The sequence below is a fragment of the Canis aureus genome, chromosome 16 (assembly GCF_053574225.1).
Source record: "Canis aureus isolate CA01 chromosome 16, VMU_Caureus_v.1.0, whole genome shotgun sequence".
Taxonomy (NCBI): Eukaryota; Metazoa; Chordata; class Mammalia; order Carnivora; family Canidae; genus Canis; species Canis aureus.
Window position 1 is genome coordinate 59,010,939 of NC_135626.1, and position 138,241 is coordinate 59,149,179.

General features: G+C 53.7%; 5 protein-coding genes across 11 annotated transcripts; 2 read left to right on the forward strand and 3 right to left on the reverse strand.

Moving 5' to 3' along the window:
- Nucleotides 1-20,797: 20,797 nt before the first annotated feature.
- On the reverse strand, nucleotides 20,798-25,043 carry LOC144286250 (uncharacterized). Its single transcript, XM_077852460.1, has 4 exons — nucleotides 24,995-25,043; nucleotides 23,844-24,908; nucleotides 23,221-23,497; nucleotides 20,798-21,833 (listed from the first exon to the last, which is right to left on the reverse strand). The coding sequence occupies exons 1-2, from the start codon at nucleotides 25,041-25,043 to the stop codon at nucleotides 23,908-23,910; spliced, it is 1,050 nt and encodes a 349-aa protein (XP_077708586.1). The 3' UTR covers nucleotides 20,798-21,833; nucleotides 23,221-23,497; nucleotides 23,844-23,907.
- Nucleotides 24,757-28,889, forward strand: SPHK1 (sphingosine kinase 1). 2 transcript variants are annotated; one of them, XM_077854347.1, is made up of 6 exons: nucleotides 24,757-24,937; nucleotides 26,444-26,647; nucleotides 26,983-27,135; nucleotides 27,214-27,308; nucleotides 27,390-27,505; nucleotides 27,799-28,889. In XM_077854347.1, the coding sequence occupies exons 2-6, from the start codon at nucleotides 26,638-26,640 to the stop codon at nucleotides 28,586-28,588; spliced, it is 1,164 nt and encodes a 387-aa protein (XP_077710473.1). In that variant the 5' UTR covers nucleotides 24,757-24,937; nucleotides 26,444-26,637; the 3' UTR covers nucleotides 28,589-28,889. The 2 variants fall into 2 exon arrangements, with proteins under 2 accessions (XP_077710473.1, XP_077710474.1); XM_077854348.1 differs by lacking the exon at nucleotides 24,757-24,937 and adding an exon at nucleotides 26,088-26,175.
- Nucleotides 28,890-29,616: 727 nt separating this feature from the next.
- Nucleotides 29,617-85,546, reverse strand: UBE2O (ubiquitin conjugating enzyme E2 O). 3 transcript variants are annotated; one of them, XM_077854345.1, is made up of 18 exons: nucleotides 85,112-85,546; nucleotides 43,088-43,147; nucleotides 42,873-42,983; nucleotides 40,845-40,942; nucleotides 40,328-40,391; nucleotides 39,510-39,653; nucleotides 38,976-39,085; nucleotides 38,773-38,848; nucleotides 37,983-38,455; nucleotides 37,465-37,619; nucleotides 37,092-37,204; nucleotides 36,881-37,009; nucleotides 36,225-36,314; nucleotides 34,542-35,238; nucleotides 34,161-34,297; nucleotides 32,174-32,377; nucleotides 32,020-32,077; nucleotides 29,617-31,869 (listed from the first exon to the last, which is right to left on the reverse strand). In XM_077854345.1, exons 1-18 carry the CDS (start codon nucleotides 85,520-85,522, stop codon nucleotides 31,199-31,201), a joined length of 3,801 nt encoding a protein of 1,266 aa, XP_077710471.1. In that variant the 5' UTR covers nucleotides 85,523-85,546; the 3' UTR covers nucleotides 29,617-31,198. The 3 variants fall into 3 exon arrangements, with proteins under 3 accessions (XP_077710471.1, XP_077710470.1, XP_077710472.1); XM_077854344.1 differs by having other exon boundaries at nucleotides 38,698-38,848; nucleotides 85,112-85,543; XM_077854346.1 differs by lacking the exon at nucleotides 85,112-85,546 and adding an exon at nucleotides 43,290-43,457 and having other exon boundaries at nucleotides 38,698-38,848.
- An 8,752-nt stretch (nucleotides 85,547-94,298) lies between these two features.
- On the forward strand, nucleotides 94,299-101,366 carry AANAT (aralkylamine N-acetyltransferase). Its single transcript, XM_077854349.1, has 5 exons — nucleotides 94,299-94,663; nucleotides 98,513-98,587; nucleotides 99,384-99,620; nucleotides 100,151-100,305; nucleotides 100,575-101,366. Exons 1-5 carry the CDS (start codon nucleotides 94,531-94,533, stop codon nucleotides 100,878-100,880), a joined length of 906 nt encoding a protein of 301 aa, XP_077710475.1. The 5' UTR covers nucleotides 94,299-94,530; the 3' UTR covers nucleotides 100,881-101,366.
- A 271-nt stretch (nucleotides 101,367-101,637) lies between these two features.
- RHBDF2 (rhomboid 5 homolog 2) lies at nucleotides 101,638-126,385 on the reverse strand. 4 transcript variants are annotated; one of them, XM_077854351.1, is made up of 20 exons: nucleotides 126,268-126,308; nucleotides 121,761-121,856; nucleotides 113,716-113,901; nucleotides 110,561-110,714; nucleotides 109,751-109,953; nucleotides 109,056-109,251; nucleotides 108,768-108,971; nucleotides 107,793-107,921; nucleotides 107,318-107,436; nucleotides 106,995-107,189; nucleotides 105,882-105,993; nucleotides 105,600-105,674; nucleotides 105,279-105,440; nucleotides 104,819-104,928; nucleotides 104,593-104,656; nucleotides 104,406-104,500; nucleotides 104,121-104,196; nucleotides 103,868-103,968; nucleotides 103,567-103,720; nucleotides 101,638-102,862 (listed from the first exon to the last, which is right to left on the reverse strand). In XM_077854351.1, the coding sequence occupies exons 4-20, from the start codon at nucleotides 110,702-110,704 to the stop codon at nucleotides 102,443-102,445; spliced, it is 2,559 nt and encodes an 852-aa protein (XP_077710477.1). In that variant the 5' UTR covers nucleotides 110,705-110,714; nucleotides 113,716-113,901; nucleotides 121,761-121,856; nucleotides 126,268-126,308; the 3' UTR covers nucleotides 101,638-102,442. The 4 variants fall into 4 exon arrangements, with proteins under 4 accessions (XP_077710477.1, XP_077710479.1, XP_077710476.1 ...); XM_077854353.1 differs by lacking the exon at nucleotides 121,761-121,856 and having other exon boundaries at nucleotides 109,751-109,878; nucleotides 126,268-126,385; XM_077854350.1 differs by lacking the exon at nucleotides 121,761-121,856 and having other exon boundaries at nucleotides 126,268-126,385.
- Between the last annotated feature and the right edge of the window lie 11,856 nt (nucleotides 126,386-138,241).

Below are 138,241 nucleotides of genomic sequence, written 5' to 3' on the forward strand. Positions count from 1 at the left end.
TTATACATGCAGGTAAGGTAGAGATGGGCTTGTACCTTACTTAAAGCACTGGATGCTGGGGGCTTTCTCTTAGAGCAGCTTAGCCTGTCCCCAACTGGACCCCACTGGTTGGGTGATTGTTTATCTCCCACCAGACTTAACTCGGAGAGGCAGAGACAGACTCTGCTCGCCCTTGCATCCCTATCTCTGGACTAGATCCATCCGGTGTGGTCAGCCCTTCTCGACTAGAGTCTCTGATAAGAAATCACAAAATGTAAAATTGGAAGCACTCACCCACACAAGGCCCCAATGTCAAAGTTCCTATGAACTTCCCTTATCCCTCCACTGATAAGATAGGGAGGAAGGGCTGTGAAAGATGAATATGGGATAACCTTTTGGGAGCCACCTTACAGTCCCCAGATCCAGCCGGTTCCTGATGGACGGTCCCAGGATGAAGCCAGGATTTGAGCACCCACTGTCACCAGAAGCGTCCTCAGGCTGGGTGGTTAATCTCAGCTTTGGATCAGGAACAACAGAGTCATGTTCTGTTTTAATGCAATGCTTCATGAAAAATGAACATTTGGGGGCACCTGGGCGGCTCAGTTGGTTGAGTGTCTGGCTCTTGATTTCTGCTTGGGCTGTGATCTCAGGGTCATGAGCTCAAGCCTAGTGTTGGGCTCCGTGCTCAGTGGGGAGTCTGCTTGAGATTCCATCTCAGGGACACCTGGGTGGCTCAGCAGTTGAGCATCTGCCTTTGGCCCAGGGCATGATCCTGGAGTCCCAGGATGTGAGTCCCACATCAGGCTCCCCGTAGGGAGCCTGCTTCTCCCTCTGCCTCTCTCTGTGTCTCTCATGAATAAATAGAATCTTTTAAAAAAATGAACATTTGAAAAAAAAAATGAACATTTGGATTACACTGTTGAAAGTTTTCCCCAGATTATTTTCTTTTATAAAATATTTTATTTATTTGTTTGTTTGTTTGTTTATTTATTTATTTATTTGAGAGAGAGAAAAAGCTATCAAGAGACAGCATAAGCAGGGGAGAGGGGAAGAAGAAGGGGGAGAAGCAGGCTCCCCACTGAGCAGGGAGCCCCACATGGGGCTCAATCCCAGGACCCTGGGATCATGACTCCAGCTGAAGGCAGACGCCCAACTGGCTGAGCTGCCCAGGCAGCCGCCCACCCCGATTGTTTTCTTTCTTTCTTCTTTCTTTCTTTCTTTCTTTCTTTCTTTCTTTCTTTCTTTCTTTCTTTCTTTCTTTCTTTCTTTTCTTTCTTTCTTTCTTTCTTTCTTTCTTTCTTTCTTTCTTTCTTTCTTTCTTTCCTCTTTCTCCTTTCCTTTCCTTTTCTTTCCTTTCTTTCCTTTCTTTCTTTCGTAATCTCAAGATGCCTGGGTGGCTCAGTCAATTAAGCATCTGACACTTGATTTCAGCTCCATTCATGATCTCAGAGTGGTGAGAGGGAGCCCTGCGTCCGGCATCCTGCTTAAGATTCTCTCTCCCTCTCCTGGCCCTGCACCCCCCACTGTGTGCCTGCTCTCACTCTCTCTTTTTGAAAAAAATAAAATAGGGGCACCTGAGTGGCTCAGTGGTCGAGTGTCTGCCTTTGGCTCAGGTTGTGACCCTGGGTCCTGGGATGGCTTCTCCCTCTGCCTGTGTCTGCCTCTCTCTGTGTGTCTCTCATGAATAAATAAATAAAATCTTTAAAATAAATAAATAAATAAGAAATAAAGAATCTCTATGCCTCACGTGGGGCTCGAACTCACAACCCCAAGATCAAAAGTCGTACGCTCCACCAACTGAGCCTGCCAGGTGCACCCTGCACACACACTTTATTTTCTACGTGAATAATTAATGTGGCATCAGGGTGGCTCCCAAAGATGTCTGGGAGAAGGTACCCCTAGTGCTTATCCCAGGGCCTGGCTCGTAGTAGGTGCTCAACATGTATTTGTGGACTCTGTGGGTGATAATGGCTAATAGCTGTTGGTCTCTTATTTGGGGCCCCTGTCTCCTCTGTCCTTCTTCTTCTCCGGTATTTTGAGCCCACCCATCCCAGCCGTGCCCCAGATCCCCTGGTTAAAGGCCTCCGGGCCTCCCCACTGCCTACAAGCCCAGACTCTTGATCTGGCCCCTCTCCAGGCCCATCTCCTGCCTTCCCACCTTGGGCCACACTCTGGATGTGTGGCTTTTTGAACAGTTTGCCATTTGTTAAAAATAGCTTGGTTTCGTGGTTTCTCATAGCTGAGAATCTCTGTAACTGTCACTATGATTTTTTTCTTTTTTCTGTTTGTAGAGATGTGTTGCTTGATTTTCAAACTTGGGGAAATTTCTTGTGATCCATTATTGGCTTCTCATGTAATCCCATTTGGTGAGAGGCCTCCCAGGATTTATTCTGTTGAGGTGCACTGAGTTTCTGAAGCCTATGATTTGATGTATTTTCTCAGATTTTAAAATTCTTGGCCAAGTCTCTTCAAAGATTGCTTCTGTCTCATTCTATCTTCTTCTGGGACTCCCTGTCACATTCCATAGACCTTTCCACCCTGTCCCTGTCCTCGCACTATTCTCCGCTGGGTTACTCGGAGCCCAGCCAGGGGATGTGCCCTGTTTAGGAGTCGATCAGCAACTGGAAAATGGTTTGTTCACGGATTTGTGCAGTTCTGACTTCCCTCTCCAGGAATTTGCCCCCTAAAGTCCCAGTCACTTTGGCGGCCCAGATACTGACAGCTGTCTCTGTAGTTAAAACTGCTACTTTCTGCTTGGACTTGACTGGTCCCAGCGCCCAGGGTGGACACGAAGACACCTTCAGGGAAAAGCCTGGGCGGCTGGAAACTTAACTTCAGTGACTTTGTTCTCTGTATGGATCACAGCTCTCAAGCCTATTTTTCCCTGGGTGCTCTCTAGTGCCATGTTCCCATATATATATATAATATAATAAATAATATATATTTATATATATATTTTAAAGATTTTTATTTATTTATTTATGAGAGATACAGAGAGGCAGAGACATAGGCAGAGGGAGAAACAGGCTCCCTGTGGGGAACCCGATGCAGGACTTGATCCTAGGACCCTGGGATCACAACCTGAGCCAAAGACAGATGCTCAACCACCGAGCCACCCAGGCGTCCCTCTGGTGCCATATATATATCAGGGGTTTTGCATGTCTGGCAGCTTTTGTTCAGTGGAGGCATGAGCGTGATACCAGCTTCTCTTTGGTGGGTGGACCCGAAGTCCTGACTGTCTTTGGACATGACATTTGGCCGTAGAGGGTCTGTCCCAAGGATCACCCAACTGGAAAGCTCCTTCTCCTGTTTGAGAACACTGCTTCGGCTTTTCCTTTCCTTAGCTGGTCCTGGCCTCTTGACCACATCCTCAGTAGGGGGTCCGGGGCCTCAGGCTAGCTTGGACCACTTTGGCCGGTGGGAGGTGCTAGCAGGATTGGAGGCGGAGGGAGGGAAGAAGCCGGTGGGTGCCTCTCTGCTCCTTCGCAGGTGTCCTCAGGATTGGCTGCAGATGTGACCTCCATGCTTTCGCAGTGATCCTGTGACTCCTGCCAGGGCTCTGTCCCTCATCCCCACCACTGTTGCTCTGCACCAGGTGGCCTCCCTACCCCAGGGTTGGCTTCTCAACCCCTTCCCGCATCTGTGTCACCTGTCAGCTACATGAAATTCCCTCTATTTTGAACATCCGAGTGGTTGCTCTTCCTCTACATGGACCCTGACTAACAAGCTCCTCTTTCCCCTTACTCTCCTTACTCTCCTGTTTGGCCCTTTGTATTGAAACAGTTTGCCTGTGCCTTTTTTTTTAAGGTTTTATTTATTTATTAGACAGAAAGAGCATGAGTCAGGCAGTGCAGAGGGAGAGGAAGAAGCAGGTCCCTTGCTGAGCAAGGTGCATGACCCGGGACTCGATCCCAGGACCCTGAGATCATGACTGAGCCTGAGATCATGACCTGAGCCGAAGGCAGATGCTTAACTGACTGAGCCCCCCAGGCGCCCCTGCCTGAGTCTTTCTTAGTTAAGGCTGAGGGTAAGCTGCAGGAATAGGAAGGGGAGAGCCAGGCCCCTAGGGGACCCATCTCCCAGCACTCCCTGGGCTTTGCAGTGATTCCAGGATGCCCCATGGTGGCTGATGGTCTGGCCTGGGCCCTGGTAGGGGTCATTCCTGAGCATCACATCTGGCAGGCAGTCTTGGCCATGGTCTGGTTCATTGTCCCCTATTTCCCAGGTAGTGACGTCCTCCTCCTGAGGAGCAGGGGTGCTCAGACCACTCCACAGTACCCATCATGTGTGGCTTCCGGGGCCGATGACCCTGTGGCAGCTTTTTGGGGCTTCCCTGAGAGGAGTGAAGCGGCAGAGCGGCCTGCTTCTCGATGCCCAAGAGAGAACCCAGATCTGAAGAGCAGCTACTCCATTTAGCCACAGGAAAGTGAGAAGTGGGGCGCTTGGGGGGCTCAGCAGTTGAGCATCTGCCTTCGGCTCAAGGCGTGATTCCAGGGTCCTGGGATCGAGTCCCTATCGGATTCCCCACTAGGAGCCTGCTTCTCCCTCTGCCTGTGTCTCTGCCTCTTTCTCTGTATCTCTCATGAATAAATAAATAAAATCTTTAAAAAAAAGTTGGCTTCTTAAAGAATCACCGATGACTTGGGAGATGTTGACATATAATGTGGCTTGAACAACTCGGCAAGCAAACCTGATGTATTAATGATCCATGTGGGGGTCCCTGAGTGGCTCAGTCGGTGGAGGGTTGAGCGTCTGACTCAGCATCTCAGGGCTGTGAGTTCGAGCCCTGCATTGGGCTCCATACTATGTATGGTGCCTGCTTAGTTAAGAAAAAAAAAGATCTGGGGATCCCTGGGTGGCTCAGCGGTTTAGCGCCTGCCTTCGGCCCAGGGCATGATCCTGGAGACCCAGGATCGAGTCCCACATCGGGCTCCCTGCATGGAGCCTGCTTCTGTCTCTGCCTTTCTCTCTCTCTGGGTCTCTCATGAATAAATAAATAAAATATTAAAAAAAAAAAAAAGATCTGTGTGTATTTTTGTGGAGATGAAGCGAGAGCTGACATATGTCCCCCGGGTTTCATAGCAGCTCCGTCAAGCACTGCCCCACCCCGGACAGCGTCGCTGCTCAGGCAGCCGGGGCCTTGGAACTGCAGCGCCCAAGGCCCAGCAGGTTGCAGGGCGGCCTAGAAGAGCCAGGGAGTGCCCCCTCCCTCGGGACAGCTCTGAGGGCCCCCCACCTTGGCCATAACCTGAGTCACAGGGTCCCCGCTGTGCCATCTTCCTCCTCTGCCTGTCTCCCCTCTTGCTGCTCCCTGGTTTCCCTTCCCACACAAACCCCGCCACACACTCTTGTCCTGGTGCCTGCTGCTGGGCCACCTCAAGCTTACCCACGAAGCTTCTGCTCATTTCTCTTTCCCTTGTGCAAATTCCTAGGAGTCTACCATGGTTCATTTGATGCACCCACCAAGCTGGGCCGTGGTGCCCAAGTATTTGGTCAGACATCATTCTAGATAGTTCTGTGAAGACTTTTTTTTTTTTTTTTTAAGATTTTATTTATTTATTCATGAGAGAGAGAGAAGCAGAGACACAGGCCGAGGGAGAAGCAGGCTCCATGCAGGGAGCCCGACGTGGGACTTGATCCCAGGACCTGAGCCAAAGGCAGACAGACGCTCAACCGCTGAGCCACCCAGGCATCCCAAGACTTTTCTTTTTTTTAAGATTTTATTTTAAGTAATCTACATCCTGCAGGTGGCTCAAACTCATAACTCTGAGATCAAGAGTCACACGCTCCACCAACTGAGCCAGCCAGGTGCCCCAAATGAAGCTATTTTTTGGATCAGATTAACATTAAAAAAAAAAAGATTTTATTTATTTATTCATGAGAGACACAGAGAGAGAAGCAGGCTCCCTGCACGGAGCCTGAGGCAGGACTCCATCCCAGGATCCTGGGATCATGACCTGAGCCAAAAGCAGGTGCTCAACCACTGAGCCACCCAGGTGCCCCCAGATTAACACTTAAATTGGTGGATTTTGAGTAAATTACTTTTGTAATGTGGGTGGGCCGAATGTAATCAGCCAAAGGCCTGAATAGAACAGAGACTGACCTCCTGGAGCAAGAGGGACTTCTGCTAGCGGACAGTCTCTGGACTCAGACTGCATCTCTGCCCTCAGTCTCCAGTCTGCCAGCCTTGCCCCATGAGGTTTTGGATGTCCATATACATACAATGATATATGGATTGAATGTTTATATTACGTATAATGTTGGTTCTGTTTCTCTGGAGGACTGAGTGATACAGGGTCTGAGATTAGGAGAAAGGATCTCTCTCTCTCTCTCTCTCTTTTTTTTTTTTTTCTTTTTAGAGAGAGAGAGTGAGCCAGGGGTGGGGGGCAGGCAGAGAGAGAGAAAATCTTAAGCAGGCTCCACACGGAGTACAGAACCTGCCATGGGGCTCGAGCCCCCAACCTGACATCATGACCTGACCTGAAATCAAGGGTCGGGTGTTTAACCGACTGAGCCACCTGGGAGTCCCCTCTCAGTTCCCTTTCTAAAGAATGTCCTCTTCGACGTTTGAAGTGAGACTTCACTTGACCAGTTTCAGGTTTTTTGTTTCTCTGTAAGACCCAGCTGACGGTTGAAGCTCCGGACCTGCCGAGTGAGCCAGTGAGCGTTTCCTGCAAGAAGAAAGCAGCTCTGCTCAGCACAAGGTGACATTTTCCATATTCAACCTAATTCCAGCCTTCAAGTGTAAAAACAATGACACCGCTGTTAGATGCACCGCCGGTCTGCATGAACAGTGGGAACACAACACCCTCTGTTCTAAAAACGTGAAGATGAAGGGGGGACGGGTTCAGATTGGGCGGGAAGAGTTGTCCAAGAATGGTCTGAATGAGACAAAGAGAGGTGTGTTTAGGATTGCTCAGCCTTGTCCCCCGATGGGTGAATTATTTGCAAGGCAAGGTCATCTTTGCAACAAAAGAGAACATTTCAGGCAATGGTTCAGGAATTTTGCCTCCACGTTGCACCACTCCGACTTGAACTTTGGAAAAACATGAAGCCTTTCTCTGCTTTCTCTCTCCGAACAGGCCTCAGCAAGCTGAGACGGAATGATCTTTATTTCTAAAAATAATACCAACTTGGATCTTGGAGCTGATTCTCTCTACAGGACACCAGAAACCATGCTGGGGGCAAGAGCAAAATACAGAGCAGATCGAGCCAAGCACGCAGGGAGTGACCCTTCCCAACTTGAGCAAGGACAGTGGTAGGGAGCAGCTGCTGGGATGGCCGCTGGAAAACCTGAAATGGAGTTACAGTGAGGAGTCCTCCCTAGGACAGAACCCACCCATCCTGGGTTTTCAGTAACTCTTTGGAGGCCTTACAGGGTCTCACAGATATCCATACATTGCTGAAGACTTTGGTTCAAGGAGAAACCTTCTGGTGCTTTCTAGTGCCTTCTGGAGCTTCTGCAGAAGCTCCTGCCAAATGAGAGGTGACCCCTTGCCTATATCACCAGATTTCTAGCAGCTGGCAAGATGGGGTCAAAGAGAAAGTCCAAGGGAGAAAAAAAGCCATGGGCAGAGGAGCCTGAGAAGGTGGGAGATGAACATTAAGGACACAGGTTATAACGCATCATGGACCAAATAACTGAGTCACAAGGTGCCTGGCACATTGCAGGTTCCAGTGGGTCTAGGCTCTATCAGCGGAGACCCCCAAACGGTACAAACGTCCAACAATAGCTGTGGCCCATTCATAAATTGGGACATACTGGGGAGGGAGAGACAGACAGTCTTTTACTGCCCCAGAGACTCTCCCAGAGGCTGCAGGTTGCACAGAATGGGCATCGTCCTGGGAGCCAGACTCTGGGAGCTGACTCTTACCGGCTTTGTGACTTTGAGTAAATAATTATGTCTTCATTTGTCTCCATTGTTCTCCTATACAGCAGGAGTAATAATAATTCCTGCCTAGGGGAGTGCCTGGGTGGCTCAGCGGTTGAGCGTCTGCCTTCGGTTCAGTGTGTGATCCTGGGGTCCTGGGATCGAGTTCCGCATCGGGCTCCCTGCATGGAGCCTGCTTCTCCCTCTGCCTGTGTCTCTGCCTCTGTGTGTCTCTCATGAATAAATAAATAAAATCTTTTTTTTAATAAATAAAATCTTTTTAAAAATTATTAATAATTCCAACCTAGAAGGGTTTTGTGAGGGGTACGCTTGTTAGTACCTGTTAGGCAATTAGAAGAGGGTCTGGCATGTATGAGCTACTAAGTGAAGGAAGGTGGGAAATGTTTATACATATTTATATTTTTTTAATTTATTTTTATTTATTTATTATAGACATAGAGAGAGAGAGAGGCAGAGACACAGGCAGAGGAGAGGGAGAAGCAGGCTCCACGCCGGGAGCCCGACGCGGGACTCCAGGATCGCGCCCTGGGCCAAAGGCAGGCGCGAAACCGCTGAGCCACCCAGGGATCCCCTATACATATTTATTAGTCAGGAGGCAGTTGGGAAAAGGAACCACATTCGTTGATTTAGATTTGATTGATTGATTGAGATGGGGGGAGGGTCAGAAGGAGAGAGCAAATCTCAAGGAGACTCCTCGGTGAGCATAGGGCCCAACTTGGGGTTCGATCTCACGACCTGCCCGAGTTGGACGCTTAACCAACTGAGCCGCCCAGGGGCCCCAATGTTTGTTCCTTTAACAAAGAGCTGAGTACAGAGAATTGTGAAATGGGTATCACAGGACAAAAATGGGGGAAAGCAAACCATGCGGAGGGTGGAGGGGGGAGAGGGAGAGGGGAACGGCAGGAAGCAGTGGCCGCACCTCCCCTGGTAACAGTGATTGGAAGGAGAGGCTGGTGGGCTGCCCGAAACCCACGGAGTGGGACCCTTAGCAGACGGTTTAAAGATAGGCCTAGGGACGCTCAGCTGGCTCAGTCGGTGGACCATGCACCTCTTGATCTCAGGGTTGCGTGTTCAAGCCCCACATTGAGTGTAGAGATTATTTAAAAGAAATAAAATCTTTTAAAAGAAAATAAGGGATCCCTGGGTGGCGCAGCGGTTTGGCGCCTGCCTTTGGCCCAGGGCGCGATTCTGGAGACCCGGGATCGAATCCCACATCGGGCTCCCGGTGCATGGAGCCTGCTTCTCCCTCTGCCTGTGTCTCTGCCTCTCTCTCTCTCTCTCTGTGACTATCATAAATAAATAAATAATTTAAAAAAAATTAAAAAAAAAAAAAAAAAGAAAATAAAAATTAAAGGTAGGCCTGAATGAAAGTGTGGCCAGAGGAGGGAGAAAAGCAGGACAGGTGGCACAATAGACTTCAGCACGTGAGAAGGGGTGTGGTCCAGCCACAGCCGTGGGAGTGGGGGCTGAGGTCAGCTGAGGCTGCAGAATGTTCTAGGCCAGAGAGAGATTATGGCAGGCATCCAGTTCCCAGATCCCAAGGTCCTACACGTTCTCAGAAGGAGTGGGAGCTGGGAATATTGTGAGTAGAGACAGAGATGTTCCAGAGGAGGAGAGGGGGAGCCTCTCACCCCCACAGCACAGAGCAGGGAGGGCTTTGCAGGAGGAAGACAGGTGTTTTGGAGGCTGTGTGGGGAGTTGGTGGGATGAAGACGCTATGCCTGTCAGGGCAGGAGTCAGGGCCCGTGAGGGGGCAGCTCTGGGGTCCGACACACCTGCACTCAGTCCTGGTTCTGCTGGTTCACCTGGCTCACCTGGGGCAGTCCCTCATCCCACGCCTGTGTTTCTTCTTCTTCTTCTTTCTTCTTTCTTCTTCTTCTTCTTCTTCTTCTTCTTCTTCTTCTTCTTCTTCTTTCTTTTCTTCTTCTTTCCTCTTCTTCTTCTTCTTCTTTCTTTTCTTCTTCTTTCCTCTTCCTCTTCTTCTTCTTTCTTTTCTTCTTCTTTCCTCTTCTTCTTCTTCTTCTTCTTCTTCTTTCTTTTCTTCTTCTTTCCTCTTCTTCTTCTTCTTCTTCTTTCTTTTCTTCTTCTTTCCTCTTCTTCTTCTTCTTCTTTCTTTTCTTCTTCTTTCCTCTTCTTCTTCTTCTTCTTTCTTTTCTTCTTCTTTCCTCTTCTTCTTCTTCTTCTTTCTTTTCTTCTTCTTTCCTCTTCTTCTTCTTCTTCTTCTTCTTCTTCTTCTTCTTCTTCTTCCTTTTCTTCTTTTCTTCTTCTTCTTCTTCTTTCTTCTTCTTCTTCTTCTTTCTTTTCTTCTTTCCTCTTCTTCTTCTTTCTTTTCTTCTTTCCTCTTCTTCTTCTTCTTTCTTTTCTTCTTCTTTCCTCTTCTTCTTCTTCTTTCTTTTCTTCTTCTTTCCTCTTCTTCTTCTTCTTCTTTCTTCTTCTTCTTCTTTCCTCTTCTTCTTCTTCTTTCTTTTCTTCTTCTTTCCTCTTCTTCTTCTTCTTCTTTCTTCTTTCTTCTTCTTCTTCTTCTCCTTCTTCTCCTTTCTTCTTCTTCTTCTTTTCTTCTTCTTCTTCTTCTTCTTCTTCTTCTTCTTCTTCTTCTTCTTCTTCTTCTTCTTCTTCTTCTTCTTTTCTTCTTTTTTATTTTATTTTATTTATTTATTCATGAGAGACATACAGAGAGAGGAAGAGGGAGAAGCAGATGCCCTTTGAGGAGCCCGATGTGGGACTTGATCCCAGGACCCTGGGATCACACCTGAGCCAAATAAATGCTCAGCCACTGAGCCACCCAGGTGCCCCCTGTGTTTCTTCATCTGTAAAACAGTGACCGTGATAACACCTGCCACAGGGTTATGAGATGGTGCGGGTATGACGACATGGAGGGAGGTTCCCGGTGGGATCTCTCCTGTTTTCCAAGAATTGCCAGACCCCACTGCCAAAAATAAAATGCATCTTACATTTTAAGTTCAGAAGAGGACCAGCTGGGATGTCACTCAGCACTGACACTGTAAACCCTGTGTGTAATGAAGAACTTGGCTGGCCTTTGTCCCTGGGTCCTAAGAGGTCACCTCTAGATCCTTGGAATTTCCCGAGTGATCGGAAAGTCTGCTATTCATGCTGGGCCCCCTGCCTGCCCCCCAAATAGTTTATGACAAACCATGTGATATGAGCTCAACCTGCTGGGAAGAGAGGGGGCTGGAGATTGCATTCAATCGATGGTCAAGAACTTAAAGTGCCCACACAATGAAACCCCAATAAAAACTCTTAGATCCCAAATCTCGGGTGAGCCTTCCTGGTCAGCAATGCTCTGCATATTGTCACACAATGGTGAGCAAGGATGTGTAACTCAGGAGAGCCCTTTGGGAGAGAGTGTCTTGTGGGCAGGCCTGTGGGGCCCCCAGTTGTCCACATCTCGTCTCCGGAGCAGTGGTTCTCAACCAGGTCGTTTGCCCCCAAGGGACATTGGGCAATGCCTGCAGACATTTTTGTGCAAAGCTGGGAGGAGCTACTGGCTTCTAGGGTACAGGGATATTGCTAAACTGTGCACAGGCCAGGCCCCCATGGCAAAGAATGATCCAGCCCCCAAAATGTCAATAGCGCTGAGGATGGGGAACCCTGCTCTAAGAGAATGTGCTAGATCAACAGTGAAGGCCCAGAGCCCAAAACAACCACATCGCAGCCACCGGCCAGTCACCGGAGGGCACATACCTGGTTTCCATCTCTCTCCTCTCTGCCTCAAGCTCACACAAGTAAGCACAGAAGAGGGGGACGCAGCGGTATTAGAGACATACATGTCCCTGCTTCTTCACACTGGGGCCTCAGGTGTGGCCTGCCTAGGGGAAGGATGGAGGTAATTGAGAAAAGCTTGACTTTTTTTTTTTTTAAGAGTTTATTTATTTATCCATGAGAGACACAGAGAGAGGCAGAGACACAGGCAGAGGGAGAAGCAGGCTGCTTGCAGCGAACCCGATGTGGGACTTGGTCCTGGGATCCTGGGATCACACCCTGAGCCAAAGGCAGACGCTCAACCGCTGAGCCACCCAGGCGTCCCCCCAAGTTTGGATTTTTAAAAGAACAAGTCTTAAACACCAAAGTGGGGCTGGGTTAACAACCAAAAATGTTTAGAAGGGAGACTGAGGGCCTTCAGGGGGCGCTTTCTGCCCAGTGAGAAAGGGGATTTTGACAGAGCACGGTGGGTAGTAGCTATTAGAAAAAATAAGACCTTTTGCTCATGTACAGGTCAACAAGACACATTTCCTTAGTGAAAGTGGCTCCTTAGTGAAAGCACACACTTCCTGGCACAAAATACAAGAGCTTGATCAATGCTAACCACTTGTATTAAGAAGGAAGTGGAAAGTCAGCGGCCTCCAGCAGAGAGAGGGGCTTAAGGATAAATGTCATGTAGAGACAGCTGGTTTCAGTTAAAGCGCCAAGATCAAGGAAGCCGGGGCCTTGATTAACAAGGGTTGGGGTTCCTGAAAATGTATTTGAAGGATCTAGTCTCTCTCTTTTTTTTAAGAGTTTTTTTTCTTAAAGATTTAATTTATTTATTTGAGAGAGAGAGAGAGAGAGAGCACAAGCAGGGGGAGGGGTAGAGGGAGAGGGAGAAGCAGGCTCCCTGTTGAGTAGGGAGCCTGATGTGGGACTCGATCCCAGGACCCTGGGATCACAACCTGAGCTGAAGGCAGATGCTTCACCGACTGAGCCAGCCAGGTGCCCCCTTTTAAGGATTTTTAGTTCTAAGTAATCTCTACACCCAACGTGGGGCTTGAACTTACAACCCCAAGATCAAGAGTCCCATGCTCCACTGACAGGGCCAGCCAGGTGCCCTGAAGGAGTCTATTCTTAAGCTACATACCAGTTTCCTGAAGGGCAAAGCATTTCTCTAAAGTTGCACCAACTCCGGGGACCCTGGGGGGCTCCGTCAGTTAGACATCTGCCTTTGGCTCAGGTCATGATCCCAGGGTCCTCTGATCAAGCCCCGAGTCAGGGTTCCCCGTTTTAGCAGTGAGTCTGCTTCTCCCTCTGACCCTAGCCCCACCTCTCACTCTCTCTCTCTCTCTCTCTCTGTCAAATAAATAAATAAATTCTTTTTTTGTTTTTTTTTTTTAATAAATAAATTCTTAAAAAAAATAAAGTTGCACCAATTCTTACTTCCTGAAATAAGTAACCGACACCCGCCCAGATGGGCACCATCAATTCCTTCTCTCTCTGTGAGCTCATGCCTCATGCCATGCGGCAGGGGCCCTAATCCCCACCCCTGGAATCTGGGCAGGACTTAATGATTTACTCGAGCAGTAAATGTGGTACAAGGGAGGTTTTGGGACTTCTGAGGTGGGGGCATGAGAAGCCTCGTAGTTTCTGCCTGGATCTCTTGGGAATGATTGCTCTTGAGACATTTCCTGTTGTAACCCAGCTGCCATGATGCATGGAGAGACCACAGGGAGCTGTTCTGGCCCATAGGCCCAGCTGCCGGCCCCCTGACAGCCAGCCACAAATGTCACCACATGAGACAGCCATCTCAGATATTTAGCCCACTGCCCCCATAACCACACGACTCCCCAAGTGAGAATCACCCATCTGAGCTTCATCAACCTACAGTGAACCCAATAAATTATTGCTTCAAGCCACTATGTTTTTGGGTGATTTATTATTCAGACACAGATAACTGGAACACTTCCCCAGGGAGGCAGGGCTTTCAGACACATATGCTCCTCTCTTGGATGAAAAATTAATTGTCTTTCTAGTGATTGCCCAGGAAGGGTTCACACCAGGGATAGCTTGGCTGCTGGAGAGCTACAAGTCAAACGCCAACACAAGTTCAAGTTCCAACTTATGCCTCGTTCCAACTTGTAAGCATGAGAGCATTTCAGCACCTCCCTTCCTCACCTGACAGTTGCTCTCTCCTCTCTAATCCTCCATAAATTTCAAATTGCTATTCCAAGGCAGTCATTATATATATATTTTTTTTAAGATTTATTTATTTATTTATTTATTTATTTATTTATTTGAGAGAGAGAGAGAGAGAGTGTGTGTGTGTGTGTGTGTGTGTGTGTGTGTGTGTGTGAAAAAGAGAGAGAGAGGAGCAGAGGGAGAGGGAGAAGCAGACTCCCTGCTGAGCAAGGAGCCCAGTTCAGGGCCTGATCCTAGGACCCCAGGATCATGACCTGAGCTGAAGGCAGATGCTTCACCCACTGAGCCACCCAGGTGCCCCCAAAACACTCATTATACAAACATGGTCAGGCTGTTAGAAAACTAACTGATGGCAGCAAGTACAACGTGGCCAGGTGGAAGGGGCTGGGAAATTCAGAGCTAAGCATCTGAGGCTTCGGACCCTTGACCAGGGTCAAGTTCTTAAGTCCTCCTGGTGGGAAGGCAACTTTATCTCTCACTGACACACATGGGAGGATAGAGTCCCCTGGTGATTAAATACCAATTAGACATTAAGAAAAAGCATTTATAAAATTGTATTGCCATTCAACAGGGAAATAAGATTTAATTGAACTTTTTATTCACGAGCGCTCCTGCTTCGACACCACCTAGTGGGAGCGACTGTAATAGCTCCAGAGCCCCCCTGTCCCCTTCTCATGGAGCCTGGGTGGCAGCCAGCTTCGTCACCAGTCCCACATTTCCACCCCAGCGTCTGGGAGGATGTGGGGAGAGGCTGTGATGGTATGCATCACGTCTGTACTATGCCTGATTCAGTCCCAAACGTGAAGTAGTCACTGGGACCGTGATGATTCATGATGCCCTTCAAGAAGTTTCCTGTGGCATTTACAGAAAGTTCTTTGAGTTTGCCAACCTGCTTGGAAAACAGGCTACTGATCCCCCCTCTTATGCTGAGTCATCGGTTCCCAAATTTGCGCATTAGGAGATCCCCAGGGGGATCCAATGTGCTGCCTTGTTTGGGAGCCTCAGTGCTAAGTGACCCTGGAATTAGCTCCGGCCATCAGCAGAGCTGGTAACTACCGTCTTTTGCCTCCTCTCTGCTTTCCATTAGGAACATCCCGAGGCCAAACCCAGTTTAGAACCCTCTCAGCACTTACCACATCTGGGCCAGCTGGTAAAGCCCTTGCAGATAAGAAAGACTGGACTCAAAAGTTTTCCATTTCTAGGGGCACCTGGCTGGCTCCATCAGTAGAGTTTGGGATTCTTGATCTTGAGGTCGTGAGTTCAAGCCCCATGTTGGAGGTGGAGCCTACTTAAAGAAATTTTTCCCCCATCTCTAATGTCAAATTAGATTAGGTTAAATTTTAAGTATTTTTCCCCAAATATAAAAACATATCACATACGTGGTTATCCTTGCGGGGGGCGGGGTGTGATGGAGAAGGAGCAGGGTTGGAAGGGGGCACAAGGAGTTTCTAGGATGTTTTTGTTTTTATTAATATGGGCGCGTTGGCTCATAAATTCATAGTTTATGATCTGTGCGCTTTTCTGTAGGTATTTAGACTTCGATAAGGAACCCAGCCCACGTGTTGCAGACCTACTGGGAAAAACACAGAGAAGTAAAAGGAAAAAAGGAGCGAGGGTTAGCCGAAGATCAGCCCTTAGGGCCCCCGCAGGTGGCACTGTATTTTACAGGAGCTAAGGTCCCTCCCACTAATGCCACCGGCGTGCTGGCTGCACCCCTCATCCTGGTAAGCAGAGGGAGGCTGCCCCTGGCAGTTACGTGAGGCCAAAGTACTGGATTCCAATGACTCGGTGCCAGGGAGGGACTGGCTGGAGAGGACAGCGGGATCACACTTTCTCCCTGACCTGGTCTCAATGGCTCATCTGAGCCTCCCACCCTGGGCTCCCCTCGAGCCTTCCTCCGCAGGGTCCAGTTCTAGCAAGAATCCCGCTTGGTCAGTTTTGCCAGAATGCCCCACCCTCCACATCTGATCACCTTCCAAGTCTGTTCAGGTCGCTCACCTGCACCACCCCCAGGTGATGTCTGATGACTGGCTGCCTCGGCAAGGTGGGCTAGGTGGGCTGAGCCAGAATGTTGCCTTACTCCTGTTTCCTTTTAGGAATTTCCATCCACCGGCCCCCGCCAGCTCTTTGGCTATGAATTCCCACTTTTCCTTGTGTTTGGAGTTGAGGCGCCTCTCTGCCTCCCACTGCCCCCACCCCCAGACCCCACCGTGGAGGTCCCTATACCTATCACAACCGGCCTGAAAAAAAGCGCGCCTCAGCCATCTCTAACAAGTACCTTGGGTAGTGTTTTAACACCTCCCAAGTCAGAATTTCAGAATGGTTTTGTGCATCACAAAAGAATAATCCCAAGGCACCACCCTTTCCTTCAAGTCCTTTATTAAAAAAAAAAAAAAAAACTTGAGGTGAGGGGCACCTGCATCCCAGTGTTTATAGCAGCAATGTCCACAATAGCCAAACTATGGAAAGAGCCCAGATGTCCATCGACAGATGAATAAAGATGTGGCATATGTATACAATGGAATATTAATCAACAAAAAAATGAAACCTTATCATTTGCAACAATGTGGATGGAACTAGAGAGCATTATGCTAAGCAGAATAAGTCAATTAGAGAAAGATATGATTTCACCCATATGTGGAATTTAAGAAACAAAACAGAGGATCATAGGGGAAGGGAGAGAAAAATAATCAATCATAGAGGGAGAACAATAAGAGATTCTTTACCATAGGAAACAAATTGAGGGTTACTGGAGGGGAGGGGGATGGGGGATGGGGTAACTGGGTGACAGGGATCAAGGAGGCCATGTGATGTGATGAGCATTGAGTGTTGTATGCAACTGATGAATCACTGAACTCTAGCTCTGGAACTAATAATGCACTATATGTTAATCAATTGAATTTAAATAAAATAAAATTAGATTTAAAAAAAAACTTAAGGTGAAATGCACAGAACACAAAATGGACAATTCAGTCCCATTTAGTGCATTCATAGTGTTGTACAACCACCACGTCCATCTAGTTCCAAAACATCTCCATCACCCCCAAAATAAAACCCACAACCACTAAGCAAGTACTCATGTCCTTACCCCAGCACCTAGCGACCACCAATCTGCTTTCTCTACAGATCTGCCCATTCTGGGGAGCGCCTGGCTGACTCAGCTGATAGAACATGCAACTCTTGATCTCAGGGTTGTGAGTTCAAGCTCCACATTGGATGTGAAGCCTACTTAAAATTCAGATTTGCCCATTCTAGATATTTCAAATAAATGGAATCACACAATAAATAAATAGATGGCCTTTGTTCTTGGCTTTTTTTCATGTAATACTTTTTTTTTAAGAAAAAATATTATATTTATTTATGAGAGAGAGAGATCCTGGGCACGAGTAAGGGGAAGAGCAGAGGGAAAAGGACAAGCAGACTCCCTGCTGAGTGCCCCATGTGGTGCTCTAGCTCACAACCCTGAGATCATGACTCCAGCTGAAATCAAGAGTTGGACTCTTAACTGAGCCACCTGGGGGGCTCCAAAGAGCCTCATTTTATTTTTTAAAATATTTTGCTTATTTACTCATGAGAGACAAAGAGAGAGAGAGAGACAGAGACACAGACAAAGGGAGAAGCAGGCCCCATGCAGGGAGCCTGATGTGGGACTCGATCCCGGGACTCCAGGATCATGCCCTGGGCCGAAGGCAGGCGCTGACACTGAGCCACCCAGGCGTCCCACATCCCATCTCCTGGTCTTTTTCTTTCCTTTCCTTTTCTCTTCTTGTCCTTTTCTCTTCTCGTCCTTTTCTTTTCTTTTCTTTTCTTTTCTTTTCTCTTCTTTTCTTTCTTTTCTTTCTTCTTTCTTTTCTTTTCTTTTCTTTTCTTTCTTCTTTTCTTTCTTTCTTTCTTTCTTTTTTCTTTCTTTCTTCTTTCTTTCTTTCTTTCTTTCTTTCTTTCTTTCTTTCTTTCTTTCTTCTAGATTTATTTATTTGAGAAAAGGTGCACACACACGAGAGAGTGTGTGTGAGTGGAGTGAGCGGCACCTGGGGCAGTCCCTCATCCCACACCTGTGTTTCTTCCTCATTTTATTTTATTTTATTTTATTTTATTTTATTTATTTTATTTTATTTTATTTTATTTATTCATGAGAGACACACAGACAGAGGCAGAGACACAGGCAGAGGGAGAAGCAGGTGCCCTTCGGGGAGCCCGATGCGGGACTCGATCCCAGGACCCCAGGATCACGCCCTGAGCCAAAGGCAGACGCTCAACCACTGAGCTACCCAGGCGCCCCAGGAACCTCACTTTAAAATATATTTTTCTCAAGGGCTGGTGGGTAATGCTAGCTTTGCTTTCTACTTCTGTTAGGTCCTTTTTTTCATGGTTGACCTGCTAATGTTTATTGAAAGCTTGCAACATATGTGAGTCTTGGTCTAGAATTAGAATTAGCCACCCCCACCCTTCCACTCAGGGCTCCAGCATTTCAGAAATGCCCGAGACTGCAGGGACATGGCCCTCGAGGTCTTGGGCTTTGCTGTGGCTGCCGATGGGAGTACGAGATGCAGCCCTGAGGACGTAACATGCCTCTCCCCTGGGGAATATCACCCGTGCCTGCCAAGAGCTGAAGGAGGCAGACCCGATCCCACGTTACTCACATTTTGCAGATATTGTTTCCCTTCCTTGAGTGCTCAAAGCTCTCAATCTGAGAACCGAGTAGTCACAGATACTTGTCACATGGCCCTGGAACTCAGCCTAAAATCTGAGGATCTTTGTGCTTGTTTGCAAATGCCGAGTTCTAATGCCATGGATTTTCCTAGGCCCTCCGAGTCAGGAAGACTGATGTATGTGCCCTTTTAACTCTGCACCGGGGCCATCTGTCCCTCTCTCCCGGGACCCGGCCTGCCCAGCCAGGAGGACGTGAGGCGTCGGACGTGCCCTTCCGGGCTCTCCGCAGCGGCACAGCGGCCACCTGGCACCCAGGTGCGGCTCCCTCTCCTGGCCGTTCCGCTGAACCTGCTGGGGCCCTGCGGTCAGGAGAGGTCGGCCCACAGGCACGTCTTGAGGACTTCATGTGATGACTGCAGTTCTAGGAAGGAGACAAGAAGACAAGAGAAAAGAGGTGCTCTGTAGCCACCTATCAGCTCCTCGCTGCTCAGGAGCCCTGGCCGGGGCCTTTCCCTTTTGGTTTGCTTTTAAAAAAAAATTCATGGGGATCCCTGGGTGGCGCAGCGGTTTGGCACCTGCCTTTGGCCCAGGGCGCGATCCTGGAGACCCAGGATCGAGTCCCACGTCGGGCTCCCGGTGCATGGAGCCTGTTTCTCCCTCTGCCTGTGTCTCTGCCTCTCTCTCTCTCTCTCTCTTTCTCTCTCTGTGACTATCATAAATAAATAAAAAATTAAAAAAAATTCACTAACTAATTCCTCTGTAAGCGTTGACAGGCAATCACTTGGTTCCCCATTCCGTTTCAAAAGTGAGTTTCAGAGAAGCCTGCCAGGATCATCTGAGGATGCCTTGAAGGAGAAATGACATCTTAATTCATTCTCAAGATGCCAGTCACGTGGCCATGGCCAGGACTTTGGGGCTGTGAGCAGCGAGAACAAGGAATTCTGCTTTTGGAAACGGCTCTCCCGTCGGATCAGCACGTCACTCCCCTTGATGCACAAAGGCTTAGGGGCACACACGTGTGCAATCAGGTTACAGCGTCCCTTGCCCCCAAGTCCCCTCCTTGGCCCCAGCGGTCCCGGCCCATCCTGTATAATCGTGGCTTAGGTTACCAGGGTTGTGTCTGGAAAGAATCAAAGGGTTTGACCTTCAAGAGGCAAGCCTCCAGGGAAGGGGTAGTTCTATTTTCAGGATGTGGATAATGAGCAGCAGGGGTGGGCAAGCCCCACTCCAGCATCCGAGTCTTTGTGCAGCAAGTAGGGCGAAGTAGGGCATCCAGCGGCCTTCTTTTGACCCCAATCTAAACCACCCCCCAAATGGCACGGATGCAGAAGGTGTGGATGGAAGAGGAGAGGACGCATCCCCCAGGTGACCACCAGGGGTCAGTGGGGTGCCTCCGGCAGGCATCCCCAGAGGCCAGGCAGCACCGGCTTCTCTGGGTTTCTTTGGGTCGGGGTGAGAGGGCGCCTCACCTTCCCTTGGCAGAAGGGGTCTGGCCTCAGGTAGGGGGAAAGGCCCTAGACCAGCGCCAATGCAGTGTCCAGCCTGGGGCCGTGTCCAGCCCCCTGTCTGTTTGCTTTGGGAACAACCCAAGGACACATCTTAGCTTTTGAGAGAAGTGAAAGTGGAAAACATTGCACAACAAAAAGCCCCAGGAAAACCATATACACACCCATCCCCTTGGCCTGCTCTGCTTTCCTGCTCCCCAACGGCAGAGGTGCCAGATCCCTCTTCCTGATTCCCAGTTCCCTTTGGGCACCTGCCTAAGGCAGTTTGATGCGGCTTTTCTTCCCTTGGGTGAAGTCTTTTACCAGGTGTCTGCGGTCTCCAAACCAGCAGAGATGAGCAAGTGCCATAGTTGGGTGGGGTGGAGGGCTGGCTGCAGCCGCAGAAAGGGACAATCTCTTGCCTCCCAAGTATCCAGGATGTGGGGTTGGTCACTGGAGACTAGGCCAGAGGCGGCCTCAGGCCCAAACCGGAGCTGATGTCAGTGAGAGCCTGTGGAATATTCCTGGCCATGATTTTCTGTGTGGCTGGTCCGGTTTAGCTTTACCACAGAGCCGCAGAAGCAGCTGGATTGCCAGATCACGTGATAGGAGCTGAGAGGGTGACACACTTCCTTTTGGTACCCAGGGGGCCCGCGCCCTGTGGCAAACGCTTCCTGCAAAGCTGAGTGGGGAATCCTAACAGGCCGAAAGGGGATGGGTTGGTCTGCTTGCCAGCCCTCCCTCAGGTGAAAAGTTGGGGTTCTGAAACCCTGGAATTACTATGTTTAGCCCAGATGCCAATTTCTCTCTCTCAGGTAGTTTTCAAAATTGGAAACCAGTTTTCTTTGTTGGGACCGCTACCCACGAAGTCCACAGAATCACGTGTTACGCCAGCAAAAATGTTTTTACTCCCACACGATAGCCACTTATTTGGGGGGAAAGCAAGCTCCTGGTTTGTGTTTACTCGGCAGCGCTGGGGAAAGCGGGGAATGTCAGAAAGTTCGGTAGCCAAGTAAGGACACAGTTCCCAGACTTTCCCTACCCATCCGTGGTTGCCAGAGTAACAGCCCCCCAAAGGTCCAGGTCCTCATCCTTGGTACCAGTGAATGGATTACCTTATATGGTAAAAGGGACATGCGGATGCTTCAGAAACTTCACATTAAGGCTCTAGAAGGGTGAGATTATCCTGGATGATCTGGGTGGGGCCAAGGCAATCACAAGGTTCCTACGAGGAAGAGGGAGGCTGGAAAATCAGTCGGAGGCGTGACAACAGACGTAAAGGTCAGAGATCTGAAGTCCTGCGCTGACTTTGGAATGAAGGAAGGGTCCTGAGCCAGACAATGCAGGTGGCCGCTGGAGGTGGAACAGGCGGGGCAACGCAGCCTGCAGCCCTGCTGATCCATTCTGACCTCTGGAGCTTGTAAAAGAACAAATCTGAGCATCCCTACACTAACACAAACCTCAGCTTTGTTCTTCCAAGGGCTGAAAAACAAACGCATCTCCTCGGGAAGCCAAAGATGCCATAAATCAAGATGCGCGGTGAGATCTGAAAGTTGAGGGAGCGGTGTGCAAGCCTGGGCGTGCAAGGAAGTGTGGCAGCCAGGGCAGATGTAAACAACCCCTCCCAACAGATCTCACCTTGACAACGTGAGGAGGAGGGTAGGTCTAGCTTCCAGACATCCTCCTTCCTCCCACATCTGCAGGAACACGTCCCTTTTTCAGGACACCTCGCATTTGCACTTTCTTTGATTGAAAAGGTGAAATCGGGCAGCCCGGGTGGCTCAGCGGTTTAGCGCCTGCCTTCAGCCCAGGGCATGATCCTGGGGACCCGGGATCGAGTCCCACGTCGGGCTCTCTCCATGGAGCCTGCTTCACCCTCTGCCTGTGTCTCTGCCTCTCTGTCTCTGTGTAATAAATACATCTTTAAAAATTAAAAAAAAAGAAAAGGTTAAATGCTAAAAGAATTGTAATACGTTAATTCCCACTAGAGTCCTAATGACCCGTTGGTTTTTTCCTCCCAGAGCAATTTGCATTTGAAAAACAACACGCCCACCGGAGATCACGCAGACCCTAAGGAACAAGGAACCGAAGCAGCCAAATCTTTCTCAGGAAGAAGGCCACGTGCAGACGAAGGCAGAGATGCAGTGATGCATCGCCCAGCCAAGCAACAGCAGCTTGCCAGCAGCCCGCCCGAGCTAGGAGGGAGGCCTGGGACAGATCCTCCCGCACAGCCCCGGAAGGAACCCTGACAATCTGATCTCAGACTTGGGCCTCCAGGTCCGAGAGACAGTGGATTTCTGGGAGGCCACCCAGTTGGTGGCACTTTGTTACAATGACCCCAAGAAACTACCAGAATAGCTTTCAGATGCTGGGCAAGGAGTGGAAATGAGCCGAGTGGGCGGGCCCGGCAGGGGGCTCTGGAGGCTAAGTACCCCATCAGCCTGCAGGTGAGGGTGGAAGGCGGAGCCCAGACAAGCCCTGTGCTCCCAGCCTCAGCAAGGAAACCCACGAGGACGAGGAGGTCACGCAGAGCGTGGAGCTAGGCTCACCACACGCCCAGAGTGGATGAGCCACAGCAGAAACAGAAACTCTGATCACTCCCTGCGTGCAGCCAAGAATCCTGCGTGACCAGTCTGCCCTCCTGGATCACCACGTGTGCGGCACACCCCGTCCCCCCCAATACCTGACACTGTCACCAGCATCTAGGAACCTCTCAGAAGGGAAAGCCACATCTGGGGGCTGTCCGAGAACACAAGTCTTAGGAAGAGTTTGGAGGGCTGGACACCTCCCTTCCCTGCTCCTGCAGCCTCCCTGGCAGCAAGGACTCAAGGTCAAAGGAGGCCTGGAGGCTCTGCAATTCAGCTTGGGAGCTGAAACCTCCTGGGACGACTGCTTCAGGGACCGGTGAGATGGCGGGAATCCTATCCTAATAAAAGCAAGTCATTTGCCATCTGGCGGCCTTGGCTCCAATTTTCCAGAAAGCTGGAGCCAGGCCCAGTCAATTCCTGCTTTCTTTCTCTGAAGCAGGAGAGAAGGGGCTCTCAGGTGTGTCTCCCTGGTGGCGGGGGGCTCCCCACGAGGAGGAAGGGGGGCTGGGAAAACCAGTCTCTTTCACCTGTGAGCCTGAGTGGCAATCAGGTGGGATCGAGCCTGAAGCCAGGCTCATGGTGGGCCTCACGGGGTGGTGGGCCCTGCTGAATCAGGACTTGGGAGAGGAAGTCTGGAGAGGGCTTTAAGGTGTTTCCTCTTTTCTCTGGGACACCCTGCACAGCCCGGACGTTGGGGCAGCTCTGTGGCAAGCGACCTACCAGGTCGGCGGATACTCAAACATGTGCGAGAAGCCTGGGGTGGCCTCAGTCTTCCAGGCTGGGGCAGGACTCCTGCGTTTGCTTCTCAGCTCTGCTGGGAACTGGTGCTAAGCATTTGCAAGAACCTTCACTTCCCAGGGTTTGGGTTCCCCCAACTGTCAAAGGGCCACAGCATCTTGTTTTTGGCCCATCCTGTTTCCCCTGGCCGGGATGCTGATGGGCCAGTTTCTGGAGGCAGATGCGGTACTTTAGAGACAGGCTGGAGGTCAGCGCGGGCCTGGAGAGAGCGGAACCGGGCGGTTAATGACAAGAATGAGGGGGGCAGAGCAGAGACCGTGGAGGTGAGGGGGGCAGGGCAAGAGGCGGCGGGGAGGACAGAGGAACCATTGTGCGGACTGGAACCGGGGCCAGAGGGCTCTGCCCCCCAACCTCCCTCCCACTGAGCCCCCGGAGGCCGGAGCAAGAACCCAGCAGGCCCCCCTCACCCCCCGCCCCCGCCTCCCCGCCCCTCGCCCGCCGGGGTTCTGGTCACCCCGCCCCCGCCCGGCCCTGCCACCCCGGGGGCTCCAGCCTGGGGCGCTCGGGAGGAAGAGAGGGACCCTGCAGCGGGCGAGCTTTCTCACCACGGACTCCTGCACCGCCAGGTCTTCCCTTCCCTGTGCCTCAGTTTCCACCAGGTTCCAAGGTTTAACGCAGCGGCTCCTCAGGCCTGAATGAAGTGCCCTCCCGAGCGGGGGAGAGGGGGAGGCTGCCCTGGCCTCCGCAGGCACCTCGCTCCCAGGCTGCGATCTCGGGGAGCACCCGCCCGAGCCCCGCGTTTTCGCGGCGCCTAATCCAGGCTTCGACCGTAGGCTTCACTGGAGGGGACATGGGGAGGGGAGGGGAGGGGAGGGGAGGGGAGGGGAGGGGAGGGGAGGGGAGGGGAGGGGAGGGGAGGAGGACGAGGCGGGGGAGGAGGGGTTGGCGGGCTGTCCCTGGCCCTCTGGCTCCCGCACCGAGCCGCCGCCTCCTCCTCCTCCTCCTCCTCCTCCTCCTCCGCCGCCGCCGCTCGTCCCCGCGTCGCGTGACCACGGCACTGCGGCTGCAGCGCAGCGGTCCCCCGGGTTCGGGTTCCCGGGGAGTGGGGGTGGGGGGTCCGGAGGTCCGGGGCCGCGGCTGCGGCTGCGGCGCGGCGGGAGGGCAGGACGCCCCGGCTCCTTCCCCCCGGTTCTTAGTCCTGCGGAGTTTCTCGAGCCCGGGGCGCGTCGCTGAGTCACCTTCCCGGAACGGGCTCGGGGCGCTCGGGACCGGCCGGGGCCTCCCGGGGGCCGCGCCAGGCGGGGGCGCGCACCGCTGCGACGCGCGCCGAGCCGCGGGGCCCCGAGCCCGCGCGTCCCTCCCCGCGGGGGACCTCGGGCGCCGCCCCCCAGGTGCTGGGAAACGGGGCCGGGCTGCCCGCGTCCCCCGGAAGGGACCCCACGGAGGCGTGCCCGAGGGACGGCGCCGCGGGACCTGCCTGTTCCCGATCCTCGGGGGCGCTGGGGAGAGCGAGGCGGGGGGGCGGTGGCTGCAGGTGTGGGCGCGAGAGCCCGCGGCCGCCTGGCCCGACCCGGGTGAGGCCTCCCCTAACTTTGGCCGCACCTGGTCAGGGCGCCTAGTCGGCCGTGGCGACGTCCTCCTCCGGGTCTCCGCAAACAACCCCCCAGGGACTTAACTCGTTGGTGGCGGACACGTTCAGGTCAGACCCTTGCCCACGACACGTATATCACACGCGCGCGCGCACACGGACACACACGCATCTCCGTTTGCCTCCGTCGAAGCGAGGACTCCCGGGGCGCTCGCATCCTCCCGCCGAGCCAGAGGAGGCGGCGGGGCCGCTGCCCCGCGTGTGGCCCTCGGATCCCGACCGGGCCCCCCAGACCTAGGTTACAACGCCGGGTCCCCTCCCGCGGGTGAGGGGCGCGGGCCTGGGTCGCCCGCTGCGGGGTAGCCTCTCGGTTTCCTCTGGGGAAAGATCCAACTTTTATGGGTCTCGACCAGGCCCCCTCCTCCGGTCCGCGGCCGCCTACGCCCCACGCGGGCGGGTGGATGGACGCCCGGCTGCCCCGGGCTCCGGGGGCTGCGCGGCGAGGCTGCCCGCCAGGAGCCAAAGCAGGCGGCAGAGAGTCGCCTGGGCGCGGGGCGCGGGGGGCGGGGGACCCCGAGGGGTCTGGGCCTCGGGTCCCAGTGGGCTGGGGCGCAGCGCGCGACGGGGGAAGACCCCGCGGCCGGAGGTGGCGGCGTCCGGGGACAGCCGAGGGGCCGCTCCGACCCGGGGCGCCGCGGCGAGTTCGCGTCCCCCCTGCGCGCCCGGGACGCTGAGCCCCGCGCCTCGCCGACTCCCGCCCCGCGCGGCGCCGCCTTCTCTCCGGCAGCTGGGCCGGGCCGCGGGCGCTGACCGGGCGGGAGGCGGCGCCGTGAGGCTGGGGGCGGGCAGGCCCAGGCCGCGCCAGGCGCCGGTTCCACCCCCGAGCGCGGGGAGCGCGGGGAGCGCGGGGTGTGGCCAGGCCGCGGCGCCTGGCGGCGAAGTTGAGCTAAAAGTTTGAGGCCAGAGGCGGGGAGGCCGCGCAGCCAGCGCTCCTGCGGCGCTCGGGTCGTCGCTCAGACGGGGCCGGCCGAGCCCAGTCCGCCCTCGGCCGCTGCAGGGCACGGAGGTGGCGCCTCCCCCAGCAAACCGGACCGACTGGGTAGGGCCGCCGCCCGGCTCCTCGCCGCTCGCGGCCCCTGGGCGCCCGCTCTGCGCCCGGCGCGGGGAGGCGGCGGGGCTCGGCTCGGCTCGGCTCGGCTCAGCCCTCGCGGGCCCCCGCGCTGCTCCCGCGGGCGAGGCGCTTGTCCCGGCGGCTCCGGGCGCTTCGAGCCCCGCGATGTCCGCTCACGTTCTGGCATTTTTACGCCGCGGGACCCCTGTGCCCCCGGCAGCCCCGGGGGCGGCGAGGAGCCACGGGGCTCTGCCTCCTCGTCGGGCCGGGACCGACGCCGCTGAGAGGGGAGCCCCCGGGGCCTGACCCTCCGCTCTGCGGGGTGGGGGGGCTCGGGCCGGGCCGGGAGCGCCCCGCGGGCGCCAGACCGCGGCTCTCTGCACCTCGCGGGGGGCGGGCGATGCCCGAGCGCGCGGCTCCCCGCGCCCCGTCCGACGGTGCAGCCCGGCGCTCCCCGCCGCCGCGGGCCGCTCGGGGCTCCGCCAGCGCTGTCTCCTCTCCCTCAGATCCCGCAGCCGCAGGGGATGACGCGGGCGCCCCCGCGGCCCCGGCTCCGGGCGGGGAGGGCGAGCCCCTCGGCCGGCACCGCGACGCGCGCCTGGGCAGCGCCGATAAGGAGCTGAAGGCAGGGGCCGCCGCCGCGCGCAGCTCCCCGACAGCGCTGGGGACGCCCCGGCAGCGCGAGCCGCGGGTCGAGGTTATGGACTCAGGTTCGTGGGGCCCCGGGGGGCAGGGGCTGCCGGGGGCGGGGTTCTCTTCCTCCCTTGCCAGGAAGAACGGCCCGCGGCAGCCGGGGAAGGAGAGGGGCGGAGGACAGCCGGAGCACTTTTCCCGACGAGGCCAGAAGCCGGTCCGCCCCTAGCCGAGGACCGGGGTGTCCTGCCCCCCCCCCCGGCCCCCCAGGACGCCGGGGCCTCCTGCCAGGCTCTGTTGGCTCCATCACCCGGGGATTTCAGGCCCGCGTTTCCACCCCGGCGCCCCCGCTGTGAGCCGCGGCCCCCTAGTGGCCGGTTGGGGACGCGGCCCCGTGGGGCTTGTTTTGCAGCGGGCGGCGCGCGCAGCCTGCTCCCCCGGCCCTGCCGCGTGCTGATCCTGGTAAACCCGCGCGGAGGCAAGGGCAAGGCGCTGCAGCTCTTCCGCAGCCACGTGCAGCCCCTGCTGGCGCAGGCCGAGGTCTCCTTCACGCTGATGCTCACTGGTGAGTGCCTCCCGGGGCGTTGCGGGAGCAGCCGCCCCCCCCCCCCTGGACCCCCGTGGCCACCCTGTCTCTCCGCAGAGCGGCGGAACCACGCTCGGGAGCTGGTGCGCGGGGAGGAGCTGGGGCGCTGGGATGCGCTGGTGGTCATGTCCGGAGACGGGCTGATGCATGAGGTGAGGCCTGCCCCGAGGGGCTGGGGGGGGGGGGGCGTGCTGCTTAGGCTGAGCACCCCCCCCCCCCCGTGCTCCCCACAGGTGGTGAACGGGCTCATGGAGCGGCCCGACTGGGAGACTGCCATCCGGAAGCCCCTGTGCAGCCTCCCCGCCGGCTCTGGTAACGCGCTGGCAGCTTCTCTGAACCATTATGCCGGGTGAGAGCCCAGGGCCAGAGTGGACCTGTTTTCCCTCAGTGCCACCCTCCCACCAGGTTTTCTAAGTTCCCGTATATGGCATAACGTCTATTTCCTCTCTTCTGGAGCCTCCACCCTCAGTTCTGGGGCCCTCCCTGGGTGACCAGCGGGTACCTCCTCCTGTGCCATCTGTCATTCCCCCCAGCGCCCTAGGGACGCAGCGTTCCTTTGCCCGCTTCACGTCCTCGGGCAGAGGAGCGAGGCGCACGCATGAGGCCTCCTGCCCTGCACCATCTGACCTTTCTCCCCTGCAGCTACGAACAGGTGACTAATGAGGACCTCTTGACCAACTGCACGCTTCTGCTGTGCCGCCGGCTGCTGGCACCCATGAACCTGCTGTCACTGCAGACAGCCTCCGGGACACGCCTCTTCTCCGTGCTTAGCCTGGCTTGGGGCTTCATTGCTGACGTGGATCTGGAGAGCGAGAAGTTCCGGCGTCTAGGGGAGATGCGCTTCACTCTGGGCACCTTCCTGCGCCTGGCGGCCCTGCGTGTCTACCAGGGCACACTGGCCTACCTCCCCGTGGAAAGGGTGGTCTCCCAAGTGCCCACCTCCCCTGCTGTGGACCGGCAGAACCAGCAGGGTCCTACAGATGTGCACCTCGTACCCCTGGAGGAGCCAGTGCCCTCACACTGGACGGTGGTACCAGAGCAGGACTTCGTGCTGGTGCTGGCCCTGCTGCACTCACACCTGGGCAGCGAGATGTTTGCTGCCCCCATGGGCCGATGCCGGGCTGGCACTATGCACCTGTTCTACGTGCGGGCAGGTGTGTCTCGGGCCATGCTGCTGCGCCTCTTCCTGGCCATGGAGAAGGGCAGGCACATGGAGTATGACTGTCCCTACCTGGTGTATGTGCCTGTGGTTGCCTTCCGCCTGGAGCCCAAGGATGGGAAGGGGGTGTTTGCTGTGGACGGGGAGCTGATGGTCAGTGAGGCTGTGCAGGGCCAGGTGCACCCAGACTACCTCTGGATGGTCAGTGGCTGCATGGAGCCCCCAGCCAGCCAGAAGCCTCCCCAGGGACCATCTCCAGAAGAGCCCTTGTGACTGTGGGCCTTGCCGTGCTTTAGCCTCCTTGGTCAACTCTGGCAGGACCCTCTCCACCCTTCCGCCAGGACTGGAGGGCCTGTCCGCAGCTCATGTGCCAGGGAGGAGGAGGACCCCTGAAGACGGTGGGAAGGTAGAGGCTGTGCTTTGGGAGGGCAGGCTCTGCCTACCAAAGGCCAGCATGAGGCTCTGGGCCAGGAGCCCAGCTGGTTGGGCCTCCCTACCTACAGAAGCCACTCCCATTTTGTTTCTGGGAGCCCAACCCCATGAATTAAATACAAATAAAGTGGCATTCCCAGCCTCCTGGTCTTATCCTGGGTGTTGGGGCAGGAATGGGGTCTTGCTCCTGCCAGGGCTCTAGAACTTAATGCCCAGTGGTGGGCAGTGGATTGGCAGTGCATAGTCCTGACTCCTGGTAAGTGTCATTTTGGTGGTGGGCACAGGATCAGGGCTAGTCTAGGCTTCTTTTTGGGCAGGAGTTAGGGTCCTGCCCCAGTGATTATACCATTTTTGGCCTGGGAGAAGCCAGGGAGCTCAACCAACTGTCCAGCCCCATGTGGAAGACAAACTCAGAGCTAGAATGTCTTACCCAGGACCACACAGCCAGCTAGTCTCCGTGAAGAGGGAAAAGGTCGGAGTTTGGGAGCATTAGGGAGATTAGCAAGGAGCAACAGTCAAAATGGCAGGCGGTTGGAAAGAAGTCCTCTATCCCTCCAGGGGGGGCTCCAGGGCTCCCCCAGCCTCCTCTACCCTACACTGCCAGGCCCCTGTGGGGCACGAGTTAGAAGGAAGCAGAAGAGCGGGGCAGATCACCAGGCCCCCAAACTGGTAATCATTTTGACTTAAAGCCCAGGCTGGGTGCTTGGATGTCGGCTCCCCCAGAGGCTGGAAGGTGCTGACCTGGCCAAACTGGTCAATCAGAGGCCTGGGGACTGCCGCCGTGAACCTTCCTGGCAACTGGTCTTGCCTTCCCCTGGGGAGGGACGTGTGAGGTGCCCCAGAGGGAAAGAAAGGCGACAGAGCCCAGATGAATGGCAGAGGCAGGTTTAATGGTGCCACCTTGTCTTTTTTTGTACATTGTAATGAGCCAAACAAAAAAAAAAAATGCAAGTAAAAAAAAAGTTTAATCACACAGCACTTTATACAGATATCTTAAGCAGTAGGCATTCACATCTCCACATGAACAACGCACTGGGAAGCACAGCCCCACCAGTCACTCTGGATGTTTCTCAAACGAGATACCGACTCAGGGCTCTAAGAGCCGCAGCCTGCGGCGCGGCCCCGTCCTTCCCCGCGGCTGCTGCCTGCTGGGTGCTTGTGACACAGCACAGGTGTGGAGCCGGCTTAAGGCGGACAAGACGCATCATGCTTTGGCTTCTTTTTTTTTTTTTTTTTTTGTCTTTTTTTTTTCTAATAAGAGTTAATATCTTTGCTTTTGAGATTTATTTTCTTTCAACCTTAAATATTACATACATACACCAAAAATTACATAGCTGCAATGTGCTCAACAGCATCCTCTTAACCTGGAGCTTCACATTATCAAAAGCTTAGAAAACTTGTAAACCTCTGGGCCTGTCTCTGTGAGGGAGGAGAACCCCCGCGGGCCACCTCTCTCTCCCCGGATTGAGCCCGCAGAGTCTGTAAGCGACAGGAGACCGCGGGTAGGGACTGGCTCCTTCCTTCTGTGTTCCTCGAGCTAGGGGCCACCTCCCAGGCTCAGCATGTGATAGTGGGAGGGCAGAGTGTGAGAGAGGCCCGAGCACTGGCTCTGGCCTTGTTCCGCTGCGCCTCCGCCTCCTGGGGCCCTGGGGCGGGGTTGGGCAGGGAGCGGCCCCGCGGCGGCCCAACACTGCCATCCGCCAGCCACCTGGGACGCCAGAGCAAGGCACCTACCGCTGTTTTTTCCAGCAGCTCCCTGGTTCTCATTCCGTGTCACCTGTGAGGGCCGCCACCCCTCCCGGGTGTCCCCCTGAACCCAGCCCGGTCCCAACCTCTCTTAGAGAGCAAGTTCAACAGGCCTGAGGGTTGTCCTGTGGTACACAGTCCAGAGCGGAGCCAGGAGTTGGTGACAGCAGCTACAACTCCCCAGCTGGGGGACGAGGAAGGACCTGGTGGTGATGGCAGCAGGGGGGCCCGGGGCCAGGGAAGCTCCAGGGGGCACTGAAGAGGGTGGAAAGGGACTGGGGGAAGCGCTGGAGCCGCCCACGCTTCATGCACGCACATCCGCTCTGCTGCTGGGCTGTGCGGGCCCACAGACAGCCCCCAAGGCAGGCCCTCGGAACCCCGCACCTCCGACCCAAGATGGGCACGGCCAGGAAGCAAGTGCCAGGACGCTCTGCCTGGGTGACAAGTGGAAAGACCAGCAGCAGGTTCCAGATTCTCTTTGCCACAGGGGACCGGCCTGTCAAAAGATTGCTTCGGGGAAGAAACGGCAGCATCTCAAGAAACTCCTTGCACTTCAGCATCAAACTCACCTTGGGGAGAGGGCAATGAGGGGCTTTTGCATCGGGGACAGAGGAGAAAACGGGAAGACGGGCGATTCCGGGGGAGGGAGTGAGCGGGCAGCAGCTGGCCTCTCCCCACGTGACATTCCTTCCTCCAGGGTGGCAGCTACTTGTCCTCCGCGCTCTCAGGCATGCCTGCCTCTAGCAGAGCGGCCCGGAACTGCGTCAGGACACCCCGGATGCTCTTGATGAAACCCTTAGAAAGTGGGAAGAGAGGGAAGCCGATGTCAGGGTAGCCACTCTTCTCAGGCAAGAAGCTCCGGTAGCTCTTTCTCCGCTTCTTTGGTTTGACACTGGGTGGCACCGGGGTGTCAGGCGCTGCCTCCGAAGTCTGGTCTGTGCGGTCCCTGCTAGCTGAGGCCGGGCCCTGGGCGCCGCCCTCCGAGTCTGAGCCCTGGGAGGCCTCGCCAGCGGCCAGCCCTCCGTCCTCAGGTTCTTCTCGGCCGTAGTCTGAGAGCTCGGCCACAGCAGGCGGCTCCGGGGAGCTGCTGTCCTTGGGGATCCCGTTGGGCAGCGCGTGGGCCCTCTCCAGCAAGGCGTGGGTTTCCAGCCAGGACTCGATGCGGCTCACCAGCCGCCAGCCGCCAGTACGGAAGTGTTGCCGGATTTCCTGCTCGAAGACTTCAGGGGGCCGCCGCACCAGCTGGGTCATGGACTGGACCACGCGGATGAGCGCCATCTCGTTGTAGCAACGACTGTTCTCGTACCCCTCCTGCAGGCCCCGGTCGCTGTCGAAGCCGGCTTCATTGTAGTAGGGTTCATTCACCAGGATCAGACCTGTGGGCGTTGGGGTGGGAAGCCCATGAGGGCTGGCCTGAGGACCCCTGGAGGGCAGCCAGAGCTACGGGTGGGAGCTGGAGACAGAGGCCTGTGTCTCCGCAACCCCCAGCAGCTCTCCCGACCACCAGCCCTCCCCCGACACCGTACCTTGGATGGAGATGAGCACCTGGAGAAGGCTGGATTTGCTCGTCCACCTCTCTGTCCCCTGAAACACATGTGCACACAGCATGATCGACTCTGTCCAGACACCCGCTCCCAACAGGCTGTCCTCCCACCCCGAAGGTGCTGGCATTACACTCACCTTTCCAATCCAGGTGCCCAGGAGGCTGACACACACCTTCCCGTTGTCATACAGGTTGGGGTTCAGGCGGCCACTGCACTGGGAGAGGTAGCAAAAGTGGGGGGGCACGGCTGGGTAGATGTTGGGCAGCTGGATGTCAAACAAGTAGAGGCCATCCTCGTAGGGGGTGCGAGTGGGGCCCTTGATCAGGGCTGAGAAAAGGTCCTAGAGGGAGGGAAGGCTGAGGTCGGTGCGGGCTGCTGCACGCGGCACCTGTGTGGATCGGGGGGAGGAAGAACAGCGCCCTGGGATTCCAGACGCCACCAGCTACGGAGAAGCTAAATGGAACTATTTCTGCGCGGGCCTACACGGCATCTTTTAACTCCTGGTATAAATGGAATCATCCAAACTGTTTTTTTATCATTAAGTCATTACTTTGAAGATTCATTTCTTAAAACACCTGCCCTGACCCCCTCTGCCCTCAGGCCAACAACAATTACAACTAGTCAGAAGATGAAAGAACATTCCAAGGTGGCAAGGCTATACTTGCTTTTAGGGAACCAGAGGAACAAGGGGATCTGGAACCCCAGTGGAAAAGCTGGCAGACCACCAAAGAAACTCGGGTCATTAAGTCATTAGGGAGACTGCCTCCAGACAGTTGAAATCTGTGTATCGGGGGTGGGGGGTGGCATCCACTATTACAGCAACACACGTGACACTGGGTGATGTAAAAACAGCAAGGGCAGAGTACTGCCCGGTGCCACCCCGCAGGCCTTGAGATAATGCACTGCGCCATTTGTCCCTGCGAGTAAGCCCTGGAAAAAGTGCTGTTCTCTCCTCAGCAGAGCTGAGACAGGTTGGAATTTTCAAGTTTTACTAAAACTCAAGCAAAAGCAAAGATGTCACCAAGAACCCTGAGCAGCAGGGGCGGGGGGATGGGGTAACTGGGTGACGGGCATTAAGGAGGGCATGTGACGTAATGAGCACTGGGTGTTGTACACAACCGATGAATCACTGAACTCTGTCTCTGAAACGAGTAATACGCTATATATTGATTGAATTTAAATAAATATAAGAAAGAAAAAAAAAGAATGAATGAACCCTGAGTGGCACCGACCCCGTGGTGACCCCAGCCCCACCCCATGGTTTCCAGGCAGGTGCAAACAGCACCCCTGTTCTGTTCTCTGACCCTCTGGCCAGAGCTGGACTGCAGCTGCGGCCAGGTCAGACTCAAGTTCAGTGTCTCGCACCAGGCCCGGCACACAGCAGGGGCCCGGTGGAGGTGTTGAATAAATGAGGTGACAGATGGACCGGGCATGCCTGTGCCTGGAATGAGGACGCGCTCACACCGCCTCCGGTGGCATGACTCAAGCCTGGGCCCGGGCCATGGAGGGAGGAATGGAAAACGCAATGGGACATGGCCACGTGAGTGGATACTAATCTGTAGCTAAAAGAGAATGAACTAGATCAAGACGCATCAACATCAACAGGTCTCAAAAATCATCCCATTGAGACAAAAAAGCAAACTACGGATGATGTGTGCAATGACAGGCTACTCGTGTGGAACAGATCACACAAAATGTTTATGCTGACGTGTGAGAATGTGAAAATAGAAAATAAAAAAAGGTGGTCTTTTTTTTTCTTTTTAAAGATCTTCTGTAGGGAGACCCACAAAACTCCTAAAATTATGATGCCTAGGGGCTGGGTGAGGATTGGTCAAAGGCAACTTCAGCCTTCTCTGCAACGTTCTGATACTTTAAAAAGAACAACACTCAGGTAATAACTTGTAAAGAAGGGGGAAAAGAACACACCGTGTGGTCTAGACACGTGTGTGCCCCCCACGTGAAAGAGCCTGTCTCCTGCCCCATAAGGGGTGTGGGTGGCCTCTCAGGTGCTGCTCAGTCCTGGAGGTCCAGGAGCCCACAGCTGGCCGGCCGCCTCTGGGTGCCAAGCACCCACACAAGAACACCTGCACCTGCCCACGCCAAGCCCACGCCAGGCTACTTGCCATCCTATCTTCAAAAGTCTTGACCATGATGCCATCGGGCAGCGAGGTAGCCAGCAGTGCCATCTCCTTCCGTACTGTGCTGAAGAACTTCTTGGCTTCTGGAGGCTGGAACTCAATTTTCTTAAAAGAGTGATTTGCTAGAGGAGAGAAAAGAGGGGTCAATCCCTAATGACAGGACCCGAGAACTCTATCTGGAAGGACAGCTGCCACACGGGGGAAGTGGCCTAGAGGAAGCGCCCCACCAGGCGGGCGAATAAGCCCCCAGGCTTCACACCCTCGAGCCCAGCCACCGCCCCAGTGACCACACCAGGGAAATGCTTTCCTTTCCTCAGGCGGCAGCTGGGAGCTGGGAGGGGACCGGCAAAGGCAAGGTGAACTCACAGGGCGCAAACTCCAGCACCGAGAAGACCTCGCCCTTGGCACTGGTGAAGGTGACTCCAGGCTTGCCGCCACACTGCTGACAGAGCACCGGGGTCTCGCTGGGCCACTCGGCCTTCACGGGGGACTGCCCCTCAGGTTTGTCCTCCTTGCGTTCAGCATCCGGCATCGCCTCCATCTTCTCCTCCTCCGCAATGGCCACATTGTCCAGAGTCTTCTTGAGATTTTCCTGGAGTTTCTTAATGTCATCTAAAAACTTCTTCTCCCGAGTGGGTTTCTCAGGCTCCACTGTGGGGGAGGTGGGTGAGCCTGTCAGAAGCTGCTCCACAGTCATGTTCTTGAGGCTCTCCAGGATCTTGATGGCCTCTTTCAACTCCCGGAAGCTCTTTGGGGGCCCATCCTTGCCAGCCTTCTCCATCAGCCCAGCCACGGGCGCAGCCATGGCCACAGCCCCCTGAATGGCGGCCGTGGCAGCCTCTTCACTGATCACCACCCCCTTGTCCTCCTCGGGGGCTGCTGGCTGCTCAGGAGGTGGGATGGGGGGCTCCTCTATCTTGGGGTGCTCATCCTCCACCAGCCCGTTGTCCGTCTCCCAGCTGTCACTGTCGTCCTCCCACTCATCCGAGGATGCCCCACTGGTGCTGCCTTCCACCGAGTCATAGTCTGATTCCTCAATCTCAGACTCAATGTTGTACAAGTGCTGGGGGCAGATGGGCACAGTTCAGAGAGGCTCTGCAGGGCTCCGGGGCAGCCCCCGACCCTCAGAGCTGATGGTGACAGGCTATGCTGAGGCCTCAGCGGCCCCCCTCCGCCCTTTCCCCCTTTCCTATCCTGGACTCTGCAGTTGGGCCTCTCTGTGCTAGGTGGTCCCTGGGCCTCTGGGAGGTGCCTCTGCCTACCCCACACCCGGCGGCGGGGCTTAAAGGCCCGACCGGCAGCCAAGGACCATTCCAGCCTCCTCTGCCTCTATGAATACTGGCCACCCCTGGTGGCAAATCCAGCTCCACCCCAGAGAATTCAGGTCAGCCACCTCTGTGGGGTTTAGCTGAGAACATGCAATAGGAGGGGGAGGTTGAGGAGAGCTGGCCTGTGTCACATCCTGTTCACGTATTCCTGGAATGGTCGTCCGGATGAAGGAGTGAGCCACTCCCTCCCCCACCCCATAAAGGGACCAGGAGAGGGGAGAAGGGATGTGAGGATTGGCTCAAACAGAGTGGGGGCAAAGAAATGATACTGAGAACATCTTTGTTGCTCAGAACCCACCAGCAGGGGCTGGGGCTGGGACTGGGGCCAGCTCTTCTCCTTTCTCTTCCTGATCTGGAGAAATGTTCCTAGAAATGTTGGTGGGAAGGCTCTACCTTCTATAGGAAGTAACCTATGTTTTTTAGCAGAGTGAGACGGGGATGCAGGCAAACCTGCAAACCTTCCGGGTGGGGCAAGACTATGGTCCAGCTGTGGGCTGCCCCTCTGTTCTCCTAACTCCCTCTGCCCAGAGCTTGGCATGTAATAACCCCTCCCTCTTAAGCTCTCCCTGAGACCCAAACTCCCAAAAGAAGAGACCCTCACTAGGAAGATCTGAGAGCCCGTCTTCCTGTTCCTTGAGCAGGGACAGGAGACAGGCCGAGGCTCCCAGCCCAGCTGCCACAGTTGTGAGCCATGTGGTCTGGGCATTGGCAAAGGGCTCACCTGGGGCAGAATGATGGTCTTTGAGTTGTCAGCCCACACCACCTCCACCTTGCTGCTGACATCCACGCGGGCCACCTGGCCAACTGACGGCTGCAGGGTAAATGGGGCAGGGTCAAGGAGCAGCTCTCCGAGGGATGAGGGCCACAGCACCACCAAAAGGGAGCAATGGGTGACAAGGGTGAGGCCACAAGAAGGGAAGGGATGTGGGTGCCAGCCAGAGGCCACACTTGGTGAGCAGCTTAAGCGTAGGACACTCTGGTTCCAAAACGGGCAGTCGAGCACACAAGCCCCTACTGATTCCATTCCTACTCATAGCAGTCAGCTCTCGCTGGGCTTCCTGACACTCTTACAACGGGGTCCCTGCCATGGGATGTTTGGTCCTACTCTTCCTCTGCTTGACCCCAATTTCCCACTCACTCATCAAGGCCCAGCTCAGATGCCACCTCCCCAAGCCTCTCCTGTGCCCCCACAGCACTCAGGACCAGCTACATGAAGCCTGATCCCGAAGGTGGGTGAATCCTTGGGGAGGCCGTCAGGCAGCTGCCCTCCTGGGGAGGCACTTGGGGAGCCCAGAGCACAGCACGTCTTGTCTTCTGGAGCCACCTGGTGGCACCTCCAGGGACTGCAGATGCTGCCTAGGAGGCAGGCAGCCCTACCTCATCCTCCTTGTGAGGAGCTCCATCCTCAGTATTGCCAATGCGGATGACGATGTCAGTTGTGCGGAACCGGAAGTCAGGGTGGTCAGCAATGTCGTAGACACTCACGTCTTCCTCTTCTCCAATCAGCTGGAGGATAGGATGGGTCGTCGTGAGCCCAGGGGCCTGACACCTAGCCCACCATGAAGCAGTGTGGACTGCGTGTACTCACCTCCACGTCATCGCCACTTGGCCGTAGCTTGAACCACTTCACCATGCAGGTACGGCCCACGTGGTCCCCGGACTGCACCACACCATAGACAGCGGGGTCCGGACAGCTCTGGACTGCGGAACCAGAGGAGGGAACGTCTAGGTAAGGAGTCCTGGTGGGGCCACCTGCCCCTCACTACATCTCAACCATAGCCAGGCACGGAACCCACATGTCCTCTGCCTAGGCTGGGAGGCCAGAAAAGGCTGCCCCGGTCCTTGAAAAAGTGAGTCACCTTCTAAGGGGTTGTTTCCTCCCTGTCCCTGAGACCTCCGGCCCATCCCCCCTAAGCCCTGTCCAGGCCCTCTGCTGGACAGCCTTCTGGAGGCAGCACTACCTCGCTTGTCCACCACGAAGTCTCCAGGGCAGAATTCGTTGTTGTCCAGGTGGTGCACGGGAAAGAGGTCATTGGAGCGAATGTTGCACTCCACGGAGCCATCCTGCCACATGACGTCTGCCGAGGTCATGGTGGTTACCACCTCCACTGCCACCCTGCAGGCACGGTGCCACCAGCCAGCCAGGCCACACAAACGGGCGAGAAGGAAGACAAAGCGGTCCACATGTGCTCACCTACACCTCCCCTGCCCTGCAACCTCCTTGGAGAAAGGTCTCCTTTGGGAGACCTCGTGAATGTGATCCCAGGGGCCAGACCTGGGGCCAGTGCCACCATGCCACCCGCTGCCCCACTCCCAGACCTCTCTTTTCTATCCAGGCCAATCCGAGGCACCTCAGCTGGGTGCCTCTGAGCCCACAGAGGGCTTGTGGACTGTGTATGCTTGTGTGTGCAGGCACCAAAGGGTCAGCCCCAGGCTGGACCTTCTCCAGTCAGCAGGGAGAGGCGCCCTCTGGGTTTACCTGTCCCCCGGCTTAAAGTCACGAGTGATTTTATTCTTCTTCCGCTTGTGTTTTCGCTTTAAGTTCTTGATAGACAAAGGGATGCTCTTTTTTCTGCTTGTACCACTGCCACTCTGGGAGGAAGTGGTGGAGCTAGCAGAGGAGGTCACCGAGCTGGTGTCATCTGTGTCATCAGCAGCCTCGTCATCCGCGTCCTGCTCTGCTGAGTGCAGCCTGTCGTCTCCACCTTCCTTCAGCAGGAAGGGGGGCAGCTGCTCACTCGTGTCCTGGGCTTCCTCTGAGCCCTCATCTTGCATGTCCACCGGGCTGGTGGACCCATCAGGCGTCTCTTCGGGACTGACGGACCCTGTTTCGCTTTTGGCTTTGGCCCCTCCTTTCTTTCCTGGGTCCTCCATGGAATGGTCTCTAGTGCACTGGGTGTCCGGGGAGCAGGACATAATCCTCACAACCTGCTTCTTCAACAGGCGCTTCACCTGTAAGGGTGGACAGGGAGGGCGGGGGCTGTGGAGCCGCAGGACCACCATGGCCCCACCCTGGGCATGAGGGACACCCAGGCAGCTTGGGGAGAGGGGGGCAGCTATACACACCTAGGTGGCCTGCAAAGGAGATCAGGGCTGCCCCCCAAGGCCTAAAGCACAGACTCTCCTTCCTGGCTGTGGAAATAGCTCAAGGCCAGTTCCTCAAATGCCCACCGATCCCAACCCCAAGGACATACCTTCTTGGCCATAGAGCCCTCCCCCTGGGCGCAGTGTTTTTCTGGACATTCACAGGCAATCTTGGCCGGCTCTACCTTGGCTGGGAAGACATACAGACAGCGCTCTCCAAGCTGCCGCTGAGCATGGTCAAAGCATCCGAGACGCTTCACCCTGGGAGGGAGAAGTGAGGAGTAGGTCAAGGATGATCTCGGCACCCCCACATCTATGACTCTGGCCCAGAAACTTGCTCAGGGCATGCCACTGGGGTTGTTGGAGTGGGCACGCAGGAGCCACTCACCTGCCTAGGTTTTCCTGGGTAATGACAGAGGGCGGGGGGCTGACGCTGTCCGTGCCCCCTGGACAGAAACTCTTGGTAATCCATGTGACTTTCAGCTCTACAACCTGTACCTGGGGATGGTGGGTAGGACAGGGCCTTAGTCAGCAGCTTAATAGCTCTCTTGGTTAAGCAGCTGCCCTGACCTCCAGAGCAGGAAGCAGATCTTCTGAGCATGGGCCCAAGTATGGCACCCGCAGAGCAGGCCCCACCTATGACAACTACAGCCTCGTCCGAGGGATCACCACCCCATCAGGGCCCAAAGGAACTGCCACTCGCCACCGTCCCACCTTGCTCACTCTGAATCAGCGAGTCTTGGGGACATCTGCCCACCCGCCACCCCATGACCACACCCTGGCTTCCCTTTATTTAAAGCCCTTTCTGATCAATAGGGCTAAGGAGCCGGGCTGAGCCCTCAGAGCAGACGACGAAGGTGTGGACGAAAGCTCAGCTCCAGGGCACAGAGTCTGAGGACGCGGCCCCCTGCCCAGCCCCTACCTCTTCCACCACCACTCGGAATTTGCTCTTGGTACTGAGCACAGGCTTGACCCCTGACAGCCACTGGACGCTAGAGAAGATCTTGGCAGGGCCAATGAGCACCTGGCCTGGGTAGAAGCCGTAGGAGTCATCAAAGAAGAGACCCTGCAGGGTGTGGGGCCAGAGAAGAAGTCCTTGTGAGTGGCATCTCCTCAGGGGCTGGTGGTCTGGGCATCCACCCCTTCCCTCACCTCACAGTGGCATGCTCCCCACTGCCCCAGGCTAAAACAGACTCTAGGGCTCCAGAGCAGCACCTCTTAGACCTAAAGTGCATGTAAATCACCCAGAGAACTTACCAGAATGTACCTTTGACTCATTCTAACAAGCTCTCAGGCCATGTCAATGTTGTCGGCCAAGGGTGACACTGCAAGGACTCTAGAGGGCAATAGTCCCCAAACCTGTTTGATCATGCACTCGCCAGCCCCCCATATTTGCAAATGGTCACACATTACTGTTCTCAAGTAACATATCGTAATGACAGTGTACAGACTCTAATACTAAAGAATGGATGTTTTTTAGGATGAGATCAAGTTAACACAATGCAAAGAAACCTTCTAATACTCCTGCCCATGCCCAGACCTTAGGACCTTCTGGTGCATACCTACCCCTTCTGTGGGAAACCACTCTGCCTAGAAGCAGCACTTGCTTAGCCTAGGCTAGCTCCCAGCTCTTTGCTAAGTGGTCATCCTTCCTGGCCAGCCCAGAGGGCAAGGGAACATGAGACCCTGTCCCCCCAAGCCTGCCCCCGCAAGAAGCCTGCCTGGGTGGAGCACACGTACAGAGTCACTGACATGGGGGCAGACATCATAGAGCTTGGCGCCATCTTCTGTGTTCATGGAGCACCTGAAATAGTGAATGAACAGGGGTTTGGTTCACGGGGCAAAAGGACAGAGTCTCAGGGGAGGCATGGCCCCAGGACACGCTATGGTGCTGACCAGTATCAAAAGGAGTTATCGAGAGGCATCAATATGCTGGCATGCCCTAAAATGGTGTGAATCATCCTCTGCCCACAGCTCGGCCTCTACACTGGTACAAGTAACTCCCTCAAAACAAATAAGACCTTAACCCATATGTGACTGCTCACTACCATTAAAAGGTGTCTGAAATAAAGCATCACCCCTAGCAGACACTCTAAATGAGGCCAGGGCAACAGGAGACTAGCCCAGGGTCAGACCCAGTGCTTGGAGCTCATGTTGTCACAGGCTCTGGGAAAAAACATCCTTGGCCCCTCCTCCCCATGGGCGGCCCCCCTCCCCAGGTGGCCCCTGCAGAGCAGCCAGGTATGGCCAGGTATACCTGGCACCGTTGGATAGCTTCAGGATGATCTGGTTCTTTAAGTCGTACACCTTCCCCAGCCAGCAGTCATAGGCAATGTAGTCCCCGTACATGAAGGGCTGCAGACCAAGGGAACAGGGGTGTGAGAGACGCAGGCGACACTGGTGTGCAGGGCACCAATTCCTCTCTGCCCCGAGACACATGAGGCATCCAGATGGCTGCCTGGGCCAGTCGGCCACTGGCTTTCCCCACCAAGAGTTCTATGCTGCATCCCAGCTTCCCTCCCCGAGGTGAAAGAAGAGGCAGCAGGGGCTGCTTCATGGCAACGAGAGTCGTGCAGAGGCCCTGGGGCCTCCATGGACACAGGACTCTTGGATAGGAGTGAGCTGTGGAGGTGGCAGGTGGAGGGTAGTTGATGGACAAGTAAAGTGATACTAATACACTGAGGATATCAAAGAACCAAGTTTCTTACCATTAGGGAAGGGACTCACTCATACAGAAAGGGGGAAGCGGACAAACTCACATATCTTCATGTCTATGTAGAAGAGGTACTGACAAATTCAGATGTGCCTACATGTATGTACACGCATGTCTGTCCGTGTCCACACACGGTCTGTCCATACAATAGTGCTGTCCCGAAAGGCCCTAGTAGCAATGAGTACACCTAGCCTCCATCTAGATCTTGGTTTTTAAAATATCATTCTCCTCTGAAAGGAACCAAGGCTCTTTGGAGAAATGATTCCAGGGCTGGAGCAGGAAAGGTAGAAAGTAAGAAAGCGCTTAAAAAGGAAAAGAAAAAAAAGATGGGCATATGTATGTCAAAAGGACACAGATGTCAGCTCGAAGGGGCTCTCACTGGCTAAATCTGGGATAATTTCAGCTACAAAACAAATAATGGCAGTCACAGATTACAACCGACTGGGTAAGACAGGAATCTCCGAGTCCACACGGATGTACAAAACAAATGAGTACATAAATGAGGCTGAAGGAGAAGCTCTACTGCCCAGAATGCCGACTCCTGAGCACGAGGAGGAACGTCGGCATCGTACAGCTCCCCTCAGCGACCATCAGAGCGCTGGCTGGCTGGGTGGGTGGGTGGGGGGAGTGGAGGGTGGCTCACAGAGGCCAGCGGACCGGGGTTTCACAAGTGACAGGTTACTGGCGCAATCCCGGAACATCTCACAAAACAGGATCACTTGCAAGGTGTGAAGGTTGTGGCAGCACCAACACAACAGGTCAGAGTGGACACCCCCGCTGTGGCCACTGGACATCAGGGCTCAGGAAGAGCTCAGGGGGCCCTGGGCGGTCCTGCCAAGGATGCAGGTGCCTGAGTCTGGTCAGGAGGCCATGTCACAGAGGTCCATGCTCGGGGTCAGCCAGTGGAATGTACCAGGGTAGGACGACAAAGCAAGACTGGGGAGCAGCTCCAGATGAGGAATCAAAGAGCTGACAACTAAATGGAAAGTGTGCTCCTGAATGGAATCCTGGATCAGAGGGGGAGAAAGGATATTGCTGGGACAGCTGAACAGGGTCTGTGATCGGACAGCAGCGCACCAGTGCTGACTTCCTGAACTGGGCGCTGAGCACTCCTGTTTGGAAGAAGTACGTGCTGCAGTATTTAGGGCCCACGGGGTGCTCCATCTGCAGCCTGCTTTCCAGGGTTTCAGACAGAAGAGCAGGGAGCGAGAAGGAAATGTGGGGAACGGAGGAGGAAGGTGACGGGGCAAAGGGAGGGAAAGGCTCACAGCCAAGGAGCCCAATGGTGCCGGGAATGCAGGAACTCAGAGCTTCTCCTGAGTCTGAAGTCATTTAAAAAAGAAATTAAGGAAGAAATTTGTTTTTCCAAAAGTGAGTATGAGAGAAGGAAGGAAGCTAAGTAGTGAAAACCACACCAGCAGTCCACGCTGGAGGCCCAGGGATGTGGCTCGACCTCACATTCCAACGGCTTCCTCGCAAGAAGCGCCACTCAGGCACACACAAGCAAGCCCCCATGAGGGCCTGGCCAGAAGCCGGAGACACCCCAAGAGGGCGGTGGATGGGGCTGCTCACCCAGATGTGCTGGAGGTCCTTGCTGTTGACAGGATAGATGATGCAGTTGGTGCCGATGAGCTTGACAGCACAGTCGATGCTGACGTCTATCACGGTGCCACACTGACTGTCCTGGGGAGGAGAAGGCATCCAGGCCCGAGCAGGCGCAAAGCACCAGCCACCAGGGCAGACCCGGCCCAGACAATTCCCCAGGCAACCCCCGCACCAAGACTCACGGTGGATCGCATGTGCCGGACCACGTCCCGGGGTACCACGGAGCGGTCCTCTAGTTTCAGCTGGGAAAGAGAACACGGTGTGACAGAAGGGCCTCTGACGTCTGTATAGGGGGCATTTTTCTTCCAATTTCTCACTGAGGTGTGAGCCTATACACCGCCCAATGCACAAATCCTAAGTGTGGCTTTAGCAAACGCCACACACCTCTCTGATCGCACCCAGACGGAGGGGCCCAACCGGAGGCAAACACCGCAAGTGGAGGTAACTGCGACCACACAAGCCTGCGGATCATAGAAGGCCTCATTTCAACAAAGGCCTCAATCGCCCGTCTGTTGTACAGCAAAGCACTCTGCCGGGAGCGGAATCCTCCTCCTCCTTTCTCCGAGTGCCTGCCTGGCCCTGCTGCTGAGCGCCGCGCAGGGGGGTGGAGGAGGAGCGTGACACTGGGCTGTGTGGGTCACCCTGAAGGCCGCTATCACCCGACGCGACCTTCTAATCTGGGCTATCCTTTCTGGCCAGCCGCAGCCAGCCGTGGCCCGCTCCTTATCTGCGGTGCTGCAGAGGACTGCGGCCACTCAGGGTGGCCGGCCCTGGAGCCCAGCCAACCGCACGACGAGCCTGACCCATCCCTCCACCAACGCCCAGCAACAGCCGCCTCTGAGGACAGCTGGGGCCTCTCGAGAGCTGTCCCCTCCCTGTGCCAGGCCCTGGAGCCCCCACCAATGGCCCAGGAGGAAGATGGTTCTCCGCCAGGCCAGCCTGTCTTCTTTGCTGGCTCTGCAAACCTGGGGTTCTTCATTAAGCCAGGGTATGGGGTGAGGCTCCGTGACTGCCCACCTCCTTCTGTGGGGGGCACCTCCAGCATCCTAAACCACAGGGATGCAAGAGCTGGTCTCTCAAACAACAGCCAATCTAAGACTCCTCAAGGTCACACTGGCCCCACTCCCAGGCCCCAGGCGTGGAAAGGTGACCGCCATGGAAAGAGAACTGAGACACTAAAAAAAGGAAGGCATTGGCTCAAGATCCCTGCAATTGTGGTAACGACAGCTAAGACAACCCGGCTATCACGAGGACAGGACTTGACAAAAAACTAAAGGGGAGGCACTTCTTAGTCAGAAGAACACGTGACTCTTGGTCTTGGGGTCGTGAGTTCAAGTCCCACGCTGTGTAGAGAGGTGATCTAAATAAATAAAACCTTTAAGAAAACCAAAAAAAGTGAAGAGGGGGGAGCAATGGGCTCCACCATTGACAAGGGATAGAGATTTTCTTACATAGGAACCTAAGCCCACGATCCAGACACTTGGCCATGTCAGCTCTGAAACCTCAGGCAAATCACTTCCGTCCACATGTACAAAATGGGGTGGGAGCAGCCATCTCGGAGCAGTTGAGGAGATAATAAGGCAATGAAAGCAGATGATCACAGGGTGCTCGGCACACAGTAAGTGCTCAGCAAATGCCAGATGTGATTACTCCATGCGACTCCACTGTCCTGCAAGGCACAGGCTGGAGACCTTGTGTGTACAGGCTCTCCTTCCCTCTGCTCGAAGATCCCAGGAGGCGGGGAGGGGCCACGTGGAGCTCTGCTCAGGGTCTGCTGGGATGATAGTGCCACTTTTCTAACTCCAAGAACTTCCCATGCTCTAACCCTCTGTGCCCAAAGCTCTGGTCTGGGATGTGGTATTTTAGTGCTGTCCCACCCTATCTCAAACCTCTGCTCCCATTTTAGACTTCAAAAAGCCACAATTGCAGGTTTTTCCAAGTTGCCATAGAAACCAAAGTTGCAGTGCCAGGAAATCCAATGGGAGAGGGACTGTTCTGTGTGGGGCAGGGCGGACACCAATCCCTGGTGTGACCTGCAGTCTCAGGCAGGCTGCCTCGCCTGCTAAGGGATCCCTGAGAAGAGCCCCAATTTGCGTCTGCAGATGGTGTCCCCACCCTGGGGTTTGTGTTGGTCCCTGACAGAGCTGTAGGGAAGGGAGTGGCACAGGCACAGATCCTGAATCACTGCGGTCTTAGATGGCACGCTGCCCAGTCTCGCAGCACCCTGGTGCAGAGGGGACACTGAGGCTCCCGCTCTGAGGCTTAAGTAGGAACAGCACGCTAGTGAAGGCTGGCATTACTGCAAGGCCAGGGCATGTTTTCTCCTTCCTGCCTTTGCGAACCTGTGCTGAGGCCGGCAGGTCGCAGTTCCCCGTGTTCCTGGGGAGGCAGGCGCTGGGGGGCGCTGGGGCTGATGAGCTAACACTGCCTTCTGGACGTGGCTCTCCCAACCTGCGCATTGTCTTTTGTCAGAGTCCGCTCCACCGTGAGGCTTGGTCTTCAGGCTCTTCTAACAACATCCCACGATGGAGAGGGACATTTCTCCCAAGCCCTGACAGTGTTAGGAGCGGAGCAGAGTGGGAGCAGCAGGGAGAAGAAAGGGGTGTGGTGGCCACTCTTCTGGCTATTTGCCTTCCCTTGGGAATTCCAGAAAATGAGCAAAGAGTGTCTAGAAGGGCTTTGGACAACTTGCAAGGGTCTTCCTCATCCTTCACAACTTTCCTGCCCAACTCCCTATGTCCCCACCCACAGGGGCACTACTTTCGTCCAGACAAGTGAGTCCTCTCCAATCTGTGTGCCTCTCCCCTGCACAGTCCCTTCCAAATGGCCCCTTCCTCTCTGTGCTCCCTGCATCACGAAGGCTCCCCACATCCCCACTCTGGAGGGCATCACTGTGCTCATGAAGACTCAGGGGCTCGGGACACCTCTGCCAACTGCAAATAGTGCTTATTACGTGTCAAGAGGTTTTCAGTTTTCTTGGCATACTGTCACTGTCATCCCCATTTGACAGATAAATAAACTGAAACGGGGAGAAAACAAGAAACTCGTTCACAGTCACACAGCGACACACAGGTGGACCCTGACTTGCACTCAGGCACCTGGCTGGAGACCATCCTCTTAACCACACAAGCTCATCCCTCCCCAGAGCTGCAGAGAGAGGAGCAGAGTAAAACCTATTTCTGGCAGGTCCACACGTGGTAAAAGACAGTGATTCCTCTCCTGGTCATAAAGGCATTCAACATTCTATTCCTTTCTGGGACAGGAGACTGGAAGGATCCGGCGCCCAGACAGCAGGTGCCTGGGACTAGCACTAGAGGGCGTGGCACCTGTCCACGGAAACATGACTCTGGAGCTCAACTAGTCCCCAGACAAAGCCCTGGCTTTCTATTAGGTGCACCTCACTGCAGTTAAAAAAAAAAACACAAAAAACAAAAACCCAAAACAAAAAAATTTACCAGGGTGGGATCTGAGGTGGGGATGACTGTCATTACTGGCTCTAGAATGCTCAACGACCTCTGAGGTGCTGACTCTCAGCGTTTCTTGAGGGAGAGTGTAGTTGTCAGAAGATTCTGAACAGAAAAATAAAAAAAGATACGACACCAAAATGTTAACGTGTCTCTGAGTGAGAAGGGGCTATGGATGGCTTTTAAAAGGGGCATGTGGGGATCCCTAGGTGGCGCAGCGGTTTGGCGCCTGCCTTTGGCCCAGGGCGCGGTCCTGGAGACCCGGGATCGAATCCCACATCGGGCTCCCGGTGCATGGAGCCTGCTTCTCCCTCTGCCTGTGTCTCTGCCTCTCTCTCTCTCTTTCTCTCTGTGACTATCATAAACAAATAAAAATTAAAAATAAATAAATAAAAGGGGCATGTGTTAGGGCGCCTGGGTGGCCCAGTGGTTGAGTGTCTGCCTTCAGCTCAGGTCATGATCCAGGGTCCTGAGATCGAGTCCTGAATCGGGCTCCCTGCGTGGAGCCTGCTTCTCCCTCTGCCTGTGTCTCTGCCTCTCTATGTATCTCTCATGAATAAATAAATAAAATCCTTAAAAAAGGGAGGGGGCATGTGTTACCTCAGACAATTTTGGGACACAACTGTGGGACATCCTTTGCTCCCCTTGCCTGCTCTAGAGACGCGCATCCAACACCACCTCTGCCCTCCAGGGACAGGGATGCTGGCACTGCTCTGGAGGACAGCCAGGCTTTACAGAGGAGGTGACTCACCTGAACAATGAGCACCTCCCATGTGCCAGGCGCTGGGGAGACAAGTGCCTGCTCTCACAAAGCTTACATTCTAGCACAGTGGAGGAAATGCACGCACTTGTGTGTGCGCACACACATCAGGTGGTGCTAAGAGCCATACAGAAAAACAAGGCAGTGCAGGCAGGGGTGAGAGGGAACGGGAGAAAACAGGAGTGAGTTATTTTAAATGGCTGGTCAGGAAAGGCCACTCCAAGGTGACATCTGACCAGAGATCAGGGCTGCCGTAAAGATTCATGTGCTCTGTGTGTTCAACAACCAGCAAGGAGGGCAGCATAGATGAGACTACTTCATTCAGGCCTTAGAGAAAAAACCGCAGGAAGGACCTGAGGTTCCATCCTCATTGAGATGGAACCCCTGCAGGGCTCAGAGGAGACTATACGCGTGGCGATAATGTTAAAAGGATCCTCTAGGTGCTGGGGGCCAAAAACATGCTGTAAAGAGGGGTAGGGAGACCAACTGGCCCAGTGGTTCTCAACTGGGGGCAACTCTGCCCCCAGATTGCATTTGGACTGTCTGGACACATTTTTGGCCGTTACCAAAGGGAGTTTCTGATAATGTAGAGGGTAGAGATGCTGCTAGACATCCAATAATGCACAGGACACCCCCACCCCCGCCCTGGTACCATGACAGTGATCCAGCCCAAAGCATCTGCAGCGTTGAGGCAAGAAGCCCTGAGGCTGCCACTAGAATGGTGCGCTGAGACCAGAGAGGTGGGGGAAAGGATCACCCCGGATATGTTCAGAAGGCAGAGCTCATGAGGTGCCTCCCGTGGTCGGGATGCAATAAAATCACAGGGAAGAGGCAACATGGCAGCGAGGCCGGGCACTTCCATGCCACTCCCAGTCCAGCTCCACGGAGCTCTGCTCTGACCGGGAAGATCACTCTCCTCCTCCTGCCCCCACTGAGGTGCACACTGCTCCCCTGAGCTGCAGTCTCGAGGCCCACTGCTGACCACACAGCAGCAACAAAGCAGGTCCTACAACCCTTGATCCAAATCCTCACTCATAACGCTGCTCTCAACTGACCTGGAGGAGCCCAAAGTCGCTGTATAAGTTTGTTTCATGAATATAAAAAGACAAACTGAGGCTGATCAATAGGTTGAAAATAAAAGGAAGCTGATACAAGAAACTACTTTCAAGTGGATCTGAGCATCACATCCGTAGGATTTGGTGGGTGGCCCTAAGGGCTGGCCTTCTCAGCGGAAGCCAAGCACCTGCTCCGGGGAACACAGGTGGCTTCATTCCTCATCAGCCGCACCAGCACCAGGCTCCCGGTGTGACAGGGAAGTGGCAGGAAGTTCCCAATGAAAGGCAAAGGAGGGGCTTCAAGGTGCCTCAGTATTTGTGTCAAGGCCGGAACCCACGCACTCGACCACTGTCATCTACCGTCCGACTCTGGGGAAGGCCAAAACAGAAGAGATGTGGGTATCGTCCTTCAGACCCACCGGAGGAAAACCAAGCCTGTCTTTCCAGGAAAACAGTAATGTTCTCAATACCAGACCTTCAACTTACAACTGGGAACAGCTTCAAACTCAAAAAGCTCAGCATCGTGCCAAGCATCCACGGGGGGCTGCACAGCCTCAGATCACAAGGACAAGCTGACCGCCAGCCCCACACTGTGCCCTGGTGAGCGAGTGGAAAACTAGGGACAGCCTATAGTGGTCCAGGTTCAGGTTTGTATTCAGGGTGAGGTTTCACCAAACATCGCTGAACTGAGCCAGGCCCAAGGCCTCGGGAGGACCTCTCAGAAACCTCAAAGTGCTCAGCAAGGAAACCAGACTCTTTCTTCAGAAAAGAAAAACAAGCTACCCCGCAGCTTTGCCTGGGGAGGAGGGGAAAAGTGGCCCAGCCGACACAAGTAGGAATTAGGCTGTTTCCCTAAGCCAGGACTCAAAGGACAGAGTCCTGAAAGGAATATGAGGTCAGGCCAGCACTGGAAATTTCTAAAGGCTTACTACTCCCAAGGGGGTAGGAACAATCTGCGAAGCACAGTCCCTGCCACCTGCCAACAGTGTGAGTGGAGTGTGAGTCCAAGACACATTGGAGAAGGATGAAACAGGTCACCAGGGATTCCACTTGGGTTGGGGACCCCAGGGACTCCTAATCAGACCCCCACCCCACCCCTAGTCACAGATACTTCTGACGCTGTCTGTCCCTAAGCTTGAAGGGCCTAGCCACACTGTCCGTGGGTTCCAGTCCACGGCGAGCACCGCACCCCAGCAGCACCGCGGGGGGAGGCAGACGCCTGAGAGCACACACAGATGCTCCTAAGGCTGAGAAGCCCCTCAGCCCGGCTCGTTTTGACAGGGGTGAGAACAGAAGAAACCATTCAATAGGAACTTTGTTAAAACCTAGAATTGAGGTCAATTAATTTCTTTAGAGCTTCCTGTAGATTCAGGGCTAGAGGAGAACATACAAATGTAAAATAAGGAGTGCACACTGTTTTGAAAGAATTTTACAAGGACTCGGCACAGAGATGGGTGAGGAGTGGGAAGGCCCAGTGACCTTAACCTCCCTCTCCCCCCTGCCAACGCAAATACAACTGGGTGGGCAGAGAAGCTACTTATGTGGGACTGGAAATCTGTATGCTACAGTGAGGAATTCTGGAAAAGTTTTGGAAATCCTAGAGTGGAATGCTCCCTACAGCAGTGTTTTTCAAAACTGTGGGCTGTGACCCATTTGTGGGTTATGAAATCAATTTAGGGGGTCATGGCCAACACTAGGGGGGGAAAAAGGAAGTATCTACACGCATGACACACAGTAAGGCCAGGTACATTTGGGGAAACCCCTTCTAGGTGCAATATATAATGCACATGTGTCCTCGGCCATGACATAAAATGTACATTCTCCGGTGGGTCACTCGAAGAAGTCTGAGAGCCCCTACCCTACCTGCCCAGTCTCTGTACCCAGCTCTGCTGCTTCTCTCTGCCTAGGGTTTCAGCCAGTTATACCAAGGGGAGAGAGGCTTCTTTTCTCATTGGAAGTTGGTCTGGAGCCAAAAACAAGCAAACAAACAAAAAACCCAGGATCTGTATGTTTGCACCCAGACACTGTGGGGGTCGGGTACTACGAACTCTCTCTGGCATCACTTACAGATGTCAGCATGGTGGCTTTCAGAAGGGGCAGGAAATGGCACTGTGGATAGAGCTAGGCTCCTCTTCTGGCTTCTTCCTAAGCCCGAGTTCCCAGTTACATGGGGCCGGGGGATATGACTGGTCAGTGATTCTAGAGTATGGCTGGGTAAGGACTTTCTCAGAGCAGTTGACCATCATGTGGCTAGCCCCTGACAACCCAACAATCAGCAAGCTGCCCACCTGAGGAGAGAAGGTTTTACCAGCAAAACACAAATGGCCAGAGGGCCTCACATGCCTGGGGAAGAGAGAGGACAGCTAGAAACGTCTGGGCAGAATGGAAGAAAAGACAAAGGTCAGTGCCCCTAACTAGAAAATTCTGTCAATCATGTGCTACAGAAACCATTCACCAGAAGTTTGGCTAAAACCAGACTCAGGTCCATTAATTCCACAATTTTTTAGTGTTTCCTATAGATTGAGAATGAGACAAGAATAAAAATCTGTAGGAATGTGCCTTGTATTTAGACGGGGGGACAAAATGAAAATACGTGAAAACATACAGAAGTTCATGTACTGCTTAGCTGGGTAGGGAGACAAAAGTTCCTACTTCTGGACAGTAGGTGGGGGAGGGTGGGAAGGGCCAGGCTGTATAGGAACCATCAGAGATGTAGGTGAGGGATGTTCACCACCTCCTTGGCTTCAGATGAAAATAGACCAGGCCTCTGTACTCTCAGCCCCCCAGGGCAGCACTATCCCCTGGGACCCCCCTCTCATCACACACCCGAGATCAAAAGCTGCAATCAGGGCTGGGCAATGCAGCATGACTGCATCATTGCCTGGAAAATGCAGCTGCAGCTTGCTGGAATGGCCTGGAGGCACAGCCTGCCCCAGGGGACAGAGTAAGGGGACCCAGTCCAACTGCCTACTAAGTGAGGGGGCAGGACTGGGGAGCTGCGCCTGGCAGCAGGCCAGCTGGAGCCTCAGCAGCAGAGCTGGGTCTCTGCAGATGCCGTGATGTTTGGGGTGTGGCTTGTGCATTTGGTGGCAAGAGGTGGAGGCATGGAGAAAGAACCCGGCACTGCACCTCTAGTCTCGGCCCCAGGCTTGTCTACCTGACTTTAAAAAGCACAAAGCAGCCCAGGGCCTTCTGGATCTGAAGGGAGGGTACAAATGGGAAGCCTTAGGAGGAAATCTCCCTCCTCAAGAAGTTTAACTAAAAAGTAGAAAAGTAAACAGTAAACATGACTTCATGTCTGTTCTTGTGGCCAGGCTGCTGTCCTGGGGCTGCCGGGCATCCCTGGGAGTGAGCATGCATGCAGCAGGCCACTGTCTGGGTGCAGAGGGCTCAGGGCCCAACACTGCCTTCTAGACCTCCACCCCACTTACATCCTCTGATGTCAGGTCAGCTCAGGGAACGATGACAGGCCTTTAGTGAGCTTGTACAGTATAGGCAGGAGGCCTACGTGCTCAGCCTCTTCCAAACCCACAACCTCTACGGGGCACCACCATCACCCGTGCTTTCACTCCACAGAGGAATCTGGAGGCTTGCAGAAGTAGGTGAACTGCCTGAGACCACCCTGGCCACAAGACTCCAGAGCCATGGTTTTGTTAACTTATTTTTCCTCATTGGGCAAGCATTGCCTAGACCATGGCCCTCAAGTGATGAGAGCTGTGCTGACAAAGAGTGGCCCCTGATAGCACTCCACCATCTTCCCAGAGCTCCCTGAAATGCAGACTCCCAGGCCACAGGGCTAGGGAGTGGCCTGGAAATCCATACTTGAACAATGTCTCTCGTCTCCAGGTGACCTATGTGCACAGCACCTTGTCTTCACCTAAGAGAAGGTCTTAAGAGAGAGGGTATGAGGATAGAAGGAGGGAGGGCCCTGTCCCAGTCCAGCCCCAGGAGGGCATTCTGAAAAGATGACCCAACGCTGGCTACTCTAATTGGCATTTTAAAGGCAAAAAGGAAAGAGAAGCAGCTCAAAGGGACGGTCTCTGAGTCCAGTGGGGCAGGCCAGGCCCACTCTCAACCACAAGGGATCCCGTGTGGAAGACATAACCTCCTGAATCCACACCAACCTCTGCTTGCTTCTCCAATACCCACGGTTGCTAATTCAAGGCAGATGAAATAAACACCTATCTTGAGGTACTGCACATCACCTGGTCACCAAATGGCCTGGAAACTCTGGAACAGATGGAATGGCTCTTGGTTTAGTCATTAAGTCTGAAAAACCCTGACTGCCCTCCCTCCTGACGTCAATTACCCAAAGCTCACCCACAGCAACTCATGTCAGGATGGGATGGTTTACTGAGCTGGGACTGGAAATACTTGTGAACAAAACAGCAGAATCACTGAGACTGGGGGAAGAATCCCTCCACCTCTCTGTCACAGCCAGAGAGCAGAGTCCTTTTACCAACCTGGGCGCGAGATGCCTCATCTGGAATGACAGCCCTGGGCTTGTCCAGGCTCTTTGGGCTTGAGCTCGTTCCCTGCAACATCTCCAGGGGGCCTGGTTGCTACCAACTGCCCACAGCTGTCACTGCTGAGGGACCACATGGGCGGCCTGTCTGGAGCACGCATCCCCACAGACACCCCCCCCCCCCAAGTGGGCAGGCTGAATGGAAAGATGTCCTTGGCCCATGCCAGGTCAGAGAAAGCCCCATGCCAGGCACACTGGGGCATAGCCTAAACCAGCCTCCTGACAGTTTCTCTTCTGAGGAACCTACAGCTCAGTTGGAAAAAGCAAACACATGAAATGGTGTTTACAAAGGCTGAAACAAGACACAAAAATTAATGTAAGGGTGCATCTTGATTTAGATGCCATTACTAAAAAGTCTTTTATAAATTGAAAAGATTTTAGGTACACTAGGAGAGCTATCTCAAGAAAACCCACAGGAAATCTTAAAGTATGCAAATAACCATGTTCTTGTTCACATGGTCAAAATTCTACCCTCCTTTTAATGAGTGCAGACACACCCACCCACAGTGATGAAGAGATCCGACCAAGAGTGAATCAGAGCATGTGGGAAAGAGTGCTCTCAGCTGGGTGTGCAGGGGCCACGCTAACAGCAGCAGCTAGTGCAACCCAGGCTCTGGCACGCAGGAGAAAACAGCCTTGCTTGGACAAAGAGGGTCCAGCAGACAGGTCATCTCAGGCCTGAGGGAGGGGTGCAAGGAGGAGGGGGAGGAAGAGGAGAAGGGGGAAGAGGAGGAAGAGGAGGAGGAAGAGGAAGAGGAGGAGGAGGAGGAAGAGGAGGAGGAGGAGGAAGAGGAGGAGGAGGAGGAAGAGGAGGAGGAGGAGGAAGGCATGTCTAGGTGCTTCACAGACCTCACTCAAGCCTCACTGCCACCTCAAAGGGAAGGGCTTCTCATTTCAGACAAGAAATGTGCAGGGATAGTCACAGAACCATCCCAGCTCAGGGACCAGAACAGCCTCCCCACCCCATGACGCTCCAGGGTGCCCCTGAGGGTTCAGGGAAGAGTAGTGAAAACACCAGCACACAAGACATAGAACCTACGCCTCCCAGTGACCTTTTCTGTATAATTAAGGCATGAAACTTCTTTCCTTCTGGGCAACTCTAGGTTCCACGCAGGAAGGACCTCTCAGCCAGAAATCATATTTTCACAAACCTGAACCAGGACGTTTCTTGAGAGCAAGAGATCAAAATTCACTTGCACTACAAGACACCCGTTTTTAGACTCCAGGCCTTACAATCAGCAGCTGCAAGGTGGTGTTCGGCTGACCACACACACTACCATGTTGGTTTTTTTTTTTTGTTTTTTTTTTTATTTATGATAGTCACACAGAGAGAGAGAGAGAGAGAGAGGCAGAGACACAGGCAGAGGGAGAAGCAGGCTCCATGCACCGGGAGCCCGACGTGGGACTCAATCCCGGGTCTCCAGGATCGTGCCCTGGGCCAAAGGCAGGCGCCAAACTGCTGCGCCACCCAGGGATCCCCACCATGTTGGTTTTTGAAGGGCAACTGGTGGAAACCAACAAATGGACCCGTAACAAGAGAGTGGAGGAAGTCTAAATATTCAATTTAGCAGTGTTGAAATAACAGAAGATTACGAGGAAAGACAGAGGCGGCCTCAGCAGGTCTCAAGAGGAGGACTAAGTTCTAAGGCAGGTATTCGTCAGAACCCTCCGCACTCTTTAAACAGACTCTGGGGCGCCTGGGTGGCTGTCAGTGAAGCATCTGCCTTCAGCTCAGGTCATGATCCCGGGTCCTGGGATGGAGTCCCATAGTGGGCTCCCTGCTCAGTGGGGGAGTCCACGCCTCCCTCTGCCCTTGGCTTGTGATCTCCTGCTCTCTCTCAAAAAAAAAATCTTAAAAAAAAATACTTTAAACATATATATCTGAGGCTCAAGATGCAAAAACAGGGTATTAAAATCATCAACAGGGAAGCCCCGGTGGCGCAGTGGTTTGGCACCGCCTGCGGCCTCGGGTGTGATCCTGGAGACCCAGGATCGAGTCCCACATTGGGCTCCCTGCCTGGAGCCTGCTTCTCCCTCTGCCTGTGTCTCTGCCCCTCTCTCTGTGCGTCTATGAATAAATAAATAAAATCTTTTAAAAAATTAAAAAAATAAAATAAAATCATCAACAAAGTGAGTTCCACTGATTACGGCTCCTCACCTCGGTTATCCCTGACATTCTCATGGTTCAGCCCTTGAACAGACACACAGGCACCAGGTCATCAAAACAATGCAGCCCCAACTTTGACTTACCTCTGCCCAGGTGCTCCAGACCCTAGTCTAGGCCAGTAGGCTCCGTGCCAGCTTTTAGCACGAAACCCCCACTGACCAGAGACAGGGGGCCTGACCCAGGCCGGCTGCTACCAAGGTGGCAAAAAGCAGATACTGCCAGCATATACCCCCGGACACCTGGGGGACAAGGCTTAGCCACCTTAAAGACTTCCAGGCAGGAAGGCGGCCATATGAACTTAACTGTTAGAGCTGAATTTCTGGATGGGACAAGCTGGTACATAAAATGTGGCTCTGCCCACATGTAAGAGCTCCAAATTTGAGAAAGAGCGCCCAGGCTCGAGGGGATGTGTAGATGGCCACCAGGACCTCAGCTTACAGATGCTCCTGCTCCCTGTTTTCACCTTTCCTACTGTGAGCCCACAGAAACATGACATCATCTTCAAGATGACATAATCTTCAGTCAGCGAAGAGCTGACACCTCATCTACACAGTGGCTTGTGACATCCAATTTTACCTCCACCCACAACACCTGCATCTTCTTTGGGTCAGGCTACCAAACACTGAGAATCAGCTGCTAATCAATAGCCACACTCTGCAAAATGCATCCTACCTTCTGAAGCAGACTCAGACTGAAAGGGATCCACTCAGCACTGCTATTTTTAAAAATGCAAATATGGTAGGAAAAGGCAGTAAAAATAACACAGCAGAGCCCTGATCCAAGGCTGATTCTTTGCTGAGGGGCCAGGCTCTCATTGAAGTAGGGGTGGAGTGTGTGGGGCTCAGGGTGGCTGATCTTCCCACGGAGTTTTGTTTTTTATCCGGTGAGGGCAGAACCGAGAACACCGGCCAGACTCCCCCCACCCCTACCTGGCTGTCTCTCCCCGGATACACAGCTGAGCCCCCCCGCAGCAGGTGAGCTGAATTCATCCCGGCGGGGCGGGTGGGCAGGCTTCATGGTCCTTCCCCAGAGTGACTATGCCAAATGCCAATGGTTCCCCCCCCCCGCCCCCGTTCTCCTCAATTCTAAAACATCTTCCAAGACACCCTGCAGACATGCCCCCCCCGCCCCCCCAAGGCAGGAGCTTAGTAAAGGCACAGCAAGCCAAGGAGGAAGACAGACCAGACCCTGGGATAGAAAGCAAGCTGGGCCTTGCATCAGTGATGGTCCTGACAGCCAGATGGTCCCAAACTGCAGACTGCCTTCCAAATTGGCCTGATCCACGCTGTCAATGCCATGGCCAAAGACAGGCAGACCTCGCTACCGGGAGTCAGCAGACACAGCCTCCTTGCCACTGCAGCGTCAACCACAACAACCAAGCCTTCCTTTCCTCAGTTCCCCGTGTTACCAGAATTAGGTCAGGACAGAGGCAGGTAGCCTCCCTCTGAGCAAAGATTTCTAACAAAATTGAGCACAAATATTTAGCCGCCTGAATTCATCATAATTGGCATGGCTGGGAAAGTGCAAAGGACTTACCAGCACACGCTGGAAAAAGAGGTAAGGAGGATACATCTACTGGTCCTGCAGACTTACTTCTAACATCCCCTGTGGCCCGCTAACAGGGAACGGGAACAACTGCAGCTATAAGTGCCCCACAGCCGAACCCAAGTGTCTAGAAGGGCTAGAGACCTTCTGGGGTATGGGTTACAGCTTCTACGGGATAAACATCTCAGCTTTTCTATCTCCCCTATCTGGGCTGGCTGGCTGGCTCAAGAAGAACCAGAAGGCAACAGAAGATCGGCATCTGAAGAATCCTTCCTTGTGTCGTAGGTTGCACCCAGACCTTCTTGAGGACCATCGGGCTAAGTGGAGGAAGACGGGGGCAGATAGATGATGATGTCTCATGGACCCCGCTGCGGTCCTGCACGGGCCAGCAGAGCCGCCAGAGGGTGAAGGCTGGCCTGCAGCGGTGGTTCTGAGGTCCCTACTGCAGCAAGCTGCAGGAGGTGCCAGGACATGCACGGTGGCTAGTAAGTAATCAAAAACCATTTCCCCCTTGTGCCCCCTGCCCATGCTTTCTCAACCGTTTCTGAGTTGACTTCACTCATTGGGAGCCCGAACTGTCCCCAGACAGACGGCGCGCAGAAACTGCTGAGGAGCTACACGGGGAGAGGTGTGATGGGGGTGTCTAACACTGACCCACTTTCCTCAGGCTGCAGGCCAGTCTCGTCTCTCCTCTCGCAGGGGCTGGGCTGGGCCAGGGTCTGCCCTGCAGGGAAGTCTGGGCTCCAGACGATTGCTTCCTTTCACGTTTAGGACACGCTGCTCACTGGATCGACTGCAGGCCGTCCATCCAGCCACTCATGCGACCACCAACACAATGCTAGGATGCAAGATGCTGTGTCTGATGCCAGTGAAACTGGGTAACAAGAGAGCCTCAGCCCAGCCAACGGAAGGGTGGGGAGGACAGGTAGTTCCACAAGCGATTACGTGCTGGTGTCAGGCTAGGGGCGGTAGGAGCTGCCACAGGGGACAATCGTGGCTTTCATGTTTCTCCAGATGGCTGCACTCATGTCTCGGCTCAGACGTCACCTACTCAGAAAGGCCTTCCCTGACCGCCCCATTTGGACTTGTTCCTCCTTGTTCTCTACACATTCTCTGCACACTCCCACTTTTCCTCCACAGCACTCGCCATTCCTCCTGCATCTGTTACTCTCTGCCTCAGTAGAACATGAACCCCGCAAGGGCAGGCACTGCTCACCGCCACATTCCCAGGAACCCACATGGTGGATGTGAGGGGGCACCCCAGGAGCCGCCAGAGAGATGGTGGAGGAAGAATCTGAAGATTCAGGCCTGAAAGTGAAGCCACAGGGGCAGCCTAGGCCACAGCGTCTGTGCAGGAACCTGCACATCGGAGGCCCTCTGTTCAGAAACCCCACAGCTGGCAAGCCCAGAATCGGTTCCCTGGGACCCCCACCACCTTCTCTCGGTGAGGGCAGCATCGAAGGGCCCACCCCCAGCTCCTAAGCCCGGCTCAGCTCCCGACCCCAGCCCAGCAGCCTACTGGTCTGATGTGACCGTTCTGCGGGGTGTCCACACAGAAAGAACCACACAGGTAAGTAACCACGATCTGAGAAGCAGCACTCGAGCCAACAGGCAAGAGCCACAGGAAAAGCAGAGCCACCTAGAAGGGGGACAGACGGCCTCAATGCGCGGAGTCTGGCAGCCTGTCCACAACGTTTTAAGCCCAGGTCTGATTATTCTACTCACACAATGTACAGAATTTTGAGAAGCTTCGGAGCAGCACTAGGAACAGGATCTAGGAGGAAGGAGGGAAACAAATTCTAGGACAGAAAAGAGAAGCCCAGGATTATTTCTGTCTTCGAGTCTAGACCTTCCATGAGAACGCGCGACAACTGCAAATGCCTGTGGAGAATTTAAAGGAGGGATGGCTGTGCCACAGAAAGAAACCAGGGGCAGGAGCAACCCTCCAGAATGGGCTTCTCCATGGTTCCTGGGTCAGACCTGTCCCATCCCACAGGCAAGCCCTGGCCACACTGGGCTATGGAGCACCTGCAATGTGACCAAGTGTGAGAGGGGATATGCTAGAGCACAGACCGGAGTCAAAGCCGAGAACGAAGAACGCACACCACCTCATGAACAGGTTATAGCCCTTGCATGCTGACATATCCCGGATCTAGACTAGCTTGAATAAAAATTAATAAAATTGATTTCACCCGTTCCTTTTTGGCTTTTTCTAATGTGGCCACTAAAAACCCTCTGAAATTACATGTGTGGCTTATACTGTATTTCCTCTTCTTTTTTTTTTTTTTTTAAGAGAACGGGAGGGGAGGAGCAGAGGGAGAGGGAGAGAGAATCCCAAGCAGGCTCCATGCCCAACGCAGACTGGGGCTCGATCTCAAGATCCTGAGATCAAGACCTGAGCGGAAATCAAGAGTCGGATGCTCAACCGACTCAGCCAGCCAGGCGCCCCCGACTTGTGTTGTATTGCTACTGAACAGTGTTGGTTAAACCAGTGAATTCTTAAAAACAAGAGCACCAAAGGCATAACAACACAAAATAGCAGCCCCATCTTACTATTTCAATAGTGTGCCGCTGAGGCAACCCCTTTCTACTTTCCCAGCGGGGAGAATATTCAGCGGAGTGTTCAGTATGCTTGCAGCTCTGAGTCCTAATTTGTTAACGGCAGACATTACCTGGACTGTCTCTTCCCCTCCCTCTGACAGCCCCGTACCTCAAGCCCATCCTTCCAACAGTTCCACTGCTCTGACCAAACAAGACAAACTAAGGGGGTAAACAGAGCTCTGAGCTGAACCAAGGGGCACTCTGCGAACACACACAACCTTCGTGCCTGGTGGTGACTGTCAAAAACCTATCCGTAACTTCTCCAAACATGCTCAAGTAATCCATCAGGTGTTCCCTGGGTTTCGTCTCTTGGAGACCATCCTCCTAGAGAGTTCCACCCTGCCTCTCCAACATGGGCTTTCCTTTGCAGCAAGAAACAAGGGATTTTTTGTTTCCCAGATCCCAGAAAACTCGTTTTGGTGAAGCATGCCTCCCACCAGCTTCCAGGGAAAGGGTCCATGGGAAGCACCCCTCCCCGCCCCCCGTTCTTGGATGCCTGCAAAAATTGCCTGCAGGGTAATGTGCCCAAATTCAGAATTCCCTCAGAATTTTTTTTTCTTTTTAAGATTTTGTTTATTCATGAGAGACACACAGAGAGAGGCAGAGACACAGGCAGAGGGAGAAGCAGGCTTCCTGCAGGGAGCCGGATGCAGGGCTGGATCTCGGGACCCCAGAAGCATGTCCTGAGCCAAAGGCAGACGCTTCACCACTGAACCACCGAGGTGTCCCTTCCCTCAAAATGTTGAGGGGTTTGCTCTACTGTCCTCCAACCTGTCCTCACTGGCATGTTTTACTCTGTTTATATTTACTGTGATCATGTGGGTTTATTACTATTACCTTTAGGTGCCTTCTAACTACCATACTTTCTCTTTGCTCTCTTTTTTCTAGAGGAATGACCTAGTTTTTATAATTCTGAGCATTTTCCCTGTATTGGTTTGAAAGCTTGCAGGCCTATTTCAATTTTTTTAATGGTTACCCTTAACATTTTAATACCTTTACTTGACTCAGAAAGGCTGAAGCACATCAACATCCCTCCTACTCTTCCCAAACAGTTCAAAGATCTTAGAATGTGTTCATTAAAATCATCCCCTCACTCTCATTTCCACTGTTTGTCAGGATTTTAGTTTTAAATTCTCAAATGAGTAGCGCTAACAGTTTCCTAAGTTAATGCTTATTGAGATCCACCCACACATTCCCACTGTCCTGGTTACAACTTTCCTTTCTGTCCCACTCTGTTCTACTGGGTCTAGTTTCCTTCTTCCTCAAGTGCAAGGAAGGTCTGTTAGTGAATAAACTTAGTTTTTTCTTTCGGTGAAAATGCCTTCATTTTGTTCCCACTACTGAGTAAGGGGGTTGCTGAAAACTAAGTTAACGTCTTTTCCTGAGCATGCTGAAGAGTTCATTTCATTCCTGTCTGGCCCCGAAGCTATGACTTAGACCCCTGCTGGGCTTCCCTGGTGAACCCTGGGAGTAATCTGTATTTTTTTCCCCAAGCTGCTTTTCAGATGCTTTTTTTCCCTGGGGGAACTCCCATTAGACACAGCCTGGGTCCTCTCATCCTGTGCTCTTGCTGGTTGCTTCTCTTCCTTGTGTACAGTCTCTCTCTCTGGTAAACTCTACTTCCCTTCTTTAGATCTATTTTCTGGCTCATGTAATTCTCTCTTAGCGTGTGTCTACTTTGCTCTTTAACACTTCCACTGGGTTTTATTTTTTATTATTTTTTAAAAGATTTTATTTATTTATTCATAGAGACACAGAGAGAAGGGCAGAGGCACAGGCAGAGGGAGAAGCAGGCTCCATGCAGGGAGCCTGACGTGGGACTCGATGTGGGACTCGATGTGGGACTCGATCCAGGGTCCCCAGGATCACACCCCAGGCTGCAGGCGGCGCTAAACCGCTCCGCCACCGGGGCTGCCCTCCACTGGGTTTTAAATTCAATCAGAATTTTCATTCTGGAGTTCTAGGTTCTTAAAAAAAAAAAAAAAAAAAGTCCTTTTAAATGTATCATCTTATGCTTTCCTTCAGCCCTTTACTTACTTAAAACATTTATATATTGTACTCTCTTCTATTACCTGGGGTTTAAAATGTTCATCATTTGTGGCAATGGTAGGATTCCAAGTGGCCTGTGCTGTGGAAGGGTCATTCGACACAAGTTTTGCTTTACCTTTGACAAGGAGCTCCAAGGGTATCAACAGCCTGGTGCCAGGCTGGTGCTAGTGCAGGGATTCCTGAAACACGTGGGAATTATAAATATAGAATTCAAACCCGGATGTTTCAACTGCTCACAGGAGACGTCTCCCAATACCTCAAGTATAGGGCAATGATAAACTTACTTGCTGGGACGCCCGGCTATCTTGGTTGGAAGAGCGTTGTGACTCTTGATCCTGGGGTCGTGAGTTCGAGCCCCATGGTGAGTGTAGTAATTACTTAAATAAATCTTTAAAAACATATATTAAATAAACTTCTTCGCCATTTCTCCAGCCCCACAGGGGAGATATTCTTGAATTCCTTTTATTCTTTCCACCAGGGACTAGCCTTTTGAGGCGAATTTCTATTTCAATTCCATGATCATTAAAATCCAAACTTCTATTTTTGTGAGGGTCCAATAAACACCCTCCAGAGATGCCGCAATCAAGCAGGCTCCTCTGCTCTGGTTTTAAATTCTCTCATTGATTTTGGTTTCTTGCTATCCCTTTGCTTTCTTATAAGCTTAGTTACATATTTAAAATCTATATTATATTTTATATGACATTTCTCAGTGATTGAGTAGGAGTGGTTCTACATTAGCTCAATCTACCATGTGGGATTGGAAATCCACTCCACTGCTGTCTGGCTTCCCAAGAAGTTGAAAAATTGGATATATCTTCATTCCCAATCTTTTGTATGTGACCTGTTTTCTCTCTTTGGAAGCTTCATCCCCAGTGTTCTGGAATTACACAATGTGCCAATCAGAACTTTTTCCATTCACCATCCTGGAACCCTATGATCATCAATTTTGGAAACATTCCTGATTTCTTTGATACATTTCTGTCCTTCATCTTTTTTTCTTTCTTTAAGACCTCCTAGATGTCAGATGTTTTCATTGTATTTCCTGAGAGTTTTTGTCAACTCTTTTCTCTCCCCTAACATTATGTTTTTAATACCAAGAACTCTTAATTGTTCTGAGTTTTACAGCATTCTGTTTTATTTCATCAACAAAATATCGGCTCTTATTTCTCAGAGGATATTCACTGTGTTCTGAGGGTTTCTCCCAGCACATCTTTCTCTTTGCTTGTTCTAGCCTCTACCCTTTGTGTTGGGGGCTTTCTTTTTTTTTTTTTTTAATTTTTTATTGGTGTTCAATTTACTAACATACAGAATAACCCCCAGTGCCCGTCACCCATTCACTCCCACCCCCCGCCCTCCTCCCCTTCTACCACCCCTAGTTCGTTTCCCAGAGTTAGCGGTCTTTACGTTCTGTCTCCCTTTCTGATATTTTGTTGGGGGCTTTCTGAATCTGTTCAGTGACCTCTGACTGTCCACTCCTAGTTGAAATGAGTCAACAGGAGGAGATCTTTACGGTGAGGGAACAGTTCTGTATCTTTTTTTTTTTTAAGATTTTTATTTATTTGAGAGGGAGCGGGGGACAAGCAGGGGGAAAGGGAGAAGCAGGCTCCCCACTGAGTAGGGATCATAACCCGAGCCAAAGGCAGACACTTCACTGACTGAACCACCCAGGAGCTCCCATGAAACTTCAGATGACAAAATGGCAGAGAACTGCACACACACTGCATGTGCACCAATGTCAATTTCCTGGTTCTGATAGTGTCTGTGGTTGTGTAAGATACAACCACTGGGGGAAACTGGATGAAGGGTGCAGGGGACCTCTCTATTGTTTTACAACTTCCTGTGAATCTCTAACTAATCTTAAGATAAAAAGTAAAGTTGCAGCAATAAAGAGATGATGAAAGCTTTGTGAACACAAGCAAGGCTCTGGACTGGGATGGATCACGTTAGCTGGAGTAGAACCTAGCTTTTGTCCTGAAGGCCTGCTAAACCCTACCAACTGCACGTCTGTCTCTGACACTGTTCAGTTTTTCCTAGAGAGGAGTTCTCCAATCCCACACCTCAAGCCTGGTTTCAGCGCCCGGAAGCAGGCAGGAAACTCAGCTGCAACTTCCCCTTTTAGTGTACAGACTCTCCTGAACCTTTGTTTCGTCCCAGTGTTATGCTACCCTTTGCTATGTCTAAGCTGCCTGAATCCAGAGCCGCCCTGGTTCAACGTCTCCAGAGCATAAACCTTGGCCTCTAGTGCAGGGTCTGTACAGGTGGAGAGGCAGACCTTTCAACTAATCCCTCCATCTTTGGGCCCAAACCTTACTTGTGCCTGGGGCAACAACGTCAGGTGCCTCCAATCCCTGAGACTTTCTGCAGTGCTTTGTCTCCACTGGCACCGTCTGAGCTTCCTCTCCTCTGCTCAGTCTTTGCTCACCTTTCATCTTCTAAACCTTGAAATCTTTGGGGCCTATGGGTGGCTCAGTCGGTTAAGCTTTTGACTTTGCCTTTGGCTTGTGTCATGGTCTCAGGGTCCTGGGATGGAGCCCTGCATGGGGCTCCCTGCTCAGCAGGGTGTCTGCTTCTCCCTCTGCCCCTCCCCCTGCTTGTGCTCTCTCTCTCTCTCTCAAATGAGTAAGTAAAATCTTTAATAAAATAAAACTTGCAATCTTTGTCTACTGTCTTCCCTCCCATTCTTTTTCCTCATAGGTTTACACATTTAAACAATTCATTTACTGGGGCACCTGGCTGGCTCAGTCGGTAGAGCAAGGGACTTTTGATCTCAGGGTTGTGAGTTCGAGGTCCATGTTGGGTAGAGATTAAAGAAAGTTAAAAAAAAATTCATTTACTGTCACTTTGGAAGCGTTTTTGGAGAAAGTGGAAATGAATGTGTTCAATTACCATGTACACCTAAAGGATGTCAACCAGAGACCTTTAATCTTAAATTTGCAAGGTACTTACCTATAAACATGGAACATATTTAAAGATAGAGAGATGATAAGGTAACAAAAACAAGAAATCACAAATTCAAAAACTAGAAATCTGGGGCACCTGGGTGGCTCAGTCAGTTAAGCATCCAACTCTTGGGCAGCCCAGGTGGCTCAGCGGTTTAGCGCCGCCTTCAGCCCAGGGCGTGATCCTCGAAACCAGGGATTGAGTCCCACATCAGGCTCCCTGCATGGAGCCTGCTTCTCCCTCTGCCTGTGTCTGTTCCTCTCTGTCTGTGTCTCTCATGAATAAATAAATAAAATCTTAAAAAAAAAAAAAAGCATCCAACTCTTGATTTCGGCTCAGGTTGTGATCTCAGGGTCCTAAAATCAAGCCCTGGGTTAGGCTCCATGCTCAGCACAGAGTCTGAGATTCTCTCCCTCCCCCGCCCCTCCACCCTGCTCAGGTGCACTCACTCTCTCTTTAAAAAAATAAAATAAGGGATCCCTGGGTGGCACAGCGGTTTGGCGCCTGCCTTTGGCCCAGGGCGTGATCCTGGAGACCCGGGATCGAATCCCACGTCGGGCTCCTGGTGCATGGAGCCTGCTTCTCCCTCTGCCTATGTCTCTGCCTCTCTCTCTCTCTGTATGACTATCACAAATAAATAAAAAAATTTAAAATAAAATAAAATTTAAAAATCAGAAATTCTTAGTTTCGACACTCACCTACTTAATTTAGAAACCAGTTCATCTTTGAGGGACTCTCCCAGTCCTGCTATTCTAAAATGTGAAGTGGTGGGGAAGGAAAAGAAAGTACAACTTCATCAGAATCTATCCCAGTCACCTGAATCTATCTGTGCAGACAACTGGCTTTCTGATTCAAATGTCAAAGACACTTGAAACTGCATAGATTGCTGTTATTCAACCACAATAGTCAGACCTGATCCGGGGCAAAGTGGGGCTCTGGGTGGAAGAGACTCACTGTCAGTGTCATGCGACAGGCATGGGGAATCAACACTTCACACACTTACAAAATTAAATTAGATTCTTAAATGCTAAACTAAAAACAATCACTGAGAAAGTCACAAAACATAAATAGCAGCACATGTGCCCCTCAGCAGACAGCTACCCTGCTTGAGGATGGAGGATCTGTGAAGCAAGAGTAGCCAAGGCACACTCGGCTGGCCTCTGGCCTCGGTTACCAGGCACCCTTTGTCACACGCATGGCACCTGCTCGCACGCTTCAGCACAGCCGTGTCTCAGACCTGCCACACGGCCACAGAAACGACTCGGTTACCAAAGCACATTCATGCCAAGCAAGGAGCATTTCTTCACCTGCTGCACAAGAAATACTATAATCCATCCTACAAGGGAACCAAAAAGGAGACTAGATGGTACAGGCCCTGACTCTGAAAAACTTCAGTTGTGACTAGCATCCTATGTGTAATTCATGTGACTGGTAAACATCTGAAAGCTTGCCCCACTGCCCAGTAAGCCCTAGTTAGCAGCCCCTTTCTTCTTCCTGGGGGACTGTGGAGCCCCAGATGTAAAACAATTAAAATTTCATTCTAGAAAGATTTAGAACTAAGAGCCCTTTCAGTTTGTAAGGATCGCAAATCCTCTAGAGTCTATTTAAATAGGAAAGGAAGTTAAATCCCAAAGTAATGCAAGATGCCCGGCAGAGACCCCAGTGACACAGAAAGCACCTACCACAGGAAGTGGCCCACCTGCCCCGACTCTAGGACAAGGAGAAGACCCAATGGCAGGGTCAACCAGGCAGCCAACGAATGAGCCAGTTAAAAAGTGGGCAAACAGGGGATCCCTGGGTGGCTCAGCGGTTTGGCGCCTGCCTTTGGCCCGGGGCGCAATACTGGAGTCCGGGGATCGAGTCCCACATTGGGCTCCCGGCGTGTGGCCTGCTTCTCCCTCTGCCTGTGTCTCTGCCTCTCTCTCTCTCTCTCTCTCCCTGTGTGACTATCATAAATAAATAAGTAAGTAAGTAAGTAAGTAAGTGGGCAAACCATTTTCTGAAAGAGACATTTCTCCAAAGCAGGTTTCCAAGCACGTGGAAAGACTCTGGAGGTCGTCAGCGGCAAGGGGCGCGCCCGCCACACCAGCACACCACCCCCCACACACAACGCGCACGGACGGTAACACGCGGGGCTGCCTGCTTGGTGCCCCTGGAACCCACTTGGCCGCAGCTGCCCTGCCCGCAAGCTGAAACGCGAGGGGCCGCGTGACCCGGCAACTCCACTCCTGGGCAGAACACCCAGGAGAACTGAAAATGTACACCCTGCACAGAGCTGTACATCAGTGCCCACGGCAACTGTCACAACAGTCAAGAAGTGGCAACGACCCACATGCCATCTGCGCATGAACCGCCCCACACAGTAGAGCCCTGCAAGGAGTGAAGTAGAGATGCGCACGACCCGAAGGAAACCTGAAAATGTGTTCAGCGAGGAGCCAGACACAGAAGGCCGCGTATTACATGTTTTCATACGACAAGTCTGGAGTCGGCAAACCCACAAAGATGAAAACGCAAACAGACCAACACAGAACGTGGTTACCAGGGGCTGGACAGTGAGGGGGTTCGGCGCAGCTGCTAAGGGGCAGAGGCTCTCCTTTATGGGTGAGGACAGTGAAACGTTCCTATTCTGCACAGTGATGGTGGGGGCACAAACCTCGGAATACACTAAAAGCCATGTGAATTAACTTAAAAGGGTGAATTTTATGGTATTTAAATTCTATCCCAAAAAAGCTAGCTTTTTTTTTTTTTAAAGGCAAGCCTAAGGTGATGCTGCAATTAGTGACTCTGCCTGGTTCTATGGTCTTGAGTAGGAAGTTCTTGAGCATGTCTCCCGAGTCAGTGTAAATCCTCTAAATCCTCTGTATTACAGATTTTATTTTTTAAGTCAAATACCCATACTTGTCTCAACTGTAACTAAATCACCAGAAAACTAAAATCAGCACTGCAATACCCTCTACTTCTACCCCTAGAGATCAGATGGTTGTCCTCCTGTGAACCTTTCTTTCCTGAAGTCTTAGAGTCATCTTGGTCCATTTGTGGCTTCCATCAACCTGAACCTGAACCTGAACCTGAACCATTCAGCCCCCTGGGACCTCAGTTCCCAGACTATAAAACAAAGGAGCCAAATCAAATCCTCCCTTCTAGAACCACCATCATGGGCCCAGACATACCTTAAAACCTAGTACACAGCCAACGTCAATCATCTTGGAGGCTCAAAGACCTCACCTTCACTGGGCACCTGACAACTGGAAACTCCTCCATCCTCTGATGTCACCAGCAAAAGAGAGGAGAGAGTGCAAGAGTCTACAGGGAAGCTGGAGAGGATGGAAACCCCAACATACCTCGGGCATCACTGTATAGGATACAGCCATCGTCCCACCATGAGCTGCATCATCTGAGAAATGCCTCAGTGGGGAGCGGGAAAGAGATGGGGATTCTTTTTTTTTTTTTTTTTTTAAGACTTTATTTATTTATTCATAGAGACAGAGAGAGAGTGAGAGAGGCAGAGACACAGGCAGAGGGAGAAGCAGGCTCCATGCAGGGCCTGACGTGGGACTCCATCCTGGGTCTCCAGGATCACGCCCTGGGCTGCAGGCGGCACTGAACCGCTGCGCCACCGGGGGCTGCCCAGAGATGGGGATTCTGAGGGCCCTCTTGGAGTTCGGCCTCTACAACTCCCAGCCCATATCTGAGCCAGCCCGGCCCCCTTGGCTTACTTACCATCCCCCAGCCTACTAGCCCTCTGTTCCGGGATGCAAGCCCTGAGCTTAAGGCACAAGAGACTGGCCTGAAGGCCTGCAGAGTTCAGGGACCTCTCCCTGGCCACCCCTGCGGCCACAAGAAGGGCTTGTTTCTTGGCAACAGAAGAGTACAGTCAGAAAAATGCCTAGTCAACTGACCTGAGTTCTAGAATTCCAGATGCTGCCAAAGAGCTGGGACTCCTGCCTCAGTCACCAAAAGAAAAAAAAAAAAATCTCATCATCATGCTGGGAAAATAAGCATTCTAAGACAGAAGTATAAATGGGTACTACTTTGGGGGATGACAGTCTGGTAAAATGAATCCGAAGTCTTAAGACTGTATTCCCATCCCTTGATCAGTACTTCTGTTTGAGGAATTTATCCTGAGAAATTTGAAGAAGTAGACAAAGATTTAAAAAAAAAAAAGTATCTAGTATAAGACAGTAGTTCTATTATTTAAAGCTATAAAAATCTGGAAACATTTTAGCTAGTCAAAAGAGGAGACTGGGGGTGTCTGGGCTGAATGTATGCCTTTGGCTTAAGTCAGGATCTCCGGGTCCTCGGATCAAGTCCGAGTTAGGCTCCATGTTTCTCTCTCTCCCTGTCACTTCCCCTGCTTGTGTTCTATCAAGTGAAAGGATGAATCTTAAACAAAAGAAGAGACTAGCTTAAGAAATGTGGTTCATCCGCCTGATAGAATTATGAGCATTCATTAAAAAGCATGCTACCAAAGGGGCATCTGGGCGGCTCAGTCAATTAAGCATCAGACTTGGTTTTGGCCTGGGTCATGATTTCAGGGTCATGAGATCCAGCCTGGTGTCAGCTCTGCACTCAGCAGTCTGCTTAAGACTCTCTCTTGGGGCACCTAGATGGCTCAGTCAGGAAACTCCTGATATTGGCTCAGGTCCTAGTCTTGGGATCCTGGGATCGAGCCTGCATCTGGCTCCACGCTCTGTGGGGAGTTTGCTCCCTCTCCTTCTGCCTTCTTCCTGCTCTCCTTCTCTCTCTCTCAAATAAAATAAATCTTGGGGCACCTGGGTGATTCAGTGGCTGAGCATTTGCCTTCCGCTCAGGTCACAACCCTGGGGTCCTGGGATCGAGTTCCACATCGGGCTCCCCGTAGGGAGCCTGCTTCTCCCTCTGCCTATGTCTTTGCCTGTGTCTTTCATGAATAATAAATAAAAATCTTTATAAATAAGTAAATCTTAAAAAAAAAGACCCTCTCTCCCTCTTCCCCTCCCCTTCTGCATCCTTTAAAATAAATTAAAAAAAAAAAAAAAGCATGCTACCAAAATGTTTTGAAATGGGATGAAAGTGCAATGACACAGAAACACCTCCACCTATGAACACTGTACATAGGACCAAAGCCTGTTCCAGAAAATGGGCAGTCATACTTGACCTTTATAACACGCTTAATCTGTGCATGTTTCCCAAACACTGGCCCCAAGAAGAGCAAAGGCAGTAGCACCAAGGCTGCTATTGAGGGAAGGTATCTGATCATGGAGGCCCCCAAGGTACAGAGAACAAGTACAGTAAAGAGATGGCAGAGAGAACACGATGAACACTTCAAGAGTGCACAGGATGAGCTGGTCTATAGCAGCAATGACCCTGAGGGGTGAGCAAGTCTCTGTGAGATGCCAGCAGCACTGCCTTCCCAGGCAGAGACGTGGCCAGTCTGCAAGGGCTGGAGTGTGGCCCGAACCCCACGTCTACTGCTAGTTCAGCAGAAGGCTCATAATTAAGACCCTGAAGCTCAAGCAAGGGAAAGTGGCAAACAAGTTTTTGTTATTGGTGCTCTCTCTCTCCCTCTCTCAACTTTGAGAGAGGGAGAGAGAGAGAGTGTGTGTGTGTGCGTGCGCGCGCACACATGGGGGGGGGGGCACACACAGAGAGATAGAGAATCTCAAGCAAACTCCCTGCTGAGTGCAGAACCTGACCCAGGGCTCGATCTCACAATCTGAACCAAAATCAAGAGTCGGGCACCCAGACGACTGAGGCACCCAGACGTCCCTGATGTTATCTGTTAAAATACAATCCATAGAAGGATTCTTTAGGTCTGAACCCTTGAGAATCAGTGTAACATCAAAGTGAGGGAAAATGTCAAGTAGCTCCTGAAGAGTTTCCTGGAACACCTGCAAAGGCTGTCAAGAAGGGTCACCTGCACAGCAACAGATCTGATAACTTGCAATTAGGGAAAACAAAACAAAAACCTATAAATCTAAGACAAATAAGAGAATAATCCTATCAATTTTTCTTCAGGGTTGGATCAGCAGGGACTGAACAGGCCCCGGAACCTACAGACTTTCCCTACTTCCCTGACGGTTGGCCCTACACTCCCACAGCCCGTCCCCTCCCCCCTCTGCATTCACCTGTCCACTTGCTGCTCTGGCTGCCAGCCACCATCCCTCTACTCTGAGTACTGCCCATGGTTATGGATCACTTCCAGATTGCCTTATTTTACAGACCATCTTGCTCGACCCCTACTCTCTGGCATTAAAAGCTTTAACAAAATTCTTCATAAAGATAAGTCTTAGGACAGAGGATGAACTGAGGATTAGATAAAGTGAGATTGATTAGAAAGGTTTTTTCCAACATTCAAAAGGCAATTATGTGAAATGCAATGTAGTATCATGAACTGGATGCTGAAACAGAAAAAGGACTTTAGCGGAAAATTAACCCAAATAAAAGCAACACAAGGGACAGACTGAATACACATTTTCAAAGTAGGTATCGCTCTTCCCATGGATGATGCCAACCAAATAAGACCCTGTGCTTCCAAGACCGAATATCCCTTACACTTCTCTGTCCACGCTGCTCCTGGCAGGACCATCACCTGGGTGTGCACTCCAGAAGCCTGAGCCTGCCCAGCTTTTCCCTACCCCACCATGTGTCAGGAGACCACATGTCTACAGTGAACATCCGTCACTTTCCTAAAAGGTCATTTAATGGGGACAGAGCTTCAGTTTGGAAAGATGAAAAAGTTCTGGAGATGGATGGTGGCGATGGCTACACAACAATATCAATGTACTTCATGCACACTTCAAAATGGTAAATTTTATTATGTATATTTTCTCACAATAAAAAACAAACATGGGGCAGCCGCGGCGGCTCAGCAGTTTAATGTCACCTTTGGCCCAGGGCATGATCCTGGAGTCCCGGGATTGAGTCGTACCCACGTTAGGCTCCCGGCATGGAGCCTGCTTCTCCCTCTGCCTGTGTCTCTGCCTCTCTTTCTCTCTGTGTTTCTCATGAATAAATAAATAAAATCTTTAAAAACAAACAAACAAATATAAGGGCGCCTGAGTGGCTCAGTGGTTGAGCATCTGGCTTTGGCTCAGGTCATGATCCTGGGGTCCTGGGATTGAGTCCCTCATCAGGCTCCCCAGAGGGAGCCTGCTTCTCCCTCCTCTACCTATGCCTCTGCTTTTCTGTATCTCTCATCAATAAATAAATAAAATACTTAAAAACAAACAAACAAACATAATTGCTCCCCAACTCCCTCCTGATCACTCAAGAGCCCTGGGTGTGCTGACACCCACTGCTCCAGCCCGGTCAGTGTTATGGCAGCTTTCCCCGACACTCCCCAGATTCCCCCCATGGCTGGTGCCATGCCTTGTCTAAGAAATCTTCCAATCACCCCTCCATCTCTACTGCTCTCAAAGTGCCATTACTACTCTCTGATTCAATAGTCCTAACTGTACTCGGGAGTTAGGTCCTAGGGTCAAACTGAGCATCATCAAAATTATCCTTAAAAAGCCCCTATCACTAGTCCAACGCACTATTTTTCCCCCTGGCATTAGAACAGGTCGCTGCTTTGTCCACTGAATACTATATGGAGCTGCTGGTTCACATTTTGTATGAAAACCCGGCACTTTCAATACTCTGTGCTGTGTGTGTGCGTGCGCGTGTGTGCTGTCATGTAAATTAAATACACAAAAGATGTAACTCGCCTGCACTGCAAATCCTCCTAACTGGCCGCAGGCTTTCCAGGTCCCCCACCTCCTCCATCATATGAACTGCTGCCAGATTATTCACCGCAAACTTTGAAGTGGTCCTCGTTATGTGGAAAAACCACAACACAACTCAAACTCTTGAGGCTGTCATCTAAAGACCTTTACATTATAGAACCAGTGTGATACGAAGTCTCTGGGGGCAGTAGACCATGTGGCTGTGGGGCAGCTGCCTGGGATTCACCCAAACTCTTCACTTCCGACATGACCTTGGACAGACTCACCTGTAAGACACATAAAATAGTAACACCTACTCCACAAGGTTCTCCCAGGGAGGCCTAAAGTGCCAACCTGCATAAAGTGCTTACGACACGCCCAAGGCACAGCAGGGCATGAGAAATGTTGTCACTGCCACAGGTGATCAGATCCAGGCCACTAACTGGTCCTCTCTCTCGCCCACCTTCTCCTCACACCCTAAGGCCAGCTCAGCAGCCCCTGACGCATGGTCCAGGGATGCTGAGAGCCCTTTGGGAGGTCCAGAGTCAAATCATTCCACCATCCTATTAGATGGTATCTGCCTTTCCCACTCTCATTCTTTCCAGAATCTCCACCAGAATTTTCCAGAGGTTACCTGGTGTAATGGTGTCACTGCTCTGAGGGTGAGGATGGGTGCTGGCCTATTCTTGGGTTTTGAGTTTTGTTTCAATTTCTTACCTGTAATATTGACACATATAAATAAAAGCTCATCAGGATCTTCAATAAGTGTAAAAGAGTTCTAAGGCCTAAGTGAACTATTTCTCCCAAACATCACGCGAACTTCCTGTGTCTGGCTTTGCGCATGTTTATTTTCCTGCCCTGGACATCCTTCCATCCCCATTGTTGTTCCAAATTCTTCTCACCCCCGGAAAAAAAAAAAATTATTCTCACCCCTCAAGCCCTCCCTCAAAAACTACCTGCATCAAAGCTTTTCCTAATGCTCTCCCACCGCCCTTCTTCAGAAATGTCATCTGTGCCCTCCAGCACTTTCTACCTATGAGCACCCCATTTGCTCATTAAACAGGGATCCCCAGCTCCAGCTCTGGGCCAGGCTCTGTTCAGGCATGGAAAGCAGTGAACAGTGTGTCCTGCCCTCTTACCTTCTGCTCAGGGAGACAGTAAGCAAAGTAAACGAAGCAATCAGATCTCAAATAATGCTAGATACCCTGCAGAAAATAAAGCTGAGCAAGGGATTAGAGGGAGGGTTTTCTCTCCCACCAGTCTAAGTTTCTGAAGCAGCACTAGCTAATACTTGAGCCACTACAGAGAAAAGACTAAAACACTTCATTAATAATCTTTAGGAACACCTGGCTGGCCCAAGTCAGTAGAGCATGTGACCCTTGATCTTGGGTTGTAAGTTCAAGCCCCATGTTGGGCATGGAGCCTACTTAAAAAATAATAAATAAATACAATCTTTAAACTTTTAAAATATAACAACTTTTACACTTATTACATGTTGATATGGTATCTTGGATGTAATGGATCAAGTATAATTTATTAAATGTAATCTCACCCGTTTCTATTTACTTTTTCAAATGCGACTCCTGTCAAGTTGAAAATTTCAGATGTGGCTCACATCGTATTTCTATTGGGTAGGAAGGATTCCTCTAGAGCAGAGATGGGCAAACTATGGCCTACAGGCCAAATCCAGCCTGCTGCCTGTTTTAAATAAGATTTTACTGGAACACAGCCATGCCCGTTTGTTCATTTATTGTCTCTGAATGTTTTCACGCTACAATGGCAGAGTTGACTGGTTGTGAAGGAGACAGTATAGCCTGCTAAGCCTAAAATATTTACTATCTGGCCCTTTACAGAAAGAATGCTGGCCCCTGACCTAGGGTGCAGGGCCTGTGTGGGGATGTTCTCTGGAGGCCCACAGCACCCCGCCGGGGGCAGGGGACAGCTGTGCAGCCCATGGAAAGAGCCTATGCTCTCTTAGCAGACACCCAGGCTCTGCCCCTCACTGGCTGTGTGGTTCTGAGCAAGTTATAGGCATTCTCCGGGTTGTAGGCGCTCCCTCTCTAAAATGAGGACACTGGCCGCTTGAGGGAAGTAAGATGATACAGGTAAAGCATGTGTTACACTGCCTGGCACACAGCAGGAATCCATTGATACTGGATGGATAAAAAAAAAAAGCACATTTCAATCATTTTCCTCTTGGACTGGTTGCACTACACTCGTAACAACTCTCATATTTTCATCCTAAGAAGAAATGAAATCCAATGAAACCCTCAGCAGTACCTGTGTACTAATATTGGTCAGTAGGCAATGCAGGGGAGATGCAGGAGAGAAGCAGGCCTTTCTAACAGGAGCACTATGATCTGAAAACACTACCTGGTTGCTAGGGGCACTTAATGTCCCTTCCCTTCTATCATCCCCCTTTTGATAATCTCTGGCATTAACACTGCTACCAGAAGACTAAGGCAGAAACTTCAAACCAGTTACACCCATAATATTGGGGGGGGGGGGGCACAAACGGATCCTATTGACATCAACAGGGTTTCTGAAAGACCTATATGTCAGTCCCAGCCAATGGAACCAGCAACCCAGGGAGCATGTTATTAGACATGCAGATTCTCAGGCCTGCCCAGCCTGTTTCAGAAGCCTGAGTTAACAAGAGCGCCAGGTGATGCCACACATATTAGCTTTTCAAAGTGCTGGTCTAGATTCCACGTATCCACACTCTCCCCACCCTCCTGCCACCACTGGTGAGCAATGTTACATAGATGGTGCCCGATTCCTTCAGAGTAACAGGTCAGGCATAAGCTTGCCTACTCCAGGCTGCGGTGGGTAAGACTCCCCACCCCTCCCCAGCCCAGAGCGCTGAGGCAGGCAGAGCACAAAGCCTAAGCTGCGTGCTGGTTTCCGCGCAGCTGGGATGGCATTCTGTTTCAAAAGAGGAGCCTCACGCTAAAGACTCAATCATCTCCTAAGGTGAGGATGCTATGCTCATCTCCATTCACAAACTCACATGTGTGAATGCAGGTCTAGCAAGAGTTTTCAGCTGTGTTGTTAGAGCTGCCCCTCATGACTTAGATGGGCATTACCCCCATTTTAGAAGCTGAGAAAGAGGCTCAGAAGAGGGTGGGTGCTGCCACCAAGGTCTTGAAGTAACCATGGGCGCTAGAACTCGGGCAGCTTCTAAGTGTTAAACCAGTGCTCCTTCAGATCATGCAGAGCTTGCACCAAATACCCAAAGGAAACCTGGAATGGCACCGACCAGGGAGAATTTTCATTGGCTTCACGAGACACAGCCTTAGTTCTCATCCCAGCCCAGGATCCAGGACAGGGTCTCAATTTCTGCTAGGGTTTAACCCCAGACACTGCTGCATTTCAGCCACAGCTGACGCTGACTCTGGCTAGCTCTATCCTCACCTACTGGGCTCATACCCTGCCCCAGGTGGGGGGAGTTTTGTGATGGAAGCTGCTGAAAGAGTCAACGACATGGCATATTTTGATTAATCTGCTCTTCCCAGTGTTGGGACACCTACACGTTTCAGTCCTGTGGCAATTATTCATAGTCCTCTCAAAAAATCCCAGATCAGACAGTAAATTACATGGTCAACTTGCCTACTACCCTAAGGGGAAGTGTCAGCTGGCCAGGTGCCCACACAGCCCCAGCACAGAACATAAAGTGTCTGGGAAAAGGCTAAGAATACTCTTTGTAGGTGAATGGAAAGGGATCTGGTCATTAACTCAAACACTTCCCATGAAACTACATGTGAGCCATTCAGAATATAAGCTTTCCCGGAATATAAGGAGTCACTGTCTTTGGTTTCTCAAAAAGCTCCAAGCCAGGGAGAGAGAGCTCAAGTGTGTCGTGTAAGTGCCGTGGGAATTAGAGGCACAGAAGAGCACCAGTGAACGGGCAACAGCTGATGAGATGCAGTCTACTGAAAGGGCAGGAGACTGAGCATGAAATGTGGGCGAGAAGCCTTGAGTGTCAAGCTAAGGCACGTCAGAAGGCTGGGTCCTGACATGATCCAAGCAGTCATCTGGAAGGTCAACCCGTGGTGCTGCACGCTGAGGTGAAAGAGGGTCTAGAGGCAGGGAGACCAAGCGAGATCAGTCCAGGCATGAGACCATCACAGAGTGAGCCCGTGTGGCAGAAAGGAAATGCAGAGGATGCAAGAGGCATTTCAAACAAAGATCTGATGACAAATTAGAATGGCAGCCTGATGCCAAAGGCACGGGCAACAAAGGAACAGACAAACTGAACTCATGAAAATTAAAAAACATTATAATGCACTAAAAGACACTATCAACTCAGTAAAAAGGCAACCCACAGAATGGGAGGCAATATCTGCAAATCATATATCTGATATCCACATATCCAGAATATAGAGCGAGCTCCTACAACTCAACAACAACAAAATACTCCATTCAGGGGATCCCTGGGTGGCTCAGTGGTTTAGCGTCTGCCTTCGGCCCAGGGCGTGATCCTGGAGTCCCAGGATCGAGTCCCACATCAGGTTCCCTGCATGGAGCCTGCTTCTCCCTCTGCCTGTGTGTCTGCCTCTCTCTCTCTCTCTCTCATGAATAAATAAATAAAATCTTAAAACAACAACAAAAAACTCCATTAAAAAATGCAGAGGACTTATATATAAACATTAAGTATCTCCAAAGAAGGTACTTAAATGACCAAGCAGCACATGAAAGATGCCCAACATCACTAATCATTAGGTAAACGCAAATCAAAACCCACAGTGATACGACCTCACACCTCACACCCACTAGGGGTGTGTTTCACTATAAAACAAAACAAAACAGAAAATAACAAATGTTGGCCAGAATGTGGAGAAATTGAGATCCTTGTGCACTGCTGGTGGGAATGGAACATGGTACAGCTGCTGTGGAAAACAGTATGGCAGTTCTTCAAAAAAGTAAAAACAAAATTACCACATGATCCAGCAATTCCACTTCTGGGGATATACCCAAGAGAACTTAAAGTAGGATGTCGAAGAGATACTTGTCCACCCATGTTCATGAGCTGCGTTATTCACGACAGCTAAAACGGGGAGCACCCCAAGTGTCTGCTGATGGATGAATGGCTAAGCCAAAAGCTGTAGATACAATGGAATCTCATTGAGCCTTTAAAATAAAAGAAATTCTAACCCATACTACAACACTGATGAACCATAAGGCTATTACACTAAGCGAAATGTCAGAAAGTAGGTTGGTGGTGGCCAGGAGCTGATGTGGGGGGAAACGGCATTTTTGTGTAGTGGGCATCAAGTTTCAGTTTTACAAGATAACATGAGGTCTAGAGATGGACCTGCACATATCGCTGCACAATATGAATGTATTAATACCATGAACTGCACACTTACATTAGAATTGGGGCCAAGAAGGTACATTTAAAATGATCCCAAATGTTCTGAATCACAGAGGACACAAGCTGAAGTATTTAGGGATGTCTGTTTCTAACTTACCAAATGGCTCGGGAGAAAAGGTATTTACACACATTCACACGTACAGGTGAGGCGCAGATGACAGATTATTAACTGCTGACTCATGCTGGTTGGTAATTAGTACTCACTGGTCCCGTCTTTCAACTTCTCTGTACATTTGAAGATTTTTCATAATCAAGAGTCGGAAAAAGTAATTTCTAAAAATCCCACCAACCTGGAGGTGGGAAGGGCAGTGACTCTCCAAAGGCTTTACACTCACAAAGTCGGAGGTTCCAGATGCTGGAGGGAGCCGTCAGGGAAAGGCCAGGGAAGCTGTCTGCATGTGGGGACCACAGCAGCCACAGGCCTGAAGAAAAGCCAGGAGGGTGGTGAGGGGAGTGAGAACGTGGTGGTACGGGGAAGAAGTCTCACAGAGAGAAGAGGAAAAGGACAGAAGGCTAGAGAAAGCCAGGACGGCCTGGTGTAAGGAGCCCACGGGGGAGCGCTTCCGGGAAGAGGGCAGGCCAGCTCGGTGGACAAGGGGCAATTGGTGGGTGCAGTAACCGGAGCCCGCCAGGCCTCCGTGACCTTCGGGCCACCGCTGGCACCCAGTGGTGAGAGGCCCGGAGAGGCAAGGGGAAGGGGCTGGCAGGTGGTGAGGAAGCGGAGCAGACACCCCCTGCAGCCAGGAGACCGTGGGGGTGAGGAGGACCCCAAAGCACGCTGGGTGTAGGGAGAGGTGCTCTTTCTTCTTTGGCTTGAAGATGATATCATCAACCTTCAGGGCCCTGAAACTCCCCGAAGTAATTAAACAGTCAGAGCAGACAAATACGGGGATGCTTTCAGCACGGAGTATGTTGGCTCCTGCTGCTCCTGGAAGCCACACGAGGCACAGATGCTTGTGTCTGTCCTTCTCGCCCGCGTCTACGAGGGCTGGCGAGTCATCCTGTGAACACGCCGGTCACAACTGCTTCATGGACCATCGGCCACAGCAGTGTCTCCCACAAAAAAAGGTCAAAATTAACACAAGGTGGAAGAACCTCATTGGAACTTCATCAGAGCTGCTGGGTGTGAAAGACTAGCTCTCACTTGCAGGATGCAAATGAAGAACACTCTTTTTAAGACTACAGGAAATCTCTCCTGCAAGTGGGGGGTTTTCATTTTATTACTGGATAGGATTGATGACTTTCTCTCTCTCTCTCTTTCAGCACTACTCAGTATCTTAAATTTAAAAAATTTTTTGATTGAATGAATCTTCACCAGATAAAGCTATGCTATTGGTTTAAACCAAAAGTGATCTAGTGTCTTATTCCTTTGACCTAGCTGCAAAAAATTAAATGTTTCAGTATTAAAATACACAAACCCCTCAACCAGTCAACCAGAGAGGGAGAAACAAACTCCCCACGGAGGGAGCTGGACACAGGCCTCGATCTCAGGACCCTGGGATCACGACCTGAGCCTAAGGCAGACACCTAACTAATTGAGCCACCTGGGTGCCCCTGCCTTAATGTTTAAATCAAAAACCTTGCTTTTCACAATCCTGCTTCAGAAGAACACAGTGTATATGTGGGCAAAACTGACCAAAGGATCCATTCACCACAGTGAACTCCAGGTTGAAGGTCAGGTAATCTTCAACCTCAGAGTATAGCCAAAGAGCAAAACAAGAGCAAATAATCCTGGAGTAGATAAATTCAGAGGGCTATCCATTAACATGATTCAATTTTATTCTAAACTACAAAAATTTCCAGTAAACATTTTGCTCCTCCCTGTCTGTGACCACACATATGTCAGGTGGTGCCTAATAGAGCCCCCTGGGGCCAGCAGAAACATCAGAAACAAGCAATTCTCAATGTGCAGCCTGCTCACTAGAGCCTCAAGTGTTGGATATGCAACAGCCTTGAAGGCACGACCTTCTCAGGCTTGGCACTCAGCCACTGGGCAGGTGGAGCCTCAGAAGGAGCTACAGTTAAAAACACCAAAATCCTAGTAAATATAAGTGAGAGCATCTTGTAAATGAAAAGGCACATTTCCCTCTTTTGATTATTTTAGATCAGCACCCTCCCACCCCCATGCAGAAGCAGGATAAGCTCCGGACAGGGAAACTGAAAATTTCTGTCAGTTGGAACAGGAGCAGAGATCATATCCTCCTGGTTAGAACCACAGGATGGATGGCTCTTGAAAAGAGATCACCCTAAATCCAACTCTGAGGGGACCAGCAGGAGCAGGTGACACCAATCCTGGGCCAGAGCTGTTGTGACAGTGATTCGTTTCCCATGCTATACCAACAGCCCTTTTGTAAAGTACTGGCGCAGCAGAGCTTCCACTGGACCCCTTGAGGCCCTTGGGTAAAACAGTAAAAAAGGCAAAATTTCTCTTGAGGGAATAGGAAAATTAAAAAAAAGAAAAGCAGGGATAAAAATGAAGTGAGGAGGGGGAAGGCACAAAAGGACCCTTAATGTCCTAAACCAACAACAAGGTGGACAGCACAGTCAAGTTTGAGGCAACTAAAAAGGAAGGAGCGGAAACTGAGCGGCACCCAGCCTCTCCCCAAGGAGTCCTTCTGAACCTGTCTCATGACTCAGCATTCCCAGTTGGACGGTAACAACAGCAGCAAGAGAGGGGGCAGGTCTTTAGGGGCAGGAGGTGAAGCTGGATTTCCTAACATGGACCATTTCTAAGATAACACAGAAATGCCAGTTCCTCAGACTTTTGGTTGGGGGTGGGGTGCAGAGGGGGAATAAGCCAATGTTGGAATGAATCACGCTTGCAGAGATTGCTTTCATTCAACATCTTGGGGCACTCACAGGTTTTCTAGAAATAAAATGTGCTTTTTGACAATTATTTTGAGAATGACTGCTGGGTCAGGGAATGAAAAGTGCAGAAGAGAAGCACGACAAGTGCCAGTCTAGTGTCTCTCCCATTCTGCTACCCAGCGTGATCTCCCTCTTTCCTTCCACCCATCCCAACACCCTGCTCCTTCCTCTCTCCTTACCCGTGGTTACATCCTATCCACTAAGACTTTCAAGTGTTTAAAGACTGGATGATTAATGCCAACCACAGGGTCTGTGACTCATGTTTAATCAGGGTGCTTGATACAGTAATGATCTATGAATCCCAAACTTAAACATTCTCAGGTGAGCACAAACTACATTTAATTCTATTTGAAGTAGGGTTCCTCCACTCATTAGCAGTGTGACATGGGACAAGTTATTTAACCTCCTTCCTTGCCCCCCAGTTTCCTCCTCTGAGATACATGAATGATAGTACCTAGTTCTCAGCGTTGCTGGGAGCACTGAGTACTACATGTAAAGAGTGCCTGGCACATAGTAACACTACATAATGTTTGTCATTATTATTTTAAAACACAAAAGCAATACTCTACCATCCTTGTAATAGTCTTTTGGAAATTTCAAAGGATGTCTTCCAAATTCTGGGAAATATACACACACATATATATACCTATATATTCATTCCACACACACCCCCACTCGGAAGTTAGTGGACTTTGGCAGGTGTTACATTAAACATGCATAAAGTAACCGAGGAGTGAAGTTCTTGAGTATTTATAGAAGCGGCTTAATAAGAAGTTCTATCTGGGCACCTGGGTGGCTCAGTCGGTTAAGCATCTGCCTTTGGCTCAGGTCCTGTGATCCAGTCTCGCTCCCTTCTCAGTGGAGAGTCTGCTTCTTCCTCTACCCCTCCCTCCTACTTGTGATCTCTCTCTCTCTCATATTTTAAAAAATCCATAATCCACCAGATCATGAGCAACATGATCGATTAATAGGAATTCCTCCACCACTGATATAAACCCCTCTAGGGCACCTTTTGCCTCTTGAGGTGCAGCACTCTGTGATGCAGGGAAGTGATTTCCTACAGGGATGGGGCTGGCTCTGCCTGATGGACATCAGGATGGTGGCTGCTAATAGCCAAGTGGCCACACCACCCAGCTACGCTTCTGGTTCAGGCTCATTTCAGAGGCCAGAAAGCAGATCTTTATTCCAGAGAGAAAATGAGGCAGTGACTAGGCCAAGGTCACTCAGAGTATGTGACACGGGAAGAGCACCCAAGGGTTTTGACTTCCAATCACAGGACACAAACCCACATCCCTCTTCTGGTGAAAGTGCCCTTGAGTGAAGCAGCAAGTCAGACTGAGACACCCTCAAGGCACTGAGTCCCCGGAGTTAGAAGGGGGGAACCAAAGGACAAAGAATAAAATCACAGAACAGCTGTGCGAGTCTGCAAGTGCTGTGATCCTATCTGAATAAAATGCAATTAGATGCACTCAGTCCTGCATCTTGGTTAACCTTACATAACTTCTATGACATCACTAAGAACAATTGCTTTTAGTGGGTCCAGCACCTGGACAAGTGAAGCAAGCAACCTTCACACGCTATGATGCTACATCTAAATAGCTTTCCCCATGGAAATGTTGGCATAAGAAACCAAAAATAAACCAAAAAGCCAATTCCTAAGGGACCTGTCATGAAGGATGCTACAAACACACAACCTTAGAGAAGGAGAGTGAGCACAGATACAGCTTTAATTTAGAGACATTAACTCTCAAGCCAGGAGAGACTTTAGAAGTTGTGGGAACTTTAAGCAAAAAGAGTGTATAAGAGATGGGAAAACTAAAGCACAGACAGGAAGCCCCCGGACTTCGACTGACAGGCAGCGGTCTGTTCTCTTCCTCACAGGGGCCATTCTGTCCAATCAGGACAAGTGGAGACTGCAAAGACACACCATGTCTAGCCAGTGCTCAGGAAGGCAGAAACCTCGGCATTTGGCTTTATTCCAAAATTTTACTCAATGATGGTCACTGATGGGGAAGGGGCAAGTCACGTAGATCTGTGGCCAGGGGCACCTGGGGAGCTCAGTCGGTTAAGCCTCTGCCTTCCGTTCAGGTCACGATCCCCGGGTTCAGGGATCAAGTCCTGCATCGGGCTCTCTGCTTCTCCCTCTCCCTCTGCACCCCCATCATGTTATCTCTCTCCCTCTGTCACTCAAGATGAATAAATAAAATCTTTAAAAAAAAAAATCTTAAAATCTTAAAAAAAAAAAAAAAAAAGAAGAAGATCCATGGCCAAATGGGAAAAGTTTCATGTGGATAAGTCAGCTACTACACTAAAGGGGACGGGAGACTGAGGAAAGGAAGGAGCACAAGGTGCATCTTCTTTTAAGTAGTAAAGAAGCTTAACTTTGGCTGCTGGAAGCCTCTGGAACTGGACCACACATTCTGCAGTTTCAAGGAAGAGCTACTTATTTTATTTCTGTTGAAATATTCATTGAAGTGGCCAGGAGGGGGTAGACCTTGTTGGCCAGCCTCTTCCTCGCTCCTTATGAATTTGTTCATTAAAAACTTAAGAGACTAATATTAAGCCTTACTCATTGCCCAACAAATTAACCTGAAAACTACAAAAATACTTTACAGCCTACAGAACACTCTACATAAAAGAGTACTATTAAAACAATTCCAACATAAATAAGTAAATAAATAAATAAATAAAACAATTCCAATAGGTGGCAGATTTAAAAAGAAATATGTTTCTCAATACTGTCACCACATTATTCTATCAGTAATTAGGTCCTTAAATCTGATAACTAAATTAGTTATGGAGCAGGAATCAGAACCTAAGTGGTCAACTTTGGTCTAATGGTCTTTCCTTTACAGCACCCTGACACCTCCATGGATTTATAAGGGGTGAGAAATGAGAAGAAAAAAAAAAAAAATCTTCCTACCACTTCCTAAAATGCAAGGTCCCGGGGCCCACCCTACCACCCTAGTCGGGGTCACCTGTGCCTAGGCTTCATGGTAACCTATAGCCACCTATCAGGCATACACACCTCCACATTCTCCAAACCTAGTCTTAATTCCTAAAAGAAGAACTGGGTCTTAACATCCTCAGGTGGATACTATGTGCCACCACTTCCTGGAGTTCCTATGCCCCTTAGCTTTTGATAAGCTCAGAAGCTACAGACACCAGTGGGAAAGAAAACACCACCACCACCACTGGACTCACGATGGATTTCAACAAATTCAAAGCCAATCACAAGAGGGCAGCTTCAAAATATATCCAAGCTGGTACCTAAAAATTACTTTCAATTTAATTCTTAAATCGGTATTTTGAGTCAAACTTTGAATAATCACACACGGTGGGAGGAGGCAGACAGAGCATAATTGTAAATAAAGTTAACCACCAAAGTCAAGATGAACAGGAACAACCACTGATAAACATGGCAGCTCCCGGCAGCGAGCTTGGCCTGCCCGCCCGAGTCCCAGGGCAGGAGGCCATGACACAGTGAAATGAGTTGCATTCCAAAAGTCACAAACCTCTGGAGAAGATGGTTAGGGAATGACATTTCTCAAAAACCCACAGAAAGACATGAGCAACCATTTGTTAGTAAGGCAATGCAGAAACACTAGCAAAAATCTTCTCTTTCCCACACAACAACGCTGGTGGTAATTTTTAAACAAGCCTTCCGCTATAAAAAGTACTATTTTCCACATACTTTTGCACACGAACTTGTAATTTTCTTCCCGAGTCAGAGCAACTAATGCCTGATTCGCGTTTCTCTGAGGGGAAGCCAGGGGTCCTGGATGCGGATCTCCCTGTTCTGTGGGTGCAAACGCGCTGGCAAGGAGGAAGACCCTGCTCGTAACAACAGTCACTTGCCACCAGGAAGTGGATCACAGGCTCTTCCTGGGAGTGGGGCCTTTTCTCCTGCCAGAGCAGTGATCACAGACCCCCCTCTGTAGTATGGCAAGAAGCCCTCCCTATTCCTCTGTGGCCTTTGTCTCCCAGTGTATGAGAAACCCAGATTAACTTCTCAAGTGCCCTCCCCTGAAATCAGACCTGTCAACAGCCCAGGCCTGATTCCTGCTTAGAAATGTTTTCTTGAAGGGGAGAAGGAGGAGACGAAGAAGGGGTGAAAGATACAGGGGTGTGTGCGTGCATGTGTGAATCACTGATAGGAACTCACACTCAGGAAAACAAGACAGAAGCAGCAGCCGCCAAACCAACCTTGGTTCAAGGTTTCAGGTTTAAGACGATAAACCCCTTTGTCCTTAAAACTGTAATATTCACCAGCCTCACCCCAAGGGCCCATAAGGGAGTCTGATGTTTGCTTGACACCTCAGGTCAGGAAACAACCCTCGCTTTCCAAACGGGGTGGCTCTTCTCCATCCAGGCTTCTATAGTAATTTTCTTTTCTTTTTTTTGTTTTTTTTGTTTTTTTTTTCAAAAAGTCCAACTGCACTTGGGAGTCATCAATCCCAGTCGCAGCTGTCACATCCCCCCCACCCCGTACTATTAATATCACGGCTCTGATTGTTAATGATTTTACTCACAAAGTTCCCTGCAGCAATTAAGACGAGGCAACAAGGTTAAAAAAAAAAAAAGAAAGAAAGAAAAGGAGGTGCGGGGTCAGGTGGGGGGCGGGAAGGGGAAGAGGTTGGTTTTCTCCGGCCATAATAACGCATTCTGTCAACTAGGGAACTTCTTGGGTTTTTCTATGCCGCCGGAGAGGCTCATCTCGATCTTTGTTTTGGAACGCCCACAGCCCTTGCCCGTCCGGCCCCGGCACGGCCTGCCTTTCCGGATGCACAATGCAGTAGGCAGCAACTCGGGGGTCAGCGAAACGCCGCACTGGTGTGATCCGAGCGTGCTCCGGGGCCTCACGAGTTCTTCCCCCGCCCCCCGCCCCGCTGTAGTGGGTCCCCGTAGAATGCTGAGGCCCAACCACCGCGCCGCAGGGCGTGGAAGTCCCTCCGCGCCGGGAAGCCCGCGCGGCCCGGCGGCCCGGCGGCCCGGGGCTGGTGCAATGACTTTGCACCGGAGCGTCCCCTCGGCGGAGGCTCGGCCCCGCGCCTCGGCCCACTGCAGCTGCACCACTCCGGCCAGCGCCTCGCGAGCCTCCCTCCCCGGCCTAGGGCTCCTGCGGCAGCCCGGGCCCCGCGCCGGCCCCCGCCCGCCCGCCCGCCCGCCGCACCTTGGTCTCCTTCACGTGCTGCTTGACGCCCTCCGGGTACCACTGGACGCGCACGTAGCCGCGGCGCAGCGGGCTGGCCCGGCCCTCCTCGTGGCCCGCGCCCCCCGCCTCGGAGCAGCCCGAGCTCCCGCGGCCCTCCTCCTCGCCCTCCGAGTCCGAGTCCTCGCCGTGGATGAGGCGCACCAGCCCGAAGTGCACCGAGCCGCGGTAACGGCCCGACACCAGGTCGTGAGAGAACAGCAGCCGCTGCGAGCCGGCTTCGGGGCCGGAGTCCGAGGACGGCCCGGAGGCCGAGTCCGGGGCGGGCGCCGGGGCGGGCGCCGGGGCGGGGGCCGCGTCCGGGGTCGGGGCCGCGTCCGGGGCCTGGGCGGGAGCCGGAGCTGCGGGCGCGGGCGCTGCGGGATCCGCCATAACTGCTCTGCGCGAGTCTCGGGCGGCGGCGGTGCTGGCGGCGGCGGTGGCGGCGGCGGCGGCGAACGCGGCACGGAGGGGCGGGGCCAGCCGGCGCGGGGGCGGGGCCACGGCGCGCTGACGTGGCCTGCGTGCCGCCGTCGTCAGGGAGCCGAGATGCGGTTGCTAGGAGCTCTCGCCTCGTCGCTAGGGGACGCTGGAGATGCCGCCGGGGGCGGGGGAAAAGGTGGGCTCCGCGACGGAGGGGCGGGGCCAGAGGGGGTGAAAGCAAGGGGAGCGGGGGCCCCTGGGTGGGGACCCGGAGGAGGAAGTGCGGGGGGCACCTAGGCAAATCAACAACGTTTAACGAGCCTGCTAGGCGTCCCCAGCCCAGTCCTACGCGCTGGGAGGGGTCAGAAGGAGCAAGATGCCGGCCCTGTCCTCTAGGTGTTTACAGCCTAGTTGGGCAGACAAAACATATGCCTATTAAATAGCTAAAAAGCAACTCCAAGGCAGCTTGTAAGCAAGGCTACAAAAGATATGTATAGAGTGTATCTAGGAAATTTCTATGCAGAGCCTGGAAGGTCATGATCCCTCGGGGAGGGGTCAAGGGGTTGGTGAAGGAGGTACAGAGAGAGGTCAGAAAGATAAGCAAGCATTAGTGGCCTCTATGGTTTGGCTTTAAACCCACCTAGAGGGGCTCCCAGCTCCATGAGTTTTACTTAGTATGCATGGCAAGAGGTGGGACAGTGAGTGAGGAGTGGGAAGCTGGGTTCCAATTCTTTTTTTTTTTTTTTTTTAAGATTTTATTTATTCATGAGAGACAGAGAGAGAGAGGCAGAGACACAGGCAGAGGGAGAAGCAGGCTACATGCAGGGATTCGATCCTGGGTCTCCAGGATCACTTTCTGGGCTGCAGGCGGCACTAAACCACTGAGCCATCCGGGCTGCCCCTGGGTTCCAATTCTTGTTGCTGCCACTGACTAGTCTTACAAAAGTAGGGAAGCTGATAAACTTCTCTCCTCATCGGTAAAATCGGCGTGATAATAGCAGTACCCGGTTCACTGGGCAATTGGGAGGATTGAAGGAAACAGAACAGTGCCTGACATACAGTTCCCTCCATAAAGCTTAACCGTTCCTATAATACTTCTGCCCTCCTTTCCTAGACTAAAATTCTAGACAGACAGAACTGTTATACTTCGGGTTTGCTCCATATTGCCATTTTGAAATATAAAAAGTAATTATACTAATGTGTCCCTTAAGGAAGTTCCAAAAGATTTAGATACATTCTCAGAGGACAGATTCATAATGGGTTGTTAGAAGGAAATTAAGAATACTCAGGATATGGCCCTAACCTTTCTCAGTCAAAATCATTTTATCCCCACATTTTTCTGCAAGGCCATCCATGAGAAATTAGGAAGACGGTTCAATATTATAGTATTTGGGTTCTTGTAAAAAGGCAGGATTCCTGTTCTTTGGGTAGTATACAGACTACTAAGGCTACAGAACCACACTCCTGGAAAAGTCAGAAGAACATACATGAAGCACAGATGGCAGCCTGAGTAGATAATGTGTCCTGAACCAAGCACTTATAGAATATTGATATAATAATTGGAGTTGGGGTGGCTGTCAAGGGGCCCAAATCTTAGAAAACTCATGTACTAAAGTATAGAAAAAACTGTGGTTAGGTGAGCTGAAGAGGAGTTAGGATACAAGTTAGGGGCAGAGCTGGGCTCGCAAACCACAGCCTTCCCATCCCAGACCACAGCACAGAATGGCCATCTGGAATCACTGCTGGGAGGACTCAGTTCCCCACTCCCCATAAAGACTTGGCAGGCTTAACATCAATAACATAGCTTCTCTTGCACCTACCATGCCCCTTTAGCCCAAGCTCCTAACATTTATTGATCACCTATTATTGACCAGGTGCTGTGCCGGGCACATTCACATGTATTATCATAATCGTGGATATAGGTTTAGAATTTTTTTTCTTTATTCCTTCCTTTCTTTCTTTTTTATTAAAGTAAGCTCTAGGCCCCATATGGGGCTTGAACTCATAACCCCAAGATCAGGATTCACAGGGCTACGCAGACTGAGCCAGCCTAGATATAGGTGTACGTAACCCCATCTTATTAGTGAGGAAACAGGGTCCAGGAATTCAGTGCTTAAGGTCACAACGTAGTAACCTGCAGAGCCAAGTTGGAATCCAGTTTCCCTGACTCCAAGTGCAGGGGCTTTTCTAGTTCTTGTGTCTCTCAAAGGATAGAGGGAGAGGGTGAGCAAGTAGGCAGAAGGGGCAGGGCAATGCGGGCCCAAAATCTTGGATGTCAGAAATCCAGGAGAGTTTTGCACTCTACTCCAGCTTATGCCTGTGTTCATTTTAATATAAAAAGAATGTCCTTCCTCCCTAATCGTTGAGTAAAATTGGCACTCCAGGAAGATGTGCCATGTTTATTCTGTGGCTTCTTGTAATAATGGCTAATAATAGCTACCAGTTATTGAGCTGTAATTTAATACCAGGTACTATACTAAGTGCTTTACATGGATTAGTCCTCTGTGAGAGAGCAAGTATGAGCCCCCCTTTTGTGAAGTCTCCTTCCCATGCTGTGAGGCCTCCTTCCCACCCCCACCCAGGAAAGTGCTAGGTTGTAGGTAAGAGCCCTTGGTTTCAAAGCTAATCTCTCCCTTACTAACTAAACCCCTTTTGAGCATGTGGATCATGTCCTAAGTATGTGTGTCACTCCCATGCCTAGTACAGTGCCTGGTACAGTCTCGGTGCTCAGTGATGTACCATATCGGGGGGGGGGGGGCAAGGTTCCTGTCCTTCCATTTGGTCAGTTTCCCATCCTCCTCTCCCCATACAGCCAAGGAGCTGCCCCAGCTGTCTCTCAGCCTTTTCTGTCATCCCCAGTTTGAGCTGCATCAGAGTCCTTTTAGAAGAAGCTCGGTACATTCCTCCCCACCTTACTCACACCTTAGATACTCCAGTTCAGGTTTGAGGCTTGACCCCTTCCCAGTCCCCGAGCCCCTAACCACAGTCTGCACACCCAAGCTGGTGAGTGGCGTGAGCTACGATGGGAGCATTGGCTTAGTTTTTATTTTCCTAATTGCCAAATGAAAAAAAACCACAAAAACAAAAACAGAAAAACCCTTCATCCCGCAGTGGAGAAAGCCCTCCTCTCATGGCCCCAACACCCAGCCCTTCTTGGGGAATAGAGAATCTTCTCAGGGGAATTTTGCTTATTTACAAACATGCCTGCAAGAAACTGAGCCAGTCTGGCCCCTCCCCCTGCGAAGGGGCTGCCAGGGGACAGGAGGCAAGAGAGCTGGCAGCAAGATCAACTGATCTGTGGGAAGCAGGCCCTGTCTTATCCCTATCTTAACCGGCCACTGGGTTAAAAAGTGTGCATGGGCCTCAGGCCTCACACTGCCCAACGGGGGAGCCTCAGCGTACTTGGCCTCTCCAAGTTTCCCTGTATGAGAGAATCCAGAGGAGCCCAGAGAACTCCTTTTACCCTGGAGTGCGTGTTTGGAGGCTCCAGGGTGACTTCAGCACTGGAGTCTTCAGCTAGGAACATGGAGTGGGAGGGGGGTTACCCTGGGGAGCCCGCCTGCACCCCCCCGTCGCTATCTGGAGTAATCCCCCTGCCTGAGGCTCCAGCTGGGGGTTGCTCAAGACTCATGGGCTTTTGGAATTACAGGGGTCCTTCTTGCCCCTGGAGCCTTCCCCTTTTGTGTTGATGCCCTGGGAGAATCGTGGGATTGGCCCAGGATCACTCTGCAGTGCAGTCAGGATCAGGAGCCAGATGAGCCAGCCCTTGGCCATTCTCACTCCTGACTCAGAAAAGGTTGCAATCTTCAGGGCAAAAAACTTTGTACTGGGGGCACCACTGAAAAGGTTGAGCAATGAGTGAGAGCCCAGGTTTGGCAGATTCACCCTGTTTCCCTCCTTCCTTTGGATACAGGGACCAGGGACAGCAGATGCACTGGACCAACCTGAAGAACAGTAAGGCTGCTGTCACTCAGCCATGCCACCCTCTTCACCACCAAGTCCCAGCTCGCCAGGCCGGGGCCTTCTCCTCGGCACCAACTCATGGGTACTTCCCGGATGACCAGCCAAATATCACAAACCCGTCTCCACCAAACCCATTTCTTCTTCCAGAATCCTCATCCAGGTTGATGGCAGCATCACTTACCTGGGTGCCAAGTGTGCCACTTGAGGGTTAACCCTTGATGTTCAGCTCCACATGCGATCAAAACCCAAGTCATGGCCCCTTTACCCTCTTTCCACATCCCCCAGGTCCAAGGCAGCTCCACTGGGGGCCGCTCCACGGGGAGTTAAGGTGGTGCCGTGGTGCCGTGATGCCATGGCTAGGAGTGGGTTTCCAGGATCGGACGGACCTGGGTTTGAAGCCTGTTCTACCACTGACTCGCTCTGTGACCCTGGGCAAGCTATTTCACTTCTCTGAGACTCAGTTTCCTTTCTGTGAAATAGGAGTCATAATAGTACCTACTTCTTGGGGCTGTTGAGAATTTAACTGGCATGGTCAATATAGAGTGCTTTGCTTGGGCCTGTTCAGTTAGTGATGAATTTTACCTGCTGGTATGAGTTCATCCCCATCTCTCACCTACACCCCCCACACCGAGGCTGTGGCCTCCTTACCGTACCCCCCACCGCCTAATCCATCCACCACCTTGTTCCCAGGGAGGTTGAAAATGCAAACCTGATCATCCGGCTTCTTGGCTTGCCATCTCTCTGTGGCTCTCCTGGAACCACCAGAGGATGACACAGGTAGTCCTTCTGGAATCGATCCCCTCTACTACCTCTAACCCTGTCCCCCAGCTCTGCACCCTGCACACATGCTCCATGCTCGGACCTCGGCCGCTTCCTTCAGGACCCTAATCATTGGTGCCTGGTGCCCTTTCACGTGCTCGCCATCTGCCGGGAAGATTTTATGCCTCAACTTCAACTCCTATTTTTACCTAAAAAATTTCTTTTCATCTCACGAAACCTAGATTGGGCCTTCATATCTATGACGTCCTCCAAGCACCCCGCTCCCCTGCTTTATCCCTCCACTTTCCTGGTAACCCCTGTGTGGTTATTTATTCCCTTCTATGACACCCTTCTCCATCTTAGTGCCCAGCATCCAGCACAGGTCTGACACCTAGTATATCCAAAGACTTTGGTTGAGTGATTGAACAAAACCAGCCAATGTCTCCCAATGGCCCTGAATGTGTCAGCAGGTCTCAGGGACACTCTGCCTTTCCTCAAGTCCCCTGTTCTCTGTGTTTCCTAGATATGGAGAGGAACAGACACATATGCCACACATGCACACTCATCCCCACACGTGCACACACACACTCATAAGCATGTGCACGCGCACACACACACACACTTTCTCATTGTCGTCTCCTCCTTCAGCCTCTAGATCTGTGCTGCCCGTTGTGGTAACCCCTAACCACATTTAGCTCTTGAGTGCTTAAAATGCGGCTAGTCTGAATTGACATGGGTTGTAAGTATAAAATATACACTGAACTTTGAAGGTTTGTTTGCAAAAAAAAAAAAAAAAAAGAATCTAAAATATCTTAATTTTATATTGTTGAAATGGCAATACTTTATATGTATTAGGTTAAATAAAATATACTATTAAAATCAAGTTCACCTAAAAAAATTTAAAAAATAAAATCAAGTTCACCTGTTTCTTTTGGTTCTTTTTCATGTGGCTTCTACAAAATCGAAAAACATCACATATGGTTCTCCTATGACCTTTCTGTTGGCCAGCAGGGCTCCAGAAGCTCAGGGAGCCGTAGGTCCCCTCTTTCTCCAGGAGGTGGCGATCCCTCCCTGCCTTTGACACCTTCATTCCAGAAAACTCTGGAAGCTTCCCGAGGAAACTGCCTGTGTAACATATCAGATCTTGAACCTCAAATAAAGATGGGGCTCCACTCAGCCCTGCAGTGAAGCCAACCTATCTATGCAAATGAGGCTTCAAAATAAATCCACAGGAAGTCAAGAAGTTAAATGGCATCCTCCTCAACAGAAGAATCAAGACATAGTTGCCAGAACACCTACTCTGGGGGGCACATGCCACGCTTTCAACCTGGTTTCTATTTCCCAGGGGTTTATGAAACCTGTTGGGGGGATGAGCGTCAGTGGATACTGTGCACACAGCCCGAATCCACCTTCAGATCTTAGGAACCCTTCCCCAGCTGCCAGGCACTGGCTGCCGAGGCTCACAGCTTTGGTACCTTTCCAAGGATTGCTCTTGGCTGAAAGAAGGTGCCTCACCTGTCCAACGACTGTCCTTCAGGAGAAACAAAGCCTGGCCTTCTCACCTCCATTCAGGACACTTGGGAGGGGCCCCCCAGCTTCAGAGCTTCTCCTGGGATCAGCTGAGGTCTCTACTGGAACTGCCTCTTCCAGAGGGTTAAACTCCCTCTGCTCACCTCTGCTGACCTTGCTCCCTGATGGCACTTCCAGTAAATGTCTTCATGCAGATCTGAGTCTTTAAGTCTATTTCCTGCAGAATCTGACCCATAACAATTTAGTGCCAAGTGTGGTCCTAGGGAACAGACTTTAAATGGGATTTTAGAGCTGGGTCGCTAGCCTGTTAATGCGGATCCCCACCAGTAGTGGGAGGTATGATATTCTGGGCCCTCGCACACTACAGTGGTACAATCATTAAAACTTTGGTGGGCAGTGAACCCACCAAATGTGGGTGGTGGTGAACAATCGCAGGCATCTGCACCATGTGGGAGAGCAGTCATATAAGGACTATGGGATCTCATGACTATTGTTGGCAGCAGTCACACTGGAAAAAGCAAAGAGCTGTGGCTGATGGGTCACCAATCAGAGGCTCAGTATAAAAGCCAGAGGGTCTCCTTGGCAGAGTGTGAAGAAACCCTGCCTCCCGAAATTAGGGAACGGAGAAAAGTAGAGAAGCACATCCCAGGCTTAGTAAGGGCAGCAGGGCCCTAGAGGAGGTTTGCATCCCCAACCTCAGTGAGCCAGCTATGCCAAGGAGGACCGGAATTGGGAAGAAGGGCGACTCTGAGACATCTGGGGAGATCTGGGTTGCTAGACTCAGTGCTGGGTTCTCCTTGAGCCTTCTGGACCCTCCCACCTGTGACTCCCTCCTGTGTGAACCCCCCCACCCGTCTGTGACAGTTGAGTGCTTTCTCCCTGCTGGAAGACAAAACTCCTCCTTGTAAGACATGTGCCAACCCTCCCTGCACCTCAAGGATCTACTCCATCTCTCCTCTTTGTTCCAGGTCAATACTTTGGCCTAAATCACAACTTAGGGGCAACTGGGGGGCTCAGTCGGTTGGGCGTCTGCCTTCAGCTCTGGTCACAATTCAAGTCCCAGGATCAAGCCATCAAGCTCCACATCGGGACTCCCTGTTCACCGGGGGGGTCTGCTTCTCCCTCTCTCTCTGCCTCTCCCCTGGTTCATGCGCGCTCTCTCTCTATATATATATCTCTCTCTGTCTCAAATGAATACATGAAAAACTTAAAAATAATAATAAATCACAACTTAACTCAGCTGGTAATGTGCTGGGCCACCTGCAGGGAGAAAAAGGCTACCCCGGGAAGCCAACGGTGTGGACAGTAGCTGGAAGAATGTGAGATCCAAGTCAAGGATACTGGGTCAGGAGAGGAAGAACATTCCGTTGGATAAGGCATGTGTGTTGTTCTGGGAACACTCTTCCCTGCTGCAGGATTTATCACCCTGGCAAGGACCCCAGAAGCTGGTGCTAACACACCGCTAGGGCAGCTCCTGGCAGCTTGGAGACAGTGATCCAGGGCACCCACCCCTTGGCTGACAGGATTGTCCTCAGCTCAGGAAGCCACCTCAACCAATGTCAACGCAGGGCAAAAAGGCCTGCCCTCTGCCTCGATCTGGGTGTCTCTGAGGCCTTCCCGGCTCCTGAGCTCCCGTGAGATGGGCTGAGGCCTCTGTGGCAACTGCATCACCACGGCTGCCTCCCCCCTCTGCCCAAGGCTGCTCCCCCTCCTGCCCCCGCTCCCCACCAGGGGCTGCCCCTGAGAGCTCTCCCTCCGTGAACCTCTGGCCTGCAACCCTCCATCTCGGTTTCTGTTTGCTGGGGAACCTGCCTGTTACAGACTAAGGCTGAAAACGTAAATCCAATCAGGCAAAATGTGCTCAGGGCCAGGTGTGCAGGGCAGGTCTTCGGTCCAGGGAAGGAGTGGAGAGAAATAAGTCACCCTCAAATCCACCAAAAAACGTGACTCCCCCCTAAGAAGATGTGTGGGTACATGCACGAAGGGGGTAATTTCTGAGGGCCAGATGGCCAGATGCCATAACAGACAGCGGCCTTCCCTGACCTTAGGGCCTTTCAATGGTTCTGTGTGGAAAATTGAGGTCTCATTAACATTATCAGACTGTCTCTGGGTCCTGTCTCCCAGGGGACCCACCTTTCAGTCTCCTCCAGGTGGACTCCCCTGGGGCCTGCAGTGAGAACTGGGCAGTTGTCCCATTGAGGGGAGCGGGCAGGAGCAAGTGCAGCCCCGTGTGGGAAGCTCCCAGAGGTCCTGGGACCAGGACGTCGCTCACCTGGGCCCAGGCGGATGCTCACTGCCACACCATGCCAGGCTCTGCGGGCTGCCAGAGTTGCTGCAGGCTGGACGCCCGTGCTGGTGGTGGGGGTGTCGGGGAGGGAGGGAGAAGATGGGGGATGCGGGGAGAATTCTCCAGGCCCCAGCCATGCCAACCGGTCAGTGTATCTTCAACAGATGGCATCTGCCCTGCTGCGACCGCTGCTTCCTCTCCTTGAGGCTGCTCCCCTGCATCTGGCCTCCCTACCCACCCTTCTCTCCTGAAAGACTTAAAGGCCACCAGGGCCTCCTTGTTAGGAGCATCTGAGATCTTTTCTCCATTCTGGCTGCATGTGACGCTGCTGACCGTCCCATCCCTTGGATTCTGGGACATGTCTTGATCTTTGCCTTTCTTCTTGTTAATGTCGCCTTCCCTCCGAAGAGTTGACATTTCTTAGCTTCCCTGTAGTGACATGCAGCCGCTCAGAGCACTCTTCCTATACCGAGACCTCTGTTGTCTACTGGATCATGAGGACAGCTCTATCTGTTCCTGTCATCCCCGAAGCTTCAGATCCTTAGTGGGATTGGGGCTCAGCCGGGTCAGAGGTGAGACTGTGCTGGAACATGTGGGAAGTTAGGTAACACGGCTCTCCGGGGGGATCTCTGTGTGCCCTGAACAACTGGCTCCAAACTGTCATAGAATGTTCTGGAGCCCTGAATCAGGAGCCAAGCCACAGCCCTTGGTTTGCTTGGGACCAGAGAGCCTTATGGGAGGGAACGGGAGCCCAGCCCACAGCTGCCATTCAGACGTGCACGGAATTGTCTGGTGGACCAGGAAGCCAGACTGGAGGGAGCGAGGGTGGCACCCCTAAGGGGAGCCGTCCTGTGAGAAGAGTGGTACGGAGGCCAATGGGCACAATCAGAGCTGGGGAGCAGTGGTCCGTACAGGACCCTTTCAAGGGAGCTGCTGCTGGAAGAAGACTGGCATGAAGAATTAAACTGTAGGGCACAGAGGGGGCTCAGCGGCTGAGCGTCTGCCTGCGGCTCAGGGCGTGATCCCAAGGTCCCGGGATCGAGTCCCACATCAGGCTCCCCACAGGGAGCCTGCTTCTCCCTCTGCCTGTGTCTCTGCCTCTCTCAGGGTGTCTCTCAATGACTAAATAAATAAAATCTTTAACAACAACAAAAAAAGAGATTAAAACTATCAATAAGGGGATCTAAAAAGAAGCACTCAGGGCCAACCATCCCCACACGGGACATTGGATTATACTGACTCTATTTCAAATACACAACTCATCTCTGGTTCTGCTGTGGGAGTATCCTCAATGTTCCTTGTGATGCTTCTCAGATAGACAGAACGCTTCTCTTGTGCCCTGAACCTGGACAGACCTCAGAACCTGCCCATTGGGATAGTGTTCCAAGAGCCACACAGGTCAGATGGTGCTGGGAGAGAAGTCTGTGCCTCCGAGGGAAGCCCATTTCTCTCCAGGAGCCCCTGTTGGGACCCACACTGTCTCCCAACCTCATCTTGGCACCCCAAGGAGCCCAACAAATAATTTTTTGAGGATAAGCCTGTCCCATGCAATATTTGGGACAGGTTTATACTAAAAAATTATGTATCCAAAATTCTTTTTTTTTAAAGATTTTATTTATTTATTCATGAGAATACACAGAGAGGAGAGAGAGAGAGAAAGAGGCAGAGACACAGGCAGAGGGAGAAGCAGGCTCCATGTAAGGAGCCCGACGTGGAACTCGATCCCAGGTCTCCAGGATCACACCCTGGGCTGCAGGCGGCCCTAAACCGCTGAGCCACCGGGGCTGCCCCTGTATCCAAAATTCTGATTTCCACCTGAAACTAATGCAACATTGTATGTCAACTCTATTAAAAAAAAAATTATTTTTAATATTTAGGGCACCTGGCTGGCTCAGTCTGAAGAGCATGTGATTCTTGACCTCAGGGTTGTGAGTTCAAGCCCCAAGTTAAATGCAGAGATTATTTAAAAATAAAATCTTAAAAAAAATAATAATAAATAAAAAAAATAAAAAAATAAAAATAAAATCTTGGGCAGCCCCGGTGGTGCAGTGGTTTAGTGCGGCCTTCAGCCCGGGGTGTGATCCAGGAGACCCGGGATCGAGTCCCACATTGGGCTCCCTGCATGGAGCCTGCTTCTCCCCCTGCCTGTGTCTTTGCCTTCTCTCTCTCTCTCTCTCTCTCTCTCTGTGTGTCTCTATGAATAAATAAATAAAATCTTAAAAAAAAACTAAAAATAAAATCTTAAAAAAAATTGTTTACCAGAATTTTTTTTTTAAAGATTTTATTTATTCATTCATGAGAAACACAGGGAGAGAGAGAGGCAGAGACACAGGCAGAGGGAGAAGCAGGCTCCATGCAGGACCCAATCCCAGGACCCCAGGATCACGGCCGCCGGGCCAAAGGCAAGCTAAACGGCTGAGCCACCCAGGGATCCCCTGTTTACCAGAAATTTGAATGTCACAAGGCTTCCTGCATTTTTATCTGCTAAATCTAGTAAACATTCACAAGGTACATGTCCTAAGGCCATTCTGCTGATCAGATTAATTTTAGGACAGCCCCTGGGGGAGGACTCCCTGGTGTCCAGACACGTTAGTGTTCTGAAATGCCTCAGCAGGGGCCCCTGGGTGGCTCAACTGGTTAAGCATCTGCCTTTGACCCAGGTCTTGATCTCAGGGTCCTGGAATCAAGCCCCATATGAGGCTCCCTCCTCAGCAGGAAATCTGCTTCTTCCTCTCTCTCTCTGCCCCTCCCACCAGTCGAGTCTTTCCATTTCTCTCTCAAATAAATAAATAAAACTTAAAAAAAACCCACAACTGAATGCTATATTGTCAACACCCCAGAAGCCCCCTAGGGCCACCACTGCCTCCAACACACAGATTAGAACAGAATCCGTGGACTCAGAACCAATCTTGTTTGGGGACTTCTTTCATTCCCTGTCGCATTGGGTAAGGGTCCTTGGTTATGCCATGTGTCCTCATGGCCGTTTGCTCTCCTGCCTGGATGATCCTCCACTTTGTGTCTATTCTGCAGTCCCTTCCTGCTGATGGTCATTTGGGCTGTTTCCAGTTGGAGAACCTTCTAGCTCTTTCAGGGCTCAAGTGGGATTGCAGGTCCCAGGGTGCGAGTCTAGCTTTGGCAGCTACTCTGAAGTCTTCCAAAGTGGAAGCCACAGCACTGGGGTGGTTTAAGTACCTTGGAGCAGGTGTGGGAGACTCAGCAGGATACCAGGGGGATGGGAGGAGGACGTGGGCCACCAAGGACCTTTGGCTTGTTCTGGTTGGTTTCTGCTACTGATAGTGGTCAGCAGGATTTGACTTACTTCTGGATCTTGGGATTTTCCCCAGAGAGCTCTGGAAAGAGGTATGCATGGGTACATGCGTGGAGGAGGTAATTTATGAGAGCAGGATGTTGAATGGTTTGGCTGGTTATCAGTGGCTTGCTTCTGTCTACACAGAAAGGTCTAAACACTGCCTGCCTTTCCAGTCTTCACGGGCTCTAGTTTTTTTTTTTTTTTATGATAGTCACACAGAGAGAGAGAGAGAGAGGCAGAGACACAGGCAGAGGGAGAAGCAGGCTCCATGCACCGGGAGCCCGATGTGGGATTCAATCCCGGGTTTCCAGGATCGCGCCCTGGGCCAAAGGCAGGCGCCAAACCGCTGCGCCACCCAGGGATCCCTTCACGGGCTCTAGTAGACTGTGCAACCCAGAGCCAGATTTGGGCATTCCCTCCGAAGGCCAATGGGTCACTCACTCGCTCCCCCCACTTTGGTAGACCCTGACTTGAGGACACAGTCTCATGATTGGTAGAACTGTGAAGACGTGCACCCACCACTTGGAAAATCCACTAGGCCTGACAGCCCCGGGGGGAATAGTGTGGTACAGGGAGGCATACCTGGGGTTTCCTCTCCTGCTCCAATGACTTGCTGGGGGGGTGGGGGGTGGGGTGTCTAAGCTCTAAGCCCTCTCTGAGCCTCAGTTTCCTTCTCTGTAAAATGGGGTTAATACTAGGTGGGGCTCTCATGCAGATTAAAAGACATTCTTGCTGAGGCTCAACACCTCATGTAACTCTGCAAGTGCTACAAATGGTAGCACTCTCGGGCTGCAGGAGCTGGAAGGACTCTCTGGACGTGGGCTTGTCCAAGCCTCCAGAGCACAAAGGGTGAATGCCTATCCCAGCCCGGCAGAGCTGGAGCAGGGATTAGCGCCGGACCCCTGAGGTTTAGCCCTGTGCTCTTCCCCCAGATTCTGGGGCCTCAATCAATCACTCTAATCCCCTGCGTGTTTAGTATGTCATGCTGATGTGTGACCAGCAGGCAGGGACAGGGCATGTAGCTGCACAGCCCTGCTGGCTTTGTCCTACTGGTGCAACAAGGAGGCAGGGCAGGGATTATAAACCTGTGCAAACAACACATTTTCTCCAGTGACACCTGCTGCAACAGTCACACACCCCAGAGTCCCGATTTTCCCGGCTCCTGTGCCTGCGGACGACCTCCAGGGTGAGTGGCTCTGAGGGGGGGGAACACTGGGCCCCTGTTCCTGGTAAGTGCCCCACCCCCACCCCTGGCTCCCAGCCTTTAGGAACAGGAGCTACCCTGCTTGGGGCTTCTGGGCATAGGGAGAAAAGCGGTGGAGGGAGGGCAAGACAAATATGGGAGAGAGAGATGAAGTGCCATAAGGGCCTAGATGATGAGCCAGGGCCTGGGCAGGAGGAGTCTCAGATGCCCTCCAGGCCTGCTCCCCTCCATCCCCTCAGGCTCCCCTATCTCCCCATGCCCTTCCCACGTGTGCGTGGTCCAGTCTGAGGCCATCTAAGTAATGGGAAGGCTCCTTGAGGACCCATTTTAATTAAGGGTCTTTCCAGGGCCAACGGCTGAAGCTGCCGAAAAAGCCAGAGCCACAGCCCTTTACACCCAAGTCCCCTCCTGGGCGGGTGAGACAAACCGGCCCACTCTTCCTGCAGTTGTGTTAGCCGTGGTCAGGGTCACCCGTGCCACCTTGGGCAGCAGTGTTGGGGTGCCTCAGGCTCCATGGAGCCCTGCCCACCCCTCCTGCCCACCACCTCCTGGGACCTAGATGTACCTGGAGGCCAGTGAGGCTAGGATCTGGAGGTTTGGAAGGGCTGCCGAGAGGGAAAGGTGGGGAGAGGCCACTAACGTTCACAGTCCCCAGAATCCACACCGGGACTCGCCCGACCCCAGGTCCGGCTACAAAAGAGGCCAAGTGCACCATCACCCTGGCCTGCCTCTACTGGAGACGCAGACCGTACCCCTGACCCTCGCTCTTCTCCAATAGGTGCTGGAAGGCCCTTTTTGGTGACGAAGGCCACTCCTGCCGCCGGGCGGCCCGGGCAGCCACCAGCAGCCAGCATGTCCACACAGAGCGCACACCACCTGGAGTCCGAGGCCTCGCACCTGCAGCCGGAGATCCCGGAGGCCCCGAGCCACCGGCGGCGCCACACGCTTCCCGCCAGCGAGTTTCGCTGCCTCACTCCAGAGGATGCTGCCAGCGTGTTTGAGATCGAGCGTGAAGGTGAGCGGGCCCCGCGCAGGGCCTGGACCCCGACACGCTCTGCCGCAGGTGCCCCGTGGGGAGGAGCCCGTCCTTGGTGGGCTGGGCCCCGGGGTCTCAGACTGAACATGCATTTCTCCGTTCAGGAAAGTGGGGATGGGACAGCCCTGAATCCCATTTTCTCATGGGAGAGGACGGGGGTGTTGGGGTGGGGGGCAGGGGAGTGGCGGGAAGGCAGGGGGCCCTCCTTTGTGACTGTCACCACGGGCCTCACCTGCTGGAGGGAGGGCCTGGGCCCTGGCAGCGGGTCCTGGGGGGCGGGGTGCTGCAGACAGGCAGCAGGGCCCAACCCCGCCGGGCAGGCGTCAGTGCAGCACCTGATCCAGCTCGTACTTCTCGCAGAAGCGGCTGGTGAAGGGGAAGCAGGTGAGGTACTCGATCCAGGGCCAGTTGCAGTGGGAGACCCCACCCGGGCTTCTGAGCAGATGCTTGGTGTGCAGTGGCCAGCGGCGTGGTGACCACGGAGTCACCTGCCCTGCCCCCTTCCGCAGCCTTCATCTCTGTCTTGGGCATCTGCCCACTGTATCTGGACGAGATCAAGCACTTCCTGAGCCTGTGTCCAGAGCTGTCCCTGGGCTGGTTCCAGGAGGGCCGCCTTGTGGCCTTCATCATTGGCTCGCTTTGGGACAAGGAGAGACTCACTCAGGTGAGGGCAGGATGAGGCTGGGAAGCACAGCTGCTGGGAAGCCTCTGGAAAGGGAGGCTGCCACCGCCAGGCTTGGGAGGCCAAGGAGTCCAGGGCCTGGAATTTCTCCCTCTGGTCCTCCCCCGGGGTCAAAAGGACCCACCTCTTTGGGACCCCCCTCGGGTGGGAAGGGAACCCTGTTTGGAGGTGCTCAGGAAGCCGGGCGGGGGTAGTGTGGGAGGCAGGTGTCAGCAGAGATGACCCAGACTCACATCCCTGCTCATTCCCAGGAGTCGCTGACGCTGCACCGGCCGGGGGGCCACACCGTCCACCTACACGTGCTGGCGGTGCACCACACTTTCCGGGGGCAAGGCAAGGGCTCCATGCTGATGTGGCGCTACCTGTACCACCTGGGGAGCCAGCCAGCAGTGCGCCGGGCCGTGCTCATGTGCGAGGATGCACTGGTACCCTTCTACCAGAGTCTGGGCTTCCACCTTGTGGGCCCGTGCGCCATCACCCTGGGCTCACTCACCTTCACTGAGCTCCAATGCTTCATGCGGGGCCACATCTCCCTGCGCAGGAACAGCGGCTGCTGACCAGGGCACCCCACCCACCCAGCTGCCACCCCAGGGTGCCCACAGCCACGTGCCGGAGTTCCTACCCATCCCCAATGTCCCCTTCTCCCCCGGCCCGGGCTGCCCAGCTAGAGCACGGGTGGTGCACTTTCCAGTGGGTCCTCGTGTGGCTCCCCGGACCTCCTGCATCCCCAGCTGTGATGGAGGTGGGGCCAGGCTGGTAACCAGGGACAGCAGGTGTCCCGTGACCTGCCTCAGTGACTCTCTCCTTCTCAAGAACCAATGGCGGGCCCTCTGGGCAGACAGCATCCTGGTCCTTATGGAGGTGTCAGGGATTCCCCTTCTCATCCTCAGCCCCAGAACAGGGGGCAGGGGGAAGCTAGGAACAGGAAAGTACAGGGGCTACCTCCCAGCTCCCCCGTGTGCTCCCCACCCCCGACCTCAGACACCCTGGGTCCTCCTCCCCCTAATAAAGTAATCGTTCTGCATAACCTTCCAGGTGGCTCCTGGTACAGGGTGAGGGCTGCAGGTGAGGCACAGAGAAGGGATGAGGCCAGTGACCTCCCCCCACTGTCTCCCACTGGGGCAGCCAGTCCCTCACTGCCCCTGGGCTCCAAGGACTTCACCCGGTTAGACCAGATCCCCCACAAGTGAAAATACCCTCCCTTTGGGCCAAGGCCCTGCCCCTGAGCTCATAGCTGACCCCCTTCCCCCACTGATAAAAAAAAAAGCCCCAGTTTTCACTCTGCTAGAGTCCCCCAGGTCAAAAAAACGATACTTCTAGAGAATATCATTTAATACACTTGAGACACCATCCATATAAAGTTAGCGTTACTTTAAAAAATTAGAACCATAATATAAACCAGTAAAAAATGGGCCTGACTGGGCCTTGGGCAACCCCTGGGAGAGGGTCCTCGAGGTGGCCCGTCCCCCTCCCCACCAGGCAGGCCCCCCATCGCGTGGGGTAGGGCGGCCTCCTCAGAGCCAGCCCCAGAAGACAGAACACTGACTCCAAGGGAGGGCCAGGCCAGACGGAGGGGACAGCCTGTTTGCGACAAACAAGCCAAGGCTCTCAGCTCCCCAGCTGTGTGTCCTTCCTCTTTCTCTGCTCCAGACCATGGCAGAGCCTTTCCCACGCGTCTGGCCAGGAGCATTAGGACAGGCTCCCCAGGCCACTGCTGAATAAGGGGTCCCGGCTCACAGGGCAGGGAGGGGAGGAGGAAGGGGAAGGAGGGCTGGCCGTGGTGAGGCAGGGGCGGGAGCCTGGTGGGAACCCTGGGCATGTCCCAGGGAGGGCAGGCTCACAGTAATGGCACGTGTGGTGGGCGGGGGTTGGGGGCACAAGTAGAGGCCGGGAGGGGGTGGGGGCAGATCGGCAAAGCCGAGGATGTCACGAAGGATAAAAGGCCACCCAGAGGCAAGGGTCCTGCCGGCAGGGGAGTGGCGGGAAGGCAGGGGGCCCTCCTTTGTGACTGTCACCACGGGCCTCACCTGCTGGAGGGAGGGCCTGGGCCCTGGCAGCGGGTCTCTGGGGGGCGGGGTGCTGCAGACAGGCAGCAGGGCCCAACCCCGCCGGGCAGGCATCAGTGCAGCACCTGATCCAGCTCGTACTTCTCGCAGAAGCGGCTGGTGAAGGGGAAGCAGGTGAGGTACTCGATCCAGGGCCAGTTGATGGGGTAGACATAGAGCCAGATGACGAGAGAGGCGAAGAGGCCGGCGAAGACCAGCAGCGACACCAGGATGAGGGCCCGCTTGCGGTACTTGTCGCTGGTGCCGAAGGTGATGTAGGGCAGGAAGGCGAAGGCCAGCAGCAGGCCGCTGAGGAAGCCGAAGATGTGGGCGATGTTGTCGATCCAGGGCAGGAGGCCGCAGATGAAGAGGAAGAGCACGATGGCCGACAGGTTCAAGAAGGCCTTCCAGGGCCGCTCCAGCAGCTGCCAGCTCTGGAAGAGCTCCACGAACAGGCAGGCGAGGAGGCCGAACTGCGAGCCTGCAGGGCCCACCTGCGCCCGGGAGGGGGACGGAGGGGAGGGGGACAGCGTCACTCCCAGGCGCCGGGTGCAAAGCCTGGGCATAGCCTGGCTGGGGCACCGGGACCTGGGTCAGCCAGCCTACGGGAGGGCTCCTCCCAGGGCTGGGGGCCCGGACACTGAGGCTCCTGGACCAAAGTGGGGCTTGTGGCACCCCCACCCCTTTCTGCAAACACTGAGGATCGACTGTGTGCCCGGTGTGTGGTCCGTGCAGTAAGCAGGACAGACAGGCCTACTCCGGGCAGCACAGGGCAGGACGGACAGACACCAAACGCCAAGGGCGTTGGGTTGACCTGATGGAAAACCTGCCGCTGTTTCTGTGGGTTGTGAACGGTGCACACTGGAGATTTCATACAGCTCAACCCACAGATAATGTGACACGCGGGTTGGCAGGCAGGGGTCACAATCACGAAGAAAAATGAAGCAGAGGAGGGGAACAAGGTGAGGGACGGGGTCTGGGAGAGTCTTTCTGGAGGTGAAGCCTGAGCATGACTCGGGGGCATCGCCGTTCCCTCCCACCCAGGGATTAGGGGATCAGCCAATAAGCCCACGGCTTAGCTGTGCACCTGCTGTCGAGCCTGGCCGGGGAGGGGTCGTGAGTCCCTCGGGCAGGCCCACAGGGAAAGTGGGGGGAAGCAGCAGAGCTGGCCCTCCCAGCCCATCCCCCGAGGCCCTACCTCCGCCCGATACGGGAGGAAGATGGCACTGGCGAGGTTGCCGGTGATGCCACTGAGGATGAAGATGATGGCGATGCGGTGCCAGCCGGCCAGCTTCTCCAGGTCCCGCAGGATGGTCATTTGGAAGACCACGGACACGAGGCAGTGCACCACGCTGGGGAGGGGGACATATCAGGCATCCGCTGGTCCGTGTCTGCCCTCGGCTGCCAGCCAGGGGGGGAGGGGTAGGGGTGCAGGGGAGGGGCGGGGGGGGGGAAGCACCACATAGTGTGGGTGGGGCAGGCAGCAAGGGGCCTTTTACCCAGCATGGAGGAACAGAGACAGCCAGAGCCTGTAGAACTGATCCGGGACCTCGGGGTTGAGGAAGGGCAGCAGCCCACACACCTTGTCCAAGCAGTGCACCTGAGGGCAAGCACGGGCGGTCAGCACCTGTGACCCAGCTGGCCTTGCTGTGGGGGCAGAGGCGGTGTGCAGAGCCAGATTCCTACCGCGGGAGGGAAGCACGAGGCCGGCCCCAGCAGGCTGCCACGCTCACCTCATGCTCAGGGCCTCACCTGGGAGCACAGTGTTGCCTCTTCGTGGAAATAGCCGTGCATGAATTCACAGTATTCCCGGGTGGTGATCTCACAGCTGGGGGGACAGGGAGGCAAGGGGGTACATCACGGCCCCGAGGGCACCTGCCCGTGGGCAGAAAGGGGCACCCCTCTGTGGGGACCCTAGCTCTGGGGCAAGCTCCCCTTCATGCTGCAAGCTCCTGGAGTCGGGGAGGGAGGATGCTAGTGCGGGCGGTGGGTGGTGACCGGGGAGCACGGGGATCTCCGGGCGGGGCGCCGGCTGACCTGCCCTTGGTGCTGATGCAGCACGGCCGGCCCTTGATCTGGCAATCCATGTGCAGGAAGCCGGTGCGATTGCTCTTGGCCTGCTCCGTGCAGATCTGCGGGAGGGGCACGGACACTGGGTTGGGCCTGCGCCACAGTGGGCACCCGGCCTGCCCTTCCTAGACCGCTCTCCACCCCAGACACTTACTGGCCACTTGGTGATGTCATCAGGCCAGATGTGGGCACCGCTCGAGGCTGGCTCCTCACAGGTTCTGGAGGCAGAGTTCGGCAGGGGTGGGGTGGAATGAGGACCTGTGCCTGTGCCCCCTCCCCCAGCCTGCCACACCCACCCACCAACATCCCTGTGGGACGCACAGACGGGACACTCAACCCCACCTTCTCACAGCCCAGCTGTGGGCCACCTGGGACAGTACCTGGGGTCTTGGTGACACACCGCTCCTGATGTCCGCTTCTGGCCCAGATCAGACTTGTCCATGGGGGGCCCCGTATCATCCTGCCACTTGACAAAAGTGGCCAAAGTCTCCTGGAAGATAGAGGAGGGTTGGTTGTGAGTAGGACAATGCCATCCCCATTAGTGTGGGCAAGGGACCCTCCAGGACAGCAAGTCGTCCCCTGGTCCCCGGGGCTCAGGCTCGTCTCCCAGACCTCTACCCTGGCTGACATTCCCAAGACCTGGGAACGCCACTTCTTTTGCTTCTCTGGGGCTGGGAGGGTTGGCACGCTCCCTGTGCTGGGCCATGTACAGGGGTGTGTGGGGCCAGAAGGAGGGAGGGGATGGTCATTGTCCTTGAGGTCCCCTCCTCTAGGCTAGGGTGAGTGAAGATGGTGCACAGGACTGGAGAGGGGCTGGTGGGGTTGGGGGCCCTGGCCCACCGAGCAGTCCTTCCGCTGGGTCTGGATGCAGCCCGAGTGGTCGTTCTGGACACAGCATCCTGAATCTCGCTCTAGGTCTCGCTCTCGAAGCACCAACTGCTCAATCTGCTGGTCCTTCCGGATGCAGGGGGAGAACTTGGCTCCCAGATGGATTAAATCAATCTGGGGGAGGGAAAAGGGTGAGCTTGGGCCCTGACCGGCCGCTCTGTTGAGTTTCCCCTGAAAGTCCCCTGGGCAAGCCGACCCCTCGCCCAGCTGAGGGGATGACAGGGCCCCGGGGCTCCCCACTGAGATGCTGTCCCATCCCCCTGGGCTCCTCACCGAGCTGGGGCCAATCCAGAAGTTCTCCTGCTGGATGTACTTCACGCTCTCATACACACCTTTGTTTCTGAGCACCTGGGGCAGGAGAGGGAGTGGGGGGTCAGGGGTTTCCCCATCCCAGGGTAGGGTCCCCAGGATAGGGTCAAGGGGTATAGCTATGGTGAGCCCTGAGCACTCCTCCAGGTGTGGCCATGGGAGGGATTCTACGGCTGATGATGCTGACGCCTCTCAGGAGAGGCTGGGACCCTCAGTGGGGAGCACCACTTTCTTAGCCTGACTTACCAGCTGGGTGGTGACGTGCTGGGCAAAGCCCACAGGTGCGATGCCATACGTGCAAATCACCAGCAGCGTGATGATGATGTGGACGAAGGTCAGCCAGTAGGTGAAGTAGGGCCTGGGGACAGGGACCCCAGGTCAGCAGAGAAGAACCCACATCTCAACCCTCAGCCTGCTGAGCCCAGCCCCCATCAGCTCTCACTTGCTCTTTCCCCTCCCCCTTTATTCCCCTCCAACGCACCCTTCACCACAGTGACTTTGAAAATGTAACCCTGAGTGTCTCTCCCTCAGCTTAAAACCCTTCAACGGCTTCCTCCTCCCCTTGGAATAAGGTCTAACATCACCTCCTACTGGCTGCAAGGCCTTACTGTGCCTGCCCACCTTCTCCAACTCTTACAGCTCCTGGAACAAACCAGGATCCGTGCAGCCCCAGGGCCTTTGCACATGGGGTTTCCTTTGCCAGAGATGCTCTTCACATCTCTCTCTACCCATTTAACTCCTGCCCATGCTGACGGCACCCCTCCCCCACCAAGCTGTCCATTCATTCTCTGTCCTCCTGGGATGCTTGCTACACTTGTTATTCATTTTTTATGATTTTGGGTTCGATGTGTATTGGCTCACTACCTGCTGCATGCTGTGACAACTGCCCCTCCTCAACCCTCTGGTCTCCCCCACGGTCCCCTCGCTCATAAAGCTTCTAACTGTGTCTCTGGCCCATCCTGCCCTCCCTGTCCCTCCCAGTGGGGCTATTCCAGCGCCTGTGTGATGGCGCTCAATGAATGCTTGTTGAATGCTGTTGGGAGCCGGGCTAAGGATACAGGCCAAGAGAGCAAGGAGGGTGAAGAGACAGCAAGCACCCGTGGGCCCTTCCAGGTGACATGCATGCTCATAGGGTAACCGTGAGGACTTGTCCCTGCTCTTCTCTCCCACAGGAGCTGCTCACTAAACACCTGTAGAATAAGGGGTGCTGCAGGAGGGGGGTCCCGGGGGGTCTGCAAGCTCCTAGAACCCCGGGAGGGTGGTTCTCGGCCCCCCTCCCCTCTGCCTACACCCAAGGGGCTCCCAAGAATGGGGAGCACAGCCCGCAGTCCCAGCCACCTCGCCTATCAGCCCCCTCACCGGTGGCTGTCAAAGCTCTCCAGCTGGCGCTGCACGGTGCTGCTGATGCTGCGGCGGTAGCTCCGGTTCAGCCAGTTGCCTACCACGCCCAGGCCATAGTGCCGCTTCTTTCGGTCGAAGGCGAAGTGCTTCACCTTGGAGGCGATACGCTTGCCACGCCTGGTCCCAGCGACGGGGGGTCGGCCGTACTCCTTCCTGGTGGGGGACGGCTCTTAGCCTGCTGTCCCCTCCCACACATCCCAGAAGGGGAACCTGGCAGTCTGGGGAGCCCTTCCCTGCTGTGCCATCTCCCTGCACCCGGAGGAAGGATGCCCAGAACTCACAGAGGGATCTGCACCCCATCGGGGGAGACCGGGGAGGCCGAGCGTGGGATCCCCCGGAAGTAGCTGGCAGAGAGTGGGGGAGACTCAAACACGTCATCGGGCATGGAGCTCATTTCTTCCTGGGGTGGGGTGGAGCGGGGGACACAGAAAAAGACAGCGTGAGGAGTCACTGTCCCAAATACTGCTCCCCGTAGCTCAATTCAAGGACAGATCAAAGCTAGACGGGCTCTGTGGGAGGGAAGGGGAAGGCAGGTGCCCGTCAGCCCTGACAGTGACTTTCCTGGCTGGCACCCTGCCCCGCCAGGTCGACAGAAGGGCAGGGGCCCAGGAGTTCCAGGATGTGGCACATCCCGTCCCACCAATGGACCTTTGGACCTCTCAGGGGCTCCCAGCACAGGATGATCAAGGCCAGGTCATCTCTCCTAACTCCCAGGCCACCCTATACCCGGTCCCAAGGCCCACACCCCATGCTTGCCTTACTAAAAAACGAGGAGTCAAATGTGTCTGCCCCATCGACCACGTCCTCCTCCAGGAAGCTGGGGTAGGCAAAGCTGCGTTTGACCACCCGGCACCGCTGTCCCGTGGCATCCAGCACAGAGCGTCCCTGTGACAGGGCAGAGGCACGGGCATCAGGTCCAGGTCAGATGTCAGCACCACTCCCTCCTCTGAAGGAACTGTCAAGCCTTGGGAGATGGGACCCTACCCAGAGCACAGTGTCTGCAGGAGAAGGTGAGGAAGGCCAGGAAGCTTCTGTAGCCCCAAACCCATCGGTCTCTCCTCTCCCTGCTGACTTCCTGCCCTCTGGCTTGGGCAGCGAGCTTGCCACCACTCATTCTGCACCCTTCCTCCCCAAACTCGGGCCACGTTCCCCAGACGCAGCTCCCTGGCACAGCATGCCAGGCCCATCTGCCTCTTTGACCCCAACCTGCTGCCACCCCCTCCTAGGAGCACCCCTTGTTAAAACCACATCTGACCACACACTGCCCCTCCAGGCCTTCACAGGGGCCCTTCCCTTGGCTGAGGACACCATTCCTTTCCTTCCTTCCTTCCCTGGGGAGCTTCTCCTTATTTTTCTGGGCTCAGCCCGAGTGCCTGTCCTGACATCAGCCCCTCTCGCAGAGGCTCTAGCAGTCATCACACCGAATAGTGACACCTGTGCCCTCCGGGCTGGGGGCTCTTGCAGGGCAGCGACGCACTCAGCACATCCTAGGCGCTGTGAACTTGGGCAAAGGGTGGTGCCTGCACCGGCTTCCCCAGCTATGGAGCACCGGGGCTGGGAGGCCATGGCCAGGCTCCCGAGCTGCAGGGCCCTCTTCCTTCCAGGGAACCTGGTGCACCCACTGCCCTGAGCATGGAAGGAAGGACGTACCTGGTGTGCTCTTGGGGGGATGCTTTGCGGAGGGGAGGGGGACACCATGGGGGCAGGGCAGAGGCGGGGAGGGATTGTCACCTTGAGGAGGGCAGCGGCAGCCTGAAAGCTCATGTGGGCCACGGACATCCTCTTGCGGCGGGGCAGGTGGGAATGGCCAGAGCGGACACTGGTGAAGGAGGTGAGGGACAGGACCCCCGGGGTCAGCGGCGGGTGTGGGGCATGGGGCCTGTCCACCTCATCCGGGTGGCGGAATGCCCGGCCGCGGGCCAGTGGGTCGACGATCTGGGAGGGAGGGAGGTAGTGAGCAGAGCTGATCGGAGCCCCCTGGTGCCGAGGCCCGCCCCTCACGACCCCAGGGGAGCCCACCTTGGGCATCTTGCAGGGTTTGGGAGACTCGGTGCCCTGGAAGGAAGGCACCTCCTGGCTGGGGAGCTCCAGGTCCCGCTGGCACGACGCCTTGAGTCGGCCGTAGCGCACGCTGCAGTGATGCAAACTTCTGCGCTGCCAGTGCTGCCGCTTGGCCTCCCAGTCGCCGCTGACCCCGAACCACTGGGCGGTGCCCCTGTGGGAGCAGACGGACAGGGCGGCTGTGAAGGCATCATGAAGGTGACGACAACGGCGGCGGGACAGAGCACATACGGGGGTGACGGGAGGTGTGTGCAGGGGAAGTGATGGGAGGTGACAGGGCACAGGTGCGTGCAGCGGGTCGGCTCCCCGTTTTGCCCCCGGGTTGGTACCCAGTGACCACATGATAGGGTGGAACAGAGTTCAGAGCTGGAGCTGGGCTGGGCAGGGTCTGGGGGGCACCCTGAGGGCCAGTGCCACCCCACATTCCCACTCCCTGAACCCCCCCACCCCAGCTTCCGCACTGTGACTTTACATGGCACGCATCCCTGTTGGGCCTCAGTTTCCTCCCTGTAACATGCATGTTCCAGCTCTGTCAGGGGTGCTGCTCACAAAGGCTTGCCCACCCCTTCTAGGAAGGGGACCCGGGTGGCCACGCCCAGCCAAGGTCCACGGGGCTGCTGGTAGGGGCAGGGGGGTGGTGGGAAGGTGCTCACTTGCGAATACTCTGGGACAAGGAGGCCTGGCGGCGGAAGCCAGGGCGCTTCTCCGAGCTGCCCTCCTGCCATCGTCCCCGCTGCTCCTGGAGGCTGACGCTCTTCATGTAGGCTGGGTTCCTGGGCCTCTGTGGGTGGTGGGGCGGGAGGACAGGCTGGGGCTTGGTGGAGCCCAGATCCCGGGCTCTCTCCTCTTCAGCTCCCTATGTGAGAACCCCGAGAACGCACCTCACCCCCAATTTAGACACCTGAGCCGCTTTCCTTCCGAGTGTAAAGTCACCATTCTTTATACTCTTCGATGAACCCTAGCGTGATTTCCTAACTCCCTACCCAGTGCTCCCCGCTGGCTCCCTGCATGCAAAAGAGCCCCCAGGGCGAGTGGGTGGCACCAACACAGCACCCCTTTTATGCCCTAGGACACTGTTTCAAGGCTGTTCTCAATAAGCCCTTTATGGAGCCTTGGTCCAGCCTGTCTTCATTTCCATCCTCCACAGGAGCCGGGCACTGCGGGGTCAGGCTGCCGATGCCCAGGGTGCGGGGCTCCTCGGACTGGGGGTGGCTGGCCCCGTCGGGAAATGGAAAGAGCTGGTCCTGCTGGAACCGGAAGCCTTTCTCGAGGCTTCCACTGACCACCAGGAGACGCAGCTCCTGCACCCAGAGCCCACTCCGTGACGTCTTGGGCCAGGGAGGAGGGGGCACGGGCTAAATCAGGGGTGACACAGGTAGAAGGGGCCTCCTCTGCTCAAAGGTGTCGTGTGGGCACAGCTGTCGCTTGTGGCAGGGCAGCGAGCCTCCAGGCTGCCCCCTTACCTGGGGCAGCATGCTGGCCTGCTCGCCAGGGGCCGAGGCCTCGGGTGGTGGGATGGTGATGGACAGGTTGGGCGGCTTCCGGCTCTGCAGGCGGCTGCTGGACACGGAGGAGACGCTCTCACCATTCTTGTCAGTGGAGTCCATGGTGGGCCGGCTAGAATGGAGACCGGGAGAGGGGGCATGAGTGTCTCGATAGGTGGCAAGACAGAAGGGGACCTGGGGACACCCAGGTGCCAGGGCGGGCAGCCCAGGCTGAGAACAACCTGCAGAAAGTCGGTCAAATCTAATTCTAGAGTCTAAGCAGCGTGACAGAGACTGAACCTGAACTGGGTGGGGTATCGCAAGTGGTTCTATTTCAGTCCTTTGTTTGCATTCCAGGCCAGCAGGGGCCTGGGAAATCCCCACCTTTCTACCTCCTTCCATTGGGGGGTCTCTGCTTCAGGCAAGAACCACAGCCAGAGAGGAGCCTGAGGGCAAAGGACAGAGGGGCAGAGACCTGGGCTGCCTTGTCAGTCTGGTCAAGGTAGGCCTGGGGCCAGAAGGTAGCTTCTTGGGCCCAGGAGCCTTGCCTTTGACCTTGGGGCAGGGCTTGATGGAAGATGAGAAGGCTCTAGGGCAACCTGGTGCCCTAGCCACAATCAGGAGGTCCCCAGCTGTGCAGGGAAGGGTGGTTCTCTGGGTAGCCATCCCTGGGTTTCTAGCGAGGAAGTGGTGGCTCAGCCTCATTGCCAGATAGATGGGAAAGCCACCAAGCTGGTTCCTGTCCCCAGGGCGGCCTGGTTCCTTTCTCAAAGGTAACTGAAACTGCCACCTGTTTGGTACATTTTTTCTTTTCTTGGAGGAAAAATGTTAATCCCAAAGATAAGAAGTGGCATATGCTCACTGCAAAGAGAAAAAAGACTCAGATGATGATAAAGTGATTATAAAGTAAACTCATAATCTGCCTGCCACCTTGTCTTCTAGGAAAGACCTCTTGGCACCTAGAAAAGGACACACGTACTTAAAATTTTACCCTCACATCACACATTTTCTTCCATAGCATGCACATCTGGCCCCATCAGCGCATACAGACAGAGCTACCTTTTTTTTTTTTTTTTAAAAGTAGGCTCCACGCCCAGCATGGGGCCTGAACTTACCACCCTGAAATCAAGACCTGAGCCAAGATTGAGAGTCGGATGCCCAACCAACTGAGCCACCCAAGCGCCTCTTTCTTATCTTTCTTGACGACTGTAAAGGTTTCATTGAGTGGAATGCACCAAGATTTAATGAATTCCAGATGGATAGCTGTTTTCGGCATTTTGGACTCGTGTTAATCAACACCCTTGCCTATACCGCTTGTCCATGCTTGCTCACGACCCACCCCCAACCCTTGGATTCCACCAGAATCAACACTCTTCCCTTCTTCACTCCTTCTGTTCTTTTTCTGGCTAAAGTCTTTTTTTTAATTTTTTAATTTTTATTTATTTATGATAGTCACACAGAGAGAGAGAGAGGCAGAGACACAGGCAGAGGGAGAAGCAGGCTCCATGCACCAGGAGCCCGACGTAGGATTTGATCCTGGGTCTCCAGGATCGCGCCCTGGGCCAGAAGCAGGCGCCAAACTGCTGCACCACCCAGGGATCCCTCTGGCTAAAGTCTTTAGCTATTTCATACCCTCCCCTCTTCTCAAAGCTGCTAGAGCAGGTTTGGTTTCTCTTCCCCTAGTATAAGGCCAGGGACTCCGTGTCTGCCTGCCGAGGTGGTACCGACCCTGGGTGTGCGCAGCAGACGCGGGGAGAGTCACACAGGAGCCCTCCAGGAAAGGGCATGTGGGGCCAACGTGGGACGGAAGGGTGACACAGCAGCCACATGCATCCCAAGTCTGTCTGTCCCTCCATACACAGCCCACCAGAGCCACCATGTCCTCTCACCTGAAGGATCACAGCGGCCTCCTGACCACTCCACCTGCTGCCCCTTGAGCTCCCTACCCTCGTAACCATCTGCCACACAGCAAGAGAAGTCATCTTTGAAGAGCACCAATCACACCACATCACTCTCTGCCCAACACTGTCCCACAATTTCCTGTTCTCACTTATTTTTTAAAGATCTTACTGATTTATTCATGAGACACACCGAGAGGCAGAGACACAGGCAGAGGGAGAAGCAGGCTCCATGCAGGGAGCGCGATGCAGAACTCGATCCCAGAACCTGGGATCTGGGATCATGCCCTGAGCCGAAGGCAGACGCTCAGCCACCCAGGCGCCCTGAGCAACCCAGGCGCCCCTCCTGTTCTCACTTAAAGTCCAAGCCTCTGACTGGGGCCGCTGGGGCTCCCCGGGGGGATTTGTGTCCTCCTTGCCCCTGACCCGGCCACTCTAGGACCCTCACTGTCTAGCACCTGCTAAGCCCTGCTAGGAGGTGCTGAGGGGTCATGGTCAAAAGCACACTGCAGCTTGGTGGTCTGGGCTGGACCTGCACTTGACCACGGGTCACCCATGTCCTCCCCTTATGATGGGGGAAGGACCTCCCCCCAGAAAGGCGCCCTGAGCATCAAATGACAGTACGCATGCTACACACTCAGGCGATGTATGCACACAGAAATTTGTTCAGGAATGTTCACGGTGGCACGCTCATCAGAGCCAAAAGGTGGAAACAACCCAAATGGCCATCGACAAACAGATAAACAGAACGTGGGACATCCACCCAATGGGATTACGAGTCAGCCACAAGCAGGAGTGAAGCGCCGACACAGGGTCCCGCGTGCATGAACCTTAAGGATGTTCTGCTAATCGAGAGAAGCTGGACACAAAAGACCAGGTAGTCTAGGAGTCCATCCATACGAAAGTCTGTGACAGGCAGCTCTACAGAGACGGGAGGATCGGTTGTCGCTGAGGGCCCGGGAGGGACAGCACCTAAAGGCTGGGTCTCATTCTGAAGCGATGGAAACGTTCTGAAGCTGCCCGTGGTGGCGGTTGCACCTGCCTGTGAATAGCAGCCCTCTGGCCCTGCTTCAAGCCTCTCCATCGCTTTACCCTGCTCACCTCCCTCTCTCTGCCTTATTCACTGTTGCTTCTCCAACTCCAGCAGAGTGCAGGCCACCAGGTATACTGGTCCGTACTGGTTGAAAAATAAACAAGCAAGCAAAGCCAGACCCCTCCGGCTACCCAGCTTCCTACCTTCAGAGTTTGGGCTGAGCTCACAGCTTCCTGGGTCTTGTTGAAGACGTCTTCAGAGCATGTTCTGGTCCCTTCTTTACTCTATGCAGATGCTCTGGGTTCAAGCCTCAGCTCTGTGGAGAGGTGGACAGACGTCCAGACAGACGCTTCCAGCCCAAGCAGGGCAGCTCCTGTGGTGTACACAGCCTGTAGGGAAGGAAGGGCAGGCTCAAGCAGGTGTGTTGGGAAGAATGCATCGGTCAATCTTCCTGACTTTAGTCTCTGCATCTATAAAATGGAGATAATTCCACCGGCCTCATGGGTGAGGGATTAAGAGGGATCCCTCATGTTCTCGGGGATCCCTGGGTGGTTCAGTGGTTTAGTGCCTGCCTTCGGCCCAGGGCGTGATCCTGAGGTCCCGGGATCGAGCCCCACATCGGGTTCCCTGCATGGAGCCTGCTTCTCCCTCTCCCTGTCTCTCTGCCTCTCTCAGTCTGTATCTCTCATGAATAAATAAATAAAATCTTTAAAAATAAAAAAAATAAAAAGAGATTTCTCAGGACGCCTGGGTGGCTCAGTCGGTTGAGCGTCTGCCTTCGGCTCATGTCACGATCTCAGGGTCCTGGGATCGAGCCCACCTGGGCTCCCTGCTCAGTGGGGAGCCTGCTTCCCCCTCTCCCTCTGCCCCCTCCCCCTTCCTGTGTGCACACGTGCTCTCTATCTCTAATAAATATTATTATATGAAGATAAATAATTATCTAATAAATAAATAAAGATCTTAAAAAAAAAGGTATGTTCTCCCCACCCGCAGTAAGGGCTCCCTGTGACAGTGGGCTGGGCACTCACCCGCTGTAGCCAGGAGCTCTAGCCTCAGACCCCCCCACTCCGGGTTGGGAACCCCGAATCAGGACGGGCCTCTACCTTTTTTCTGTTTCAACATAACTTCATGAGAAACGTTTAACATAAACACAAAGTGTTGGCTATCTTCTGATTAAGATTTCCTTCCCATAAATAAATAAAAATTTAAAAAAAAATCTTAAAAAAAGGGATCCCTGGGTGGCGCAGCGGTTTGGCACCTGCCTTTGGCCCAGGGCGTGATCCTGGAGACCCGGGATCGAATCCCACGTCGGGCTCCCGGTGCATGGAGCCTGCTTCTCCCTCTGCTTGTGTCTCTGCCTCTCTGTCTCTCTCTGTGACTATCATAAATAAATAAATAAAAATTAAAAAAAAATCTTAAAAAAAAAAAGATTTCCTTCCCAATAGAGGGAGGCAGATATTTAAGGCATATTAAGGCTCAAACGATTTAGAAGTGTTTCATTGTTGTTTTATTAGCTCTTTAAATAATATATTGAGCAGAACTCCGAAGGCTGCTGGGGGCAGGACGGGTCACGTCTTTAGGTGCACCGGGCCAGGCCTGGCTTTGCTCTTCACAGACATCATCTCACGTTGTCCTCAAAACACCTCTCAAAGTAGATTATCTCCCATCACTCCCATTTTGTGGGTAGAAATGGGAGCTTAGAGGGGTGAAGTAACTTGCCCAAGCTCACACAGCCAGGAAGGGGAACAGCTGGGTCTCTTCGAGAAACAGAAGCCCCCTGCTCCAAGCTAGGGCACTCTGGGGGCAGGACAGCCCCCTATCAGGGTGACAGAGGAGAGTCCAGTCTGCGGTGGGGGGGGTGGGACAGGACTTAGTTCTACTGAACAGTACTCTGCAAACTCTGTTCCTCAGAGGCCTGGGGCTACCCAGAAGGGCCTGAGGGGTTGCCATGGGACAAACCAGAGTCTGGGGGCAGCTCTAGGCCCTCCCTCTGATTTCACAAAGCGGCAGTCTTCCAACAACAGGAGAGAGGAACTTCGGGGGCGTGGTGGGGGGCAGAGGGGGCGCCAGAGGGGGATCTGAGGATCTGAGGCAGAACCGGGGACCCAGGACGCTTTCTGCTTCAAGGTTTGCCCAACAGACTCGGGCATCCTTCTTTCTAGCCCAGAGTGCTGGGAGTCCTGACCCCACACCTCAGGGCATGACAAGGCCCCTCAGAGGCCACTTTGCATCTGCTCTGGGCACAGCTCCAAGACAACAGCCACACCTGGGGCCCCTGCACGGAAAGTTCTCCAGCCTGGTCTCCCCTGGGACCAGAGTGCAGTGAGAGGGCACCAGGCAGGTGCTGTCCTGAGAAACCAGCACCAAGGAGGGAAGCAGGCAGGTGGTGGAGGAGGGCTGGGAGGGTAGAGCTGCCGAGTCCAAGCTTGCACGAGGTCACCAAGCACGAAGGACCCTTCTGGAACTCAGTGCCAATCACTTCCCCAGAGTAAGCGCCCAGTGCCCTTCAGAACCTGTCCCCACCCCCACCTGACACACCACATGCCCTGCAGGTCCTCTAGGCCCCACTTCCTCATTGGAGGCCCTATACCTGGTATACCAGGCTCCACCTATCCGCCTGAGCAATGCCAGGTGAAATGTCACCTCCTCCAGGAAGTCTGCCATCACCACCAGACAAAATCAATCACTTTCTCACCTGCCTCCTCCAGCATACTGCAGACATCTGCCTGTGTGTAGGTGTCCCCGACCCCATCAGCATCCAGGCTGGAACAGTTAACTCCTACCAGTGGCTACCAGGATGGGAGGCAGGTGAGATGGTGGGGACAGGCATGGCTGCAGATTGTCAGTCCACATGGACCCCAAACAAAAATCATCTCCCGCCATCCTGCACTCAGCACAGGAAGTGAGTGGCCCACTCTGGACAGCTCCACAAAGCACCCTCTGCCCTGCTGTGGCTCTGTGACTAGAGTGGATCCTGCCCCAGGACGAGCCCCATTGGACCTCCTGTCTCCTCTCCCCAGCACAGCCCAGACTCCCCAGCCCGCCCTCCCATCCCGAAGCCATAGCGCCCTGCCTGGGCTCCCTCAGCCTAGGACCCTGCTGTGTTGCTGGCATCTGTGCTGATGTCATGACAGAAAGAAGGGCAGACATGACCTTGGGCTGTAGGACTGGGGTGACTGGACCGGCCCCGGGGCACTTCTGGGAGCCACCAGGAAAAGTGGCCGGGCCCTGAGAGCAGAGGCGGGGCCGCGCCTCCTCGGGGAGCAGCGTGGTGTCCGAGGGCTATTTCCACCATCTTCATGGGCAGGGCCGAGTCCTGGCCTGTGGGCAGCTTTACCCCCTGGCCTCGCCTCAGTCTCCTTCTCTATTAAGCAAGGGAGTTGGACAAGGTGATGGCCCAGCTTTGACACCCACGAAGCCCACACGGTTAGTACGAAACACCACTTTCCACAGCCCCTACTCCTGAGGCTGCCCCCAACTTGTGCAGAAATGGCGAATGGTGGGCAGGTGTACCAGAAGCCCCGCTCCTTCTTCGGGGTGGCGAGGGGCAGAGGGTAGAGGGTAGAGTTGGTGGGGGGGGGGTGCGCAGAACCCAAGTCTAGGACATACAGGAACCCAGACAGAAAGTGCTGGAGCTCTGGGAGCACTCCGCCCAACGCATATCTCCCACGCCCCAGAAATGCTTGCTCGCTGCAGAGGAAATTGTGACATCCTGGGACAAGGCTTCCTCCTGGCCCACAGTCACATCCGCTGCTCTGTCTGAGATCCCGGGGCTGCCGCAGCACCCAGGCTGTGGGCCAGGGTGGGGGGATTTGGGGAGCGTCTGAGCACCTGCCCCACCCAGCAAAGCCACTGCCACCTGCCCAAGCTGGATCCTGGCCTCACTGGGGCCTTCCTCACAGAAGGGCCTTCACAGCCCCAGCCCAGGGTCTCTGGGCCTTAGGATGGGGTCCACCATGGGGTGGGGGCGGGGCAGAGCCAAAGAAAAAGTGAAGTGCAGAGTTCCAGTCATCCCGAGGCACCACAGGTTGACACTTCCGTACCCCCACCGCTCCCACCACCAGTGGTGTGACCCAGCTACCAGCAGCCAGGATCACACATGGGACCGAAATGCACTCAGAAGGCACTCACCGATGCCACCAGAGTCTGGTCTCCCCCCGAGGGGGGCTGGGCACTGCCAGCTAAGCCCTATCCCGACAGACACAGCCAGGGCAGGCAAGGCCTCGGCCAGAGAGCCTCCCGTGTCGTGTCGCAGCTCTAGCCGTGGTGCTCAGGCAGCGAGCTGGAGGCGGCCCCCACCCAAGCCCACGTGGGCCCACCGTCCCCTAACCTGCCCCCAGGCGCAGTTCCATCTGTGCCCAGGAGTCTGGCTCAGGCCCCTTCCCTCCTCCCCACCTGCGCACCATGATGCACACCAGCAGGCTTCTGGAGGCTTCCCTGGTCATCTTGCTGACGGTGGATGGCTGGCTCCACAGTCCCCAGGCTCTGAGGACCTCAAGAACCAGGGCAGGGAGCGAGCTGCGGCTCCAGACGGAAGCTGACAGGCTCCTGACATCAGGGCTTAGCCTGTGTGGCCAGAAGTGGGGACAAAGGGGAGGGGGCCCTGGGACGAGAGATAACAAGCATCCCCTCCAGCAGAGGAAAGACCAGACCACTACTGATCACTGGATGCGGTCAGGAAGTTAGGGGGCCTCCTGCAGAGACAGGCGCGGGTCCCCAGAAGCGAAGAGATAAAGCCGCTGCCACCTGGCCTGGGCTTGGAGCTGAGGGGTGATGGGCAGTCCGGAGGGAAGGGAGGCAGGCGGCCTGGGGCCGCTGGGAACCTGTCTGTCCCCAGATGAATCACAGGATGACAGGGTGACAGCCAGGAGCAAGGAAGTGGCCTCTCTCCCCTGCTTCCCTGCCACAGAAACTGAAACCGACAGTCCCTGCCCGCAGCCTTCTGGGAACCAGGGCGTTTTTTAGAAAGCTGCAGAGGAAGCTGGCCCTCGCCCACTGTGTAACCCCCAGCCAAACCCGGGGTTCTGCTGACCTCGGGGAAGTTGCTTCAGCGCCCCTCGAGACCCGGAAGGAGCAGCTTATGTAAAGGCTGTCACCTAACCCGGTCTGCCTACCCGTGTCCCAGTGGCCAGTGACTCACCGAACACCTCCCTGTGCTGCCAAGAGTGGGGCCCGGAGCAAAGGGCAGAGGAGTGGGGAAGACGCTGGGGGGCCGGGACAGGACGCAGGAAGACGGGATGCGGGAAAGGGGGTACGGTGGCCCCCTCGAGGCCGCGAGCTCGGACTTGCTCACTGGTTACAGGGAGCTGCCCCCCACTCCCAGGGAGGACCCACTGCCCCAGGGCTGCGAGCACCCACCCACTCCCCCAGGGCTGCGAGCACCCACTCTCCCAGGGCTGTGAGCACCTACCCACTCCCCCAGGGCTGTACCCACCCACTCCCCCAGGGCTGCACCCACCCACTCCCCCAGAGCCCCAAGTCCGCAGCACAGACTGCATTGCTTCTTTAGCCCAGCTGGCCCCGATGGAGAGGAAAACTGAAAGCTCCTGTGGGTTTGCACCCCTCCCACAGGGAGAGGTCCTACTTAGAGGGTCCTTGCCCCAAGAGCCCCTATGTCTCCACCCCCGACGCCTTTCTGGGCTTTGCTGGAACTCAGCTCAGAAGATAAACAAGGGGGAGAGGGGCACAGGCTCAGGGCTTAACCACCCACCAGCTTCACCCCTGCAGACCCCAGGTTCTGGACTCCCTGTGACCCAGTTAGGGCGGCTTGGGTGGCACAGCCGACCACAGACACGGGAAGTGGGTGCTGGGCTCCAAGTCCAGGGTCTGAGCACACGGGAGTGGGGAGGGGGAATTAGGTTCTTGGAGTGGTGCTCACCCCAACACCCCTTTGTACCACCATCAGGCTTTCTTAGGACCACACATCAGTGGGGCGGGCAGAGAGGTGAACACCTCCTCTGTGGGGAGCCCTGCGTCCAGGAAGCTGGCTGAGCTGGGATGTAGCAGCTGCTGGCAATATACCTTGGCAGGCAGCACTAAATGCCACCGGGTGTCCCCAGCTGGACACAGTGCTGGAGCCCGCTCTGCTGGGGGCCCTCCCAGAGGGGCCCTCCAAAACTTTCTGGACTCCAGAAACTGCTTGTAGAAGCACGCAAGGCAGTAGCAGCTGAACAGGGATGCAGGTGCCCTTCGACACCCCAGGAAAGCAGCAGCTCTCAGAGCCTGGGGGTGCCCTGTAGCTTAGGAAAGGGAGCCCAGGCTCTTCTGGAAGGTGACACTTTCTGTCCCAGTTCTGCTGCTCCCTGAGCATCACCATGAAGGGGAGGAATCAGAAATGGCACAGGGGGTCCAGAAGGCTCTGGTCCTTTCTGGGCCAGACACCAGGGCACAGGGGGCCTCCCGGAGAGGGAGCATGCACCACCAGGCGCCAAATTAACCTGAACTCAGTACAAACTGGCTTTGCTCCAAACATGCAAGAGGATTTGCCTCTATTAGGATCCTGAGGTACTGGGAATTGGTTTTTGTTGTGTTTTTTCCCCCCAAGTTTATTTATTTACTTTGTAATGTCTGTACCCAACATGGGGCTGGAACTCACAACCCTGAGATCAAGAGCCGGGTGCTCCTTCAACTGAGCCAACCGGGCACCCCTGGGAACTGGGTTTTCCCTGGTCCTTGCCACTGGCAGAGGCCTAGCTCAGTGGTTAGGGGAAGGATGGGGTTCAACACGGGCTGGGGAGCAGGGGAGGCCTGCTTCACTCCTGCTGGAAGTTCCCCAACACTGAAGAGTGACAGGCTGTTTCCAGACACACCCACCCTCAGTACAGACAGCCAGGCTCTGACTTGGGCTTGCAAGGGTGGGGCCCACCTAATTTTCACCCGGCTCCTTGTGGCCTAGCTCTACACAGTAAAAATACTGTCCAGGGTGCCTGGGTGGCTCAGCGGTTGAGCTGTTGAGCGTCTGCTTCCAGCTCAGGGCATGATCCTAAGGTCCTGGGATCAAGTCCTGTATCAGGCTCCCTGCAGGGACCTGCTTCTCCCTCTGTCTGTGTCTCTGCCTCTCTCTGTGTTCCTCAGGAATATATAAAGCCAATAAACAATAATAATAATAATAAACCACTGTCCAGCTGAAGGAGACAGGGTCTTGGGTCCAGCCCTAAATGCTGTGACCTCTTCGGCAAGACACTCAACATCTCTGTTTACGCAGAAAGATGCTAAGTAGCCCCCCCAGGAATCTGAAATCTAGGTGGCTTCGTCACCATTAGCTGGGGCTCAGCCTGGGTGCACAAGCAGCCAAGGCACAAGGGCTTACCATAGCTTATGGAGAGGGAAGCACCCGGCCCAGGTCACCCAGCCAGAAGTCAGGCCCTGGGTCCCTCATTTTGAGACACTCAGGCTGGGGCTCTGGGTGCCCCTCACATCTTAAATCCCAGGCTGGCCCCACAGCTGGGAAGGAGCATGCCAGGCAAACATTTTTCAGCTTGTAAACAGTCATTAAAGAGCTAATAAACCTGACTTCCCAGAACCCTGCCCTGGAGCTTGCTGCTTCCCCAAAAGAGGCTGGCCCCAGCCCCAGTGACTACTAGAGCTTGAGGGCACTTGGACATGGGCCATTCGGGCCATTCAGACTGGGGGTGCAGGGCTTTGTAAATCCCTACTCACCGCAGCCCCCTGCCTCTCTTTGGGGCAACGTGGATTCTCTCGTTGAGGAGTGAGGAGGGCTGCGGGGCAGGGAAGGGGGTAGACAACAAAGATAGGACTCAAAACCTGGTTTGGCCACTTACCTGCCGGGAGACTTTGGGCAAATTACCACTTCTGAGCCTCGGTTTCCTCTACTGTGAAATGGGGTGATGTGCCCCCACCCCTGCAGATCCAGCAGAGATGACATGAGCTTACGAATGAACAGGGCCTGGCACACAATCACCGGCCACTAACTGGTAGCTGCTATTCCTGGCTGACTGCTGCTCACTTAGTCTCTGTATCTGGGCTAAGAGCCCTGGAAGTAACAGCTCTCTATTTGACAGCTGGGGGAAATTGAGGCTCAGACCAGTCAAGTCACCTGTCCCAAGTCCCATTGTTAGGGGGTAGTGGTGGTGCTTCCTGCCACCCTGGAACTGATGAGGCAAAGCGGCCAAAAAAAATGGGCGTGGGGTGGCAGACCAAGGTGCTGGGGGGGGTGGAGGTGGAGTTTAGGTGTGGGCTTCTGAGACTCATGAGCTCCTCCCAGTCCCCTAGGCAGAAATGACATCACCTGGCACTTAGGCAGCACTACTTCTTCTCAGCTTATCAAAGGGCTTTCTCAAACATTCTCTCAGCTGTGCTGTCCGTATCTCATCATCGCCGGTATCTGACAAGGTGAGAGCAAGGGCTCAGGCCGGGTTTCAGCTCCAAGTCCTGCTCTTGCCCCATCCCACAGTGAGGTCCCCCACCTCCTGTTCCAGGCCTCCTGGAGGCCATCCCGGAGGCCTGACCTGGGGAGGGCCGGCTGGAGAGGGAAGAGGTGCTTCTTGCTGGATGTCAGGGGAGAGACCACCTCGGATGCTCTTGGCTCGGGCTCTAAGGCCATGCGTACATGGGAGGCGGGAGAGAACCAAGGCTCTGAATGGCTTACCTTGTTCCTGGCCCCAAGAGTCTGGCCACAGGGAGCAGAGCTGAGGGTCACTGCCTCCGTGACCCCCCTCACCCCTCATCAGGACACACGTACAGGCAGACAGGGAAAACCCCGGGCTGGGAGAAGCCAGCAGATCCTGGCCTGAGGCTCTACTCCCACATCTGAGCCCCCTCAGCCTCCGTGGGGCAGAGCTCCCCACCCCGCCCACCCCAGACCAGCCACCTGGACAGAGATAACTGTTGCACTGCTCTTCCTCAGTATGCTCTCAGCTAGTCCCCCCAACACCCACGAGGCAGGACCCCGTCCTCACCACGAGCCTGTGCCAAGGACACACGGACACGCTCCTAACGGTAGCCACGATGCCATTACCCTGACAGCTCCGATCTCAGGACTTCACAGGCATCACCTCACAGCAAGCCATCCAGTGGACTGCTGCTGCCCTGCGGTACAGCCGAGGAGACCGAGGCACGGACTACAAGTGACCCTCATTCCACTGCCCACTAGCTCAGAGGCCACCGCAGCTGCCAGCTTCTGGGCCTCGCTTCTTGGCTCCCCATGCTGGGAATCACCCACCAAAGGTCCTCCCACCGTCCTGGCCAGCATCCCTGATGGGTGCTGCCCACTTAGCTCCAACCACCCCCCCGCACCCCACGCCTACAACAGGCCCCTGGCAGCTTTTGAATTGGCAACAAATGACTTGTGTCTGGGTCCTCAGATAAGTTTACACAATGATGGAATGTGGACACTGTGGCTCTCATACTTCCCTGAAGATGAGATGAATTTTTCTTTACACTCAGCTCTAACTTCCATAGGGAAGCAACAGTGATTTTATGGGCTGTGTGGGAAAAAGCCTTATTTTCCCCCAGGGCCGGGGCAGGTGGGGCGACTCCTTCCAGCCTTTATCCTGGTCACCTCCCCAACCTAGCCACCACGTGAGAGGTTAGCCTGCACTCCCAGCCGGCGCTGTCAGTCCTCCCCCAGCTTGGCTCGGCCGGATAGGAAACTGGGAGCAGATGTGTGAGCTCATCCTGGAAATCCCCCCGGGGGGCCGGGACAACACGGAAGGCTAGCTACTCCAAAGTGAGTGATACAGACCCGGGGGCGGGGGGGACAGGGAGGAGACAGCCCAGAGAGGACATCTCCCCAGATGCTGCACCCCGGGGCAGGTGAGAGGCCAGGGCCACCCCAATCCTGCCACCGCCCATCCTGAACCAAAGAGAAGTGCCAGGTAGCTCATTCAAGTCACCTGTTTTTGTTCTGTTTTGTTTTTAAGTCTTATTTAAGTAGTCTGTACACCCAATGTGGGGCTCAAACTTATGACCCCAAGATCGAGTCCCATGCCCTCCCAACTGAGCCAGCCAGGCACCTTCATTCAAGTCACCTGGACAGGAACAGGTACATGCATGCACAGACACGCCCCCTTGACTCCTTCCTGCTCTTACCTGCTGTTCCATCTGACATGGTTTATGGCAAGTTGACAGAAACCCTATGAAGAGCTGTGGCCACCAGTAAAAACATCACCACTGACGAAGAGCCAGCCTCAGACCCCAGCGGCCTCCATGATGTATCTGCGGTGTGATTAATCCCTCCTCTGAGAGGAACAGAGGTCCCCGCTCAGGCAGTGTGTGTGTCTCACACCACATACAGCCATGGTGCACAAATGAGCCAACCAGACAGGAGCCAGCTGGTGGCTTACCAGCAGGGAGGCACAATGTTTTAGGGCTGGGCCTGGGAGCCAGGGCCCAGGTTCCGTATCAGGCTCTGCTGCTTAATTCCTGACCGGCTTGGTGCTAGCCTTGAGTGTGGTTTTGTACCATGAGAAACACACTAAAGATAGAAGTCACTGTTGCAGTTTGTGGTTCAACAGAAAGAGGGGAGTGCCACTCCAGCCCTTTAAACTTAAAAGCAGGGACACCTGGGTGGCTCGGTGGTTGAGGGTCTGTGTGCCTTTGCTTCTGATCATGATCCCGGGGTCCTAGGATCAAGTCCCCCATCAGGCTCCCTGCATGGAGCCTGCTTCTCCCTCTGCCTGTGTCTCTGCCTCTGTCTCTCTCATGAATAAATAAATAAAATCTTTAAAAAAATAAACTTAAAAGCAAACAAAAACAAAAACACCAACCGGAAACTGCCACCTGCCAGAGTTCCCAGGCCAGGAGGCCAGGGTCCAGAAGTGAACAGGATGGGGGCAATGGACACTGTCAGAAAACAGGAAGGGGGAGCAGTGGGTGGCCTGGGCTCCTGGGCACAGACAGCTGCTTCATTCCATCTCACCTTTCTAGAACAGCCCTCCACCACCATCCCCTGAGAATTGGACCAACACTTAAACCGGAGTTGTCCCTACTGGGGTTCCCCCAGGCCTAGCACTTGGCTAACACTAGGAGCAGGGGGTGCCTCGCTCTGCCAGCAGTGGGGCCCACCATGGGGGTTCTTGTCTAACCCTGGCTTCCCACAGTCACAGAGGACTTTTTTTTTTTTTTTTGGCAAGAGAGAAGCAGATTCGGGAGCTACAAGGAATTAGAAGCCTGAGTCCTTGAATGTTATTTTCCTGGTGTCCATAACTGGAAGACTTAGGTGTCAGTTTAGAAGGGAAGATTCCAGCAGGTCACATGGTGTCAGGCGTCCATGCCTGTCTCAGCAATCCAGCTTTGGGAAAATCTTTGAGAACAGAGCCTCCCCCTCTTCCTCCCCAACTTGCCCAGGGGATATTTGAGCTTGAGGGCTGCCCTGGCTCACCCTGTATGGGAGGCTGTGGTAGGGGTGAAGCACTTCGGGGCTGAGCTGTGAGAGAGCCCTGTTCCCAGCCCCTGGGACTCAGCTCCTCCCCCACAGCACCCAGACCTGCTTCCTGCAGAGCCTGTGGTGTGAACAGGGACGAGGCAGGTTTATGGCACCAAAGGAATCCTATTGCTAGAGGAATAACTGCCCTCACACCTCTCATCTTACTGAAGTTTATTTTGTTCCTCCCTGAACCCGGGGGGAACTGAGGCAAGCAGGGGAAGTCAATGGGACGTAATTTGATGGAGCAGGTGCTGCTCCTGGGTCTTTGAACTTCAGCACGGCGCTGACATTTTGAGCCGGGTAAATTCTTTGTGGTGAGATGCTGTCCTGGTTTTAGCCGCATCCCTGGCCTGTACCCACTGGATGCCAACAACAACCACACTCACTTCCTTCTCCTGAGTTGTCACAACCAAAATGGCTCCAGACATGGTCAAATATCTCCTGGCACCAAAAATCAGTCCCCTGCTTGAGAACCACTGCTCTCAAACAAGTTTCGCTCTCCCCTCCCTCTTCCCTCCACCCTACCCACAGAGTGACAGGAACACAGCTGCTGGGCTCATCCTTTTCCCAGCCAATGTCACCACCATGGGGTCCTCAATCTAGCCATTTGGGAACCAGCAGCCAGGGCACGTGTGGGGTCATTTGGCCAGCCTTCCCCTCCGCAGACACACCCTCGCAGGAGCTCCAACCCTTCTGCTTTCCCCCTTAGGCTTTCCACCCGGTTAGGCAGGGGCCGAGACCTGGGAGGCCTGGGGTTCCCCTCCGTCCCGGAACGGGAGGGAGGGAGGGAATGCCTCTCCGACTGCACCTCTTCTACCCCTAGCCCAACCCAAGGCTCCCCAGAGGGGGCCAACCTTCCCAAGCCCCTCAGTCCAGAAGTCAGGACCTCTGGGTCCAGCTTCTGAGCTCCGATCTGGCCTCGCCGGGACCCAGCTCCGCACCTGTTCCCACCCCGGCGACGCTGAAAGCACAAACCTCGCCCCGGAGGAGAAAGGGGAGGGCAGGGTTTGGGTGCCAGGCGCTTCTGGGAGGAAGGCGGGACGGCGCGCTCCGGTCCCCGGCCAGTCCCGGCTCCCTCCCGGGGCCTTAACTTCTGCCCAAATGCGTGCCCCCCACCTCGGGCGGCCCGTGGCCCAGGGACCCGTTCGGCGTCTTGTGCCAGCCGAGCCCCGGGGACCGGCAGACCCGGTCCAGCGGCCCCGACTCTGGCCTCCGGCGCGGCCCACGTGGGGCCCGAGCGCTGCGCAGGGCGGCCCCCCGGGACCGTGCACCGCCGCCCCGGGCGAGGCTCGGGCCCGACCCCGCGGACCCCCAAGGCGCCTGCGGCCGGGCCGCCGCGTGCCGGCTCCGCCCTTCGCCCCGCGCTCACCTCCCTGCGGCCCCGCGGCCCCGGGACGCAGCTCCGAGCGGCGCGGGCCGGCGGCTGGGCGGTGGCTCCTGGGGGCCGGGCCCCCGCGCTCCGCCTCTTCCCTACCTGCGCGCGGGCGGCGGGGGCGGGGCCTGGGAGGGGGCGGGGCCTGGGAGGGGCGCCCCGGAGCCTGGGAGGGGCGGGGCCTGGGAGGGGCGGGGCCGGGCGCCACCGGGGGCGGGGCCTGAAGGGGGCGGGGCCGCGGCCCGGGAGGCCGGGCCCGGGCTCAGGTCACTGCGGGACGCTGCGGCCAGCCCCGCGGCGCCGGGGACTTGCTCCGGTCCCTGGGTGCTCCGCCCCCTGGGGTGGGGGTCCCCGCCTGGGCCGAGCCCTGTTTTCCGCCCGAGCTAGTCTCTTCCGGGCGCCGGCCTCTCCTCCCCCGACAAAGCGCATGATCTAGGTCTGACCTGCGGTCACGTCACCACCTCCACCCCCATCCCCGCCCCGAGAAAAGTCACTCCCACGACGACCACCTCCCACCCACCCGTCCCTCCAGCGCCCTCACTCTAAGGCCAAGTGGGCCTGTTCCTCGAACCTTTAGCCCCTTTTCCTTGAAACACATTTGGAGCATCTCGATTACTCCAAATCCCCGGGCAGCTCCCGCCTCCGGGAAGCCTCTGATCTCGGGCCTCCTCCTCCTCCTCATCCTCCCGGGGGTGGAGGCGCCCTCCTGGGACCAGTCTTGCTCAACTTCCCCGCCCGGGGCGCCAGTGCTGGTCCCTGGCAGAGGCCCTCTCTGGGTGCCTGTGTGGGTGGCCGGGGTGTCTGGAGGAGTCCTAGGAATCTCCTTTAGGGCCCACCCAATGGAAACTCACCTGGTCTCTGGCCCCGAGACAACCTTGGCTCACACCAGGCGCCTGCAGCAGGAGAGGAAGGCGCTCAGGATCTGGAGATTTGGCGGGGCCAGGCTCTAGCCCCTGCAAGCCTGTTCTTAATTTGCAAAGTAGCAAAGCCTGCCTGGCCTTCTCACGTGGTTGGCAGTGGGATGCAGCAAACAGAAGCTGCGAAAGGCTGCACCACCCCGGTGTTAACTAGTGGGGTTATTATCATAAGCCGTGGGGGCCCGACAGCCAGAGGACCTAAGTTCAGATCCCGGCCCTGCTCTCTGTGTGGCCTTGGACAAATCCTGCAAACTCCTTGAGCTTCCGCTTCCTCCTCTGTAAATGGGAGTCATGCTAGGCCCTGCTTCTTCTAAGAAGTCCCTTAGAGGGCACCTGGCTCAAGCTAACTGCTGGCAGCTGTATTGTTACTATTGATACCACTGTTCCTATTGTCACACTAGGACCCGGTTTCTCATCAATTCTAAACCAGTTTCTACTCTCTCTCAGCCCAGAGAAGCTGGCCTCCCATTCCTGATCTCTCCTGATCTCTCTGTGGCCCAGGCTCTCCCTAGCTCAGCTGCAACCCTGGGGCCAGGACTTAGCATTGCTCTCCCTCGCCCCCAGGGAACCCACATTTGTGGGGACCCACCTGCAACAGCCTTGTGGCCAGGGCCAAAATTGGTGAATTTCCTCCTCCTAAAGGCATCAACGAGACCGGCCCAATTCCCTCCAGGGTGGGTGTGGGCTGGGTGGGTGCCAGGTGTGGTGTGCCAGCTAACCCCCTGCTGACACTGGGCCTCTCCGTCCTTCTGCCCTCCCGGCCCCTTGGGCGGGTCTGGCTACCCAGGTGGACCCTTCTTCCTCCTCAGCAGCAAGAGGACATGGCCTAGCCTCCTTCTTCGGCCTAGACAAGACTGTGGCTGGGGAGCTGAGAGGAACTCCAAGGTCTGCAGGCCCCTTTCTCAGCCCTCGACGCTCTTATCTCCCCAGTCCACCTTTTGCCTGGCCTGCCTGGAGGAGCAGAGTTTGATGAGAGACTGTGTTAGTAGGAGGGGGAGGGGGTTTGGACCTGTGGAACCAGAATCAGGCAGTCCTATTGGCCTCAGGGGACAGCCAAGACCCTGGCCCTTCACAGAGCTCCTGAGTGGGATGGGGGTGGGAAGGCTAAAAAGTGGAAAGAGGAGGAGGGGCTCCTGACTGCTGGGGACTACCCAGGGGAAGGCATTCCTCCTCTTCCCCATCCCCCAGGCCTTGGGAGTGGGGAGTGAGCCAAAGATGGAGGGTTGCTCCCCAGTAGCAAATGCAAGGACCATTTATCATGCACCCACCACATCCCTGGGGGGTTGTGAGCACTGATAGGAACAAGACCAGGGCCTGTGCTCCAAGAGCTGGTGCTCAGTAGGGAGATGGAAGGACACAGGTACTATGACAGGAAGGACGAGGGCAGCCTGATTGTGGGGCCCCAATGTGTTATCTCAACTCTTGTGATAACTCCAGGAGTGGTACCACTATGATCATCTCCATTTTAGGGATGAGAAGACTGAGGCAGAGGGAGATTAAGTGGAGCAGCTGGGGCTTGAGCCAAGTCACGATCTGACTTTAGATTCTAGCAAAGGCTCCTGAGCCATGTGGGCTGTCCTGGAACGCGAAGGCTAACTGTAGGAGCCCCCAGGAGGAGAGGGATTCGTGGTGATGACTGATGTCAGGGATTTGTCTCATGGAAACACAGCAGGCTGCCCAGTGATGTAGGTGCAGGGGTGCTGATCATGGCCTTGGCTGCAACCACAGACACCTGCGCAGGGGGAGGGCGGGAGGGCATCAAATAGACCAGGGGTATAGTTTGCAGTAATGTTGCACAGCTGTTAAAAGCAGTTAGGCAACATTGTGTGCTGCTATGGAATATATCCAGGATACATTAAGTGAAAAAGAGCAAAGTGCATGTTGAGTATAACTCCATTCACCTACTTTTTTTTTTTTTAAGATATTTATTTATTCATGAGAGACACAGAGAGAAGGCAGAGACATAGGCAGAAGGAGAAGCAGCCTCCCCACTGGGACTGGATTCCAGGACCCGAGGATTACAACCCAAGCCAAAGGCAGATGCTCAAGCACCAAGCCACCCAGGTGCCCCTAAACTTTTTCTAAAAGTAGTGTAAATGGGGGTGACCGGGTGGCTCAGTCAGTTAGGTGTCTGCCTTAGGCTCAGGTCATGATCTCAGGGTCCTGGGATCGAGTCCTGCATCAAGCTCCCTGCTCCATGGAGAGCCTGCTTCTCCCTCTGCCCCTCACCCCTTTGTACTCTCTCTCTGGCAGGAAGAACAAGAACAAAGACCCAGGGGTGAGGAATCCCTGGTGACGGGAGGGAAACTTCAGGCCCCTGGTGTGGCCGCATGCATCCCAGGACATGCTGGGAGGATGCTGGGCAGCAAGTGTGGGAAGGCAAGGAGGTGTGTGCTGGACGCTCTGATAGGTCAGGAGAGGTGTTTTTATTGTGCTGCAAGCAGTGGGAAGTCTTTAAACTGGGAAACTGCACCTAGTATTTTACTGTTTGAAAAGTGCTTTCATAGACATGGTTACATTTTTAATCTTGACAGCAATCCTGCCGGGTGGGCAAGACAAGCTGTATAGATGAGGAAACAGGCTTTGTGGAATAAAGACCACACACTCAGAGTTTTAAAATGAGAACCCTTGGTCCTCCTTAAGCAGTGCTTTGCAGGAAGGCTGGGGAAGGGAGCGACCACAGCTGGGTCCCCGACACATGAGAACGATAGGCTTTCTTTCGTGTCTGGGCCATCCTGAGACCCCCTCATGACATTCGGGTCAAGAAGGTGAGACACTGCGACCCTCAGAAGAAAAGGGCAAGGAGATCCCGAAGTCATAAGCTAGCAAACTCAAGAAGGTTCTGATAATATACCTTTGAAGGATGTCCCCATGTTTGTCCAGGGGAGTAAAACATGAGGGGTCTCTTTGTCTGCTGAGATTAAAAGAAATTTAGAACACACCATGAAGCTCTACTGAATGAAGAGATACTGGCTTTCTCATCAAGGTTCAGAGAGGTTTAGGGCTGTGCCCAAGGCCACACAGCTGGTGGAGAATAGAGCTGGGTACTGTACCCAGGGCCCACGTTCTTTCCAGTTGTCATGGACCATACCCGGATTTCAGGAGGATCATGCTGGCTGGGCATAGGACAGACAGGTTTGGCAAAGGGAGCAAGGCTAGTGAAGAGGCTACTGCAAGGGACCAGGCCAAAGGTATAAGGAAAGAGACAGGGGCCCCCCAGTGGAGAAGAGGGATCAGAAAGGCATCCCCTCTGTCCAGAATTTGGCTGACCCAGGACCTCAGATGTCCTCTCCATTTATGTTCTGGGTTTACCTCCCCACCCCCCGGGCTCTAGGGGGGCAAAGAAAGAGTCAGCTTGGGCCGGATGAAGTTGAGGGATTTTGCAAAGAGAGCCAGGATCTCCGTGGGCCGCTAGTATCGGTGGTGCCGAGTCGCCACCTACTGGTGATAAGGGGTGCTGCACCAAGGAGCCCCGCCTGGGCTGGGGAACCTGGGGAAGCCATGATTCGTCTTTGCTCCCTCTTCCTGCTTTCTCACCAGAAAACCTGGCAGCCCCACCTAAATATGACAAGCATTAAGGCCACAGGCTCATGCTTATGAGGGTTTCTCATTAGTAAGGTGCAAAGCCTATGTAACTTCTCTGCCATCCTGCCCTCCTCTTAAGAGGTCATGCCCAGTTACCCTCTATTTGGGGGCTTGTGAGCTGCAAGACCGCAGGTACCCTAGAAGCACCCAGTGTCCAGAGGCTGATGTGGTCAGACTCTTGGGGCCCAGAGATGCTTTTCAGCACCCTCTCTTCCTGATGCTGTCTCCTCCCCCTTGGTGACCTTGAAATCTCAGCCTCCCTCCCAGCAGCCTGCTCCTCACATGCGCTGTTCTCAACCCTTTATCAGCCCTCCCCTGGGGCATCAGCCGACCTTGGTCATTCTGACTGGCTTTGGGGATGGCCTTTAAATGGTATTCTAGAGCCCATATCCCCACTGGGCTCATCCTGCAGATGCCAGATCACTGGTGCATCTTCCCTTCCTCACCCTGGAGGCTGCAGTCACCCTGGAAGGGCAGTGGGGTGGGGGCGGGAGACACGGGCTGTGGTGGCAAATACTCTAGTATATCCAGTTCACCACTAACTAGCTGTTTGATGAGTTACATTAGGCCATTTAGCTAACCTTGAGGTGCTGGGGCCTCCCTAGGAAGACACCCCACGCTAGGAGCACTACCCAGAAGCCATCAACAAAATGGTCGACAGATCAGATGACATAAGAGTTGTAGACTTTTGTGCCATAACAGATGCCCTCGAAAAGTTAGAAGCCAAGCAAATGGAAGAAAGTGCATCTGTTGGATGTAACTAAGGATCAATATCCAGAAACTAAAAAAGAGGTTCTACAAGTCAATTTTTATTTTTTTTATTTTTTAAAGATTTTATTTACTTATTCATAGAGACACAGAGAGGCAGAGACACAGGCAGAGGGAGAAGCAGGCTCCATGCAGAGAGCCTGACGTGGGACTCGATCCAGGGTCTCCAGGATCACGCCCTGGGCTGCAGGCGGTGCTAAAACGCCCTACCACCAGGGCTGCCCTACAAGTCAATTTTTAAATGACAAAATAAGAAGGGTGTCTGGCTGGCTCAGTCAGGGTAGCATGTGACTCTTAATCTTGGGAGTGACTTGGAACCCCACATTGGGTGTAGAGATTACTTAAAATCTTCGGCTCAGGTCATAAGCCCAGGAATCAGCTAGAAAGGACTCCCAGTGGCCAAACTAAAATAATCTGAGCATCAAAAAAGATAAGAAAAGAAAAAAAAGATCGTATGGGTGCCTGGGTGGATCAGTCGGTTGGGCCTCTGACTCTTGATTTTTGCTCAAGTCATGATCTTGGGGTTGTGGGACTGAGCCCCACATTGGGACTCTACACTCAGCTGGGAGTCTGCTTGAGGTTCTCTCCCTCTCCGTCTGCCCCTTCCTCTGCTCACATTCTGTCTCTCAAATAAATATATCTTTAAGGGACGCCTGGGTGGCTCAGCGGTTGAGCGTCTGCCTTTGGTCCAGGGCGTGATCCTGGAGTCCCAGGATGGAGTCCCACATCAGGCTCCCTGCATGGTGCCTGCTTCTGCCTCTGCCTGTGTCTCTGCCTCTCTCTCTATCTCTCATGAATAAATAAATAAAATCTTTAAATATATATATACATATATCTTTTAAAAAAGGAAAATGATCATAGATGATTGAGATACACAGGAATTGTGAAAAGTTGTGTGTTCCTGAGAAACTCAAACAGGAGAAACCAGAGAAACTCTTGGGACCCCCCCAGAGGGCCATTTTAAACCAATATCTTGGGGTGCCTGGGTGGCTCAGTCAGTTGAGCGTCTGCCTTTGGCTCAGGTCATTACCCTGGGGTCCTGGGATCGAGGCCTGCATCAGGCTCCCTGCTCAGCGGGGACTCTGTTTCTCCCTCTGACTTTCCCTCCACTTGTGCCCTCTTTCTCTCTCTCAAATAAATAAATCAAATCTTTTTTTTTTTAAAATAAACCAGTATCTTACTTCGAAAATTGGTGCGGGGGCCTGACCGTCTCCGTTGGTAGAATGTGTGACTCTTGATCTTGGGGTTGTGAGTTTGAGTACCATATTAGGTGTAGAGATTTTAAAAATAATAATAAAGGTAAATAGAGGGGAAATCTTAAGCATCTATCCTGTCTTTTCAGTAGGAACTGTGTTTCAAAGTAACCAAATAACCCTACTTTGGGGGAAGAAAAGTTGTGCTTTCCAAAAGAATGCCAGCTGTATTTGTTAGTTAGGGCTGCCCTAGCAAGTTAGCCCAAACTTAGCTGCTTAAAACAACATACACTATTATCTCACAGTTTCTGTGGGTCAGGAATCGTATGGGATGGCTTAGCTAGGTTCTTTGGCTCAGGGTCTCTTGTGAGGCTATAATCGAAGTGTTAGCTGGGCCTGTGGGCCTCTCAAGCCTGGCTAAGGGATAATCCACTTCCAAGCTCAGTGGCAGGTTCACTCCCCAATGGCTGTTGTCCAGAGGCAGGGCCAGCTTCATGGGCATGTGACCTGGATAGTAACCCAGGGCCCTGAGCTCGGAAAGGCTTTTTTGACCTTTTTTTTTTTTTTTAACCTCCAAGTAATCTCTACACCCAGCATGGGACTTGAACTCACAAACCTGAGACCAATAGTCACATGCTGTACCGACTAAGCCAGCCAGGCACCCCAGAAGGGCTATGGTATCAGATTTCGTGCTCTGCTGTTTGTCTAATACTTCTACCTTTGAACTTGTGTTTTGTAAGTGAACCAATGGGACAACGGAGTGTGTATGTGAGCAAAGGAGATGTGCCATGTATGTGTCCACCATCGTTCCTTATGGTGCCATTTGCATAAATTGCTCAAGATGCCCCATGAACACCAGGTATTGCCCAAATGCTTTCTGTAAACGCGTGAATTCATTTCACCCTGCCAACGGTCCATTGTACAGATGAGTATCTGAGACACAGTAAATTTAAGTCATCTGCTCAAGGCCTTGCCGCTGGCCAATGGGGCGTGTGTTCCTGGGTAGCCTGTACTCTATAGAGCCCCTGGAGAGAGACTGTCACTTCTTTTTCTTCCCTTCTTTCTTTCTTTCCTTCTTTCAGTAAGCTGTGTGCCCAACACGGGGCTTGTGCTCATGACCCTGAGATCAAGACCTGAGCTGAAATCAAGAATCAGACTCCTAACTGACTGAGCCACCTAGGCACCCCTGTCATATTTAACGTTAAATTTACAGTATTTCTGGAATCATTTACAGTGAGAATATATAAATGTAAACTTAGATAATTGAAAAAGAAAAAAAAAACATAAAGAGGAGGAAAGGAAAAAGAAATCTTTGGTCTGTATTTTTCTTCCTCCTGGATCCTGGTCCTTGACCTCCCAGTGCCCTACCCTGTGGCCTGGAGTCCTGACCTTTGCTGCACTTGTGGGGATGCTGGTCACCCCTAGGCTTTTAGTTCCCTGGGGCTCCTGGAAGTGTCTCCCGGGGAGACTCTGGCTCAGCGGGAAAAGGAACAGCTCAAGGGCCTGTGGGCCTCAGCTGTCACCTGGCCCTTCATCTTAGCCTGCCATAACTGGGACTCAGTCCTGGGTCACACAGTGAGGCAGGGCAAATCTGGACCAGCACGGGTTTCCTGACACCAGTCTGAAATGGTGCTGCCCACCCTCTGTCCTAAGAAACACAAAAACTGTTTTTTTTTTTTAAAGATTTTATTTATTTATTTATTTATTTATTTATTTATTTTTAAAGATTTTATTTATTCATGAGAGACAGAGAGAGAGGCAGAGACACAGGCAAAGGGAGAAGCAGGCTCCATGCAAGGAGGCTGATGTGGGACTCATCCTGGATCCCAGAGTCACGCCCTGAGCTGAAGGCAGACGCTCAACCGCTGAGCCACCCAGGCGTCCCATTTTTTTTTTTTTAAGATTTTATTCTTTTCTTTGCTTTTTTTTTTTTTTTTTTTTTTTTTAAGATTTTGCTTATTTATTTGAAGGAAAATGAAAACCAGAGCACAATCAAGAGGCAGGAGAGGGAGAAGTAGGCTCCCCATCAATCAAGGAGCCTGATTCTAGGATCCTGGGATCATGACCCGAGTGAAGGCAGATGCTTACCCTACTAAGCCACCCAGGTGCTCCCAAAAGCTGTTCGGAGGAGCTTTGCTCTCTCAGGCTCCCAAAGTCTTTCCCATGACTCAAGGGGATCTAGAAGTGAATGCAGAGTCTGGAGCTAGAAACACCTGAGCGCCCTCCATAGGCCCAGATCTCAGTTCAAGATAGAGAAACTGAGAACACAAGGTCTGTGGACACTTACTCTTTCTCTCTGAAGCTCTGAGGGGCCTTCCCATCTCTCTCCACAGTCTCAGACCCCAGGTCCCTTCTTGACTTTATTAGCCTCCCCCATTATTTGCTGCTCCTTTTATAGGGGCTTCTAGACCCTGGAAGGCTATCTAGGACCTGGAGGCCAGTGGGAGGTCTGAGCTGGAGCCAACAAGATTGGAGAAAGCCTTGCCTGGCTACTGAGTGGAGACAGACCATGGAGACAGTAGGGTGGTGAGGAGGCCAGGCCAAGGGTGGTGGCTTTTTTTTTTTTTTCTGCTCTGTGTGCTTTGCTCTGCATTTCTCTGGGGGATAGGGGTATTGGCTTAGACTTTTGGATCAGCTTGGGGTTCCTGCTTTGCCCTGTGACTGTGGGCATGTTGTTAACTGAACCCAGCTCTTGGGTCATAGAATGGGGTCATAAAATGGGGTCATGAGGAGCAGCTCTGAGGGTGTTGGAGGAGAACAGAGAGACCCATGTAGAGGAGCTCCCTCCTGCCTCCGAAGACTCTGTCCTCACTGGTGTGAAATTACCCACTGTTCACACACTTGTTCCCAAGTTCTTCCTCCCCACGAAGGATGGACAATTCCCAGAGCAGGGCCCGGCCAGGCCAGTACGGCCCAGCCCAGCGAGTATCTGGCATATAGGAGGGGGAGCAGGTTCTAACCACCCGGTCACGCTGGGTCCCTGCTTATCCCATTACTCCTTCCTCCCCTAATGGGTGTAGTGGGCTAAGTGGAAGCCTCCAAATTCACGTCCACCAGGAACCTGCCTCCTCAGAGAAAGGGTCTTTGCGGAGGTAATTGAGTTAAAGGTCTCGAGATAAGATCATCTTGGGTTTAGGCTGACACAGAGAAGACCATGCAGCCACGAGGCTGAGGCTGGGGTGAGGCAGCCACAAGCCGAGGGACACCTACCTGGAGCCACCAGAAATGAGTGACTTTGTCCATGTTGTCAAAGTGGAGCCAACCATCGGGCACCTGGGATGCTTTGTATATAGTCTGTTTGGGTTTTTTTTTAAAGATTTTATTTATTTATTCATGAGAGACACAGAGAGAGGTAGAGACACAGGCAGAGGGAGAAGCAGGCTTTCCGTGGGGAGCCCGAGGTGGGACCCCAGGATCACTTCCTGAGCGGAAGGCAGACCCTCATCCACTGAGCCACCCAGGTGTCCCTATAGCCCCTTTTTTAACAGAGCATTTATTCACTTTTTCCAGTTGGTCCAGTATATGGGAGGATATCTTTGTGAATAGGCACGAGGGCTCACATTTTTCCTTTTTGCCTGGGATGCGTCCTTTAAAGCGAGGGTGGCAGGTGTGCCCCTGGGGCAAGGGGAAGAAGGTCGCCGGCGCTGGTGCGCGGCCTCCGGTGAAGGTCCCGCCCATCGGCCAGCAGGGGGCGCTGTGGGGCTGCGTGGCCAGGGCCGCTGGGCCGGGAAGGAGCCGCAGCCTGGGCACCCCCATTCCCTACACCCCATCCCTCGCAGCCCGGGCAAGCCAGGCGGAACTGGCCCAGTTGCTTAGCTCTCCAGTGACAAGGCTGTCGCTGAGTGTAAAGCACAAAAGCCTAGGCCTTGGGCCTCTACCCTGGGGACAGAGAGCCCCCTGGGGGCACCTGGGCCCTGCCGAGCTGCCCTCCACGCCCCACCCCTACCCAGCACCATCTCTAGCCCAGGTGTGTGTGTGTGTGGGGGGGGGGGAGTCGCTATTTGCCCGTGTCCCCTGTCTAGGAGGTGGGGATCAGCGATAAACTTTCTCAAGGGCCACATTCCAGAATGATTCCAGTTTTGTCTGGTTCAGAAGCCCCTTTGCCACATAAGCCAACTGAAGTGAGGGGGGTGTCTTTCTTCCCAGGGGCTCTCCCCCACACGCCCACAGAGGCCCCCTTGCCTCCACAGCTCCCCCAGCCCTTCCGCTCTGGCTCAGCTTGAACTTACCAGTGGCCAGCAGGCCCAGCACGGGCAGGCCCCCAAGGGCCTGCGTCCACCTCCCTGTCCTTTGCCCCACTTCCTGTGATTTCCCTCCTTCATTCACCGCCTTCCTCTTTCCATCTCTGTCCCTCCTCTCTCAAGACTGGCCTTGGCCAGCCCACCCTGTCTCCTCCTTCCATTTGCTGCTTCCCATGGCCTGCTAGTCAAGTCACCCCATCCCAAGCACGCCCACGTCCCAGTACTGTGGCTGGCTTACATCCTCCTTCTCCCGTACCTGCCTTCTTCACTCCTATTTTATTTATTTCACTCTTATTTTATTTTAAGATTTTATTTATTTATTCATGAGAGACACAGAGAGAGAGAGAGAGAGAGAGAGAGGCAGAGACACAGGCAGAGGGAGAAGCAGGCTCCATGCAGGGAGCCGATGTGGGACTCGATCCTGGGGCTCTAGGATCAGGCCCTGGGCAGAAGGCAGGCTCTCAACTGCTGAGCCAACCGGGCTGCCCTTTCACTCCTGTTTTAAATTAGAGGTGACCATGCAGCTCAGAAGGGCTGAGTGACTTGCCCGAAGTCGCACAGCATCAGGAGGCAGTCTGGCTCCAGAGCCCAGCACTCTATTCTGCAGCGCCGCTTCCCTGAAGAGCCTTGCCTGATGCCGTCCTCTCCACTCTGCACTTATGCCTTGTTTGCACAGCTCACTCTTGGCCTCATGTCCTGGTCTTTCTATGAGTGGTATTCATTTATTCTTTGGATTTCTACTGAGCACCTCTGCTGTGCCAGGCCCGGGAGATGAAGCCGTAGCCTGCACTCGAGGAGTTCGTGGTCTGGGAGACAAGACTTTCCCTGTACAGTCAGCTGAATCTTTCCAGGCAGCCAGGAGCCCTCCCAAGGGGCGGAGGCTGCTTCCTGCTTCTCCTGCAGCCCACCCAGGGGTGGTGACCTCCTGGTCCCTCAGCAGGGAGCTGATGCTTTGGCTGTGGCCTCCCTCGTGAGTGGGGGCTGGGCGGGCTGGCCTGCGGCTGTGGGATGCAGGATACAGGACTTGGGAAGGAGGTCTGAGAGCTGAGAACTTGGGGAAGGTGCTAGAAATTTCAGGCGGTATGAGCACCCTTCCTTTCTCAAGCGCCCTTGGCACTTCCAGGAACGTTGCTCTCCCGGTGCGGAAGGCCCAGTGCTCCGGTCTGGCAGGTGGGGGCCGATCCTTGGCTCTCTCCCTGGAGCATCAGACCAGCAGAGCCCTTCTTCCTGAACATCTCCCCCTGAATACTCCCTCACTCATCTTATC

Coding starts and splice junctions, on each gene's coding strand:
- LOC144286250 (XM_077852460.1), bottom strand. CDS start 25,043: ATGCGAGCGCCCCGGGAGTCCTCGCTTCGACGGAGGCAAACGGAGATG. Junction 24,909..24,994: donor ACGGAGGCAAACGGAGATGC/GTGTGTGTCCGT, acceptor CAACGAGTTAAG/TCCCTGGGGGGTTGTTTGCG.
- SPHK1 (XM_077854348.1), top strand. CDS start 26,103: ATGTCCGCTCACGTTCTGGCATTTTTACGCCGCGGGACCCCTGTGCCC. Junction 26,648..26,982: donor GGTCGAGGTTATGGACTCAG/GTTCGTGGGGCC, acceptor CTTGTTTTGCAG/CGGGCGGCGCGCGCAGCCTG. Junction 27,309..27,389: donor GAGACGGGCTGATGCATGAG/GTGAGGCCTGCC, acceptor TGCTCCCCACAG/GTGGTGAACGGGCTCATGGA.
- UBE2O (XM_077854344.1), bottom strand. CDS start 85,522: ATGGCGGATCCCGCAGCGCCCGCGCCCGCAGCTCCGGCTCCCGCCCAG. Junction 39,654..40,327: donor GCCCCCATGTCAGTGACTCT/GTACGTGTGCTC, acceptor CACACCCTGCAG/GGTCTCTTCTTTGATGACTC. Junction 39,086..39,509: donor TCCGAGTGGTGGTGGAAGAG/GTAGGGGCTGGG, acceptor CACCATCCCCAG/GTACAGGTTGTAGAGCTGAA.
- AANAT (XM_077854349.1), top strand. CDS start 94,531: ATGCAGCCGCTCAGAGCACTCTTCCTATACCGAGACCTCTGTTGTCTA. Junction 98,588..99,383: donor GCCTGCGGACGACCTCCAGG/GTGAGTGGCTCT, acceptor CTTCTCCAATAG/GTGCTGGAAGGCCCTTTTTG. Junction 100,306..100,574: donor ACAAGGAGAGACTCACTCAG/GTGAGGGCAGGA, acceptor GCTCATTCCCAG/GAGTCGCTGACGCTGCACCG.
- RHBDF2 (XM_077854350.1), bottom strand. CDS start 110,704: ATGGACTCCACTGACAAGAATGGTGAGAGCGTCTCCTCCGTGTCCAGC. Junction 109,252..109,750: donor TTGTCCCAGAGTATTCGCAA/GTGAGCACCTTC, acceptor CTGCTCCCACAG/GGGCACCGCCCAGTGGTTCG. Junction 102,863..103,566: donor TCCTCCCGTATCGGGCGGAG/GTAGGGCCTCGG, acceptor TCCCGGGCGCAG/GTGGGCCCTGCAGGCTCGCA.